At 40.2% G+C, this 108,437-nt stretch overlaps 2 protein-coding genes, 1 non-coding gene and 1 pseudogene across 9 annotated transcripts; 2 read left to right on the forward strand and 2 right to left on the reverse strand.

Moving 5' to 3' along the window:
• Nucleotides 1-1,999: 1,999 nt before the first annotated feature.
• On the reverse strand, nucleotides 2,000-20,158 carry Fcf1 (FCF1 rRNA-processing protein). Of its 2 annotated transcripts, XM_076848090.1 has the most exons (8): nucleotides 20,085-20,158; nucleotides 19,757-19,824; nucleotides 18,287-18,358; nucleotides 17,102-17,250; nucleotides 12,383-12,455; nucleotides 6,530-6,617; nucleotides 3,234-3,328; nucleotides 2,000-2,210 (listed from the first exon to the last, which is right to left on the reverse strand). In XM_076848090.1, exons 1-8 carry the CDS (start codon nucleotides 20,085-20,087, stop codon nucleotides 2,162-2,164), a joined length of 597 nt encoding a protein of 198 aa, XP_076704205.1. In that variant the 5' UTR covers nucleotides 20,088-20,158; the 3' UTR covers nucleotides 2,000-2,161. The 2 variants fall into 2 exon arrangements, with proteins under 2 accessions (XP_076704205.1, XP_076704206.1); XM_076848091.1 differs by lacking the exon at nucleotides 18,287-18,358.
• Nucleotides 20,159-20,205: 47 nt separating this feature from the next.
• Nucleotides 20,206-72,919, forward strand: Arel1 (apoptosis resistant E3 ubiquitin protein ligase 1). Of its 6 annotated transcripts, XR_013090736.1 has the most exons (21): nucleotides 20,206-20,345; nucleotides 37,530-37,838; nucleotides 43,072-43,132; nucleotides 44,051-44,277; nucleotides 45,176-45,413; nucleotides 50,113-50,282; nucleotides 50,853-51,033; nucleotides 51,231-51,478; nucleotides 53,163-53,240; nucleotides 54,031-54,172; nucleotides 54,294-54,415; nucleotides 56,437-56,512; nucleotides 57,000-57,109; nucleotides 58,352-58,531; nucleotides 58,710-58,835; nucleotides 61,741-61,870; nucleotides 61,952-62,010; nucleotides 64,375-64,464; nucleotides 65,190-65,365; nucleotides 65,470-65,791; nucleotides 72,900-72,919. XR_013090736.1 is itself a non-coding variant. In XM_076849858.1 (20 exons), the coding sequence occupies exons 3-20, from the start codon at nucleotides 43,117-43,119 to the stop codon at nucleotides 65,570-65,572; spliced, it is 2,472 nt and encodes an 823-aa protein (XP_076705973.1). In that variant the 5' UTR covers nucleotides 20,206-20,345; nucleotides 37,530-37,838; nucleotides 43,072-43,116; the 3' UTR covers nucleotides 65,573-68,317. The 6 variants fall into 6 exon arrangements, 5 of the variants coding, with proteins under 5 accessions (XP_076705973.1, XP_076705978.1, XP_076705974.1 ...); XM_076849858.1 differs by lacking the exon at nucleotides 72,900-72,919 and having other exon boundaries at nucleotides 65,470-68,317; XM_076849863.1 differs by lacking the exon at nucleotides 72,900-72,919 and having other exon boundaries at nucleotides 44,051-44,247; nucleotides 65,470-68,317.
• On the reverse strand, nucleotides 23,524-23,595 carry Trnae-cuc (transfer RNA glutamic acid (anticodon CUC)). Its single transcript has one exon. It is a non-coding gene; the product is annotated as a tRNA-Glu (tRNA).
• On the forward strand, nucleotides 55,269-55,905 carry LOC143393458 (rRNA-processing protein FCF1 homolog pseudogene; annotated as a pseudogene).
• Nucleotides 72,920-108,437: the final 35,518 nt, after the last annotated feature.

The following is a 108,437-nucleotide window of genomic DNA, read 5'->3' on the forward strand; positions in this document are numbered from 1 at the left end:
GTTTCTTTTGTTCAACATGTTTTGAGACTAATCTATGTTGTTGAATCAGTAGTTGATTCCTTTCATTGCTGAATAGTATTCCACTGTATGAACATACCACATATGTTTATTCATTTACCTACTGATGGATGTTTAGGTTGTTTTAAGTTTTTGCCTTTTGAATTTATGAACATAGGTGTATAAGACTTTTTGTAAACACATTTTGATCTCTCTTGGGGTAAATACTTTTGTCAGCATGACTTGAGTACCCATTTCCCTACATCCTTGTTGTATTATTTTAGAATATCTTTTTATCAGCCACTTGTTATTTTAGGGAGGGGAGTGTCTTGCATGGAAAATTATAATTTAATAAATTATAACTTATTTATGGTGTTCTGCTTCTTTATTTAATTTTTTTTTTAATTGTAGTTGGACACAATACCTTTATTTTATTTATTTATTTTTATGTGGTGCTGAGGACTGAACCCAGCACCTTGCACGTGCTAGGCGAGCACTCTACCACTGAGCCACAACACCAACCCTCTGGTGTTCTACTTCTTATTGAAGAATTCTACCTAAAAGTTAGGAACACATTTTTCTTTATTCTAACACTTCTTAGTTGAAAACAAAATTTAGGTCTTTGATCTACTTTAAAGTATATTCTCATGAATCATGTGAAATAAGATTTTAATCTTTTTCTTCTCCAAATATAGTCACCTTGCCATTGCAATAATGCAATAATCACTAATATTTGGTGGGATTCTTTTTTATTTGTCTTTTTTGGAACTGGGGTCAAACCCAGGCTTTGCGAATGCAAGGCAGACATTTTGCCATGAGCTACATCCCAGCCCAATAATCACTAATATTTATTGAACAACACTTCCTTGGGCCAGGTATCACTCAATTTAATCTTACCTTATCAGGCTTGTTTTGAGGATTAAATAAAACATTTTAAAGAAGAAATAAGGAAAGTGTCAAATGGTTATGTGGTTTACCAACTCATACAGACTATAACTGGTGGAATCAGGATTCTAATCCTAGTAGATGACTTCACATTATTTGGCATTCTAACATAATTTCCTTGTCCTACAGATTTGAAATAGCAACTTACTAATATAACAAATTCCCATAAATACATAGGCTTATTTATGGACTTTCCATTGTGCTTTAATGATCTATTTATCTATTCTTACATTACCTTGTAGTCATTTTAAAATATCTATACTGATCATATTACCTGTCTGCTTAATTTCTTTTTTCCCTCAGTACTAGTGATTGAATCTAGGAGTGCTGTACAACTAAGCTACATTCGTAGCCCTTTTTATTTTGATTTTGAGACAGGGTTTTTGCTAAGTTGCTGAGGCTGGCCTCAAACTTGTGATTCTCCTACACCAAGTTGTTGGATTACAGGCATGCACTCCCTGTGCCTGGCTTTACTGCTTAACAATTTAAGAACACCTTATTGACCTTAGGATAAGTCCAAACCCTTTGGTGATAAATAAGGCCCTCTCCTTTTTACCTCCCACTTCATGGGTCTCAGATGTGGGTATATCCCCTATTGCCCCATGATTTCCTATGTTCTAGTCATAAAGTTTTTCCAGCAATTATCTGTACAAGTCAATCACGTTCATGTCTCCATATTCATACTACTTCCTGTGCTTCATCTTCTTTGTCTTGTTTACTGTGTAAGCACTCATTCATTTTTAAGTTTAACTCAAACATTACCACTTCTAGCCTTTCCTCCCTTCCTATTAAAACCAAATAAAAAGAAATCCTTCCTTTCTCCTTCATGTGCCCACAACTTGCCTAATACTTGTATCCTAGCCCTATTTTACTGTATTTATTCATTTGCATGTTTTTCTCTTCAATCATGTTTAGTGTTGTGAGGGCAGGACCAAATCTTATTAAGTACTGAGTATAAACTTTAAAAACTTTGAGTAAATCTAATCATGTGAATAATGACTGGAACATATGATTTATTTAAAAAATGTAACACATTTTTAAAGGCAACAAAATATCATTTCAAAAAGCATCAAGAAGTGAGTATATTTAATCATATTTAGCTCATAACAGAGCAAATAATTCATGCTATAGGAATTATTCTATATTCTATAGCATGTTTACTGAACTGCCAACTGAGAAAGTTGGTCGAAGGAAGATAGAGGACTTTGTCTTGTAAGAATCAGAACCGAGGGGCTCCATAATCATCTGGCATACGCTCGATGTTGTATCTGTTGAGGGTAGAAAATCAGCATTGGTTAGAAAGGTGGGTAGATCCCATCTAAAAACTCATCCTTTACTCATTATAACACTTATCCCCACTATGAATTTCTTTTGTCAGTGGGAATATTTTAGAGGTATCCCATAATGAGTGACTGACATCAAAACACTGACTATATTATCTTTTTCTTCAAATTCACAAAGTTAGCAAGTAAGGGAGCCAATGTCTGAATCCAGGGAAGCCCAAGTTCTTAGCCCATATTCTCACCACACTGTGATCCCCAAGCTGCTGAAAAGCTGGTCACTTATAGTTCGACCCAGAAACTTACAAGAACACTAAAGAATGATTTTTGTTTTTTTTTTTAAAATAAGCTATTAGTTTCCCAAATGAGGTGCTAATCAAAGTATCTTTAAAAAAAATCTTAAAAAAAACCCATATCTTTCAAAAAGGTATTTCTGGCCAAAAAAGATTAGCTTGATTTAAAATAATGCTTTGTATTAAAGCAATGTACCTATTCTTATTTAACAATTTGAGTGTCTGCTTCATTCCTAAATCCTATCTTTATTTTCTGTCCTTGCTCTTGATACTTTGTCTCATTTCTTAAATACAATCATGTAAATATTTGATATAGTAACTTCTTTGAAATCCTTTTATAACCTTATAACTTGACCTCATTTGGGGAAAACTAAACCCCGGGTTGCTGCATTTATTGTTTAAAAATTGATATGGAGGGGCTGAGGTTGTAGCTCAGTGGCAGTACACTTGCCTCGATTGTGGAAGGCACTGGGTTTGATCCGCAGCACCACATAAAAAAAAAATAAATAAAAAATAAAAGTATTGTGTCCATGTCTCACTAGGTTGCTCTTGAGTTCTCCCAAAATTGCTAAGACTGGCCTCAAACTTGGGATCCTCCTGCTACAGTTTCCCAAATTGCTAGGATTACAGGAGTGAGCCATCACACCCAGCCTGAACTCTCTTTTAAATTAACATCAACTATATTCTTCTAGTTACTTTCCCAAGAGAAATTTCTTACCTGTGGTTAGAAATGTACATGATAGGAACTCCAGGGATCTTCCGGATTCTTCGTTTAAGGTCACGGTCAACTGTGGCCACAATGTAACACTTGTGCTGAAAGAGATATCCATTGATGTTCATACAGAGCTCACTAAGTGTATTTAATGACTATTGGAAAATTGCACAACTATTGACTAATCTTAAGAATCATTCATTTTTCACAGTAACTAGAAAAAGGAAGGCTATAACAATTTGTTGAGTAGCTACTGTACTCTAGGAGCTCATATTTATAAATACATAATAAATTGCTTAGGCTGAATATGATTCTAAGAATCTTGAGGGGAAGAAGGTAAAAAACTGTTTATAAGCCACAAGCTGTTTTCTGTCTCATAAGTGTAAGAGACTTTTCTACCTTAGGGCACAGCTCTCTCCTTTCCCTGATCTCAGGGCTTAGATGTGCTTTAAAGCCTCTCAATGTGGAGGTAGGCCCCTCCTTGGGCTGGGAGCCCAGAACAGGATATCCAGGACCCGTAGTTTGAGCTTAGCATCTCTGAAAGCTGCAACACTTTGTGTTGTACCTTAGTTTTGTCATATCCAAATTTCCATTGAGTTTTAAAAAAAGTTGCAGTGTGGTGCCTGCTGGGCTGTGGGAAATTATGGGCAATGCTGGCCCTACCTATGAGAAAGTGGCTAAAAAGACACAGAACAATCACCAGATGAAAATGATTATCCTCAGCAAGGAAGAAGAAATAGGCAGGCTCTCTTACCGAGCTATACCCCATCCCAAGAGAGGCTCTTATAAGAGTTACCAGTAGAAGTTCATGTGGCACTTGACAAGGAGGTCAGAATAGAACAATTCAAAATCTACTTATTCCAGAATAAGTGTGAGACAGCACCCTAGGAGATTTTGATGTAAATGAGAAACACTTTTGGGTTAGGCATGGTGGAAAAGAACAAAATTCCTGCATGAGGAGGAAATGGAACCTTATTTTAGAATCATAGGGAGGTGGAATCTGATATATGATTATATCTACATAAACCCAAACCATTTTAGAGATTTGAGGGATAAAGAATCAGTGGATTCAAAGACAGAAAAAGAAGAAATCAAACTATCTGCTGACAATATGATCCTTTATCTAGAAGATTCAAAAATCTCTCCCAGAAGAATTTTAGAGCTTATAAATGAGTTTAGCAAAGTAGTAGAATACAAGATCAACAACCATAAGCCAATAGCTTTTCTATGATTCAGTCAAGAAAGAAATTAGGGAATTCATCCCATTCATAATAACCCAAAAACAAAACAAAACAAAAAAACAAAAAACCCCAACCGCCAGCCAACAAAACAAACAAAAAAATTCAGGAATTAATCTAACCAAGGAGGTAAAAAAGCCCTATAATGTAAATTACTGAACACTCAAGAAAACTTAGAAGATGGAAAGCTATCCTATGTTCTTGGATAGGCAAAATTAATATAGTCAAGAGCTGGGGTTGTGGCTCAGTGGTAGAGTGCTTGCCTGGCATGCGAGAGGCATTGGGTTTGATCCTCAACACCACATAAAATAAAATAAAGATGTTATGTCCACCGAAAACTGAAAAATAAATATTAAAAAAAATTTATCTCTCTAAAAAAAAATTCATTTGGAAGAATAAGAGATCCAGAATAGACAAAGCAATACTAATCTAGAAAAGCAAAGCAGAAGGCATCATAATACCTGATCTGAAATAGGTGGGATGCTGTCAAATTAAAAAGCTTCCGCACATCAAAGGAAACAATTAAGAGATTGAAGAGAGAGCCTGCAGAATGGGAGAAAATCTTTGCCAACTACTCCTCCAAGAGGGTACTAATATCCAGAATATACAATAGAACTCAAAAAACTCAACACCAAAAAGCAACGAACCAAACAACAACAACAACAACAAACCACCCAAATAACTCAGCCAATAAATGCAAAAGAACTACTCAGAAACTATTCAAAAGAAGGAACACAAATGGCTGACAAATACACGGTGTTCAACATCTAGTAATCAGGGAAATGCAAATCAAAATTACACCAAGATTTCATCTCACTCTAGTCAGAATGGCAATGATCAAGAATACAACAATAATAAATGCTAGTGAGGTTGTGGAGAAGAAGGTACACTTGTACACTACTGATGGGACTGCAGACTAATACAACCACTCTGGGAAGCACTATGGAGATTCCTCAAAAAATTAGGGATGGAACCACCATATGACCCAGCTATATCCCAGTTCTTGGTATTTTCCCAAAAGATCTAAAATTGGCATACTACAGTGATATATCCACTACAATGTTTATAGCAGCATAATTCGCAATAGCTAAATTATGGAATTAACCCAGATGCCTGTCAATAGATAAATGGATTAAGAAGATGTGATGTGTATGTCTATATATGCATACACACACACACACACACACACACACACACACACACACTGGAGTTCTATTCAGCCATAAAAATCAAGTTGTGGCATTTGAAAATGAAGTAGATAGATGGAAATACAGAATATCATGCTAAGTGAAATTATTCAAACTCAATGGTGGAATATTTTCTCTCACATATGGAAGGTGAAGTACAATAAAGGAAAGGAGGAGGGAAGAGGAGGCTAACATAAAGAACCAATTAACTGGGCTGGTTTTCTGACTCAGTGGCAGAGCACCTGCCTGGCCCATGTGAGGCATTGGGTTTGGTCCTCAGCACCAAATAAAAAATAAATAAATAAAATAAAGGTATTGTGTCCATCTATAACTACAAAAAAAGAAAAAAAGTGACTTAAAAAAAACAATCAATTATAATTTAATAGAGAGTGAAAGGAAGTTTAGTAGAGTAGAAGGAGGAGAATGGAAAAGGGGAGGGAGGACGGAAGGAAAAAGCAGGAGGGAAAAGGAGGGGGATCATGAAATGAAATCAAATTCCATGCATGTAAGAGTCTTGTCAGGATGAACCCAACTACTATGTATAACTACAAAGCTCCAATTAAAAAAGAAACAAACAAACAGAAAAAAATAGAATATAACCAGTGAAACCCAAATCACATCCCTAGGCAGTGCAGGTGCTGAGATTTGAAACCATGCTTCATCCCCAACCTGTGCTCTTCCCATTATGGTTAGAATATAAAATTTCAATCCACTTTCTCAAGTAAATGAGGAAATTTATGCTTCTTGTGAATGGATGTTATATAATTTTTTAAATAATTTATATTTCTAGATACTTTACTGACCATAAACATTCAGGAGATAATAGTTTACCTTTTTTGTTTTAAAGTAGAAGTAAACATTTAAAAACTTATGATACCTGAGTTACTCTTTGTACTAAGCAGTCATCTGCATAGGTTCCTTTGTGCGTGCATGGTAATCGTTCAAACCGGGGATCCTTTGCAATCCTGCAGGGTTATAAAAGTGGATTAAAGAAAACACTCAAGCAACTGGATAATCTCCTGTGCCTCAATTAGTGAAGTGAAAGCAACATGACCTCTGCAGATTTTCAGGCACCTTCTCCTCCTGAAGCTTATCTTTTAACTAGAAACACACCTTTCAGAGCTGGGAGTCAAAGCTTGCTGACTGATAACTGGTGGTATGCCTGCAGTCAATTAATCATCGCAGAACTCTGAATTTTATTTCCATTTTAAAGAAGAAGCAGGTTCAGAGAAGTTAATTTGCTTAAACCTACATAGTTGGGAAAAGCCAGGATTCAAAACCAAATTAATTTGACAGTTCATTTTTAGGAAGTTGTTTTATACAAATGTACTGGAAGACAGGCACAAGGATGGGAATTACAGTGTGGTTTATAACAGTAAAAAAAGAAGGCACTCTAAATGTCCAGCAACAAGGTAAAGTTAAGATATTTGGATACCCCTGTCCTATTTAAAAAAAAAAAAAAAAAAAGAGGGAGGTAGAGCTATCTGTATGAATGTGGAAGGACCTATACTAAACTGTGCAGTAAACATAGGAGGCCAACAAACAATATATAAGCAAAAATGCATATATAAAAGTATGAATGAACACACGATTAAAATAAAAATTCCCTTCTCAGGTATTCTTTCTCTAGACTCACACTGCATAGTAAAGGGTCTGAAAAAATATGTAAACTAAGATTTTTTAATTATCACTCTGAGGATAGGAAAATGGTCAAAGTGTGAATGTGGAGAAGGACTCTTTAATTATCTGTATATTTATTCTGTTTGTCATAAAAATGTATTATTTTCATATAAATCTGAAAAAGGAAAAATCTTGAGTCAGTGATTCCTAGGGCTCTGTTCTTTCTGTTACACAACGATGATGAGTCACTGAAATGGATAAAAATACAAGGTAGCACACAGGTACCAAGCGCAACAAAAATACTCCATATTGCAGTAGTTCAGTGCTAGATCAATGTGGGCTGGATAATTTAGAAAAAGACATGGAGATGAATAAAATGAAGATGAAAGAATGTACCAAGCAAAGTGAGGGTAGGCATATTCCAAACAGGGCACCATCCAACAATAAAATGTTTGCTGCTGATCAGGAAAGAGTGAGCACATCTGGCGGAGAAGTGTTTATGGAGAGAAGGGTAAAAGAAGGCTAATCTCCAATGCCAGGCTGAGGACTGTGAGCTTCATGACAAAGGTGGTGGGAGTTAGTATAAGATTTCTGAGGCAAGGGCTAAATAAAGTGGTGTATACCTGTAATAAAAGTAGCTCAGGAGGCTGAGACAGGAGGATTCCAAGTTCAAGGTTAACCTCAATAATTTAGTGAGGCCCTAAGCAACTCAGCAAGACCCTATCTCAAAATAAAAAAGGGCTGGGGATGTGGCTCAGTGGTTAAGCACCCCTGGGTACCAATCCCTGGTACCAAAAATGATTTTTTATTTTTGTGGGGTAGGGCACTGGGATTGAACTCAGGGGCACTTGACCACTGAGTCACATCCCCAGCCCTATTTTTTATTTTATTTAGAAGCAGGGTCTCACTGAGTTGCTTAGCACCTTGCTTTTGCTGAGGATGGCTCTGAACCTGTGATCCTCCTGTCTTAGCCTCCTGAGCAGCTGGGATTACAGGCATGCCGCACCACACCTGGCCCAAAAGAGATTTCTGAGGAAAGAGTGATATGAACCAAGTTCTATCATGGGAAGAATTAGCATGCTGGGTAAGAAGGATACACTAGAAGAAAGACAGGCTGGTAGCTGAGAAAAGATGTAGGCAACAGTCTTGTGACTTGGCTCTTTGGCTACACCTTTCACTTTTGGAATTATTTATTTCTTCCCTTTAACTGGCTCTTTTCTGGGGATAGACCAACATGCTCCAGTACTTTCCCATCATAAAAAAGGAAAAAAAAAATAATTAGCACTTCCTTTTAGCTAACACCCCATTTGTTTCTCTATATAATCAAACTTGTGCCCATATTTCCCTCCCTCTCCCACCGTTCATTTATTTTTTAAAATTTTATTTAGTTGTTGATGGACCTTTATTTTATTTGCTCATTTATATGTGGTGCTGAGAATTGAACCCAGTTCCTCACACATGTAAGGCAAGCATTCTACTGCTGAACTACAACTCCAGCCTCCTGCTATTTATTTATATTATTTAAAAAATAATTACCTCTTTTCCCCTTTTAATTTGAATTATTTCAGATATGCAAAAATGGATGAAGATTAAATTTTCATTAAAGAGCCAGGTGCAGTGGTGTAATCTCAGCGAGTTGGGAGGCTGAGGCCCTAAGCAATTTAGCAAGACCCTGTCTCAAAATAAAAAATAAGAGGGGCTGGGGATGTAGTTCAGTGGTAAAGCACCCCTGAGTTCAATCCCCAGTCCCTCCCTACCCCACTACAAATAATTATTATGCTGAATTTCATTCCATATTTATCATCCCCACACACTTTACATATGTACACATATGTACATACCTATATACAGTGTAATATTGGCTTGCATGTTTTTAAACTTTAGATAAATGTATGCTTTCGGTTGGTTGTTTTATAATGCTTTTGAGATTTATCCATATTGACAATTATAACTCTAGTTCACCCATTTTCACTCCTATATAGTATTTTATTCATGAACATTCCAAAATTTGTCCATTCTCTCCTTAAAGGACTTTTGGCTACCTACAATTTTTTGCTATTACATAAGAAAAATCCAAAACTTGACTCTACAATTGTTGTGTGAGTTTCTTTATGGCAGTGCCTTTCTGTTTTACCAGAAGCCACAGTATGAATGCAGTTTACTAGCACTCACTTTGCACTTTTATACACAAGCTTATAAAAGTGAAAAGAGTTTTGTGAAACAGTATTCAACTCTTACCTCATGCAAGGCATGCTAACATTCTATTACATTAAAAACAATATTAGTTGTGACTCATTAAACTGATTTCACAACATACAGACTATGATCTCTATGTTGAAAGACAGTGTTGGAACAGCATGGACAACCTTGATTTTACCAGATATTGCCAGATTGCTCTCCAAAGTCATGTCACATTGACAGCCATAGTAGTTGAGTATGAGAATTCCCATTGTTATACAAACTCAACTATTTTGGGCATTGTCAAGCAGATTTAATTTGTTTTTGCCAACCTGATGAGTATGAAATGGCATCTCACTGTGAATTTAAGGATTATTTGTCTTTTTCTTAGATATATATAGAAGTTCTTCATACAGTTTGAAAATAAGCCATTTGTTCATTACATGTGTTATTAATATCTTCTCAATGTCTCTGGCTTGTCTTAATTTTGCTTATGGTATCTTTTGTTATAAAGAAGCTTTCAATTTCCATATAGTCAAATTGATTAATTTTGTTATAGTTTGGACTTCTTGAGAAAGTCCTACCCACCCTCAGCTCATTAAGATATTCTTTATATTTTCTACTAAATTTTAGATATTTCCTCTACCTGGAATTGATTTTTGTGTGAGATAAAGATCCAATTTTTCTTTCTTCCTACAGATGTAATCAGTATTTTAGTAATTTATTACTTTCCTACTGACCTAAACAATACTATCTAAGATGTTCCATTTGTTCTTTTGCCTTTAAAAAATCATCTTTTTTATATCAATGAAATATAATAGAAATCTCTAGTTATAGAGATATGCTTGCATAAGTTTTAACAGACTTATATATCCACGGAACTTCTTCCACCACTGAGAAATAGAACATTTTCTTCTCCACAAAAAGCTGCCTCATGCCTCTTTACAGTTAATCCCCGCTCCTACTCTTGGCTCCAGGAAACCACTACTCTGTATTCTATTCTAGTTTTGCCTTTTCTAGAATTCTTATAAATGAAATAAAATTTCTAGACAGGAATGTTTTATTTCTTGACTATAATAGAAGTCCTATTGTTATATACGTATGCCAAACTCACCAAATTATACAATTTAAATTAGTGAATTTTATAGTATAGAAATTATATCTCCATAAAAGTGACAAAAATAATATACTGGTCTATTGAACATGTTTTTTAGCTATGGCATGATTTTGTGACATCATTCATAAGTCACTTAGAAAACACTCATTAGTTGAGGTATATTGCTTTTTCCAACTATTGGCACTTTTCATTATACGTTATGAAAAAACATCACACCCATTATCTCCACTGGTCTCAATAAGAACAATAAGAAGGTCTTTAATATTGAGGATGTGATAAGCTCACCATAAGCTTGAATTTTATCACTGGTGACTGATATGGTAAGTTGCTTTCCTTGAAGTGATGTGTTCACCACTGTTATTTTTTATTTTTATTTTTGGTACCAGGGATTGAACTCAGGGGCACTTGACCCCTAAGCCACATCCCCACCTCTTTTTTGTATTTTATTTAGGGACAGGATCTCACTGAGTTGTTTAGCAACTGGCTTTTGCTAGGATGGCTGTGAACTCGTGATCCTTCTGCCTCAGCCTCCCAGGCCACTGGGATTACAGGTGTGTGCCACCATGCCTGACACCACTGTTAATTTTTGAGAAAATGTTTGCCAAATAACAAAGTCTAAATAACCGGTGTTTATCAGTTGTTCCTTCACAGAAACAATGACATGAAAAACCAGCTGGTTCAGCTCCCAACTCAAACATACACACAACACTTTTCATTGAGATAACTTTTGTCCATTGGTAAGTAGCAGAGGTGCTCTGTGTATGTATCACATTTCATCACAAAGAACACTGATGTGTATTTGAAGGTCAAGATATAATGAAGTTAAATTTTACTGCTTCATTAAGGAATCTGCCTCACTGGAGATTGAACCTAGGATGTTCTACCACTTAGTTACATTCCCAGCCATTTCCTTTTTATTTTTGATAAAGAGTCTTGCTAAGTTGCCAAGACTGGCTTTAAATCTGCGATCTTCCTGTCTCAGCTTTCCCAGCCACTGGGATAATAGGTGTGTGCCACTATAGCTAGTTTCAAGGACATTCTTAAGCAACTCTGGCTTTTTTTAAAAAAAACTGCCAGTGAAGAGCAGTGAGGAATACAACGGCTACTAGCCTTGTAGGAGCCCATTATTTTGATTCATACTAAGGCATAAACAATATCATCAGTGCAAATGTCAACACAGTGACAAAAGCAATGGCTCTATTATTATAAAATGAGTTTTGTGAATAAAAGGTTTTGTGCAAAAGTCTCTGGGACTCAGAAGTCCATGGACACATGTTGAGAATGCCTACTCTAAATTCAAAGTTCTAAATTCAATTTTCTAGAGTAAACTCAAAATTTTAAATGTGTACATTTTAAGTGTGAGATACTGAAAGAGATGTCTTTATAACAAACTAATAAATAACTTCTAATAGAAAAACTGAGAGGAAATTAAAAGGAGTCACAAGATCAATATGACTAAGTAGCTTTGTTCAAAGAGGTTGAGCTTAAAATCTTTTAAACTTTATTTAATTTTTAAAATCATAAAAGTTTTGTTTAATTTTTATTTTGTCTAATTGGTCAATCACTCTTTGGAAGGCAAAGAGATGAAGAAGGGTCAAAAGAATCTTCATTATACCAAGGACTGGTGTTGTGGCTCAGTGGTAAAGCACTTGCCTAGCACATGTGAGGCACTGGGTTCAATCCTTAGCACCACATAAGAATAAATGAATAAAATAAAGGTATTGTGTCCATCTACAACTAAAAATATTTTTTTTTAAAAATGAAAGAATCTTCAGTATACCAATCTAAAATAAAACTAGACTAGATCCTTCTTACCTTAAAGCCACTCGATATTTTTGCCCCAATTTCTCAATTTCAGCCATTACACAATCAGTTATACAAGGGATACCTGCCAGGAAAAAATACAAAAAAGTTAACAACAGAACTTGTGGATAAATTATGTGAATTATGTTCTGGTCAGTCTTTAATAGATCCAAGAAACTTCTGGAATAACAGCTAAGATCTAGAGAAGACTGTCATGTATAACTAAAAATAACAAATTAAAAAAAAAGAACTAGAGAAGAAATCCCTATTTATAAAGAAACTAGGGAATTGTCACAAAAACATGCCATAGACTTTAATAAGCACCTGTCATAAATGTGGGGAGAAAATTAAGCCGAATCCTGTTATTATTTTTTGTGTAATTTGTAGATGGAAAAAATATTTAAATTTAAGCCATGAAATTAAACAAAAAATACAAATTTAATCACACAAATAAAAGAAAACTTGACAACTACCAAAAGCCACAGTAGACTAAAAAATAAGGTGGGAAAAATATTTTTACACATTTGTCAAAAGGGCTAATTTTCTTAATGTATTCCTATAAATGAAATATCTCAGCTATTATAATAATAGTTTGTAATTGTGTACTATTTGCGAGACACTGTTCTAAGTACTTTATAAGAACCATCTCACTCTAGTGTTCATAATAACACCTACCAGGTAGCATTGTTGTCATAATTATCATCATTCCTATTTTATAGATAAGGATCTTCAGATGCAAAAAAGTAACTAGATAGATAATGGTGAAGTCAAGATTTGGATAGTCTATTCTGGGATCTTTTTTTTTTTTCTTCCTCCTTGCAGTTCTGAGAATCAAATCCAGGGCCTCATGTAGACTAGGTAAGTGCTCTACCATTGGGCTATACCCAACCCTTACACTAGGGATCTTAACTGCCAAGCTATATTTCAGTTCATAGACTAGGACACAGAAATAGTCAATAAGCATTACTCCTAATTAAAGAGATATAAATCAAAACAAACACTTTCTACTTAGTAGAGTGGTGATATATGCTATAACATGAACGACCCTTGAAAACATTATGTCAAATGAAAGAGGACCAAATATTATGACTCTATTTTCAAGAAATGTCCAGAATAAGCAAATCTTTAAAGACAGAACATTGGTAGTTGCCTAGGGATGGGTAGAATGAGGAGGGTTGTGGAGTGATGGTTAACAGGCACAGGGATTTTCTCCAGGTCATGAAAATGTTCTAAAATTGTTGTGATTGATGATGCATAACTCTTGTGACTACAATAAAGGAAACTGAACCGTACACTTTAAATTGTGAACAGTATGTGAATTATCCTAATAAAGCTGTTTAAAAACATTTTTAAGTTGTTGATGGACCTTTATTTATTTATATGTGGTGCTGAGAATCAAACCCAGTGCCTCACACACGCTAGGCAAGCATTCTACCACTGAGCTGTTTTTTTGAAAAGAACAAAAATAAGATCTATTTTCATTTTTAATAAAAATAACTTCCATCTTTCATAGATTGTATGTAAGCTTTCGATCTTCCTGCCTCAGCTTCCCAAATAATTAGGATTACAGGCATGTAATCACAGCACCCAGCTACATGCTTATCTAATCCCTTTCCATGAAGTTTTGAACTCCGCAAAGTCATCTATGAAGGCTGAAATCAATTTCTTCTAACCTCCTGTTAATGTTGATATTTTAACTTCTTCCCATAAATTATGAATGTTCTTTTTTTAAAATATTTTTTTAGTTGTTGATGGACCTTTATCTTGTTTATTTATATGTGGTGCTAAGAATCAAACCCAGTGGCTCACACCTGCTAGGCAAGTGCTCTACCACTGAGCTATAACCCCAGCCCATGAATGTTCTTAAAGGCACCTCATTCAATCTGGAAAGGTCCAGATCTATCAGAGAAAAAGATAATGGCAGTTAGGACTTTACTAAAAGTATTTCTTAATAATAAACTTGAAAGTCAAAACTACTCCTTGAGGGCTGTGGCTGTGGCTCAGTGGTAGAGGCACTGGGTTCAATCCTCAGCACAACATAAAAAAGTAAGTAAACAAAATATTGTAACCATGTATAATTTAAAAAAATTCAAAAAACTACTCCTTGATTCATGGACTTCAGAAAGGATATTCTCCTAGTGGACAAAAACAAGATTAATCTCTATCAGAGCTCTTGGGTCACCAGATATATATATTTATATATATATATATATATATATATATATTTTTTTTTTTAAAGAGATCTGAGAACTGCTGATAGAAAGCTGGAAAGCAAATTATCATCATTGTTGGGAAGGCTTAAAACATTCAGTAAACTATATTATAAACAAATGTGTTGTTAAACAGGTTTTGTTGTTTTATTGGTATATCTTTTTTAAAAAAATTTGTTCTAATTAGTTACACATGATAGTAGAATGCATTTTGACACATTGAACACAAATGGATCACAACTTCTCATTCCTCAGGCTGTACATGTTATTGTTCTATTTATAGAGCACAGGCAGCGTAGATTAGTCTAATTCCTTAGAGCCCTAGGATTTTTGGAATGGTAAATGAGTATTGGTATCAACTTAAAGTTACCAACTACATTAGCCCCTAATAACAGAGTCAATCTGACCTTTGAAGACACGCATTGACTTCTTGATAGCTATTTAAATCCTAGGGTGTATATTCTTCCAGGATAAGGCTATCATGTCAACAGTTAAAATCTGTTGTGTAGTGTAGCCACCTTCACCAATAGTCTTAGATGGTCCTTTAGATCACTTGCAGAAGCATCTACATCAGCACTTGAGGCTTCATCTCACACTTTATTTTAATAAGATGGCTTCTTTCCTTAAGCCTCATCCAACCTCTGCTAGATTCAAACGTTTTTCCTGCAGTGTCCTCATCTCGCTCAGACTTCAGAGAATTGAAGAGAGTAAGGGCCTTGCTCTGGATTAGGTTTTGGCTCAAGGGAATGTTGTGGCTGGTTTGATTTTCTTTCTCCATATCAGCAGAAAGATTGTTTTGTTTTCTTACTAATTTTGTGTTCACTGGAATAGCACTTTGACACTTTTTAATTTCTTTAAAAGGTTTTTCCTTTGTATTTACAATTCTGGCTACCTTTTGGCACAAGAGGTCTAGCTTTCAGCCTGTCTCAGCTTTTTACACACCTTCACTAAGTTTAACAGCATCTAGCTTTTGATTTAAAGGGAGAGGTACATGATTCCTCCTTTCACTTGAATACCTAGAAGCCACTGTAGGGTTATTAAGTATTCTAATTTCAATAATGCTATACCTCAGGGAATAGGAAGGCCTGAGGACAGGGAGAGAGGTGGTAGAATGGTAATTGGGATCAATCAGAACACATACAACATTTATGGATTGAGTGTGCCTTCTTATATGGGGACAGTTCATGGTGTTCCCATTTATAGCAATATCATCAAAAGTCACTGATCACAGATTAATAAAACAGATATAATAATAAGGAAAATATATGAAATATCATGAGTTACCAAGAGGACACATATTATAGGAAAAATGGTGCTCAAACACTTGCTCTATGCAGGGCTGTTATAAATCATCAACTTGTAAAAAATGCAATGTCTGTGAAGTGTAATTTTTTTTGGGGGGTGGGAGTTCAAAGAATTGAATTCAGGGGCACTCAACCATTGAGCCACATCCCCAGCCCTATTTTGTGTTTTATTTAGAAAGAGGCTCTCACTGAATTGCTTAGTATGTTGCTTTTTGCTGAGGCTGGCTTTGAATTTGTGATCCTCCTGTCTCAGTTTCCCGAGCCACTGGGATTACAGGCGTGTGCCACCGCACCAGTTGTGAAGTATAATTTTAAAAATCACAATAACACAAGGTGTGTCTATAGTATCCTTTACAAATTAAAGGAGGAGGCTGGTGTTGTGGCTCAGTGTTAGAGCACTTGCCTAGCTTGTGTGAGGCACTGGGTTCTATCCTCAGCACCACATAAAAATAAATAAAGGTATTGTGTCCATCTACAATTAAAAATATATTTTAAAAAAAGATTAAAGGAGGTATAAACTTTCCCTTTTTATTCCAGTAATTTATTCTTTATGACAAAGTACAAGCCTAATTTTCATTTGTATTTTTTATCAGGTGACGGGAAAATACACAAATTTAAAGTTATCAGATCTTACTATTAGGAAGTTATGGCCTACATTTTTTTGCCTGTTCATGGTAGTGTTGGAAAATTGTGTGAAGGAAGATAACCCAAGTAAACAAGGGAACTTTATTAATGGTAAATTGCACATCTAGGTGTAAATATATTACCTCAGGTCGTTTTAGTACAAATAAATAACATCTGAATAAACTTAGAAATCAACCATCATCCAACTTCTGATTCTATGATTATAAATGACAAAATGTCTGTAGCTTTTCTACACTCCTTAATATAAAAGAATGTATATACTGAAAAATTATAATAGAATTTAATATACCTAGAATTTTAAAATCCAAAATTCTAAAACATAAAATTCCCTTTCTATGTTCAGAATTGATATCCATAACGATGGCCAAGCACTGTTTTCTGAATTGTGAAAGTTCAATTACTTCTAGTCATGTATGCTTAACATTTCATTAAAAATGGTCATTTCTATGATAACCATTACAAATTAAATGTCAATTCATTCATCGCAAATCCTATCTCCTTCTTTTCATGTTTTTGGATAAATATGATTATTCTGAACAAATGTCAAAGAAATGTAAAAGTACGTTACTCACACTTGGCATACAGACAGTCCATCATTGACTGCACTAAGTCCAGTTTGGCTTTAATGGAAAAATTGATAAAGTTGGTATCAACCAGGATATGATAAGGTGGGCCCAATTGTGTATTATATTGGAAGAATAAGCAGGAAGGGTGTTGGGGGCTGAAATAAAAAGAAAAATAAGAACACAAAGTTAAGTCTACATTGATATTTTGGTATGAACAAAAAATGAAAATGAAGTCTTTGCTGAGGATAGTTCACTATAGATTAAGTTCCTTTTCTCTTATTCATTGGGAATAAGTTCTAAACAGGAAAGCAAGGAAGAAAGTCAAAAGCTTATTTCTTTTTAAAATTCTATCTGTTTTTTTAACTTTATTTTTTTTTTTAATGTGGTGCTGAGGATTGAATCCAGTGCCACACATATGCAAGGCAAGTGCTCTACCACTGAGCCATAACCCCATCCTGAGAAAGCTTATCTTAATTGTACACTAGCATGTTTTGCCACAGATTTAAAAAAGCAATTATTCAACACAGATCTTTTTCTATCAGAAGCAGAGTAGCCATGGACATAAGTGATAGAATACTGATATCTTACACAGAATAATACTACACCAAGTTTGCTATTCTCATAGGATCCTAAAATGGTTGTACAAAATGTGGTCTAAGAGAACAGTTTGTCCAGTGTTAGGATTATGTAATATAGCAGGGCCTTTTTCTCATATACAAGTCCCAAATGTTTAAATACTAGTCCATGGACCAGATTGAGAAAACAAAGAAAATGCAGTAAGGCTTTTGTAAAGTTAAATATATTTATTAAAAGAAATGACCTTATTCTGAAAATACTATTTATTCATTAGTATTTATTTATTTTTTAAAATAATCTTTATTTCACAAAATGCTGGTGTGTTAAACAATGGTAATTATGTCTTCTAAAAGATTCTTGGCAAACAAAAAACCTAATACTCTCAGATTATATGCCCAAGATTTTAGGGGAAATCTTACAGCTCCATGAAATCCCAAAACCTTCAAACCACTGGCATCAGTGTATGCTCAGCAATACCACTCTTATTTGTATAATGTGTCAGACTTACTAACAAATGATTGAGTAAATCAGCTTATGGAAAGCCTGGATTTCTAAGAGGTTTTGGACTGTCCCTTTCAGGTCTAAAAGAAAACTTAAAAGTTTTTGATTACTCACACTTCTCTTTCCTTCAGTGCACTGGGATCTTTCTTTTGTTTCTTTTTTGGTTTTAATCTATCCTTTTCTTTACTGGGGAAAAAATAAGTTAATACAGGAGAGATGAAAAATATTACAGTAGTTAGCTCATTAAAAAGTTCCATTCTTTTTTTCCTATAGAGCAAATCCTATTTTGTTATATTTTTATGTTAATATCAGCCTACACTTTCTGAGCAAATAACTGTAGTGGAAAGTACTCTGGAACTATCAAAATTATTCAGTAAAACCAAAAATCCAAAAAACTGTTAATGGGTAAATGTTGGTTAAACTTCTTAGCAAGAAGTTCTCATATCAAGGACCAAAATTCCTCCCAAGAAGTGAGTAAAGAAGTTGTTGATATTTATCTTCTGATGACTCAAATGTTTTAATAGTAGATAGGGAATGGCATTTTCCCAAATGCTTCTTATAAAGGGTTAGACAGCTGGGCATGGTGGTACATTCCTCTAATCCCAGTTACTTGGAAGGCTGAGGCAGAGAATTGCAAAGTTCAATGCCAGCCTCAGCAATTTAGCAAGTTCCTGTCTCAAAATAAAGGGATGTAGCTCAATGGTAAAGCATCCAGTATGGAAAAAAAAAAAAAAAAAAAAAGGGAGATGGTGCTAAATCACAAGACATATTCAAAATTTAACTGTAAGTAGAAATTATCAGTGGGGCCTCATTCCTATAAAGGACATAATTAATCCACACCAATGGCTTGCCTTTTTTTTTTTTTTGGTGTTAGAGATCAAAGTCAAGGCCTCATGCATGCTAAGCAAGTGCTCTATCACTAAGTTACATCTTCAGTCCCTAATAAATCCACATCAAAGGCTTGGAAGACTAACTCTGGAGGCTCTCATGACCTGTTTTTGTGAAATTTAAAAACAATGAAGACCAGTCCTTATTTAATAACCTATCCAGTCTTGACAGAAGCAGAACAACTATTTAGGTCCTCTTTATAATAGAGAATTTCTCTCTATTCTTTTCTTCCACAGTGATCTGGATTCATATAAGATTTATAACATGGAGTCATTTGGGAGTTTTCTCATTCTCTTTAAAAAAAGTTTAAGTGTCAAGTGCTGAACACATGGTCTTTGACTTCACCATCTTTCAAGGACAACAAACATCTTTTTCTGGGGAATGTAGCAATGTAATGGTAAGAACATAAAGGTGTCTACATCACACAATTGTTATGATGTTTAAATGTGACAAAGCACATAACAAGAGCGGAACGAAGTGAACACTTAAGAAATGTTTATTTCCCATGGCCTTTCCCAGCAAAGTCGCTCAGCAGCGCGGTGACTATTACACATTTGACTATTATCTCCTGCGACACAAATCTAAGACACAATATTATAAGAGAAAACAAAACAACAAAAATATTTGCTACTTATCCCCTCGTGACTTCTCTATCTCTGGGCAGTCTTAAGAACCCAAAAGATTCTGGAAACTCACAGCCTCTCATCTCTGAGACTAAGCATTCGCTTCATGGTCGCATACTTTCTTGTTTTCTTTTGCTTTCCCTTGAAACAGAAATTTTAGAGTTAAAAGCGTACATTGTATCTTTTTAAAGTACTTTTTCTCTTGTCCATTCTCTTCTTCCTTCAAACACCCAACCCCTCTCCTCACTCCTTAAAAGCACAACAAGCTCGGTTCAGAGCCGTTTAAGAACTAAGTTCCGAATGCAAATAAACAAGGGAAGTGTAAGGAAAAAGAAATGGGGTCAAGCTCTGAGTCCTTCCTAATCTCCCCATATAAGTGCTCCGACAGACCCTCTTCTCACCATGTTCAAGCCGCACACCCGTTCTTCCGAATACACCAATTACACGACACTTTTACGACATCTATATACTGCTTCCGGCGAAGGATAACCCGGAAACGGAAGCCGCTTTGAGAAACGGAAAAACCCCAAGCCGGCTCTTAGCTCCGGCAGAGACCAGCTGTGGGGGCTGTTGTCGGATTCCTTGAGGGTCTGTCTTCGGTTGAATCCTGCAGACGCTTCCCAGGACACCTCAGCTGAAACTTAGCCGCAACTGTAGCTCGGGTAACGTTTCTCTCCACTCATCCTGCCCGAAACAGATCCCAGCAAACCTGCTTGCACCAAAGTTCCCAGAAAGAGGACAAGTGTTGCGAGTCGGAATCCTGGGTTGCCCAGTAGTTTGAGGAAACACCTGTCCTTATAGCCCAGCGCTGGGGCATCAGGTCTCCGTTCTCCAGTCCTGAGGCTGCGGTTCCTAGTCGGGTTTCCTAGCCCGCAAGGTGCTTCGTGCACCTTACAAAGACCTTTCTTCTCGAATAAACAGTTTATTCGTCCAGGCAAAGAGTGATGAAGAAGCGCTTGAGGGCCTTCTTTAGGCTGTCTCTGGAAAACTGGGACGTAAACTTGTATATATTATTATTCCTTAAGCTAAGAATACGGTGGGAAACAACTGGTATTTATTGTGAAGGCTTGGCATGCCTTCCTTGAGGGAAAAGGGAGAATTTATGAGAACAAGAAGGGAAAGGTAGTGTACCCCGCAAGTATCTGTTATGTACGCTTGTGGGTCTTTATCTTTTGGAGCTCATTCATACCCCGTGAAAATTTGTGGAAAGCCAGGCACAGTTCTTTCAAAAATGAGCTCAAGTGCGCAGCACCCTTACAATTTAAAAGATTCATATACTATGAAGTGTATCCCTGGACCATTCAAGTGTTTGGAAACTTCATACTAAGAACCCCTATATTGTGTACTGTATATGTACTGTACTTATCGCTTGATGCTTTATGTTACTTATTTTTTGACCTTCATAATAACTTAAGTACATTCATTTTAGGTATGCGGAAGCCGAGGCCTAGGCTTTATTTAGGGGTTTGGTTGATCCCAAAGCCTATGCTTTGCTTTCTTTTGCATTTTTTTTTTTCCAAATGGTGCTAGGTGTCCAACCCAGGGGATTGTGTTTGGTAAGCAATGCATTCTCACTGAGCTTATACTCTCAGCCCCACCTGTGCTTTTCTTATTTCTTGATACATCTCAGATGATACAAACATTTGAGAGCTCCAAATGTTTTCAGGTTAAAGAAAAAAGTGACCATTGTATAACCCTTACTATAAGACAATATATCGGTTAATAGGAACTTGGAATCTGACTGATGGGTTTGTAAAAAAAATTTATGCCTCTTACTAGGTGCATGACATTGGACAAGTTAATCTGTGTCTCACTCTCTTCATATGAGATAATCATAACAGTACCTGCCTTACAGAGATGTTATCAGGACTTATTATCCTCATTTATAATATGAAGTACCTAGAAAAATAACTACCACAAAGTAAATTTACCAAGTGTTTTCTATTTCGTGTTGTTCCGACACAATTCTTCCAACTATGGTAGAATTAGAATTTTATGCTGGGGGGCTGGGGATGTGGCTCAAGCGGTAGCGCGCTCGCCTGGCATGCGTGCGGCCCGGGTTCGATCCTCAGCACCACATACAAACAAAGATGTTGTGTCCACCAAAAAAAAACCTAAAAAATAAATATTAAAAAATTCTCTCTCTCTCTCTCTCTCTCTCTCTCTCTCTCTCTCTCTGCTCTGCCGCTCTCCCTCTCTCTGCCTCTCTCCCGCTTTCTTAAAAAAAAAAAAAGAATTTTATGCTGGGTTTATTTTAATATATAGTTTCACTATTTTGGAACTTGAATATGTTGATAAGCCTCAAAACCTTTTTCTCATCAGTTTTTCAGGTCTTGAGAAGCTCAGTTGCGGGGCAATTTCTTGTGTTGATTTGAATGAAGACCTACTGTTTGTCCTGCTTCTCTTTTCTCCTTAAAGCATGCATGATTTAGATTGCTTTGTGGTTTGCATATTTGTAGGCTCTGAACTTCTAATGTTGAAGTAGTTTTATTATTAGAATATCTACAGATTCTGTATGTACCTTTTGCTTTACTCCATTTGAAGTCACTAGACGGTCTTAATCTTTTCAGAACAGCTTGTCGATGCCAAGCTGTCATTCATGGGTAGAGCTAATAGCAACCTTTTTTTTTTTTTTTTGGATACATTAGAACCTCTTGGTGATTAGGCAGTAAGCTTTTTTTTTTTTAAAAAAAATTTATTTATTTATCTTTTAGTCGGTTTTTTTTTCCCCCCGGTGGCACAACATCTTTATTTTATTTTTATGTGGTGCTGAGTCGAACCCAGGGCCCCGTGCATGCCAGGCGAACGTGCTACCGCTTGAGCCACATCCCCAGCCCCTGGGCAGTAAGCTTTTAAAGTAAACATTGCCAGTTATTTTTAAGTCAGTTCAGAGTGCTGGGATGTATCTCAGTGCTGGCTTGCAGCTCAGAGATCCTGGTTCAATCTCTGGCACTGCAGAAACAAATCGAAACATTTAGAGACTGATTTGGTAATTTACTAATCAGTCTCTCAACATTTTGTTTTGTTTTTGCAGCATATATATTTCATTCAGAGGAACAATTGCATATGATTGAATAGTAATTTGCATTTAAATTCAGGCACTGATGGAAAACACTTCCTTGGTATTAGGTCCCCTGATTTTTGGAACTCATATAAAAATTTTTTTAAAAGTGGTTTGCAATTTTTGTTCTGAGAATTTTCTTATTTCCTTATTAATATTTGATAGGGAGCTAAATTAGTGTGGGAATACCATGGGGGATGAGAACATGCTTAGAAAGGTATGTTTTTGCTGCATTGTAATTTTGTTGAAATTTGAGATTCTTATAGCCTGAGATTAAACTACTTGGATACTCTCTAACATTCTTTGATAGGAATGGGAAGAGAAGAAGTGGTGTTGGTTGTGTTGGATGGAAGCAGGAGGGAATGGCTTTCAGGTACATACTTGTAAGGAAGAGAAATTATTGTAATTCTTAGCAGTCAAGAGGGTTATTTTGTATTTTCCTTCAGTTTTGAAGAAAAAGAATCAAAGCATTGGACCCACATTGTGAACATATAATTTGGCTTGAACTTCCCCCGTGCACTAATTACCAATTTGAGTTGATAACAAATTCTTTATAAAGTATTATGGATAATTAAAGAGTCCTTAAAGTTTTGTATTAATAGTGTTGGAAAGTTGGTGATCCTTGGTAGTCTAGTGGTTAGGATTCAGTGTCCTCTCAATATTAGAAAGTTATAGGTGGATTCACGTTTGTGGCCCTCAAGGGAAACAAAATTAATTTAGAGATATCTCTCTACTTTTAGTTAACATTTTTACATTGATTTCTTCTTTTTTTTTTTTTTTGGTGGTGCTGGGGATTGAACCCAGGGCTTTGTGCATGAGAGGCAAGCACTCTACCACTGAGCTACATCCCCAACCCTCTTACATTGATCTTTATGACACTTTTAGTTAAAATTTTCACATTGATCTTTATGACTCATGACTTTTTTTTTTTCGAACAAACATTAGTTGCTATTAATTGTTTTTCAGGTAACTTGACTGCCTCCTAAATGTGGTAGCATGATATACAGCATGCTCTACTAGGTCTGGATATTTAATTGGTTTATAAAAGGATCTCAAAGGTAGATTACTATTGTGTCTTCTTTCACAAAGCATTTACTGAGGACCCATTTTGCCTTAGGCAATGTGCTAGTTACATTTTAAGACCTTAGTCCTGTATTGGAGAAAGGCTTGTGAACAGTTAAACTGTGGTAGGTCATTAAACAGAGATTTGTGAATTGAATTATTATAGAGAAATTATTTCACCTGTTCATCTTTCTGGAAGTGGTCCAGGTCAGTACTGCTATTATTACAGTCAACATGCCATATGACAGATTCGATTTTATGACATTAGTGGAGTCTGGTCTGTCCTCTTTGGGCAGTTCAAATCCAAGAATATATATCCCCTGATACATATTCAAGCTATTAGGAAGAGAAAGCAACTAAAACCTTCCAAGTGTGATCTAGCTTTTTATGTCTTGGTGAAGAAGGAAACCCAGCCTGGCTGTGCAAATGGTTTACAGGAAGGAGTTGAAAAAGATTTTCTAAAAAAATATTTAGCCTAGCATATTTGAGTTGAGCCAGTGATTAAGAGGCATGATCTCAAGGAGAAGTAAGGATATTACGTAAGAAACCATATTTAAGTAAAAACAAAAAAAATAATAAATTGTGGAACAATTTTAAGTTTATAGAAAAGTTTCAAAGAAAGTTCAGAGTGTTTCTGTATACCTTTGCCCAGCTTCTCCTAATGTTAACTTCTTACACAACCATGGTACAGATGTTAAACAGCTAAGAAATTAACAGGATTATTAGTGGAACTACAGACTTTGTTTGGATTTTACAAGTTTTTCCACTCATGTTCTTTTAGAAGTTTTCCACTCATGTTCTGTCCCATAACCCAGTCCAGAATACCACATTGCAATTGGACCATGTATAATTTTTACAAACAGTTTGAGTTTCCCGATGAGTGCTTTTTCTGTGCTATGTATGTGGTCCAGTAATCCCCTCTGATCATTGATGAAGACTAAAAGTCATTGATCATGAAAATAAATAATACTACATAGTACCATTCCTTGATTCCCAAACCACTGGTAACTGAGTGAAGAGTTGGCTTTGCTCCTAGGAGGGTGATGTGAAGGTACTTGAGAAGCTATGAGCTAATCCTGATGAAGGTGCCCATTCTAGGCTCGAACAGCACCTAGTGCTCACCTCATAGATTTTACTACATGGAATTATAAGTAGTGATTAATTTGTCTGTGTTCTTTGCTAATCTGTATGTTTTTAAGGAGTTGGGACTGTCTTACTCATTTTGGTACAGTTTATTGCTTGGCATGTGGTAGGTTCTTAATATCCATTTGAAGAAATTAAGTCCTTATTTGGTAACATTGATTATTAGGTCAACAGAAATTTTGTTTTGAATTAATAAGTGTTGAGTTTCTTCTTTACATTGAGTCATATTATGTTGCCATTTTTGTGATTAGTTGAGTTTTTCTCCTTGGAATCTTAAAGAAATATTAAATGCTCATTTAAGATTGTTATTCCTTTTGGACTGGGGATAGAGTGCTTGCCTAACAAGATCAGTGGTAGACAACTTGCCTAGCTTGTGTGATACCCTAGGTTTGATCCATAACACCATCAAAAAAAAAATTGTTCTTCCTTTAAATTGTATAAATAATTTGTTTCCCCTTTAAATAAGAGTAGAATTGAAAGTAATGGATCATAATAGAGGCAGAAATTATTGTTAGCTTTTAAGTATATGTGCAACAATTCTATTTCTACCCCGCTGGACTACGGATCTGGCCACTTGCCTGCCACTTCATGCACAGTTAATGAAATAACAACTTCTTAGACTTATTGAGGGAGACAGGTTGTCAGGCTCAGAGAATTAGTTTTAAAATCTTCCTGTTATAGCCAAGATTCAGTGGCCCAGGGTCACCAAAGCATAAAAGCTGCCATGGGTTGGTAACATGGGGGCCTGTCTTAATTGTGTGGATCATCATAAAAGAGTCCATTTTGTATGCAGAAGAAGAATCAGCATAGGAGGAAGTAGTAAATTGAAGCTAATAATTTTCCTTTTGAAAAGACACCTGAACAAAAATAAATCTGTTAATTTATCTGTTAATTTGTTGATTTAGATACTACATTGTCATCTCCGAAATAGTTGGAAACACTTCATCTTTCTGAGCTGAATGTGACTCCAGCCTTGAATCCAGTCAACTGAGAATACAGTAAGCATCAATTAGAAAAAGCAGAATGAAATTTGAATTACAATCAGTTAGTTGGGCATGGTAGTTCACTCATGTGATCCTAGCAATTTGGAAAGCCAAGGAAGGAAATCGCAAGTTCAAGGCCAGCCTCAGGAATTTAGCAAGCCCCTGTCTCAAAATAAAAAGGATTAGGGATATAGCTCAGTGGTAAAACACCTCTGAGTTCAGTCCTCAATACCAAAAACAAACAAACAAACAAACAAACAAACAACAAAAAAAAAAAAAAACAAAAAAGAAAAGAGAAACCCAAAGAAAAGAAAACAAAACAAAACAAAAAAGCCAGTTTGTGAAAATGTGAAGCTATAGGATCTTGCCAATGGATCTCTCTAAAGTTCATGTATGAGTTTGGGGTTTTAACTTGTTTTCCAGAATGTCTTCTAGGGCAAGTGTTTCCCAAACTTCTGTCCTTTGCCCACCATTATCATGATTTTTGCCACACCCATTTGCCAGTTAAAATGTGATTTCCTTAATATTCTTTTTAATTTCTAACTAACGTACATGAAAAACTGGCATCACCATATAGAAAAGAAAATTATAAAAACCTTTTTATTTTAAATGTATTTATAGGAATTTCATTTAAAACAATCTCATAGTATCATTCTGTACTTTAGAAAACACTGTACTTGGGGAGTTCTTTCTGGATACTTTGTGATTGAACACCACTTTTCCTGCTTGAAATTTCACCTCTGTACAAATGAGTATCTATGTCACATGCAGAGCTTCTGTGGTTCTCTTTAGTGAAGATAACTTTTTTTTTTTTTTTTTTTTTTTAAAGAAAGAGTGAGAGAGAGGGAGAGAGAGAGAGAATTTTAATATTTATTTTTTTAGTATTTGGCAGACACAACATCTTTGTTTGTATGTGGTGCTGAGGATCGAACCCGGGCCGCACGCATGCCATGCGAGTGCGCTACCGCTTGAGCCACATCCCCAGCCCCTAGTGAAGATAACTTAATAGTGATGAAGAATCTTTTTTTCCCCCCCCCATTTGGGTGCTGAGGGTTTAACCCATAGCGTCATGTGTGCTAGGCAAGGACAATACCACTTAGTTACATCCACAGTCTGTGATAAAAAATATCAATTAGCTAGTGGTTTAAGCCTGAAAAAAAGTAGAGACCAGAAACATCTTATAATGCAGAATATTATTAAAATATTTCTAAAAAATTAAGCCAAAATTCTTATAAAATGACTTTCAAAATAACTAAGAAATTTATTCTTAGTTTAGAAGACCATTTGTTATTTTGATTATTATATGTTAAGTACCTCTGTTACCATAACATTTGCTTTGATTAAAAAGTAACACTTTTAGGTTCATTTGTTTGAATGAAGCAATGAGAAAAACAAAAACAACTTTAATCCCTGACATATAGAGTTCCAACTAGAACTCTATAGGTCAGTAATTCTAGAAGCTAATGTTTTCTGGACTTTGGGTAAGGTATGTGATAGGAATGTAAATGAGCCAATTTTCTATTTTTTTCCCCCAGATGTCCCACAAGGTTATAGAATGAACATTGGTAAATTGTCATTTCTTGATCTCCAAGTTTTATATTAGCTTTGAATCCCTTTTTCCTACTCTGAATTGTACTGAGTAGGATTGGCAGACTCCATTCTAGAGGGCATAAGCTATGCTTTTGTATATACTATAAATTTCATTTTGAGTCTAAGGAACTCTGGCTTGTTTGAAGAGAATGGTGCAAGAAAAAAATGAATTAATGGCTGTAGAATTACTTTAGTATGCTCATCTTAACCTTATAGCTTTAATTTTAATTTAACTCTTCTGGGACAGCTTTTTCCAGCCCCCTCACAGGTAAGAATGCCTTAATAATGGTGAGAATGATCTTAGAAAAGCAGCATCTTAACTCCAGAATGGTTGTAGCTGATCACCCTTAGCTGAACCCCAGTGAGCTTACTCTGGGTTGTGGAATTTTGTTGTTTTTAGAACCAGCATCAGGCTGCAGAGGTTTTGGTCCATTTGAGGAAAAGCAAAGGACTGAAACCTTGGCTAAATTTAGGTAAGTCACTTACCAAGTTGAAAAGAGGGGATATCTGTTAAAAAGATAAAAATCTTTTCAAATTTAGAAATAGACTATAACTTTAATGGTGCTTGGTAATGTGGGAAGTTGATTTGAAACAAGCAAATAAATAATAAAATTGAATAACTATGAGATAAATGGAATGCAGGAGTTAAGAAATTTTGTTAAAATTTTTTTGATAAAGAGTTTTTTTTTTTTTTTTCTTGTGAAACTTTTAGATGAACTTTGGAAGAAAATGAAAATGTCTTTGTGACTTTGAGCTGGGCAGAGATTTTTTTTTTTTTTTTTTTTTTTTTGTTCCTGGGGATTGCACCCAGGAGTGCTCAACCACTGAGCTACATCCCCAGCCCTTTTAAAAAAATATTTTATTAGAGATAGGGTCTTGCTGAATTGCTAAGAGCTGAGTTGCTGAGACTGACTTTGAACTTTGAACTGGATTATTGGCACATGCCAATAATCCCAGGCTGAGTCAGGAGGATCATGAGTTCAAAACCAGCCTCAGCAACAACCAGGCGCTAAGCAACTCAGTGAGACCCTGTCTCTAAATAAAATATGAAACAGGGCTGGGGATATGGCTCAGTGGTCGAGTGCCCTGAGTTCAATCTCCAGTAATCCCCTGCAAAAAAAAGATTGGAGCAAATACTTCACCAAAGAAGTTTTACAAATAATCAATAAGCAACTGAAAAAAGATGCTCAATGTTGTTGTTAGCCTTCAGGGAAATGTAAACTAAAACCACAATAAGATATTACTTCACACATATTACAATAGATAAAATTAAGATCGGTAGTACTGAGTGTTGGTGGATGTAGAGCAACTGGAGCTCTCATTCTTTGCCAGTGGAAATACAAAGTAGTACAGCTACTTTAAAATGCAATTTGGCAGGGATTTTGGGGGGGCAGCCAAAACTATTCTAACCATATGAACCTACAATCCCTCTCCCAGGAATTTACCAAGAAAAGTGAAAACGTGTCCATAAAAGATTTATTTTTGAGGGCTTGGGATGTGGCTCAAGTGGTAGCGTGCTCGCCTGGCATGCATGAAGCACTGGGTTCAATCCTCAGCACCACATAAAAAAATAAAGATATCGTGTCCACCTAAAACTAAAAAATTTAAAAAAAGTTTAAAAAAAATTTATTTTTGAATATTTATATTTATCCATAATAGCCTAAACTGGATATAACCAAAATGTCCTTCATCTGGTGAATGGATAAACAAATTGCAGTATGTCATTTTAGTGGACTTCAACCCAGCAATAAAGAACAGACTACTGTTCTACTGTTCATGTAACAACACATATAAATCTAAAAACTGTTACACTACAGAAAAATGTGACATGGAAGACTTTTATAAATAATGTCATTTATATGGCATTCTGGAAAAGGTAAAACTATAGTGCTAGATTAGTGGTTGGGTTAAGGGTGGGGAACTGACTGCAGAGGAGCACAAGGAAACTTTTTGGGATGACAAAATGTTCTATCATCATTGCATTTTATATTATAATGTTATACAGTTGTCAGAATTAGTTAATACACTTTGGGCTGGAGGTGTAGCTCAGAGGAAGAGCATTTGACTAACATGCTCAAGGGCTTGACTTCAGCCTCCAACATTGCAAACAAAACAGAACTAATTGTGCATTTTAAATTGGTGGCTTTGACTGTATAAAAGCTATACCTCAATAAAGCAGATTTTTAAAAAATTTTGGTGAGATTATTCTGCCAAGGATTTATGCAGGATTAGAGAATGAATTCAATGTATCATAGACACTAAGGTGATTTAGATATAATAAGCATCACTGAATTGAGTTGCAAAGAGCTTTCTAGTTATCAAAATTAGATTAATTTTTCATTAATATTATTAGTGATGGGAATTGGGTATAAATATTATTTGAAGAATTAACTAGGGCAGAAAGTGAGAATTCTAAATAATTCAGGAAAATAATTTAGGGGCTGATATTTTGATTTCTCCACCTCTAGCATAAAACTTTTCTGGGTCTGAACACTGTTGCACACTAATTTCTAGTAGTAATTACTTCCTTTGGTCTCTAGTAAACCACTTTTATAACTTCTTTTCTCTGATGATTCCTCCCCCTCCTTTTTTAACAAGTGTCTCACTTTCTCAGACCTCCTGAGTAGCTGGGATTATGAGTGCATGCCACAGTATATGTTCAATGTTGTTGTTAGCCTTCAGGGAAATGCAAACTAAACCACAAAAAGATATTACTTCACACATATTATAGCTTGCTATCTTCTCTTTCTTTTCCTTTCTTCCTCCCTCAGTAAGGTTCATCCCTGAGGGTTTCTATAATTAGTCTTTTGTTCCTAAACACTCAAAGTCACTCCAGGTGAACTGGTCTGCTCAAAGTAATCACACAGAGACAGAAATGCCTTTTTCTTTGGGTCCTGTGACTGCTCCTCTGACCTTAGGGGTTCCTGGAAAGAGAAAGAGAGAAGAGCAAGTGCTGAACCCTTTTATTGGGGAGAAGCCATTCAAATGAGGCAAGGGGTAGGATTTCAAAGGAACAGGTGAGTGTAGCTCAACCCCTCTGGGTGCCACTTACTCCTTGCCTTGCCTGGTTATCTGTCACGAGTCATGGCACTAACACACCAGACTATAGTGATCTTTCAGATCCCTATGGTATATCAGGTGCGTGCATTTGAAGTGGTTCCCCACAGTCTTTTTCTAGGTCTGCCTATTTACATGGTGGTCTTTTCCATTCCCTGTGTTCAGGATGTTGGTACCTTCAGATGATTGTTTGAATTTGTCTTGTGGGTGTATTTACCTAAATATCCCATAAACACTTCAAACTTCTGTACTCATATTTCTCCCCATATTTTTCTCTTCGTTCCTATTCTCCTCCACCATTGATCTTGTTTCCCCATGCTAGAAAGTTTGCATTTGTCCTTAGCTTTTTGTTCTTGGTTGTCATTTTCTTTTTTTTTTTTTTTTTTTGTAGTGGGGATTGAATCCAGAGGAACTTCTCTACTGAGCTACAACCCCAGTCCTTTTTATTTTTTAATGAGGTCTCCCTAAGTTGTTCAGAGTCTCTCTAAGTTGCTGAGGCTAGCCTTGAACTTATGGTCCTCCTGCCTCAACCCCCGGAGACAGTGGGATTAAAAATGCACATCACTGTGCCTGGCTTGTTGATCTTTTTGACCTGACAAATTGTTGATTTTGTTGCTTCTAAGAACAAAAACTTTACATCTTTTATGATATGTGATCCTTTTTCTCCCTTGTTTTTTTTTTTTTTTAAATCTCTTTTATGTTTTCTTGTTGCTTAATGTCTAAAAGTCATTTTTTTTATGTTTTCAAATTAAATATTTCTGAGCTCTCATTCTTCCTATCCTGAATATACTTCCCTGCCCTTCTTGGTGGAGTGTGTGTGTGTGTGTGTGTGTATCTTTAGTTATAGATGGACACAGTACCTTTATTTTATGTATTTATTTTTATATGGTGCTGAGGATCAAACCCAGTGTCTCACACATGCCAGGCAAGCGCTCTACCACTGAGCCAAAACCCCAACCCTTGGGACTCTTTTTTTTTTTTTTTTTTTTAATATTTATTTTATTTTATTAGTTGTCGTTGGACACAATACCTTTACTTATTTTTATATGGTGCTGAGGCTCAAACCCAGGGCCTTGCACATGCTAGGTGAGTGCTCTATCTCTACCGCTGAGCCACAACCCAACCCAGGGACTCTTTTTGATACATCAGTATTACTGGTTAAGAGTATAGGTTCTGGGGCTGGGGATGTGGCTCAAGCGGTAGCATGCTCGCCTGGCATGCGTGTGGCCCGGGTTTGATCCTCAGCACCACATACAAACAAAGATGTTGTGTCCGTCAATAACTAAAAAATAAATATTAAAATTCTCTCTCTCTAAAAAAAAAAAAAGTATAGGTTCTGGAATTAGATTGCCTGGCTCTTTCAGTTATCAACTGGATGACTTTATTGGCAAGTTATTTTAGTTCTCTGTGCCTCTGTTTCCTAATCTTGTAGATTATTCTCAGTGGATAATAATATGCTTATCTCATATTGTTGATGTGAGGTTAAAGGAGATAATATAAATAATGCACTTTATACAGTACCTGGCACAGAGTATGTTCTTCCTTTTTTTCTTTTTAAAGAATTTAGCCTTTATTTATTTGTTTTTATGTGGTGCTGAGAATGGAACTCAGGGCCTCACCCATGCTAGCCAAGCACTTTATCATTGAGCTACAACCCTAGCTCCAGAGTATGTTCTTGGTAAATGTGAGTTATTATCATTGTCATACTTGAGAGAAACCCTGAAAGTTCAGTATTTTAGATTGTTGCTAGGTTTTCACATGGGATCTCTGGAAAGCTGGATAGTCCCTTGGATAAAACTGAAGCCATCTTCCTCACTTACTATGGGTTGAGCTGCTGTGGCCTGACACAAACCACCATCGTAACCTGGCAACTCAGCTTAGAGCAATATCCCCCAAGGCACTCCTGTAAAACCAAGTCACCTGGGTCTGGAGTTTGAATTCTCAACCAGTCTTCCCTTTATTTCCTTTAAGTCTTGCTACGCAAGAGCAGCTGGAATCCTTTCCTTTCTCAATGCCACTCCATTTTACATGTGATGCAACTGGAAGAGGAGGGAAGTAACTTGTCCAGGATCACTCAATAAAATTTATTCTCTTAACCACCAATGTAGAACTGGACTTAGAATTATTCACCCTGGTTCATAATGCTGAGCTTTTCACCACCTCCCCCCCCTTTTTTTTTTTTTTTTTACTTTGGTATTCTGCCTATGCCTAGGATATTAGCCTTTTTTTATTCCTGCTTTTGCAAATGCTTATTCATTTTTAAGAAATCTGCTTTATTTACCCTATTATGAAGACTTCTCAACTCTAAGTTACCTCTTCTTCCCCTGCCCTCCACATTTTGTTTATTCATACTCTTTGGTGGCATTTGCCACATTGTGTCATCTGTCTCCCATGTTGAACCAGGTGACAGGTTAAGAATGTACTGTCTCATTTATCCTTGTACTTAGTTTTTAGCATACAGCCTGGAATATAGCATATGCTCAAGAAATGTGAAATAAATTAAGAATAAATGATGCAGAACCTAAAAATAGTTGTCAGTAAATTACAAGGTGAAATCATATAGATTTGGCAAATTATTTTAGTCAAAGAGAAAATAAATGTAGATATCTAGAGATCGGGAAACATAGCATAGTAATAGTAATCTCATTTAAAATGTAAGTGTATGGCAGGCTGGGGCATGGCTCAGTGGTGGAGTGCTTGCCTAGTATGTGTGAGGCACTAGGTTTGATCCTCAGAACCATAAAAAATAAAAAATGAAGGCATTCTGTCTATTCAAAGAAAAAAGTGAAAAAAAAAAAAAGTATATGGGATAGGTGCCAATGGGCAGTAGACCAGAAGTTAAGTGTTTCAGATTTTTTGACTCAAGCACCTCTTGTGGTACAGGGTAGTAGGTGTATAACCCCTTGAGGGCTTTACAACTTGGCGGAGCAACCAAGAGCCTTTTGGCTTAAGTACAAAATATCTATGAGTATTTTGAGCATATCTATGTTTTATCTTTAGAAAGCCATGAATTTTTGCATTCTATTTTGTGTATTTATTTTAACACAAATATACTTTTTTCCCTCCATTCTCTTTTTATCCTCTGGTGTAATAGATGCTTAAGGAAAATATGACATTTATTCTCTGACTTCTAGCACATTCTGGCATTTGCTGATACCCAGATCTGTGAGGCATGGAATGGGGTTTTAGTCTAATATGGCAGCATACTCACTTGCTGTGATTTGGGGGATTGCCTACTCAGGAGTATTATGTCATGGAACTGAGGAGGGTGAGCTCATCTTGTTCTAACTCAGCTGTTCCTGGAAGGCTGCAGTCAGTTGGAGGCACCTCATTACCAGAGTGCTGGGGACCAGCTGGAGAGAGTTCACAGAAGACCTGCAGGAATGATCAAGAGACTAGACGGGCTGACTGATGAAAGAATACAAATGAAAACCTTATAACTTGGCTGAACCAAGACAGCAGAAATATACAACTGTATAAATATCTCAAGAGTATAAACTTGATGTGGACGGATATTCTTTTATAGTGGTATTTTGGGGTGGGGAGAATAAGCCAAGGGTGATATCAAGCCAATGAAATTATAAACTAATAATTCAAAGTGTCTGATGATACACTATTTCTTGGAACCTCCATAATTAGACCACTCTAAACCTGTGAACCTCTTACTAATTGAGTGATTTTTTTTTTTTTTTTTTTTAATTTGATGTTCCTGGACTCATGGCTGGTGCTCTGAGCACAGAATGCTGGAGACTACATCTTGGAAAGCGGTTTCTTTCTTTTGTTCTGTCTTGTTTTGTGGAAATCAGTAGGTGATTACTAAACTCATATGTGCTGCCACTTAGCTCTATATGTACCAGAATTCTGAAGTGGACTATTCATGCCAGTTTTTTCCTTAGCTTTTTAGAATAGCACTTTAAAGTGTCATTAATATGTACTGTAATAATTTTAGGAACCAAGATACAGTATTTGATCCCTGAGGTATATTGTATGAAACACATTCTTTGAGAAATGGTTGTGTAAAATCCCTAAATGGGCTATGAATGTCGATATGAAACTTAAAGTTGAAATTAGAAAGATTAGCATAATTCTGTGAGTATTATAGCTCTTTTCCTAAGAAGGGATAGTAGAATGAGAAGAAAATGATTTTTATGCTTTGGTTTGGTAGAAATGTTCACATTTACAAAATGTAAGTACATTGCTTCAGGACTAAGACCTACACCAGGGATTGGTATCCTTTTCCCACAAAGGGTTCTGTAATAAAGTTTTGTGGACCATACATCTCTGCTGCAACTACTCAGTTCTGCTATAGTAGTGTAAAAGCAGTCATAGGCAACATGTAAATAAATGAACTTGGATCTTTTCATTCTGTTTTTTATGAAAACAGGTGGATTTGGCCTGCCATCTATAGTTTGCTGGCTCCTGCATTTGATTCTTTTTCCTGAAAGTGTAGTCCATAAGACCTGTGAGCCTGTAGAGATGGGAAGTATTGGGCCCCCTTTCAGGCTGACTGCTGTAGAGTGTAGGCCATGCTTCTGAAACTTAACAGGAATTAGCTGGGTTCTTTGTGAGAGTATAGTCCCTGAGATAGAAGGGCTACATACCATACTAGCTATGGACGGCAAAGGATTAAGAGCCACCATCCTCAGGGAACTATAGTCTATTAGGAGATACTGCCATATAACAGATAATTATAAAGCAGACTAATAAATGCAGTCATAGAGGTATCTTCACCTTTGGAGTATCACAAAGGAGGAAGTGAGTGATTTTTGCCTGGCATGGGTAGAATCCTTAGAGAAATGCCAGAAGGATGGGGGTTGGGCAGTGCTTGAGTTGAGTCTTGAAGCTCACTAGAGACACTGCAGCATTGATAAGCATGGTAGTTCATGGTGGGGACAGTCAGTAAAGATGTTAGAACTAAGAGTTACTTGGCTTAATCAAGTAGCTGGTCACAGAGTTGGAAACCCTATAAAGACAAAAGTTCAGTACACTTTATCTTCATTTCTTTTTACTATTTCTGTATTTGAAAAAAAAGCAATTTGCCTGTTGTCTCTCTTTTTTAGGAAAATAGGTCCCTAAAATTATATTTCTCAAGAATATAAATTATATATTAAATATAATATAATTAAATATTATATATTCAATATAAAATTATATTTGTTAAGAATTTTTTCATGTTTTTGCATCATTAAAATTTGGAAAGGCTGGGGTTGTGGCTCAGTGGTAGAGTGCTTGCCTAGAATGCGTGAGGTACTGGGTTCAATTCTCAGCACCACATACAAATAAATAAAAATAAAGGTCCATTGACAACTAAGAAAAAGAAAATTGTTGGAAGCTGGGGGCAGTGGTGCATGACTGAGGCAGGAGAATCTTAAGTTCCAGGCCAGCCTGGGAAACTTAGGAAGTCCTTGTCTCAAAAGAAAAAAATTGGGGTGGGGGGCTAGGAATGCAGCTCAGTGGTAAAGCATTCCTGGGTTCAATCTCCAGTACCGACAATAATAACAAAAAAGAATTTGAAAACATTGAAAGGCATAGATGATAAAAATTCTAATTCTGTAAAGAGATGACCTCTATGAACATTTTCGTGTTTTTCTCTCAGTTTTATTTAAATAATATTATGTTTCTAAAATTGGGCTTGTGCTATAATGTGAACAATTTCATGCCTGCCTTTTCACTTTATTTGTGAACATTTTATTCATGAGGATTTTCAAAGTATCATTTTAAAATCTTTATGTAACATTCCATCATAGAGATCTCTTGTGGTATACATAACTGCTCTTTTGTTTGTGAATCTTTTAAGCTGGTTCCAGTTGCTAGTTGATCCATTATTTGGCTATGTACCTGGAAAGCCTGTCACCATGTATTAAAATATATGCATATTCTATTTTTAATTATAAAAGTTTGCCAACTTTTTTGATCTGTGGGCCTTCATTCATTCTGTTCTGTTCTAGTTAGCATTTTCTGTTTTCTTCTTTGGTTTCCCAAAACAGAGAGACAGGAGAGTAATCATTAAAAGCATGGATTTCTGGCTGTCTGAGTTTAACTCTACACTACTTTTTGTGTATAATCTTGAGAAAGTACCTCATCCACTTTAAACCTACTCTATAAAGTTGAGAAAATGGTGTTTATGTCCTAGGGTTATGAGTCATGAAGCACTAAGAACAGTTCCTGTCATATAGTAAGACTGTTTTTCTTTGTTTAAATGTTTAGTAGTGTCTTCTCAATTGTTTTATGTTGGCTCTTTGTATATGCATTGCCATAATAAACCTCCTTTCTGCAACATTCAGTCATGAGTATCTTTGTGGGTTCAAACTGACTTTATTGGACTTAGTAACTTTATTTTGGAAATTCGCAGATTTTCTCTGCCCCCAACTTCTAATAGTATATTTTGCTGTTTTAAAGATAACATTAGCCTTGTTTAATCATGTCTTAGAAATGAATACATTAGCACAAGTGAAATAGACTGGACACGCTAGTAGTTTATTTTTTTCTTTCCCAGCAGAATGTTGATTTGAGTCTTTTCATGGTATGTATGAACCTCTGTAATCTAGCTTTTCTGGTGCTTTTGTCTCATTTCTCTTCATTTGGGTTCCAGGCTCCAACCCCATTAAACTGAAACTGGACCTGAAGTTGTATTGAGTCTCCCTCTTTAAATCTGTGCCCTAGTTTGCCTTTGCTGAAGGACTGGGTCAACTAAAGTGCTGGAGCTTCCTTCTGGGCTGTGACATAGTTACAGGCAGTGAGGTTGCCAGTCAACTCTTTTTGTGAAGTTTGAGTGGAGTCTCAATTGAGGATGCTTGGTCAGGATTTACCAAACCTTGGTTACTTTTAGTGTACCAGAGTTCCCACTGCCTGTTGTATCTCTGTTTTTTTTTTTTTTTTTTTTTTTTTTTTGGTGGGGGGAATCTCTTTCAGAAAGAAAAACCTATTACACTTCCCTTTTTTCTTTATAGGGTAGGATCCTGGGACACCAGAACAGATGCATCCTTTAGCAGTTGATTGTGCCCTGCGCTAGAGAAGTCCAGGAATGATATATTCTTGGGCTATATTTCTCTACCTTGGAATTCATCCAGTTCGTTACAAAAACATCAACTCTCTACTTACTGTGACGCACGCTCAGTGAAGGTCTGATGGATAGACCCTCTCCAGTGACTTTGTGGCTTTTTTCTTCATGTGGAAGTTGGAAGACAAAGTGAAAGGAGCCAGAAGTTACTTGCTTTTGTGAATAACTTGGTTCTCAGAACATGGGCCCTCGTTTAAAGGTAAGGTAATAGGCTGAATTAAGATTCAGTTAGTGGGGTGCAGAACGTGGACCCAGTGACCAGGTCCTGAGTCTCCTTGGTAAGAGATAGCTGTTGAAGCACAGATTGTAGTGAGAATTTTTCCCTGGCAGAGCAGTTTTGAATATGAAGAAACAAATTCTCCATTTTGAGGAAGTGATTTTCACAACTGATCTTCAATGTTGCGGTTAAAATTTATTTGATACTGTAATTATAAATCTTTATACTATAAAAGAAGAAAAGGGTTTTAGAATATTCGTGTCAATCAACTTTAACATTCCTTTGATATAGGTAATTTCAAGTATTTCCCTCTCCATTTTAAGTCAAAGGTCTGTAGTATGAAGCAAGTTGCTTCATCCATTCTATTCCATTCCCTGGAATCCTCCAGGGAGCAAGTGTTCTCTGCACTAGATAATTGGTACTGCATTCCACCTTTCACTGTCATGCTTTATTTTTATTTCAAAAGATAACTAAAAGAGCCTTAAGAATTTATCCTTCTAATTTTAGCCTCACAGTGAAATTCTAGCAGATTGGGTAACTTTTTATATTTTATTTGTTTTCTTAAATCTTTTCAAGTACTTGGCTATGCCTTTGAATTCATTCTTTTTCATAATTCATCATTGTATGAGGTTGAGCACTTTGGGGCCTCAGACAGGTTCGATTCTCAGCTGTGTCACTTGACCAGTTTTGAGATGTTCAGCAAGTTAATTTTTCTAAGCCTAGGCTTTTTTTCCCCTGTTATCTTGCCAGACTGTCGTGGTGATAATTATAGAACTTAGACTAACATTGTAAAATACTTTGGGTGGTGTTTACCTGTGGTAAATGCTTATTAAAGAGATGGAAAATTATTAGTTTATTACTACTGCTGTTATTCTGCTAGCTTAAGAGTATTTACAGTTTGCCACGTTTTATAAGGGCATGACCACCATAGAGATTAATTTGAAAACAAAGAAAATTGTTTTAAATAGTATGGTAGAGGTTTAGTATTCCTCTTTGTGCCTGTACTAGACATTGGAAGAATTCCAATGTAATTTTATGCAGGAGAACTATGAGCAGCAGAAAGTTGAGGGTATGGTAGAAACTTGTAGAAAAATACATGAGAATTCCTGTTCTTACTGATAGATATTTGATACATACTGGCTAATCTGAATTAAATTGGCAATTTTTGGTCTGAAGAACTTAAATGAATATACTGGCTCAAGTGAATACACTGCTAATTAAATAAGTTTTTTAAACGCATATGTAGGGCTGAGGGTATAGCTTCGTGGTAGAGCGATTGCCTAGCAATGCATGAACCCTAGGTTCAATCCCCAATACTGCAAAAAACAAACTGTTTTAAAAAATATACTGTTTTCTATCAGTGAAATTTCTGATCCTTAGGCATTCTGAACAAAAGAAAGAATAGATATTTGGCCTTATTCATTCAGCAGATATTTTGTTCATATTTATTGCAATTGTTAAATGTAATTATCTTAAATACTTTGGAGGATTTTTTTATTGCTTTGGAGGTATTTAAGACTAGTCTTTCCCTTATGTTATTTACCTCTCTGAAATGAAAAAAATAGACAAGAGACTGAAAGTTAGAATATAAGAACGATAAGATAGATAAAATCAAAATTGAATGGAAATTCAAAATTTCTAAGATTTTAACTTGTTAGAACATGTGAAGGAATCTCTAAGTTGGGGATTAGGGAAGTTTCAGGGAACGAGGATAGGATTTTCCATAGATTTAGCATCAGGAAGTATCTTGTAGATAGAGATTGAAAGCAGGGAGGTGTTTCCGGGCAGACTTTTAAAAAGGCATGGAGAGGGCTGTGGCTATGGCTCAGTGGTAGAGCTCTTGCCTGGCATGTGTGAGGCACTGGGTTTGATTCTCAGCACCACATGTAAATAAATAACATAAAGATTAAACAAATAAAGAATAAATAAATAAAGATGCATCAACAACTAAAAATATATTTTAAAAGGCATGGAGATGGAACATTTCAGGGCATGTATTTGAAAGTATAAAAGATCTAATTTAGGTAGATCATAGAATGAAAAATGAAGGATAATAATAAATAATTAGGAGGAGATGAGGCCAAGGAGAAAAGTGCAGGGTTGGGATAGCAAGAGGCAGGGAAGGGAGAACTCCCAACAGAGTCAGTAAAAGACTAAAAAATGCTTATGGAATACAGGCGAAGACTGAAATAAAAATCATTGGAATGATAAAAACAGGCTATGAAACAATATTCAAGAAGAGCCAGAAAGGGAAAAAATGTAGAAGGAAGGCAAGTTCAGAATGTAACTCTGGGGAAAACTTGGAAATAGGCAAATATTATTGGGGAGGTATTTGAACTATGAGCAGTGCTATATTTTGCAAAAGTCAAGTCAGTGAGTGAGGAATTGACAGCTTACTCCTTAACCATAAGGAGATTTTAAGAAGAGAGGAGAGTGATTTGGAAAAAAGTTGTGATTGGTATGCTGAGTTTTAAATGATAAAGGGAATTCAGGGTAGAAATGTAGAATCGACTTACTGGAAAAGATCTAGGGATTCTAGAAAATCAGTAATGATGATTTGGTTGAGAAATAAGGGAATGGGGAGAAATGGCCAAGGATTCAACATGGTAAAATTTATTACTGCCAACTTCATGGGGCCTGGGACTTTGGCTATTGTGTTATATGCCATTCCCCCAGTATCTGGTACATTAAGTAAGTTACTCAGTATTTGTTGGATGAAGTATTTTAGGATGAGATTTTAACTTCTTAGAACATTTTTAGACATCAAATTAGAATAGAATGAAGCTCTCCTGTACAGGTGGAGATTTTAGGTACAGTAAGAGAAGCCATGTCTTTTGTAACTGATGCATTTGTCACTGAAGAAAGTATGGGCCAGTAGAGAATTTCCCTTGATTTCTTCAACTCTGAAGCAAAGGAATAGTGATAGTGGTACTTCTGTAGAGAATAATTGTAATGATCACTAAAATCTTGAAAAAATACTGTGTGCCAGACTTAATTCTGAGCTGTTAATGTGTTATCTCACGGCACCCATATGTAGGTATTAACCCTACTTGACAGATAGGAAACTGGCATTCTGTAGAGAGATTAGGTGATTTGTTCTGGTTCACTTTGTGAATGGTAGTGTATGGGCTTGAACCCAGATAATCTTAACTGTAGAGTCTTTGCTCTCATCTTCTATATTATACTATTTGATTTGAGAGCTGTGATTGCTTTGGGACTTATGTTGAAGTCATATTAAAGGAGATGGAACCACGGAAATGATTAAATCTTTCACTCTTACAGTAGTGAAAATTCTGAAGCCTAGACAGGTCTACAGTTAGTTGTAGCCCTGGAACTAGTCCTCAGGCTTTTGACTTACTGCTTATGAGCTGCCTCTCATAGGAAAGGTTGTTGTAGAAGTCAGAGATCATAGATCTGAATTTTTCTAGCCATTGTGACTCAAGCCATAAATTCAGCACTAATTCCCCCCAAAGGAGCAAGAGGCTTGATACCACAAGCCTGTGCCATCAGCCACATATACTTCATTTTCTGTTGAATGCTGTAGCTTTTCTGAGGACTGGAAGTTTTCACATCCAATATTACATTGGATAGCATCCAGCTGAGAAAGCACTTAAGGCAGTTAAACTGCTAGGTTTGGTCCTACTGGGTTATCTAGCACATCCTATGAGGTTCAGAAAGATGCTTTTTGAGAGATGATGACAGCTTTTTAGCATAAGGTCCCAGAAGATGTGATATTTGTTGGGAAAGAGGCTCAGAAGTTATGATCCTAAATTTCAGGTCTGTATATTATCTTAATAATAGGGAGCATCTTTATCCTTGTATGTTGACATTTCTAATTTTTCCTGTATTTTTTTTTTTCTAGTAGGACTTCAGATACCAGTCTAAATAGGAATTTCTATGGAACTTGACATGGTTATTCCTCAAATTACCTACTATCTGTGGGTTCCGTTGAGAATACTATTATCATAGGAACCAAAGAACCATATTCTGTCTCGTTCAAATTTTTTGAGCACAATGAGACGACATAAAAGTGCACCCTGTGGTTTTTTTTTTTTTTTTTTTTAAGTTGTTTAGGTTCTTCTTAGCTCTGGAGCCTAGAAAGTTTTAGCCGTTTTGTCCCAAGTAATATTCTAGTGCTGACAAAGGTGCTGGATATTGATAACCTCAACATATATTGCATTAGAAACAAAGAGAATTGAGTATGGGCTGGAGAGCATCTGCAGCTCACACAAGGTTATACTCAGTGAAGTGATAGGGAAGTTGAGCACACATTGCATTTTTTTCTTGGTGGTGCCCTTGGTGATTCAAATGATCCAATGAATAACAAAGATTGAAGTTTTGTTCTGGCAACAAGTTTAATAACAGTAAAAGTTTCCCCTCAAACCCTGACCTTGGCAGGCATCACTTAGGATGAGAAGTACAGTTTCTTCCTTTTGTTCCCCTCTGCTGAACTCATTTTCCAGAGGGCTAGTAGTTTGTCTGATTTGGTAATGGCATAAATGAATTTTTTTACATACTCACTGCTTATTATTGGGATGATCCACAATTCGTTTTAATTACATAATGCCAACATGGTAATAATACTTAACTATATTTTATATAGCTGTTTCTACTTAGCTGAATTACTTCCAGAAGGCAAATACTGTAAAGGGGGAAATGCTTTCATTGTCCTTTTTGTTTGTGTTAATTAGAACTATTTTGCTTGGGGGAGGGAAACTGTCTTGGGAGTCCAGGATCTAAGAAGATGAAAGCCCTGTTACTACATTTTGTAATTAACAATAAAGTAAGTGACTGTTTGTGGTGTTCTTAGGGTGGTCAATAGATTGGAAGACTTTGGGAGGAGTGATGCAATCTCTTTAAATGTGTGAAATGTGCCTGTCAAACTAGAGAGGGCAAAAGGGTATTGACTCTCTAGACTAGAGAGCCGTGTTCTGTACTTTGTTTCCCTCTAAGATGGCTATAAGGGAAAGTTGGAGAAAAAACTAATAAGTTTGCTGGGCACAGTGACACCTGCCTGTAATCCCAGTGGCTTGGGAAGCTGAGACAGGAGGATCGTGAGGTCAAAGCCAGACTCAGCAATGGGCACTAAGCAACTCAATGAGACCTTGTCTCTAAGTAAAATATAATATAGGGCTTAGGATGTGGCTCAGTGGTTGAGTGACCCTGAGTTCAATCCCCAGTACCAAAAACAAAACTAACAAGTTTTCTTTCGCAGCTGCAGCTGTGATCCTTGGCTGTCTGTTGGCACTGAAGGGACCTGATGTTTTACGTTATTGGTACGTTATAGAAAGAGCTTTCTTAATTATCTTTTTTATTTTTTTATTGTTACTAAGTTGCTTTTTGTTTCCCTGACTATTCCCTTCTCTCTTGAAAACAGAGCTAGAAATATTTCCACTCATGCCAAAATGTACCTTCACAGGTTTGGCAGAGGAATTCATTCACTTGGGAAATATTTATTGAGCAATTACAGTCTGTGCCAGACACTGTTTACTGTGGATTCAATGTCAAATCAGGCAAAAATCTGCTTTTAAGGAGTTCATAACATGAAAAGGAAGATGATCAAGGAGGACATAGTTATAACAAATATGGGAGTTTGAGGGAGCCAAGAAGAGGGAACTCTTAACTTTAGTGGGGCTTGGATAAGGCCTGTGCCTAGTGGACAAGGGAGGGAAAGGCTTCCAAATGGAGAGACCTGAGTGCATATTCTTTTTACTACTTTTGTAAGGGCCCAGCACATCCAGGAAAGTGGGGCTGGAGGAGAATGATGTGTAGTTTATGCTATGGAACAGTGTTGGTGAACTTTTTTTCTATGAACAGCCAGAGAGTAAATATTCCAGTTTTGAAGGCTCTATATTCTCCTTACAACTGCTAAGTTCTGCCAGTTTGATACAGAAGCAGATGTAGACAGTTTGTACCCAAATGGGTGTGACTGGTTCCCAGTTGAACTTCATTTATAGAAACAGATAGTAGGTGGAATTTGTGGCCTGAGGGCTGTAGTTGCTGACCCCTGGTCTAGCTGAGAAGTTCCTCACTTCACCCACAGAGGAGGTGGCAACCCTATATAGTGTTTCTTCTTCATCTTACAGTCTCATCCTGACTCTCTTTTAAGTTTTGAGAGATGGCTAGCCTGTTCTGTGATGAGAAGCTGTAATGTGTAACCAGCAGCTGGTTTGTGTGTTCTCTCCTTTATATAGGTGGAATCACAGTGTCTGTGGTTGCATTCTTCTTCACAATTAAGTTCCTCTTTGAGCTTGCCGCACGAGTAGTCAGCTTTCTTCAAAATGAAGACCGTGAGCGCCGAGGGGACCGGACTATTTATGACTACGTGCGGGGAAATTATCTGGATCCCCGGTCCTGCAAAGTCTCCTGGGATTGGAAGGACCCCTATGAGGTGGGCCACAGCATGGCCTTCCGAGTGCATGTAAGGGAATGTTTCTGTCTCCATCCCCATTGGGTTTTCTGAGTCACTTGCTTTCCAGAGACCAATTCAGTCCAATGATGATGCTGGCTGGAATGTTAACATTTTCCCTTGTTTCTCATCTTCTCCTAGGAACTTGAGAACTCTTAATATACAAAGAGTGGTGAATTTCTGTACGCTTTTGGTTTGCTAGGTGCTTAGCTTTGAAAAAGTTTAAAACTTAATGTTACCTTTTCAAAAAATTGTATTGAGAAACTTAGGTATTGAAGATCAGGAGTTGGCAAACCACAGCCTAAGGGCCTTCTGTTTCTGTAAATGCATTGTTACTGGTCAGTCTTTCTTACTTGAGTCCTTAGGACAGTTCAGTAGCTGTGTGCATGACCCACAAAGCCAAGAATATTTACCCTCTGGCACTTTACAGAGAAGTTTGCCAGTGCCTGCGGTGACTTCTCTATTGTATAGCATAAAAACAGGCAAGAGAACTGGAACCTCTCTTACCCTTGCCTGATTCTTTCTTTTATTCAGTGCCAGTGCTGCCAGTCTACTGCCTTCCATTTTTGATTAGTATTGGTAATATTATAGAAAGGTCTGGAAAGACCAAGAAGGCAGCATTTGTGGTTCATAAATGTCAAGTCAAAATTGGTATGTTCTTGATTCAGCGATATATTCTACCCCTGTCCTCTGAACAGGTGAAGAATATGTTCATGACTTATTGATTTTCTTTGGTGTGCCGAGGGAATTTGTCTCTGTTTCTGTGAGCAGAACTGTAAGAAGCAGGTAGGCACGGGGGTTTATCAGTATGACCTTGGCCGGCTACTTCCTCTTTCCCCACTCTCTTATTACACCAAAAATGTTTTTCTCCTCTGCTCACTAACAGGTGCCCTTCTCCTCTCCTCTACAGTTATTTTATAAGAACGGGCAGCCTTTCCCTGCACATCGGCCTGTGGGACTGAGAGTTCACATCTCTCATGTTGAGCTAGCAGTGGAAATTCCAGTGACCCAGGAAGTCCTTCAGGAGCCCAATTCAAATGTGGTAAAGGTGGCCTTCACTGTACGCAGGGCTGGGCGTTATGAAATTACAGTGAAGCTTGGTGGATTAAATGTGGCCTATAGTCCCTACTACAAAATTTTTCAGCCTGGTATGTTCTTTGTTGTTTTTTTCTCCTTCCATTCCTTCTTTGGTGTGTTGGTTTTTTAGTGAGATTTGAGGGATTGAACCTAGGGCCTTGTGGTTACCAAGCATATAGTTTGCCACTGAGCTTTAACCCTTTACCCCTAGGTTTAATTCACATGCCATAAAATGCATCCATTTAAAGTGGAGAGTTCAAACAGGCATGATGGTACATGCCTGTAATCCCAGCAAGTTGGGATGCTGAGTAATGAGGATCACAGGTTGGAGGCCAGCCCGGGCAACTTAGTGAGCCCCTGCCTCAAAATGAAAAACATAAAAGGGCTGGGGATATAAGTCAATAATAGAGCACTCCCTGGGTTCAATCCCCAGTACTGCAAAAAAAAAAAAAACTATTAATAATAATAATACATGTACAATTTAATGTACACAGTTATGCAACTATCACCATAGTCAATTTTAAAGCATTTTCATTATCCCCAAAAGACTCATTATCAGTCACTTTGTCACCAAATCCCCAATCTTAGATTTCTAAACCACTTATCTATTGCTTCTGTAGTGTTATCTACTTTGGACATTTCATGTAAATGTAATCATAAGATACATGGCCATTTGTGACTAGATTATTTAACAATATAATACTTCTAAGACCTACCCATGTCGTAGTGTGAATTAATTCTTCGTTAATTTTGTTGCCAAGTAATCCAGTATATGGATATACCACATTTTATTTATCTATTGGTAAACTGGTGGGCATTTGAGTTTTTTCCCACTTCTTGACTAAAGCTCTTGTGAAATTTTGTGTAGATATAATTTTTTTTTTTTTTAATTTCTCAAGGAGTAGAATTGCTGAGTCTTGAGCCTAGCAAGTTCTTAAGGGCTAAGGGCACCAGAATATGTAGAAAATAAATTCTGATTTTTTGAAATCTTTTCAAGTTAAAGCGTCTTGATACGAATCCCACCCTTGTTGCCAGTATGCTTTACTTCTCCCTAAAGAGTTTCTGCCCATGCTTCTGGTATCTAGGAATGGAGGCTTTATCTCTACCCTTTTTTCCTCTTGTGTCCTTTATGCCAGATAACAGATGCTGACTGACATTGAGGTCCATCAATGTAATCTCTTGACTCTTGGTTTGCAACATACATGTTTAGTGTATTTGGGGCGGGGGGGCGGGTCTTGTACCCTGTCTTCTGCCTTGTACGCCTGTCTTCTTTCAAGAAGCTTCATTAGATAATGGCTAGTTTGGTATCCACAGAAATATTAGGACCATGGCTAACTTTGGGAGTCAAACCTTAAGAAGATTGGTATATCTTTTCTTGACTGGTTCTCATCTTGCTTTCTTCTGCAATAGAAGGCTGCTCAGAACAAAGTAGCTCCCAAGCCATCCCTCTATTTGCTTCCCTTGAATGCCTCACTCTGGAGACTACTTTCCACATGAATTAGCACCTCACCTTCTTGCCTCCAGTGGAGAATAATTTCAATTGTTATGATATGTACTAACTTGGTTTTAATTAACATTTTTTGAGATAATTGTATATTCACATGCAATTACAAGAAATAATAGAAATCTGGTATATCCTTTACCTAATGTAACATCTTTTTTTTTTTTTTTTTTAAGTTGTAGGTAAGTCACAACACCTTTGTTTTTAATTATTAATTTTATGTGGTGTTGAGGATCGAACCCAGGGCCTCACACCTGCTAGGCAAATGCTCTACAACTGAGCTACAACCTCAGCCCAGTAACATCTTTCAAAACTATAGCATGGTGTGATATAGTACAATATCACAACCAGGTTTTTAATATTGATACAGTCAAGGTACAGAATGTTTTTATCACACTCAAGGATCCCTCATGTTGCCCTTTTGTAGCTACACCATTTTCCCTCCCTCACAGGCCTGTTTCTTTTTTATTATTATAATTTTTAATTTTAGTTGTAGATGGACACAATGCCTTTATTTTATTCATTTATTTTTATGGAGTGCTTAGGATTGAACCAAGTGCCTCACACATGCTAGGCAAGTGCTCTACCATTGAGCTACAACCCCAGCCTCCACAGGTCTTAACCCTTGGAAACTCACTAATCTGATTTTCATTTCTATACTTTTGTCATTTGAAGAATGTTACATAAATAGAATCAAAAGGTATGCAACCTTTTAGGATTGGCTTTATTTTCACTCAGCATAGTATTCTGGAGATGCAACCAGGTTGTTGAGTATATCAGTAGTTAGTTCATTTTTATGAGTAATATTCAATGATATGAATATTTAATTATTTATCCATTGAAGGACATCTGAATTGTTTTCAGCTTTTGACTGTTGTGAATAAAACATTCATGTATAGGTTTTTGTGTGAACATAAGATTTCATTTCTTTGGTATAATGCCCTAGAGTGTAATCGTTGAGTTGTATGAAAATGAATGGACATGCTTAGTTTTTTTTTGTTGTTGTTTTTAAGTTGTATTTGGACACAATATCTCTATTTTATTTATTTATTTTTATGTGGTGCTGAGAATCAAACCTAGGCCTTCCCACATGCCAGGCGAGTACTGTACTGCTGAGCCACAATCCCAGCCCCACAAGCTTAGTTTTTTAAAAATAAAATTTCCAACTCTTTCCAGAGTGACCTATCACATTTTATATGCCACCAGCAACATTTGCATAATCCAGCATCTTTGTGTCCTTGCCACATGTAATATTGTCACTATTTTTTATTTTAGTTATTCTGATAAGTATATGCTATCTCATGGTTTTAATTCACATTTCCCAAATGGTTTACTAAGGTTGAACATCTTTTCATATGCTTATTTGCCATCTGTGTATTCTCTTTGGTGAAATATTTCTTTTTGTCTTTTGCTGATTTTCTAAGTAGATTTTTTTCAATGTTGAATTTTGAGAGTTCTTATATATTCTGCATACCAATCTACAGACCGTATGCAGACCAGCATTACAGAGTTTTGATTACTGTAGTAATTTCAAGTCCTAAAATTGGAAAACTGGCTCTTCTCACTTTATTCTTACAAAATTGTTTTGGCTATTCTATTTCCTTTGCCTTTCCCTATGAATTTTGGGATAATGTTGTCTAAATCTATAAATAATTCTGTTGGAATTTTAATAAGAATTATGTTAAACCTGTATGTCAATTTGGGGAAAATTGACACTTTTACAATGTTGAACTTCCAGTTAATAAACATGATATTTTTCATTTAAGATCTTTGTTGTTTTTCTCTTAAGCATCTTGTAGTTTTCCATGTGTAAGTCTTATACCATGTTTTATCAGATTTGTGCCCCTTTCATTTTTTTTTTGCCATTGCTCACACATTTTTTGATATTCATTTTTCATTTAAAACTTTTTATAATACTTTTTTATAATTAATTAAAAATCTTTATTGATTCATGCTTTCTAGAAAAAAATTTAATTAAATCATCAAAGGCCAATACTCTTCTTTGCTGTAAATACTAAACTGTTTTCTCCACCAAATATCATAATGTATATTTTTATAGCTAATTATTCTGTAATAGCTGTGATTCTCAAACCTTTTTTCCCCAAAAACACTTCTTAAAAATACAAGATCTTAGTTGCAAGCAGACCATAAGTAGCAATTTAAAAAATCAGAACAGGCAAAGCCTTACTCTTATGGACCAAATCACCACTGAGCTGATTTCAGCCTTTCAGACTTTGTTCAATGGCTCTGCACTATCAGAGGTGTCCCACAAATATTCTCAACATCACAAGGGCAGATGCTGATGTTCTGATGCTGCAAACAACCACAGGGCATAAAGGGAAGACCTTGCCAATTTAGTTTAATTTGACCAGAGTTTTCTTTTGCACTTCCTTCATCATTTTCATCTTTTTCCTTGCTGTTGGTATCAACAAAATAATTTTCTTTTTCATTTTCTCTTCTATTTTTTCTTCTTTATCTTTAAAGGTTTCTTTATCTTGAGTGGAACTTTTTGTCTCTTGATAGTCAAAATTTTCAAATACTTTTTCGCTTTGGCCTTTGAAACAAACTCATCAGATATTCCTAGTACTTTTCATTTTCCATTTATTATTCTTTAAAACCTCTGTACAATTACATGTTAATTTTTTTTAAAGAATTTTTTAATATTTATTTTTCAGTTTTCGGTGGACACAACATCTTTATTTTATTTTTATGTGGTGCTGAGGATTGAACCCAGTGTCTGGCGCATGCCAGGCGAGCGCGTTACCACTTGAGCCACATCCCCAGCCCTACATGTTAAATTAAGAGAGTACTAAACTCCCACTAAAGTGTTCCACAAATTTAGTGAAAGCTTGATCTTTTATCCTGGTCATTGTATGTTCTCACTACAGCCCAAATCCAGACAATTATTTTATAATACATGTTGGTAAAAGGTGTTCACGCATTTTTAAGGCCTATCTCACTCCTCTGTTCCCTGTGGAACTCTAGTACTGTATTTTTAACTCTCACTTCTGTTTCTCCACATTTTAATTTTGTTTAGTTCTGGCAGTTGTTAGAATTTATAAAAATGAGTCCATAAAGTTCATTTGAATTAGTGTATTTTCTTTCCTCTTCCCTCCTCTTCATTGTGTTTTAATTGTCCCTAAGAATTGGGAGGGGACTCACTGAGCAATTCTTTGTGCCTTAAAGAATATCTTTTCTATCTCTAAATGTTAGAGATAGAAACACTTGCCTAGCACATGTGAGGCACTGAGTTCAATCCTCTGTTCCAGGAATGGTGGTTCCTTCCAAGACCAAAATTGTGTGCCATTTTTCTACACTTGTGTTGACCTGTGGGCAGCCACACACCCTTCAAATAGTGCCCCGAGATGAGTATGACAACCCTACCAACAATTCTACATCCCTGAGAGATGAGCACAATTATAGTTTGTCCATTCATGAGGTAAGTGGCCTTTTTCTCCCCCCGTCTGTTTTGACAAGAGTAGGCTCCTTCTGTCATTCTCACCTTTTCTTTCTTTTTTTAATATTTATTTTTTAGTTTTAGGTGGACACAATATCTTTATTTTTACATTTACATGGTGCTGAAGATCGAACCCAGTGCCTCACGCATGCTAGGCGAGTACTGTACCACTGAGCCACAATCTCAGCCCCCATTCTCACCTTTTCTGATTGACTCCAATCTCTTGGATCCTTTTCTGGACTTGTGTATTGTCATATCTTTATCTGAGTAGCTGTCTGTCTCATTAGTAATTATGAGACTTAGATTACATGGTAGATAGGAATGTTCTTTGTAAAGAGTAAAGCCTTAGACTGGGGTTGTAATTCAGTGGTAGAACACTTGCCTAGCACATGTGAGGCACTGGGTTCAATCCTCAGCACCACATAAAAATAAATCAATAAAATAAAGGTATTGTGTCCATCTACAAATAAAAAATTTTAAAAAATTTAAAAAGAGCCTTGCAAATAGGAAAAATGGTACATGTTGAGTAATGTTTTGTTTTTTTTCCCATAGCTTGGCCCTGAAGAAGAGGAGACTACTGGAGTCTCATTTGAGAAGTCAGTGACATCGAACAGGCAGACTTGCCAGGTTTTCTTGCGACTCACCCTGCATTCTCGTGGTTGCTTCCATGCCTGCATTTCTTACCAAAATCAGCCGATCAATAATGGCGAATTTGATATTATTGTCTTAAGTGGTGAGTTGGAAGCTTTGATTTGGTGTCTCTACCCTCCTCCCCACTGCCACTTCTTTGTGTGTCTGTACTCTTGTCCCACCAAACAAACATTTTATATTTGAACCACACTTGGCTTAGTGTGCTATAGACTAAATGCTTAGAAATAGGCAATTTTTTCCTCCCCTCTTACTTTAAATCTTATCCTTATTATGCTTCAGAAAATGAGAAGAATATTGTTGAACGCAATGTGTCCACGTCAGGAGTGAGCATTTACTTTGAGGCTTATCTTTATAATGCTACCAACTGTACCAGCACACCATGGCACCTCCCCCCCATGCACATGAGCTCTTCCCAGCGCCGGCCCTCCACTGCTATTGAAGAAGATGATGAAGACTCACCCTCAGAGTGCCACACTCCTGAGAAGGTGAAGAAACCGAAGAAGGTGTACTGCTATGTGTCACCAAAGGTTGGAACACCCCATTTTTGCATTATAGTCCTTCTACCTGAGCCTGCCTATAATTGGGATTTAGTAACATTAGCAACAAAATACCAGTCTGAGTGCTGGTGGGGCAGGATCATTGGCTTGACTTGAAGGGTTTGGGGATGCTGCTAAGAGAGGTTACTGAAAGTGGAGCAGTAGATTGATATTTGTTTGGAACTAGCCTAGATCTCTGTCTAGAGAGGCTTTGTGCCTTGGAACTGTGAGCATCTGTCTGTGCTGCCTTTTGATTGCTTCAGTGGAGAATTTTCAAGACATGGCTCTGAGTTGTAAAGAAAGCTACTTTTAACCATTAAGAAGTTCTCACCAGTATAAAAATCACTATTGGCCCCTTGTACTATGTTGAAACAATTTGGTCTTTTATTCTGTGATTTGTGAAACCTCAATAAATGGATGTCACATCAGGCTCCAAGATTGGAATAAAGAAATTTTGGCAGAGACAAGAAGGTGAACTTCCCAAGCCCCTGAGGTCAGAGACGCTTTTTATAATTTGTATTTTCTTAGTAAGTTCTCATAAAAATGAGACTGTTGAAATACCCTATTTTATCTGTTTAATCTCATAACCAAAACTGAGTTCAAATTCTGTTCTTCAGAGCACTTACTGTATACCATCTTCATTTAAAAGTCTAGCCTTTATTTGGACTAGAAGGGATGGTAATGAGGGAAATGGATGAGGTGAATGAATGAAATAAGACTGGCTTTGAATTGATCATTGCTAAAGCTGGTTATGGGTTCATTATATTGTCTTCTTTGGAAAATGTCTTTAAATCAAGAAAAAAAATCTGATCTGCCTCATGTTCATATAATAAGTTTTTTGTTTATTTAGATTAAAGAACTGTTGCATTGTCTTTTCCTTTTTTTTAAATTAATTTTTATTGTTGGTTGTTCAAAACATTACATAGTTCTTGATATATTATCTTTTCCTTTTTTATAAATTGCAAATTGCATAGGAAGATCCTTCTTTATCCTTGCATGGAATATTTTGGTGAACTTTTTGTGTGAGCTGCCCCCAAAACACACATGCATTACTATCTTCTTGCCTTTCCATCCCTGGCAAATCCTTGGCCACCCAAGGAGGAGGAAAGTAATGGGTCTGGAAGACTGGTATGCCCTGTCTGGACTTGAACAAAGTCATTCTGACCAGCACTGGGCTGAGTAGGAGATTCGGATTGTTTCTGGGTAAAATGTTCACCACTCTGATCCCAGCTATTTCAGAATTGTAAGACTTGAGTTTTAAGGTTATAAATTGTCTCTGTGAAATTTTATGTCATTGTAATATTTTTAATTTGCCCTTTTGGCGGGGGGATACCAGGGATTGAACTCAGGGGTACTCAACCATTGAGCCACATCCCCAGCCCTATTTTGTATTTTATTTAGAGACAGGGTGTCACTGAGTTGCTTAGCGCCTTGCCATTGCTGAGGCTGGCTTGGAATTTGTGATCCTTCTGCCTCAACCTCCTGAGTCTATGGTTTAATTTGCTTTTTTAGAGGTAGAATTGATTATTTATTTTAGTACTAAGTTAACCCTCTTTGTCCATCGAAGAGGCAGGTTATCATGAGAAATACAGAAACTTTGATATTTGAATTAAAATACCCAAATAGGGCCCGTTTATTTATCACTGACTTTGTTTTCTGTGTGTTGATTCTCCAGCAATTCTCAGTGAAGGAGTTCTATCTGAAAATTATTCCCTGGCGCCTGTACACCTTTCGAGTATGTCCAGGAACAAAAGTAAGTTGGACCTTACATCTAGTTCTTGCTGAGCAGGCTTCAGCTCTTAGGATATTTCAGGCCACCTCCCTATCCTCCCCGTTCCCCTCACCCCCACCACTAGGGCTTTCAGTGTTTTTGGAAGTTCTCCCTGTACACAAGGGATTTATTTCCAAATAAAGGGTTATCTCCTCACTTAAATGGCACAAAGAATATATAAATTCTAGAAGGACACGTGCCTACAGAAACAGAAATTAGCAGCAATTCGGAATAGTTTACCAGTTACCTTTGTCTCTAGGACTAAATTCATACAGAAGGCCTTGATAACTCCCAGTATGCTAAAGCTCATTCTTTTAAAAGAAACATTCTCTCATATATTTTCTTAAAAGTCTTTTTTTTTTTTTTTTTAACTTTTCTGGGCTTTTAGAATACAAACTTTTATCCAAAGGTTTGTTGTATATGTTGTTTTATAAAAATCACTTTCCTCTAGCAATTTGGAGTAGCAGTTTTTGTTATTTTATATATCCTTACTACTTTCGCTCTTCTTATATTTTATGTTGGAAGGTCTATAGTGTTGATTGTAATCCTTACTTAAGGCAATTTCTGCAACTCAAATAATTTTGAATAAGATTTGAATTGTAGAACATTGAGGGGAAAAAAAGGAGATGTACTCCTGGTTGGTGCTCACTCAGAGAAAGCATGTTTACCTGGTTTTTTGGTTGGTATAGAAGGGTAGAAATGTGGAAAGATTTTGCTGGGATTGAAGGCTTTATAGATTAACTCTTTTTTTTTGTTGTTTTTGTTTTGTTAGTTTTCCTACCTTGGCCCTGACCCTGTTCATAAGCTTCTCACACTGGTTGTGGATGATGGCATTCAGCCTCCTGTGGAGCTCAGCTGTAAGGAAAGGAACATTCTAGCAGCCACTTTCATTCGCTCCCTGCATAAGAACATTGGTAAGATTGGTATAGAGATTCAACTGGGAAGGTAGCAGTGCCAGCTGCCTTTGAGTCCCAAGGATATAAAGTTCATATACATGTTCAGGAGGCTCTGATCATGGATCTTGCTATTCTTCAGGAGGCTCTGAAACCTTTCAGGACAAGGTAAACTTTTTCCAGCGAGAGCTTCGGCAGGTACACATGAAAAGACCACATTCCAAAGTCACTCTGAAGGTCAGCAGACATACCTTGTTGGAATCGGTGAGTAAAATTTCATCTCCATCAACAGATGCCAGAGTTTTCCAACTAAAAACCTCTTTAATAATATGGTTATACCTTGCAGTGTTTTTTTTTGTTGTTGTTGTTTTTTAATGAAGCCTAAATTTCTCTTTCTTAAATATATCTATTAGAAACTGTTTGCTCTTCTCTTTGATTATGCTAACTTTGGGGCAGTTGTTGGAGGTATTTTACCAAGGGGAGACTAGGTGATACATTGGCTTTCACGCCTGTTAGGTAAATTAGTTCCTGAACAGTCTCCTATGCAGGGAGGAGAAGTGGTTACAGAGGATGTTCCTGTTATTGAATCCTTAAAATAGGTTCTTGTTGGATTACAAGGATGTGATTTTTGTTGTCACTCTGGTCTGATGGAAAAGGAACACCTGACGTGTGTCTGTCTCCACCATGCAGACACTGGCATGGATCTAACATTCCCCGAGAATGAGAAGGCTTAATTCCTGTCCAGAAAGTGTTTGTGGTGTTTGGCTCTGGTAGGTGTGACTGGAAACCCCTTTTCTCAGCCACACTCTCCATGTGGCATGGCTCACTGCCTGAACCTTGCCTTGTGGATAAAGATATCTAGTGAATAGATTGTACTTTACTGAAACTCATTGGTACTCTTGCTCATGGCTTAATGATTTGAGTCATTTTTTTCTTCCTGTAAGAGTTTTTTCTTTTTTAAAAATTCATGTATGTTTTTATTCTAATTAGGTATATATGATAGCAGAATACATTTTGATTCATTGTACACAAATGGAGCACAACTTTCCATTTCTCTGGTTGTTGCAAGAGTTTTTTCATTAATAAAATCAGAATTGTTGGGGTGTATGGCATGAACATGGGAAGGTGAAAGAAAGCAAGAAAGTATGCAATCATGAAGCAAGTGCTTAGTCTCAGAGATGGGAGGCTTAAAGAAAAGAATAGATTAAAAACTTAAAAGAAACAAGAGGAAGTTCTCAATGCATTGAAGGAAAGAGAAGTCAATACCTTTCCTGCTTATTCTTCCAATACAGTATGCAGCTGGGCCCACCTTATCACATCCTGGTTGTTACCAACTTTATTAACTTTAACACCAAACTGGACTTAGTGCAGTCAATGATGAATTGTCTACCAAGTGTATCTCTCATGTAACTGTGTTATGGCTGAAATTGAGAAATTGGGGCAGAAGTTACCAAGTGGCTTTGAGGATGGCTAAGGATGCATGGTTTGAACAATTACCATGCACACACAAAGGAATATATGGGGATGACTACTTAGTACAAAGAGTAACTCAGCACAAGTGTTACATCATGATCACATTTGAACATGACTTTACATGAAGAATCTGGAAGATCCCTGGAATTCCTATCATGTATACTTCTAATCATAGATACGACATGGAAAAAATACCAGATGATCCCCCTCCATTTTTACAAAAGTTCCTCTGTCTTCCTTCGACTAACTTTATCTATTGCCAATCAGTAAACATGCTATAGCACAAATTATTCTATTCATCCATTTACTGTGTTATGAGCTGAGTATGGTTAAATATACTCACTTCTTGATGCTTTTGGAAAATGATATTTTGCCTCATTTTTAAAAAAATAAAAATAAAATGAGGGTTATTAAAAACAACTTCAGTTTTCCAACAAAATGATGGTGTAAAGACAAAGAAGTATTTTTTAAAACCTTAAATTTCTGGGGCTGGGATTGTGGCTCAGTGGTAGAGCGCTCGCCTAGCACGGGCGGGACCTGGGTTCGATCCTCAGTACCACATAAAAATAAAAGGCATTGTGTTGTGTCCATCTACACCTAAAATATAAATATTAAAAAAACCCTTAAATTTCTTCTAGAGATCTGTGCATTTTAAATGTAAGACGATGTTACAGAGGCTTATTTCTACTAATCTCCTCTATATAATAGTGGTTACTTTGATGAACAGTGGCAGTGCTCTTGTGTTTTTGTTTTTAGCATCCAAGGCTGCCAACCAGTATTCTCACAGTTTCCCTCCTGTCACTGCTTTTCAGTCTTTGAAGGCCACTCGAAATTTCTCCATCTCAGATTGGAGCAAGAACTTCGAAGTGGTTTTCCAGGATGAAGAAGGTCAGTTTTGAGATTTCATTTCATCTTTTAAAACTCTCCTCCCTAATCCTTGCTTTTTCTTACTCCCCCTACACATACAAATAAAACAACTTAGCTTCCAGGAGTCAAGGGAAAAAAAAATGATCATGTTCACTGGCCAGATGGCATGGTGGAGCTTGTACAGCAGAAACATAGGGATTGGAGGAAGAGCTCTAAGAGTTTGAACCAAAAGGGCAAAGTAACCATTGCAGAAACAGGAAAAATGTCCATCTCCTAGGATCTCTGATCTTCTGTGTTTCCAGTAGCTTAGTGACCAGAATATTTTTATCCTACAGAAAGTGATGGGATTTAAAAAAAAATCTATCATTTAGGTGACTTGCAGTGGAGATACAGTAAAATAATGGAATGGAGGGAATGTGGAGAGCATAAAATCACCAATAAAGGAACAAAGATGATAAGAGGAGGGAGATAGGCTTCTCTTTTCATTAATTTTCATTATACTTTTCAGCTCTGGACTGGGGAGGTCCTCGGCGGGAATGGTTTGAACTGATCTGCAAAGCATTGTTTGATACCACCAATCAGCTCTTCACCCGTTTCAGTGACAACAACCAAGCATTAGTGAGTCTGTGACTTTTCCCTGGGTGGGTGGAAAGTGGAACATGTAATGTATACTCAAGGGTTTGAAATTTTGAAAATCTGACAACCCGTGTCCTGTTCTTAATTTTGCTACTTACAATATGAGCTAATCAGGTTGCCTCCCTCCTAGTTGCCTTCATTATTTCATTTATAAGATGAGAAAAAATAAAGACAGTTGAATATTACTTAAGCCACTTTCTCAAAACATACCTGAAGTGGGGCCTGGGGTTGTGGCTCAGTGGTAGAGCACTTGCCTAGCATGTGTAAGGCACTGAGTTCAATTCAGCACCACGTATAAATAAATAGAATAAAGACCCATTGACAACTAAAAAATATTTTAAAAAGAATACCTGAAGCAATTGATTTCTAGGCTATATTTTTGACTAGGTTGAGGTGTTAGGAGTAAAATGTAGATTTTGGCTGGAAGAAGTTCTAGTTCAGTGAAAAGACATCATATCACCCTCTGATTAATTTCCATACTCAGCCAGGGACCACAAACTTATACAAGATTTTTTAGTTTAGTAAAAATTTTTATTATTTTTTAAATATTTTTTTTAGTTGTCAATGGACCATTATTTTATTTATTCATTTATATATAGTGCTGAGTGAGAATCAGACCCAGTGCCTTACATATGCTAGGCAAGTGCTCTACCACTGAGCCACAACCCCAGCCCTCATCCTTATTTTTTATCCTTCAGTCACTTTAAATTACTCAGTGGTGGCTACCAAAAGCCCAGTATCATTAGTTGAGCTTTTTGATCCTTACACTGGAATTCTTGCTCCCCTGGCATGGTGTGTTAATCAGCTTCCTGTTACTATAACAAATACCTGAAAAAATCACCTTGTAAATAGAAAGTATGTATTTTGGCTTATAGTTATGTAGGTTTTAGTCCATGTTTTGTTGGCCCCATTGTTTTTGGACCTATGTTAAGGCAGCACATCATGGTGGCAGTGCATGGCAAAAGCAATTACGTCATGACCAAGATAAGCAACAGACCAGTTTGCCATAATACCCTTCAAGTGCATGCCTTACTGACTTAAAACCTTTCACTTGTCCCCCCCATTAAAGGTTCCACTACCTCCCAGTAGCACAAAGGCTGGGAACCAGTCCTTTAATATATAGGCCTTTGGGGAACATTCCAAATCCAAACTGTAACACATGGAGTTTCGGAGGGAGGGTCTCTCCAGAACAAGAAAGCAAGTCTCTCTTGCTTTCTTTGACAGGTTCATCCTAATCCTAATCGCCCACCTCACCTGCGCCTGAAGATGTATGAGTTTGCAGGGCGGCTGGTGGGCAAGTGTCTGTATGAATCCTCTCTAGGAGGTGCCTACAAGCAGTTGGTTCGAGCCCGTTTTACCCGTTCTTTCCTGGCCCAAATCATAGGACTACGCATGCATTACAAGGTAATTACCATCTTAGGTATGCATTTTCTACTAAGACTGCCTATCCATAAACTCTGAGATCTCTTTGCCTGTGCTGATTATTTTTAAGGTTCAAGGAATAAGTGATTTCAAACAATTACAACTTTTATTTCTGGGCAAAAGTGAGTTTATTTTCGGCTGTGTCTTTCTGTCTCCTCAGTACTTTGAAACAGATGACCCAGAATTCTACAAATCAAAAGTTTGTTTCATCCTCAACAATGACATGAGTGAAATGGAGCTGGTTTTTGCAGAAGAAAAATATAACAAGTCAGGTCAATTGGACAAGGTGAGAAAGAGCACCAAAGCCTGTGGGTCCCCTGTTCCCCAGCTCCCTCTAGAGCAGTGCTGTCTAATACAACTTTCTATAGTAATGGGAAGGTTCTAAATTTGTATTGTGTATTAAATACCCATGGCACGGCTAGTGTGACCACATAACTAAATTTCTCATTTTAATGAATTTAAATTTAAATAACTCTTATGTGGCTAGCAGTTTCCATCAGATGATGCAGCTTTCAAACATTGCACCTCACAGTTTATGCTCTCAGCCCTTTTTTGGGAGTGTGGGGGGGTACTGGCGTTTGAACCCCAGGGCCTCACACATGCTGAGAACACACTTTACCTCTGAGCTTATTCCCAGCCCCAATCTCAACTATTTGAGTGGAGTAAGAAGCAGAAATGCCTATCTATTCCACTTGTTCCTGCTTTCCAGTCGAAAAAGAATTAAGTGGTAATGAAAGACTCACTGCATAAGCAGATTTGGAAAGGATATTGTCTTCATCAACATTTACCAGTGGTGATATAGATGATTCCTATTTTAACACAATACCTGTATGAAAAGTTTTTACAAGGAAACTATTGGCCACAGGTATTTTTTGAGGAAAATGTGCTATTGTTTACATTGTGGGTTTAATGATAAGTGATAAAGCTAAAGTTACAGTGATTTATAATTTTAAAAAGTTGTGACCAATGGTACCACTCTACTGGTAGTCAGATATCCTTTCTGAATATTGTGGGAATGTAACGCTTTGTACACACGTAACCCTTTGTACATATGGGATCAGAGCCTGACTTCCTGAGCCAGCATAACAAGAAAACTAGAGTCAGTAAAATACTGAATTATGGTCTTCAGGCCCAAGGGACAGCATGGTAGGAAAGGCATGATACTCCACACACATCAGGGATTCTTAGGGATTAAAAATGTAGAAATTTCTTTCTTTCTTTTTTTTTAACTTTCAGTTCATGATAGATTTCTTAGAATGTAACATCATAATGAGGATGGAAAATTGAAATGGGAGTATATATTTTACTGATTTTTAAAACTTTAAAAAAAAATCAGAAAAACGTGAACAAACGCTACATTTAAAATGGGTAAAATAACATGAATTCTCAAAGAGGATGTCCAAATAGAAATAAATATGTAAAAAAAACTTATTAAACTTTGCTGGTAATCAGAAAATTATAGATAAAACCAAATTATAGGGGCTGGGGTTGTGGCTCAGTCGTAGAGCACTTCCCTGGCGTATGGGAGGCACTGGGTTCAATCCTCAGCACTACATTAAAAAAATGAATAAATAAAGTAGGGGAATTGTGTCCAACCACAACTGAAAAAATATATATGTATTTTAAAAAACCAAAACCAAATTACATATATTATACAATCAATAAAAAAGATAATACCAGGCATTGGTGAGAATATAAGCAACAGGAACTTTTACATATGAATATAAATTGGCACAGGCATTTTAAAAAACTGAAATTATCTAATAAGCTAAACTGTGATACCTTATGATGCAGCAATACTACTTCTAGGAAAATGTAGAATTTTTTTCTATTATTTTGTGTGAGTTTCTGTTATTTTGTGATATTTCTATTCTGTGAATAAGCACTTCTATCTAGTAGCCTAAGAAATAAATGGTTAAGATTTAGGGTTTACATTAAATGAGATAGCAGGCTGGAGTTGTGGTTTAGTAGTAGAGCGCTTGTCTAACGTGTGTGAGGCACTGGGTTTGCTTCTCAGCACTACGTATGTACATTCATGCATACATAAAATAAAGGTATTTTTTAAAAAAAGCATCTTTAAAAATATGAGGCAGCATGATGTCATCAGGATCTTAAAATCTGATGTTATAACTAAATTGAGGCTTTCATTTATCTATGAATATATATATATATATATATACACACACACACACACACATACATACTATATATTAGCGCATATATATAGTGTGTGTGTGTGTGTGTGTGTGTGTGTGTGTGTGTGTGTGTATATATATATATATATATATATATATATATATATAGTATGTGTGTATATATATATAATATATGTATATGTATATGCTATATACAATATACAAATTTTCCAGAGTGGTAATTGTGAACTGTGCCTCAAGGATTCTTTAAGTGCCTTTTAGAGTTGTTTATTGAAGGATACAAGTTCTGTTGAGAATCATCTAAGTTTATTTGACTTTTTCTTTGCATATGAGGAAAACAGGGGTCCAAATAATTAAGTGACTGAAGTTATGTAGCAAGATAGCATCAGGACTGGGATTAGAATCCAGGATCTCTAAGGTTCAGACTGTGGCACTTTCCACTAATTCACTTTGGAGAACTTGTGGAATCAGCTATCCCCATCTTAAAATTTCTGAGACATAAAAGGATTTATTTGAGAAGAGGTCTGTAGTGGTTTAATTTTGGATGACAGATTAAAATTTAGTAATAAGAAACCTTAATATCTTCCTGTTGCATGACCACTACCTGACTGGGTCAGAGAAGACCTCACCCACACACCCACTTCAGAAATAGTAGTTGGGGGCTGGGGATGTGGCTCAAGTGGTAGCGCGCTTGCCTGGCATGTGTGCGGCCCGGGTTCGATCCTCAGCACCACATACAAACAAGGATGTTGTGTCCGCCGAGAACTGAAAAAATAAATATTTAAAAAAAAAATTCTCTTAAAAAAAAAAAAAAAAAGAAATAGTAGTTGGTAGAATATGGCAGCAGTAGTAGAAGCCTTGAAGCTTAGTCATGTGAAGTGAAAGCAAGTGTGTTAAAAAGCTGAAAGCACAGTGGAAACTTGTAGTTGGTGCTGATAGAGTTCAAGGGTTTTATGTGTGTGAAACATACCAGGCACATAGCACCTTGTAATCTAACATCCACAGCCTCTCCTTATCTTTTGCTTCCTATTTCAGGTTGTAGAACTCATGACAGGTGGAGCTCAAACCCCAGTCACCAATGCAAATAAAATCTTCTATTTAAACTTGCTGGCCCAGTATCGACTGGCTAGTCAAGTGAAAGAGGAGGTGGAACATTTCCTAAAAGGTGGGCTCCTATTTCCTGTTGGCCTTGAGTTTAAAATGTCTGTATCCTTGGTGTGGCTTTAACTTGGCATATTTGTTTCAGGCTTGAATGAGTTAGTACCTGAGAACCTGTTGGCCATTTTTGATGAGAATGAGCTCGAGGTAAGTGCTTATAATTCAAACCCCTGTTACAGAGAGCATGCCTGTAGGAACCAGTGTGCGGCACCTCCTGTTATGAGGTGCAGCAAGGAAGCCCTTATATACAAGAGTTGAGCACACTTTTATCACTCTTCCATTTATTGACCTCTTCTCCAACTTTTTAAAAATCTAAATGTGAAAATCAGAAAGCAGTAAATAGTTAATTATTTTTGAACAGTAATGATTAGTATTTATTTATCAAATGTTGATATTGGTTAATTTGAATAATTGAATAATAAGAATGTTAGTGTCATATAAAGTCTTCATAAAATTTTTCAGGGACATTTAAGGATAATAGAATGTATTTGTTAGGTATTTATTGAGTGCTTCCTCTATGCCATGTATTTTGAGTACTGGGGAGATAGCAATCAATGTGAGATAAAGTCCCAGTCCCCCTACGGCTATATTCTAGTGAAGAAGGCAAACCAGAAATATGGTTGTATTTCAAAGATCTGTACCAGAACATTGTATTTATTTTTACATATAATAGAAAATATATTCTTTTTTTTTAAAAAAAAAAGTTAGTTGTCAATCACCTTTATTTATTTATACGTGGTGCTGAGAATCGAACCTAGGACTTCACACATACTAGGCAAGCGCTCTACCACTGAGCTATGACCCCAGCCCGGAAAATATATTCTTATAGCAAGAAAATGTGGCTATAAGATAGTAAATACCATTTTTACAATTAGCCAAATTAAAATCCATATCAGGTATGCTTCCCAAATCAGTTTGTCTTTATTTGCTGCTCACAGATGACACATCGAGTGCAAAGTTTTGGTTTTAACTTTCCATAGCTTTTATGAGGAGTATATTTCTACAAACTGTTCTTGTAGGGAGGAAGTTCTTTTATTTATTTATTTTTTAGATATTTATTTTTTAGTTGTAGTTGGACACAATATCTTTATTTTACTTATTTCTTTTTGTGGTGCTGAGGATCGAACCCAGGGCCTCGCAGTGTTAGGCAAGCGCTCTACCGCTGAGCCACAATCCCAGCCCCGGGAGGAAGTTCTTTTAAAAACGGGGAAAGAAATGTAGTTTCAGGTGATCTTGCATAATTCTTATTAACTGAACTGTCTTTGAGAACAAGAATCAAAGTCTTCTGCAGTTTTCCTCACCTTTTGTGCCATCACACATATGGAAACCATACAAAAGGAATTCTTAGTTGGGCATATGGCACACCCTATAATTCCAGTGACTCTGGAGGCTGAGACAGGAGGATCCCAAGTTCAAGGCCAGCCTCAGCAACTTAGACACTGTCTCAAAAAATTTTAAAAAGGGGCTGGGCACGACACTCCTGGATTCAACTCCTGCTACCAAAAAAGGAAATGAAGCGAATTCTTTGTGTCTCAGCTTAAAGTTTCTGATAGACTTGTCACCAAGTACTGTTATTTTGGTCTTGAGGAATAGCTCCCAGTATATTTTGTTTTATTATGAAGCAAAGCTCTTGTAACAGCGTGTAAAAGTGAGTAGAAAGGAAGGACATGGTCTCTCCAACTCTTAGCCACTCGTTTATTTAATAAGTTCTTTTTGAAGGAGCCAGGGCTCCTTGGGCTTTTCTTGCCTCGTGATTGGGATGTATCATTCTTTATAGATGTTGGATGAATACTCATAGTCTGCTAAGTAACTTGCTGGATCCTGTACCAAATTAGGACATCAGCAAGATGTTTAGGGTTCTGATGTCATTAATGTTCTCATTTTTTGGCATACTTTTAAATTTATATGATCAAGAAGAAGCAGGACCTAAGGGAATGTAGTAAGAGTTCAGGCCACAAAAGGATGGAGCCAAGTACAGTGCTACATGCTTATAATCCCAGTGACTCAAGAGACTGAGACTGCAGGAACACAAGTGTGAAACCAGTATGAGCAACAAGAGCTTGTCTCAAAGTTAAAATTGAAAAAAAAAAAAAAAAAAAGCAGGGAGCTGGGAATGTAGCTTAGTAGTAGAGATTCCATGGGTTCAATCCCTAGTACCATCAGAAACCAAAACAAATTAAAAAATGGAGGCTAAATCCTGAGAAAAAGGAAAGACCATTTGATAGATTGATAAAGAGGCTAGTGATCTTCATCAAAGGGGAAGGACTTGCTTTTACTCTCTTATATTCCTAGGCTAAGTCCAGGGCAGACTATGTCAAATTATGTAAGTGCATAGTTTAGAGATTCTCATTCAGTAGTTCTGGAGTAGGATCACATACAGTATTCTGGCATTGTGACCTCACCTCTGTCTTTCTCCTGGTGTTTTTTTAATCCAGTATTTGTGTGTTAATACATAATTTTAACTGTGTAGTGGGCCTTTGTCCTTCTTAACACCCGATCATCTTTCTGTAGCTGCTGATGTGTGGGACCGGAGACATCAGTGTTTCTGACTTCAAAGCCCATGCAGTAGTTGTTGGTGGTTCATGGCATTTCAGAGAAAAGGTAAGTGGGCCAAACTCCTTCAGTTGGTGTAGTAAGCCATTGTTGTAAATTGTGGCCGCCATTAGAAGATGGCGCCGGCTTCCACTGTGGCCTGTGATAAACAAATTCCTTTGTGGAGAGTTGGCACGCTATCTCTTGCCACCCTATAAGAAAGATCCAAGCGGCGGCTTAAGATTGGTACGTGGGAGGCTTTATTAGGCTGTGCTTGGGCCCTCGGGAAGGAGAAAGAAAGGGAGTCACTAAAAGATACTTAAATCAAGGCCTGAATAAACTGCTGAAAGAAGATTCCTGAGTTGCGTCTTCCTTGCGGGCAAGGGGTCGTGACAAGTTGGATTTGTGCCATGTCGTAAGGAAGAAATTTTAGAAGAAAGAAGTAGAAGAGTTAAAGTGTTAGACATGTTGACTGGGAAGAAATGAAATATAGGACAGACAGTTAGATGTCCAGGCAGAAAGGAGCCCTGGTTCTTAAGTACTAGAATGCTGACTGCCACTTAAGCAGTAATTTGGAAATGCAAAGGTGTAGAACCAAGCAATCAGTGATTACCTTCCTGATCATTTTACAATGTTCCTACAGAGGTTGCCAACTCTGGCATCTCCTACCAGTTTCCTTGCAGAACTGTAAACTCAGACACAGCCCTACTTCAGGGTTATCTTTTCCTTTCCCCAAATATCAAATCTTAGACTGTGTACCATATGTAATTCCAGTCTTGTACTCTCCCTGCCAGGTCATGAAGTGGTTTTGGACTGTGGTTTCCAGTCTGACCCAGGAGGAGTTGGCTCGACTACTTCAGTTCACCACAGGCTCTTCTCAGCTACCACCTGGAGGCTTTGCTGCCCTCTGTCCCTCATTTCAGATTATTGCTGCTCCAACCCACAGCACGCTACCTACTGCACACACATGGTAGGTATCTGACTTGCCCTGTGTACGCCCTGGTTGGGATTTATCTTTCCAGTCCTTGCCAGTGTTTTAGTTGTGTGAGTCAATCACTTCTCTTGTCTTTCCAGTTTTAACCAGCTGTGCCTCCCTACATATGACTCGTATGAAGAGGTGCACAAGATGCTGCAACTGGCCATCAGTGAGGGTTGTGAAGGCTTTGGCATGCTCTGACCACTCTCCTGCAATCTACTTGGCTCCCATGCTCTATGGAGCATTTGAGCACATGTTACAGACATAACCGCTGATCCTAACACACATAACCATCAACCAGAAGATGCCGCATGCTTCTCTGTGTCTGGAGTATTTTGTTACCACAAGCCTTGTTCTTCCCCTTCCCTGCCCATATCTACCATAGGCCACTTTGACACGGTACCTAATCTGAGCTCTCTGGTAAGTCACAAGAAGAGGACCATGCTGCTGCTTCTTGTTTGGTCCTTTGAAGACCTCAGTAGCTGTATCTGCCTCAGTGGCTGAGGGAGATAACATGCAGGCTCAGCTTTGTTGGGAAACTGGTATGTGGCGAGCCTTAAGTCTTGTCTCGCTCCAGCTTCTTGGCTGATGCTCCTGTGGGGTACCCTCTTTGACCCTCACTACTGGACCAGACTGATACAGGAGTCCTTCTCCTGGGTGGGATGATCCTCTGCTTGCCAACAGCCAGGACAAGCACAGATAGAATGTGGCCCACAATCCTTAGGTTCCTTAATTTTGTCCTCCTGCACGTTGGCAGGCATAGGCCAAGGCACCAGATTACCTCTACTGAGGACTGATAGCGGAAAAAGAATGATTTTTTTTTTTTTTTTGTGATGTCAGAACTGAAAAAGGCACTTTTCCCTGCAGGCAATTTTAGAAGTGATCAGTAATCTACAAAGAATTCTGTAAGCTTTTCCTGAATTTGAGCCAGTGAAACAAGCAGTCAGACCGAAGAATGTGAAGGATAGCTGGGCTTAGCCTCCAGTGCTTGGTGTGATTCTCCCTTATGGTGAGGGACATATCTAGGTGCATGTTGGCTTAAAGACTACTGATGCCTTTCCCTTAGTTTGTTCTTTGCACTGAGATATGACTAGGCCTACCTCCTGACTTCTAAGTTACATGCTATGTTAAAGAGGTGGGGAGTCTTTAATGTTATGCTGAAGAAGATTTGGTAGCAAACGACAAGGATAGTAAGAATATATGCCAGCAATCTCTCATTCTCTCTGCTTGGTGTTCTCTGACAGCACTGAGGCAAGGGAACAATGATCACAGATTGCTGGGGTCAGGCTACTGGGGACAGATCTGGAGGACATGAGACAGTAAACACCTAGTATATACACCATTCCTTCACTCCATCAGTTACCAGGAAGGGGAACCAAGGAGGGAGGAAGCTGTATACTACTGTTGAGTGATGGTTGAAGAGAACCTGCCACTGTCTCTTGGAAGATGACAACATCCATTTTCGTTACTGTTTGAATGCAAACAATTTTAAGGCTCAAAGTCACATCAACTTCCCAAATTTCAGTTTTTAAGAAGGCTTTGCTTCAAGCTACCATTTCTGATGGGGGCACTCACCTCAGAATATTACAAGCCATCTTTATTGCCAAAACCAGCAAGTACACAGACTCCTGAGACAAGGCAGGACTTGTGGCAATGCCTTGGCCTCCTAGAAACCGTCTGAGCCCTCCTGTTCCCAGGGATGAGGAACAAGCCCTCCTGAGCTGCTGCAGTTCCCGCCTGACCTCACTCCTCTGCAGGCATCATTTGTCCTTTCTTGGCATGGGTGCTGACCTCACTCATCCTTGGGGTCCAGGATATGGCATCAGGACCTCGTCACCCCAAGATTCTCCATGCCACATGGTCACTGCTCTCCTCAGGGACCAGGACAAGGTGCTGCTGCTCGTCCATACTTTTCCCATGGGATATGTTCAGGAAAGTTTAGTCATCACCCTGTCACCCTTGGGCCCAAATGGGGGTTTCCAGCTGAGGCACGTGAACTTTTGCTGCTTTGGGCAGTTTTCCTCTTCTGGATTCTTCATTCTCCCCTCCAGCAGCCCTCCAGAGACTGATTCTGGGGATTGAGTTAATTTTCTTGGCTAGATCTGATGTTTTAAGCTCTAGTCATAGCACTTTTTCAGAATATCCCAAGCACCATTGCAGCCCAACTTGGGCTGCTACATCCCCTGTGGTGGTTCATAGGTATCAGAGTCTTTGTTTCACAAAATCCTTTGGTACTGTTGTGGTTTTCTATTCCTCCAATTCTATCCTTCCCTACTTCCCCTTCTAATTATGTTTAAAAGCACTTTTGCTTTTTTTTTTTTTTTCCTAATCCTGCTTTGATACTAGCCAATATCGGGGGAAAGGTACAATATGCTGGAGAGAAGTAATAGTGTGTTATTTGGGGGGCAATTTTCTATTCATGTTTCTTATTTTGATCATTTCTTTTGTTTATGCCCTGGTAGCCTAGCTGCTTGAGGCCAGCTACCGCCCTGACCTTTTAGTGTCCTTGAAGGAGACCAGGCCTCAAGTAAGCACAGGGAGTGTCCACATGGTTTCAGAAATTTAACAGAGACCAATCCTTGCTGCCCATTTGTCAGGCCAGGTGAAAGGGCCAGACATTTGCTGGTAGTGATGTAAATATTTTGTACATTAAATAAATGTCTAAAAGAAGAACGAAGGAACAAGTGACTACTTTTGGTGGAGATTCAGGGATTAAACTAGAAGATGGAGAAGGAAAAACATTTACACATGATTTTGCATTGCACTGAAAGCAGGAAGCAGTAGGCTCGGGGTAGGATGTGCACCTAGAACCCTGGCCTGTCTTGCAGCTTGTGCTTTCACCCTTCCCTGGTATCTGTCCATAGGGCCAGGCAGGGTCACCCTGCTTATTCTCTCATACTGCCATCCAGTGGGACAAGTATTTGAAGTCAGCAGCTGAAGAAGAATCCAGTTCTGCAGAAGCAGTGGATGTCTGTTATCAATCTCCAAACATGAATTTGTTGTTATAGCTTTCTGATTTCTTTTTTGGTGGTGCTGGGGATCAAACCCAGAGCCTTGTGCATTCAAGGCAAGCACTCTACCAACTGAGCTATATTCCCAGGCTGATTTTCATATCAACGTTTATTTTCCATATCCCTGTTACCTTCCCACAAGGGATTTGGATTTAGAAAACAAGACTATTGCTACTAAAAATTTGTGAGTAACAAGTGATACTAGTTCTCCAACCAAAGTAAGCTTGGAAGAGATAAAACCAGACCTCTGATTTGAGCCTAGAAAGAAAAATTTAGGAACCCAGTTTTCTTGGGGTGGTAATCTTGTACATTCCCAATCTGGAAATCAAAACAATCCCTTTTAGAATTTTTGTTTCCCCCCTTTGGAGTACAGATTGTTGTTTTCACCCCCCAGATCTGTGAATTGGAATCTTAGCTTGAAATCTAAACCATTTGAGTGCATTCTTCCACCTCATTGAGCTCCTTGAATGATTTGTCTTGAAAGACAAAGTTTTATCCTAACTTTATATTTTTCAGTTATTTATAGTCCTACATCTTTTACACTTACTGCTTTTCTGGCTTTGAAATAGGTCACCGTGAAGGTTCGTGTCTGAGTGATTTCGGCCTATCATGGAGTCATTCTTAAGATTGGAGGTTTGGATTGTTCTTGAATCAACCCAATAAATATCAGCCTTAGCTTCTTGTACACCATCGCCTCTGAGCCATTGCAGATTGCGCTCTTGGGCCTCTGTCTAGCCACACTTCTTAGCACCAGTAGAGGCTCTCTAGCAGGTGGCTTGAACCCAAAAACTTCTTACCTCTACTTTAGTTTCATTGAGATCTATGAGCATAATAGACCAGTTCCAGTTATCTGGTAATACGTTTATTCAAAAATGAACAATTTTTAAAACTTTTGAGCTGGAACTCATTACTACTGAGCCATATTTCCAGCCCTTATTTTTTATTTTAAGATGGGGTCTCACTAAGTTGCTTAGGGCCTTGCTAATTTGCTTAGGCTGATCTTGAACTTGTGATCCTCCTACCTCAGGCTTCTGAGTCACTGGGACTACAGGCGTGCACTACTGCATCCAGCTAAGCATATGCATTTTAAAGTAATTATAAAATGTAACTACCATCTAGGTCAAGAAGAAACATTGCAGTATTACAGAGCACAGTCTCATCCTGACCCTCTAGAAGGAGTGATTATCCTGACTTACATGAAAATTATTTCACCAGTGCCCTTTTAAACAGCCTGTCCCAAAAGTCATAGGGTGAGGAGGAAAAAAGCCAATTAAGTCTCTTGATAAGATACTAACCAAGGCCAATTTCTCAATAATAATTAAACCTTACAATTGGTTTACCTTTTTTTTTTTTTTTAATGGTGTTGGGGACTGAACCCAGGGCCTTGTGCAGTGAGGCAGGCACTCTACCAACTGAGCTATATTCCCCAGCCCCTTACTATTGGTTTTAGAAGGCCATCTTTGCCCCATGAGAATCTAGTACAGATTCCTGAGATTGAACCAGGTTAATCATATTCTAAGACTACCAGTTCTTTGTAAAAATTTTTCTTCAGATACTCCTTTGTATTTATGCCCCCTTCCCAAATAGGTTTTGTGGACTGGTCTAACATGACAGTGATTCTGGTGGTTAGTAGGACATCCTTGAGTGTCATCATTGAGGTGTAATAGTATTGAAAATACTCAGCACTAACTTGTCCAAATAATTATGGAATGGGCTAGTATTTCTGACTCTCTAAATATTGTGCACATGTCAAAAAAGCAAACCAAAGTTATTGAAGAGCTTAGTTTTTGGTTTTGCTTTTTAGCTTCTGTTTAGAATTCAAGGAGATAATGTAGAGATCTGTGGGGGTAGGAGGGTTCTGATGACCTTGTCTAAGTGATGGTGCCTAGAGCTGGCATATGCTTTGTTAGGAGTATCACACACACACCCCATCCAGGTTTAATTTAATTTTGCTTATACTTATGTAAGATTATTTTGTAGTTATAGCAGGGACCCATTTCTCCATAGTAAACTCGGATATGGCCTCCAAAGATGATCTGAGACCCTGGTAAGGAGATGTGGAAGACACAGTTTCTTTGAGAAATCAAGAGATGATAGTTGTAGGTTTTTTGATACCATGTCAGAGGTGGCTTGAGCCGCTATTTTGTTGGTGTAGCTTTGGCTTGTTTATACCAGCCAGCTGCAGCAGCTTTTTAAATATTGGTACCTCTGAGGGAAGGTTTGGAACCAGAGCATCCATTTTTCTTTGCCGCTACTAGGGATTGAACCCAGGGATGCTTTACCTTGACCCTTTTTTTTTTTTTTTTTTTTGAGACAGGGACTTGCTGAGTTGCTGAGGCTGGCCTCAAACTTAAGATCCTCTTGCCTCAGCCACCCAGGTCTCTGGGATTACAGGTGTGTGTTATGGTACCCAGCATATCTAATCATTTGATTCCTCTTGTAGCCTTTCTTGAGGGAAATGAAAATTTATCTAGGATGAGTCTGTCTGTGCGTGGCTGCCACTTCCTTGGAGCATCCAATAAGTAGGCCACTATGGCCTCTGTAGTCTTTGATGGCCATGAGTGCCTTAGTCCAGGTTTGGCTGACAAACCAGGCAAATTTCTGAGTGAGCAAGGTCTCCAACTTCATCTCTTAGGGATTGCTAGAAAGAAGTCCACCTTGGATTACACAAGGAGTTAGAGATATAAACTTGATGTCCTATTTCTGACACTAGGGCCCCTGAGCCTCTAGCACCCCTGTAGCACAGGTATCTTGTGTCATTTGATTTTTCCTCAAAGAAGATACCCTTGGATACTTTTGCATCAAGTATAGAATGGGACCTTCACAGCATAGAAAGTCATGGACTGACTGACTGATTGATTTGTACTGGGGCTAGAACTCAGGGGTGCTTTACCCCAGCCTCTTTTTTTTTTTTTTTTTAAACAGGGTCTCAATTGCTGAGACTGGCTTTAAACTTGTGATCCTCCTACCTCAGCGTCTCAGGTCTCTAGGATTACAGGTGTGCACCATTACATCTGGATTTATATTTTTAACTCAAAAGTTCAATCTTGGTCAAGGCAAACCTTTATTTCTTTTTTAAATTTGTTTATTTATTTGTTCTAATTTGTTATACATGACAGCAGAGTGCATTTCAGTTAATAGTCCACAAATGGAGTACAATTTTTCATTTCTCTGTACGCAAAGTAGAGTCACACCCTTCGTGTCTTCATACATGTACCTAGGGAAATGATATCCATCTCAGTCTACCATCTTTCCTACCCCCATCAAGGCAACCTTCTTTTCATATCAGTTTTCTGACCTATAAAATGATACTATTAACTAAATATGAAAACTAATAATATGGAGCGCTATGAAAAAAAACTTTCTATATATAGTCTTTATGATTCCATTGCTCAGAACTCTAGTATAATTTCCACAGCAGGAGTTTATGTGAATCTAGGAGCAGTTTAAGGTGCTTAGTGTGAATGACTGGTATGGGAGTCAAGAGGGTCGTGACAGGCCAAAGAGAATACGTATTCAAGAGACCTAGCCCAAACATCTATGAAGAAGACCCAAATCATAAGAGGCCTTCTCTCCTTCCTTGTTACTCTCTAAAGGCCAGAGGAGGTGTTTGAGACTGCATCTCAAAACCTGTCATGTGGTAGGCAACTTGGGGACCCTAGTGGAGCAAGCGAACTGATGAATCCTGCGCAGTGTCAGACATTTGACCAAATAATTGGGGGAGGTATTTCAGTAACCCTTGACTTTCCTTAACTTGCCTGAGTACTGAATTATGGTAATAGCTACCTTTTTGTTGTCAATTAGCTCTCCTGTATATCAGGAACTTTAATATGTATTGTCTAATAGTCACAATGACCTTGCAAGGTAGATCTCCATTTTACACAAGACAGTTGAGGCACAGAGAGGATAAAAAACTGCCAAGGCATCTTTAACTACTCAGTGGTAGAGTGTATTTGGGCATAGGTCTGCTTCATGTCAAACTCAAACTCTATATTTCTGGTTTGTCTCTAGTGGATTAGTTTAGACTACAAAAGAACCCAGGCACTGGGCCACCAGAGCTTGCTGCCTCTGCCTCACATTCCCTTGATGCTGAATGTGACAGATGAACACTTTATACCTTGGTTTACTTCTCAGTCACTTGAGGATTTGGGATTGATGAGGAGAAGGCCTCAGATAGCTTTTAAGAGGTGCAGCTATTAGTAGTAACTTTAAAACCTTGCATGAAGAAAGTTTCATAGAATACTAGTTAATAACTTTAATGAAGAAACTTCCAATTTTAAATGAACCCTGCATAAAGAATACAAGACACTCTTGAGGATATAATGGGGAAAAGATCCTGAAATTTTAATTTTTTTACTTTGGTGAAAAATCCATATGTTGCATGCAAATGGGATAATTAGAATGAGATCAGACATGCTAACACAATACCCTGATGTTTATCTCATGTAACTAAGTCTGCAGAGAAAGACTCATTTGAATATGTCTTTTGTCCCCATCTTTCTTTATACGAAACACAGAACAGCATCTTTTGACAAAGGCCAAATTCCTGATGGGCATCTCTGAGGAAGTAAACATTTCCAAGATTGCCAGAGCTAAAGGAGATACCCAAAACAAGACTGATTCTATTGAAACTACAAGCATAATATGGTGAAGGGTTTCTCTACATCTCTAAGAGGAAGTCACTGCTTCTCCAACCCCCACTTCACCTGTAGTAAGGATTTGCACATGAAGGAATCTGTCTGACCAACTATGTTTCCTCTCTCTCCAGAACCCCCACTCAGAGGAGCTGCCAAGACATTCCTCTGTTTGCCCATTAGCAGCCAGGGATATATGCAAGCCAGTTTGAAGACTTCTGTGTTGAAAACAAATAGTTGTGTTATTGTGTAAGAGGAAGATTATGTGTGTGTGTCATCATTTTGTTCCTATAAGTGAACCCCCTATCCCCCAAATCTAGTGTCTCTGTTCTGTCTCTGGCTTCTCTTTTTCCTTTAATTCTGTGCATCTTTCCAGACATTTCCTGTATATGGAACACTGGGTAGGGAACGAAGGAAACATAAGATAAAAGGTGATCCTTGTTTCTGAGCACCTCAGAGTTTTGTGTGGGGAGGTAGACATATAAACTCCATTTCCCTGAGGTTTGGGGTTTTGAGCTCATCACCACCCTCCCCCTGTAGTTTCTCTTATTCCTGTTTTTTTTTTTTTTTTTTTTTTTTAGTTGTAGTTGAATACAATACCTTTATTTTATTCATTTTTATGTGGTGTTGAGGATCAAACCTAGTGTCTCGCACGTGCTAGATGAGCGCTCAACCCCTAAGTCATAACCCCAGCCCGTTCCTGTTTACTTTTAAGGTGGGGAACGTTCTATTTATGCATTTGGGAAATCCTGTATTACAGAGTAATAGCTGCAAGTAAAATTTGTTTAGCTCCTTTCACAAAAGAAGGGACATTACTCTCCCTGTTGACTTACAGAGAAGAACAAACCCTGATAAAGATGGATTCCAAACAGAGATCCAAGGAGCAAGTCCTCATTGCGCCATCAATAGGCTGTCACCCAAGCCAGCGCTGGGATGGGCCAAATAAAGGGAACTCAGTGATCTTAGGGCCACACTCTCCTTAACCTGCTCTCCCAAACCTGAGGTGTTGACTTTGGCAGTGGGGAACTGGCCACTTGCCTGCAGCTCACTTAATGAAATTAAAATCTAGAGTGGATGGGGAGAGGGAGGCATCTTAACAACAATCAGAAGGGTCTGTACTATGTCAGGATAATCAGGATAGCAGAGGAAAGACAAAGTAATGCCATTTCCAATGAATGCAAAGACATGAAGAGACAAATCAAGTCTCTGAACAGCTCTGATGTTGGTTTGTAACCACTGTGGGTAGAAATACTCGGCTTCATTCCAGTTTCCTTCACATTGGCCAAACTCAGGTAGCCAGAGTCCCTGGTTATCGTTCTGCCATGTGCTGCAGTTGATGCCTGTTCTCTCTGGGGTTTGAGCAGTCCTGACAGTTGGTTCTTTAAACTGAGCTGGATTGTGGCTGGATTGGCCTTCTGTCAGTCAGGTCCATGCCTCAGTAAAACCGGCTTTCTGTAGGCTTCCTTTCCCAAAGGGATTTTCCTGTGAAACCTTTCATCATAATGTCAACTTCTGTCTCCTCAGAAAGTCAAAGTAATGAAATTAAACTTGAGTATTTCTCTCTGGACTTGATGTCCTACTCAAGGTAGACAGATGTGTCAGATCCCGTCAGGTTCACGTATACAGCTCTGGAGATGTCCAGAGTGGGGGTGCTCAGTGGCCATCCATCTGCAGATTCCACAATGGTTTTGATTTCAACTCTGACCTATTATATCCCCCAAACCTTGAAAATACTATTGGCATCCATGCTGTGTCTTCCAGACAGTCTTTCACACCCGGAATCAGCGCAAATCTCTTTTGTCAGACCATATCTTGAGTTTTGGCTTGAAAAACATTACTGTGGATTAGCTATGAAGAGGAAAAAAAAGCAGAACTCCAGTCCTGACTTTCAGGGGTAAGGCTGGGCTTAGGGGCTCTGTGCAGCAGGAAAAGTGGGCCAAGATAGGGGTTGGCACAAAGATGTGGAGAATTTTGGAAGCAGAGCCAGTCTCTGAGGACTGAGGCCCAGGAAAGTCTGGCAAGAGGAATAGCTGGGTATTTAACCAGGAACACTCACTCTATTTTTCTCAACCTTGGCAATAGGTCAGACCAACGAGCAGTTCTAGCAGGGTCCACATCCTTCCTATTGTCTCCACCCCAGCCTCACTCATCATCCCAAACATCTGCTTCAAATTTGGGTTCTTGCCTTTCCAAGCCTAATTCCTTACAGAGCATGGGTGGCAAGCATGAGGGCAGTTCTGCAGGTGCGGGGTGGGGAGAAGAGGCAGCGGCTCTGGAGAAGTTGTATGAAGGTTTGGTTTTAGTTGCTCAGAAGAGTAAGGATCTGGCCTATTTTAAAAAATACACACATAGATATCACCAAAATCTAGCCAGCAAGTTGTTTCACTTCCTGGGTAAAAAGGGAGAGATCTGACAGGGATTGGGACCAGCTGGGGAAGTCTCTGGGCCATCACAGGAACTACTTTTCCAAGGCAGCTCAGAGTCCAGAGGGAAAGCTGAAGTGATCAGCCTCATAAGAAGCAGTGGAGGTGCTAATGAAATATTAAACACCTCTTCCCAGTTAGCAGCTGCACATGAACTGCAGCAGACACAGCCTGGGCAGTGAAACCAGCCTCCAACAGGGTGGCTGGGAAGGAAGCAGCAAGAAGTGCTGGCAGTTAGTAGTAGTACCCTCCCAGGTCTCATGAGAAGTTTTTCCAGCACTTGTCCTGAAATTCAATCCAATTTAAGTAACAGAAAACAACCCAAAGGAAAACACTGGTGAGCCTAAATGAGTAATCTCAGAAACTTTGCAATAACAACAAGAGCTGACATCTAATACATTGCTTAGCGAGGCCCTATTCTAAGCATGTGGCCTAAGTTATTTCATCTTCACATCAATCTATAAGCTAAAGTCAGTCAGTATTTCCATATTACAGATAAGGAGACTGAGGCACAAAGAACTAATTTGCCCAAGGTTACGTGTCCAGTGGATGAATCTAGGTGTCAGGTTGGCTCCAGCACCTCCTTTGACACAAGCTCAAAGGAGGAGATTTGAGGACCACACAGTTAAGTTCAGAGAACTCTTGTAAGAGCTGCCAATGTTCCATTCATCCCTCCAAACCGGGAGACAGACAGGGTGCAGACCTCTGACTTCTGGTCTAGGAAATCAGTCTGGTAGGCACTTCAACTTGTCCGGGCACTCTGTGCCTTTTAAGGTTTCTGCTGCCCATTCAGAGCAGAGCTAGCGCTTTCCAGCTCCCGCCTCCAGGTCAGGAGGTTCTCCTTCGTGTCCCAACTCCCAACAAACCAGGGAGGCTCCTGGCCCCTGGTGGGAAATGGAAGAAGAACTAAAGAGCAAAGGCTGACCAAGCCTGTTGGGAGCTCTACTTCAAAGCTGAAGGGTGGGAGCCAATCCCATCACTTGGCTGGAAATATGGGAGCCTTCGTGACATACCAGCTCACCCTGGCAGGCAGAGAAGAAACCATATGGGTAGTGACAGGCTACAGGCCTCTTCTAGCTGTTGTCTCCAGAGTCCACTGAATATGGGAGCAGCCCTTCTCAGAGAGATTTGCTGTCAAGGAGTCTTAGGAGGCCTACCTGATAGGACCAGGCACCCAAGAACAGGGTGTCAGTAGATGTAGTTTTTTTTTTTCTTTAAAAAAAAAAAAAAAAAAAAAAAAAAAAAAAGATATATATATATATATATATATATATATATATATATATATATATTTCTCAATGGACCTTTATTTTGAGAATTGAACCCAGTGCCTCATACATGGTAGGCAAGTGCTCTACCACTGACCTACAGCCCCAGGCCCAAGTGAATGTAGTTTGAACAAGCTCAGCTCATACCTGCCTTCCTTTCTTTGCTTATGTTGTGCTCTGCACAAGGAATCTTTCTGTCTTGGCATTTCCAACCTCCTTAATCTTCCAGTCCAGCTCATGTTAGAGGATGTGAGAATTAAGAGAATTTTGTGAAAAAGTGCTACCACTGTGTTTGGCATATTAACCCTTACAAACAGGGGTAGGTGTTATTATTATTACTTTTTTGACAATGCTGTATATGGGAACCTAGGACCTTGTACATACTAGGCAAATGCTCTTCCACTGAGCTACACCCCCAGCCCTTTTTTGTATTTTATTTAGAGAAAGGGTCTCACTGAGTTCCTTAGAACCTCGCTAAATTGCTGAGGCTGGCTTTGAACTCACAATCTTCCTGCCTCAGCCTCCCAAGCTGCTGGGATTTAGAGGCATGCACCATCACGCTGGGCAAATATTTTGTCTTTTACCAACATGTAAAATAAGCACCATGCAGAGGGAGTGTGATGCTCAGATGAGGAATTGGATGTGAAAAATGTTTTTCAAATCACAAAATATCCTATAAATGCCAGCCTTGCCTCTCCCACTCCCACTGGCTGTGGCCTGCTTGGGGCAGAGCTGAATCCCTTTGCCTTTTCATTCAGCAAAGTCAAACCTGGAAGTTTTTCAAAAGAAACTTTAGTTTAAAAATGAAGGTCACCTAAAACAAGAAGATGCAAAAGAAGAGGAGCTCTTGGGCTGATGGAAAACAGATGCCTCCTACTATTAAGTCCCACCTCAGAAGCCAAACTCATTGTCAGCCATGATCATGGTCACCATTTCTTGTCCTTTGTCAGCCTTGTCTGGTGATTCTTCAGGGTCTTCCTGCCATGAATTTAGGGTTAAGGAGCATCAAAGAAAAGAAAGAGCATTCTTTCTTATACATATGAGATGACCCTAAAACCCACAGACCTTAAAATGTGATTGTCCAAAGCTCACAACAAGTCCAGATACACGAGGACAATTTCATGAGAAGCTAACAAGTCTTAGAGGCCCTCACTTGCACAAGCCACTCTCAAGATCATATATTATTCCAAGATTGTACATTTTATAAGATTCTTTAAAACTGTAGTAGATCTCCATCTTGATTTTTACTATGTTATTCTTTCCTTTATATCAAGTGGTGATGGAGTGGCATTTGAGGATGTGACTAAAGGAATTTGAATTAGGAATATATTCAACTGACCACTTGAGCCTGCTGAAATATATTCATTTGGTTCAGTTGGAAAAAATATTAAGTTATGTGTAATGTATTTATGCTGTATAATATATTTATTGCTAAGCATCCTGATTAGAAATGGCTTGCATAACTATTTGTATCACATACTGTGCTGATTCACCTGGTACAGTACCAGATGCATGACCAGCTGCTCTCACATCAACACTGGAAGTGTAAGGATAGAAGAAGAGAAAGAAATTTATGGAGCCAGAAGTTAGTCTGTGAAAAAGTCTTCAGAACATTGGTGTCAAAGCATGTTGAGGTTTTCTGTTGCCTCGAGATTCTATAATTTTGGGATTCCTCTTCATTTTCCGTCTGCGCCCCACTAACAATGTTGGGGATTGAACCTGGGGCTTCATGTATGCTAGGCAAGAACTCCACGACTGAGCTACACCCCCAGCCCTTTAAAAAAATGTTTATGTTGAGACTGGGTCTAAGTGGTCCAGGCTGGGTGTTCAACTTTCAATACTCTTGCCTCAGCCTCCTTAGTGGCTTGAATTTTAGGCATGCACCACCATACCCAGCCTTTAGGAGTCCTCTTTAAGTATAACAATACAAAATTAGGCAAAAAGGAGAATATTTATTTGGAAAAAGAAAAAAGTCATAATAAATCACAAAATTTACAAAGCTGGCAAATACCATAAACATCACAAAAATCCAGAAAAATAATCCAGACCAGCAACTGGATCTGACCCTTCCAGCAGCTTGTATGTCTCTGCTCCACATGGGTCTCCTGTTTCCCCTCTGATGGAATGTGGGAAGAGGGACAAAAAAAGATTAACTTCAGGATGACCATTAGGGTTCCAAGGAATAGAAAAAGATGGCAATCATTAAATATAAATTTTATGCCATATTTTGGTATCCTGGACAGGTCCCTGGAATGAGGACACAGAGTCTCAAGGCCAGCAGCTCAGACAATTTCCTGAATTAAGAACTGAGAACTATATGCCAGGGGCCATCCTCCCAGCTTCCCGTGGTGCCGGCCTTTGTCATGTGCAAATACAGGGAGCATAGACTTCCTCAGAGTTAGTTGGCTGTTGTGTTGTGACTGATTCCTTAGAAACTTTGGAGGACTTGCCATGGCCAGAGGGTAGATCTGTAGGAAGACTGGGTTGCACAGCTTCGGAGACACCCCTTAATGTTTACTTGGCACTTCCCAGTGTCTTAAGTTGTGTTGTCCAGAAGTGGCCCGGGTAAGGAGGGTTTGTGTGAAAGTGGTGATTTCTCAGGGATCTTCCCAGGAGTGGGGGAAGGAGGCTGGAAGGAGCGAGAGGCCAAGCAAGGATACAATGTCAAGCTGGAGGGAAATGGCCTAGCCCTTAGGGAATTTGAGGGGGGAGGGACTAGGTACTTGTGCTCCTACTCCCAGGGTCACTGGGCTGGTGCTGCCTGTGGAGGTTCAGGGAAGTAACCCAAGATGTGTTCCAAGATGATTTGGGGATCCAAAGATGTGTGGGTAGAGCACTGAGAACTCTGTTGTCCCTATGCCTTATCTGCTGCTAACTGCTTTAGCTGCATGATGCTGTCAGTAGAATGTGATCTCTGCTTGTTACTCTGTATCAATGGCATCACTGACTCCTCAAAATAGGCCTGTGATATTGGCCCACTCTTTTTTTTAATATATATATATATATATATATATATATATATATATATATATATATATATATTTATTTAGTTATAGATGGATACAGTGACTTTATTTATTTTTATGTGGTGCTGAGGATCGAATCCAGTGCCTTACCCACGCTAAGCAAGTGCCTTACTACTGAGCCACAACCCCAGCCCCTAGGCCCACTCTTAATTGGTAAAGAAACTAAAGCTCACAAACGGCTGCTGTGACCTGCCCAAGGTTCCCCTCATCTGCAGGTGCTCTCCTAGGTGCCCCACTGTTTTCCCAGCTCTCAGCATCCTGTTTGTTTCCTTCCTGAGCAGAGGGGCCCCGTCTGTTTGCTCACTACTCCCAGTGCCTAGTAGAGTGTCAGGCACATACGTGATACGTGCCCAGTGCCCAAAAGATCCAGAGCCATGACTGAGACTCTGCAAGAAATGCCTTGTCATGTGGTACTGCAGTGATGCCCTTAGGTGTGGCCTGGTGCTGGGGACACAGGTGCCATATATCCTGGGGTGAATGCTTGCTGGGAGGGGAAGTTGGTCCCTGAGCAAAGACTTGGAGAATGTGAGGGTGACAAGCTCCAGCTGTCTTCCAACAGTACCCTCATTCACAGCCTTCTAAATGATTTCCGTCTCCTGGGAATGGCAACATCCTCTTTTTAGAGGGTGTGACCCTCAGGTTCCCCTCAAAAGTTGTGTAGTATTCACAACCTGTGTATGATTTTAAAATCAATTTGTGAGATGGCTGATATCCCCTGGAATGTGCCACAAATTGTCCCAAGGTCCTGCAGGAGAACTTAGGAATGATAGATCTGTAAAGGAAAATAAGACAACTGAATAGGGAAACTCTATCGATCGGATAAAGTATTTAGACTGTACACAAGCCAAAGAAAAAGCACATTTGCCTTTGGAGGCTGTTTGGGGCCCTGCGGGGGCTGAAAGCAGAGGACTGCTCAGCTCTTTGGAGAGCAGTAGAGGATACAAAATATGCTTCTCCTGTCCCATCTGCCCTTCACCTGAGCCTGTGTCCTTGGGGGAAATAGTGACCATAGTACCCAGCTGTGCTGCCTCTCCCTGGTATGGGAGAGGACTGGGCTCATGCCAGGAGTCACACTGAATGGGACCTGAGGCTGGGGAGGGCTGGGGCAAAGCTGGGCTCTTGCAGGCTTGGGAGCTCTTAGGCTGGTTGCCACCTGCCCTTCCCAACTCAGACTAAATATCCAGCCCTGTGGGTAAGTGAGAAATTCTTGGCCTCAGCCCGCCCAGGCCTCTCTGGCTTGAAACAGCCTTCCTTCATGGAACCAGGGTTGCTGTCTGCCCTTGGCCTGTTCTTCCTGTTCCTCACTCCAGGGGTTCAAGCTGATTGGCAGACTTATCCAAGCATGGAGGGTAGGGGCACTGGCCTTGGGAAAGAGCCAGGAAGAGGGAGGAAGGGAGAGGCAGAGACCGAGGACAGACGTGGAGTTAGAGAATGTCTGAGAGTGAGAGACAGTAAGACAGGCAGTGACATGAGGACAAAGAGACAGAGGAAGAGAGAGAGAGGGAGGAGAGGAGAGAGGGGAGAGGCAGGGAGAACAAACATGCTCTAAGAAGGCAAGGAAGGAATGCTTTGCCCCTGAGAAGGAGGGTGAGAAGGAGAGGGTGACAGCTAAGCAGACCTGCTCTCGGTTGGGGCTACCACAGTGTCCGAGCATAGCCCTGCCCATCAGCTTTCTGCAGTGGAAGGCATGTGTTCTCTAAGGTGGGCCTTAGGCGCTGGAGCAGGGACTTTCGACATCCCACATCTGCTTCCCATCTGCATCTTCCTTCACTTGGTGGATTTGCAACTCCAGGCCTTCCTGCCAGAGCCCCAATCCATTCAAAACAAAACGTGGCTTTTCATTTGTAGCTGCAAATCCATGTAGTCATCTGCAGCTCTCTTGGGTAGCCTGAGGCCCTACAGGGCTCCTGGCAATACCAATGTGGAACCAGAGATGGGAGTCAGTGGCAGAGAAGGAGATGAGGAATCTGGGGAGAGGCCCTATAGCCCTGACTTGCAGAGGACTTGGAGTCCTTGCTGAAAGGCTTTGAGAAGCACCCCAAGTTCACTGAACCTCCCAGGTCCTGACCCCAAAGCTATTCCAGATAATGCTGGTGACATGGCCACTTTGTCTTTCCTAGACCCCAAAGTGGGATACCAGAGCAGATCCTTCGGTTGCCAAGACTGACCACATCAAAGCAATGTCCCTGACAAATGCCACTGCTATTTAAAAACATTTTTTAAAAAAATATTTATTTATTTTTTTTAGTTCTCGGCGGACACAACATCTTTGTTGGTATGTGGTGCTGAGGATCGAACCCGGGCCGCACGCACGCCAGGCAAGCACGTTACCGCTTGAGCCACATCCCCAGCCCTTAAAAACATTTTTTAAAAAAGTTTTGTGTTAGTCAGCTATTTGCCACTGTGTGCAAAATACCTGACAAGAACAACTTTGAGGAGGGAAAGTTTATTTTGGCTCGTGCTTTCAGAGGTTCAGTCTAAGGTCAGCTGATTCCATGGCTCTGGGCCCAAGGTAAGCAGAACATCATGGTGGAAGGGGATGGCAGAGGAGTGCTGCTCTGTTCTCCACAGCCAGGAAGCAGAGAGGGAAAGGGGAAGAGGCTTCAGGGAAGAGCAACTCTTTCAGGGTATGCCCCTGGTAAACCACCTCCTTTAACCATGATCCATTTACCTACAATTACCACTCACTTAGTCCATTCACATTAGGATGGACTGATTAGGTTACAGCTGTCATAATCATTTTACCTCTGAATATTCCTGCATTAACACAGAGCTTTGGTCACTTTATATCCAAACCATAACAAATTCTTAAAAGCTAATAAATGATCTATAAAAGAGCCCAGGGCTAACCTCATTTTTTATGGAAACAAAAGACTGAGAGACCTGGGACATCTGTCTTCCTCCTGCCTTTCAGCCAGGGGAGCTGCCTCATCTCCCCACCTGTCTCCTTTCTTTTCTCCTCCCTCCCAGGCCTTCTGATCCTTCTGCCACTCCACCCCAGTCCTATCACAGTCTCTTCTCTTTAGTTTACTCATTCACTCATCTCACTTATTCATTCCTGCACTTCACCATTCATTCAAAATTTCATTTCCTCAACCACTTGTTTCTTTGTTCAGTGTTTACTGGTTCATGGTGCATAGCTTACAGTCCAAACAGGCAAGTCTTATGATGATGAGTTAGAGAATAGCGCAAGCAATGTCATAAGTTGACAGGTGATTAAGGGGTTTAACCGAATTCCCTAGAATTTCGGAGAAGGGAATTGGGAATCTTCCCAAAGGAAGTGGAGTTTGGGCTCTCTGGTCTGCTTTTAGGATATGGCTTTTGAATGGGTGGGGGGTGGGGTGGGTCCTCCAACATCCTTGATGTCTGCCCCAAGGCTGCCCAGGCCTGGAGTTATAGGAAGACACCAGAGACCCGAGAATAGATAATTACAAGTGGTTCTTCTAGGGTGGGAGCCTCAATGTGACTCCAGAGGTTGGGGCTAACATTCTCCTGCTGGCCATCTGAGACCAGGCATCAGCCTCTAAGTCTTCTGGAGAGGAGGCAGAGCCACAGAGGCAAACTGAGGATTGGGAATTCAGCAGGCTTGCCTGAGAGGAAGAGGCTTGAGCAGACTCTTGGGAGGGGAACCAGATGAGCAGGAGGGAGGGCTATAACCCATGCAGGATGCTGAAGAGGCTGTGCCTGTCCCTGGGCAGGGGTTTCCTCCTGTGGGAGGTGGGGTGTGTATATGTGTGTGTCTGTGTGTGTGTGTGTGTGTGTGTGTGTGTGTGCGCGTGCGCGCGTGAGCGCACGCCCACATGCACATGCAAGTGTATTTGTGTTGTATGCTTGAGGACAAGGCATGACACTGTTACCACTGAGTCCTTGCGACCCTGAATGCTGAAGTATAACACTAGAGGCAAGTGGAGAGTAGAAAGTGGAAGCTTTATTAAAAGACAGCAGAAAAGACTTCACCCCAGAGGAAGAAGGGGACCCAAAAGGCGAATCTGTGGAAGAGGGGAGGTCTTCTCTCTTTTATAGCTAAAGTCTTCTTTCAGCTTTACCACATTTCAATCCTTTGTTTTCTGTTATCTTGCAGTGATGGAATGCAGGTGGGAAGGCCCAAAAGATGGGGGACAGGTGGGCTGAAGGAGTAATCTGGGCAGGAAAGGCCTGGGGCGGCTTTTGGATTAGCATCTCCCTGTTTGCTGGGAGCTGCTTCATTAACATTTTCTTAGGATGGGCTCCGGGCCTTGGGGACAGTAACATTTCAATTTCCCCAAATGCTGCTCTGGTTTCCTGGACTCCATTCTCTATAATGGCCTCCATTTTATTTATCTTACTCGATATTAGACCCGATTTACCTAACTACACTAACTACCTATCTGTAAATCTGGCTTCAACACTAAGTACTAAGAACAATAACAGGGCTTCGGCGTCCTGCTCAGGTGTCAGCTTTCTGATGGGTTGCAGTAACCTCTGAACTTTCTCAGTAATAAGTGTAAAAGGGAATTTTTTGGCTTATGTTATGAAAAGTGCAGTATGGGATGGACCTCAGGCCTGTTCTGAATTCTGGGGCTTGAACAAGGCCATCAGGACTCTTCTCTTCCTTCTTTGCTTTAATGTCAGATGGGGGCCCAGAATCACTGCAGCTCTTAGTTTCATGGCTCTTACCATGAGGAACCCCAGGAGCAAAAGTCTCATTGGTGCTGATTGGGTCATGTTTTCTTGCTGAACCAATCACTGTGGCAAAGAAAATTCAATACTTTCATTGGCCAAAGCCTGACTCATATGAAAACAGAGGGTGGGTCTCCAGAGGAAATGGATACCTCTACCAGGAAAAGATGAATGGCAAAAATACTGATTGACAAAAATGATGCTGTTCCTATCCCCACTACCATATTAAAAAGTATTGCAGTCTAAGCCAGGTGTGGTGGTGCACAACCGTAATTCCAGTGACTCGGGTACAGAGGCAGAAGGATCACAAATTGGGGGCCACTCTGGGCAACTTAGCAAGATCCAGTCTCAATTAAAAAAAAAAAAAAAAAAAAGGGACTGGGGATGTAGCTGTGGTAGAGCTTGCCTAGGTTCAATCCCTAGTACCAAAAAACAAAAACAAACAAAAAAAAGTATTGCGGTCTTTGGTAGGGTTAGACTACTTTTATTCCAGGAGGATATAAAGTCTGTGAGAGCAGTGATACCCCTTTTTAGTTCACTGCTGAGACTCCAGGACTCACAACAGTGTTACAATGAGGAGGCTCTCCCATCCAGGTACAAATCAGGTGACCTTGCCTAGCTTTTGAGATCAGATCAGATGTGTAGATGTTCAATAAATTATTGCTGGATGGTTTCAATAGGATGAGCTAACTGCTGGAAAGGCCACTCTCCTGTGGCTGATGGTTATTGAATATTGACACATTCCACAGACTGTTCAAAATTTTTTACTGATGAGAAACGGAGGCACAGGGAAGTTACACACTAGATACCATAAGGATTCAGACCAAATTGTCTGGTTCCAGCACATGTTCTTAAGCATCCTCTTGTGCTGCTTGGTAGATGGGGAAAGTCCATGAATGGGACTTTCAGGGCGAGCCAATTTCCCAATTTTCACAGACACAGTTTCCTTTGTTTTAAGGTTAGAAGTTTCTCCAGCTTTCCTTGACACTCCTAGAGCAGTGGAAGTGAGTGATTCTACGGGGCATCAAAACATCTGTTCTTCCACTCAGCTGAGAACTGAATTAGACATAGTGTCCCAGCTGGAGGTACACAGGAAGGGTCCTACTTTTTCATCCTTCATTCATCTATACTAACTTTAATGACAAGATGAGCCTGGGACTTTTTCTGTGGTACCGAACAATAAAGAAGTTCTTAAAAAAGGATGGAGCATGTAGAATATAACAGGAACTCCCTGGCTGAAACAATTTAAGCCACAAAATAAAATAATGATAATATTGGGTTATGCTACATGGGATTAAGTAAATATCCCTGAATCTCCACTAAAATAAATAAAATTTTAAACAAAGAAAAAAGAACATATCTTCTTATAGCAATATTCCAGTTAATAAATGTAGAAGGAAAGGGAAATACCAACTCACCATTAGGCAAACACAACAGCAATCACATAAGCATGAGACACTAGTGATGCTTGCTATATTCAGTGGGAGAAAGTTTAAAGAGAGTCAGGATGTTTGCATAATCCCAAAATATCTCTTCTGAGATATTTGTTCACTAGACAGGGGAAAATAGTAGTAATTTTAGTGTGGAGGAAACTGGCAGATACACATTTAACCAAATGAACAAGGTTAAAATCACCAAGAATAAGACATGTCATCATCATGTACCCTTGAGATGATGCCCTGAGAAGGACTCGGCATTGCTTCTTTGGTATTCTTACCAAAACCACATAACTTAATCTAGCTGTAAGAAAACAACAGACTTACCCATGTTGAGATACAGAATATAAACTAAGTACTCACCAAAAGAGCGAAGGTCATGAGAAACAAGAACAGACCAAAGGACTGTCAGCAGATTAGAGGACACTGAGGGGCATTAACATCAAAATGCCATGGGGGGGGCTGGGGTTGTGGCTCAGAGGCAGGGCGCTTGCCTAGCACGCGTGAGGCCCTGAGTTCAATCCTCAGCACCACATATAAATAAATTAATTAAATAAAGGTATAAAAAAAATGCCATGAGGGATCTGGAGCAGGGAAAGGGGCAATAGGGAAAACGAAGCTGATGAAACTTGACCAGGGTCTGTAGGTCAGTTAAGAGTTCTATGCCTATGTTAGTTTGCTCATGTTAGTTTGGTAATTGTACCTTTGTCATGCATTAGCCAGCTTCTCATCACTATGACCAAAATATCTTACAAGAACAACTTAGGGAGGGCTGGGGATGTGGCTCAGGCGGTAGCGTGCTTGCCTGGCATGCGTGAGTCCCGGGTTCGATCCTCAGCACCACATACAAATAAAGATGTTGTGTCCGCTGATAACTAAAAAAAAAATAAATAAATATTAAAAATTTTTTTAAAAAAAGAGTTTATCTCATATAAGGATCCAGTCTCCTGTCATAAGTCAAACATTTAAAAAAAAAAAAAGAACAACTTAGGGGAGTGAAAGTGTATTTGGGACTCGTGGTTTCAGAGATCTCAGTCCGTAGATGGTCAACTCCATTTGCTCTGGGCCCCAGGTGAGGCAGAACATCATGGTGGAAAGGCATGGTGGAGGGGTGCTGCTCCATTCATGGCAACCAGGAAACAGAGGGGCAGAGGATGGGGCCAAGGAAGAACAACCCTTCAAGGACATGCCCTCAGTGACCCACCTTCTCCAGCAACAACCTACTTGTCTACAGTTACCCAGTTACTACCCTAGGTTACAGCTCTCACAATCCAATCATTTCACTTCTTAACATTCCTGAGTTAACACAGGAGCTTTGGAGGGACACCTCACATCCAACCATAACCTGTTAGTATTAAGGGAGGCTAGGTGAAGGGTATATACATGAATACTATGTACTATTTTTACAACTTTTCTAAGTCTACAATTATTTCAGAATAAAAAGTTAAACCAGGACTTACTGAGCACCTACTTCCTACCAAGCACCTGGGATATAGATGTTGAAGGGTATAAAGATAAGTCTGACAGGGACAAGTCCTGCTTTCAAGTAGCACTGTCTCTCAAATCTTAACAAGCATCCAAATCATCAGGGATCTTAATATGCAGATTGTGATCCAATATATCTGTAGTGGAGCCTGAGATTCTGCATTTCTCACAAGCTCCCAGGTGCTGCTGCTGCTGGTCCATGAACCACATTGAGTGACAATAGCATGAAGTATGGTAGGAGAGCAAACCATGTACATACAATTCACATGTCAGCTAGTGAACTGTGCGGGGCACATAGAGAACACATGAGGTGGGAGCCAGGGGCTTCTTGCTGGGGTTCCTTAGCAGAGATGAATCCTCCAGTCCCTGTGTGCCTTCTGGCCTCAGTCTGTCTTTCAGAAGTGCTGGCCAGTTCTCTCCAGACTGCCTCTGGCTGCAGCTGGGTGAGCCAGACCAGCCTGGGGCTAAGTGAAAAGGAACAGGTGCAGAATTACTGACGCACTCAGAAATTCCACCAGTGCGTGTGAGAGCCAGGCCCAGGCTCCCGGAGTGCACATGTTCCCCTTCAGACCTCAGCCAGCCACGACTTGCCCAGCATTCCCTGGAGCCATCCCTCTGATCAGCTCCCAGGCAAGAAGTGCTTCTGTGACATATTGCTCCCCAGGGATCTCCCATTGCTCTCTGGGATCTAAGAATGTACACAGACACAAAGCCAGCAAAGCCAGTTAACCCGGAAGGGCACCACATTATATTTCTACTGATCAACATATATGGGACAAATATGCTCACAAAATTGCTGGACTATGCTGAGCACTTTGCTAGTCACTTAAGCTACATTCTGCACTTCGATGTTGTGATTCTGAGTCCTACTAAGTGTGCTTGTGACATCCCCTCCCCAGCCCATCTTCAGCATAGCAGGCTCTCATAGCAACCCCTCCTCCCAGCATCTCAACACATCCAAGGTCACGGTGGATTCTAAACCCAGGTAGGCAGCTCTGGGATTAGATGCAGGCCTTCGGAATTGAGATAAGAGTCCTAGTAGATAGGAGCTTCTCACTTCTCATTTCATTCACTCCTGCTTCATGCAAGATTCATCAAACTACTCACTCTAGGGGTCAGTGCAGGAAGATGGCGTATGTTTATAAACAGGGGGCAACTAGGAGTCTGGTTAGTGGACTTAGAATCCATGGCCACACAAGTGAGTTCCCAGGATGGGGCCTGGAGGAGGTTGGCTGAACCTCTAAGGAACAGTTGCCACAGGCCATACTGGTCTCATTCGACCCCACCCTGCCCTTGTAGAGTGGCGGAGGGAGGAGGACTGTAACGCTGTGCCAGCTGCCTAGCCTTGAATTAAATTCTTCCCCAACACCCAAGATTTTATGGCTGAAGTGAAGTTGAAGTCTCACCTAAGATTTCTGGGACCTTCCACGGATTTCTAACCGATGGGCTCTGTGTGTCCACCTGCTGGGGCACCAAGCACAGCTTCCGCAAAGCAACTCTTGTGGCCAGTGTGGAGATGACAGGGAGCCAATCTGACCCTGACCTGCCCCCTGTCCAGGGCCTCCCGGGGACCTATTGCTGTTCTTCTGCTTCATACTGACGCTGAGTTCCCATGCAGACCATTGGCTCCTGTTAGAGCTCTGAGTGTTTTCCTAGACAGCTGAGTTGGCCACAGACACTTCTTCAGAGGAGAAGCAAGCCTTCATGCTCCAGGGAGAGGGGATCTTCTGAGGTCCCATTTTAGGTCCCAAGAGACTTTAGGGGTCATCTTCTGGCCTAGAATGTACCTCTTTTATTATCATCACTCTTCTTCTTTCAAGGTGCTACAGGGCTCATCCCTTGCAGAAAGCCTTTCCCAACTATCCCAGCACACAATGACTTCATCCTTTGACTTTCTGTCTCTTGTCATCAACCTCAGCCCAGAGGCGACTGGTACAGGTTCACCATTTATCTATCTGGGCTCAAATCCAAGTCCTGTCACTTGGGAGTTGTGTGTCCTTGTGCAAATTATTTAATATTTTCAGGTCTCAGTTTCATCTTCTGTGAAAGGGAGATAATAAAAATAATCCTTATCTCATTGAGTTGTTATAAAGATTAAGAGATGGAACATGTAAGCTACACGGGCTAAAACTGGCATGTAGTAACAGCTCAATAAATATTATTTAGGGGCTGGGGTTGTGGCTCAGTGACAACGTGCTTGCCTAGCATGCATGATGCACTGGGTTTGATTCTCAGCACCACATACAAATAAATAAAATAAAAGTCCATCAACAAATAAAAAATATTTAAAAATAAATAAATATTATTTATCAATACTTATTGATAAGGGAGTTAGGGAGACTTATCAATGTGGTCTCTGGAAGTTGTCTCTCCATAGTAATTGCAACACCATGTTCAATATCAATTAGGTGCCAGGCACTGAGGGTCTTGGAACCAATGCCCTGCACATACAGAGGGATGACCATACTTCTCTGAGCATCAGGAAAGCATCAGTCTGACAGTTCACCAATGGAATATTGTGGGAATTATAATGTGTCATGAGTGTGACTTGAGGTGGATAAGTGTAAATACATTTTTTTAAATTTTTTGTTTTGTTTGGACTGCATACGAAGGGATTAAAAGATGAACTAGAAGGGACAGATTTGCCAAGGTTTTTTTGGACATGCCCAAGAGGAAAAGCATTCTGATTGCTTCCTGCACAAAACCTGAAAATGCCTCAGATGGAACAATGGAACCAACCTGAAATTCTTCTATTTAGGATACAGGTAGCTCAGTTAAATCCCTCCAGCAAACCTAAATAAGCCCTCAACAAAAGACCTGTCATCAGTTACTATCCCTTCTATTTAGGCAATTAAAAGTAAAGGCAGGTTTGATACTCAGCTCTGCTTAAAAGCTGTGTGACCCAGAAAAAAATTGCTTAAGCTCTCTGAGCATTAGTTCCCTTATTTGTAAAATAAGGAGAATAATCCCCCATCTCATTTAAGTATAAAATAACACATATGAAGAATATAGCGTAGTGTTTGGGATTTGGCATAGCCGATAGCCCTCACTATTGTCCTTATCTTAGAACGTGATTATTGCTTTCTAAACTTCTCCCTTCCAAGATTCTTGGGATTTTATATTTTTGTTTTGTTTTGGTTTCTTCTAAGTCTCTAGATAAGTTTCTTTTGAAAAATGCTGACCATATTTTGGGCTGAACTTGGCAACAATGAGCATGTCCATCCCCAGGACACTCAGTGATAGCTGCTCTTTGAGCCTAGCCACCACAGTGGCAATGGGAAATCTGGAAGCTGAGGCAGAGGACAAAGCAAAACTGAGAAGTGCGTTACTTGGGGAAGGGGGAAGCAGCTCAGATTTTGTTCTTTTCTCACAGGAGCATATTAACTCGTGGTCTCTCCCTCCCAGAAAGCAAAAAGCCCTTTGTCTAAAATTCTTAATCACCCTGTGCCTCAGTTTGTCTATTTATAAAACAAGAATAACAATATCATTAACTTCATAAGGCTGTTCTGGGAATGAAAGTCTGGAAAATAGTTTTACTATTTATGGCTTAATGTTGCTGGGTGCACCTCGCTCCCCAGACCCTTGGTTCCACCCCAGCAACTGTTCTCTGCCCTTATTCCCTGTGGATCTCTGAGTTCAGCACCACTGTGTTGATTCAATTGGTAGATGATGCTGAGAACAGGTGATGCTGTCTGTTTTGAGATGGAATTGCTTCTGTCCCTTATCAGCAGTGCAAAGAGCCTGGAACAGGCCTGGCTACAGCCACAATTAATGAGGAAAACAGCAGCTAAGTGGCTGCCAGAGGGCTGGGGAGCACCAGTCCTTCCTCTGGAGGAGAGGCTGTCTGCCCAGGCTCTTGGCTGACACACCTAGTGAAATTTGACTTCCTCTCTCCTTTTTCTTTTTAATAGAGAGCGACTCTCTCTACTGCAGGCTCTTGTCTCCTACGATCTAGCCCAGCCTCTAACTTGGAGAGAAGATTTGAAGTTGTTGGAAGCTCTCCCACATGTCAAGCACCCCATTGTGAAAATTCCAAGGTCCCCCATTACTTTCCCATTTCCCCACTTTACGCCCCCTTGTCCCAGTCCTAGCATCCGCGGAAAACCGAATAAGAACTTCATTTTCTCATCCAACTGTTTTTACATCCCTAAGAAGTATAGTGGTCCTTCTGTATCTGCAGGGGATTGTTCTAGGAGCTTCCACAGATACCAAACCCCAGGAGTGTTCAGGTCCCTTATATCAGATGGCTTAGTATTTGCATATAACATATGCACATCCTCCTGTAAACTTGAACTCATTTCTAGATTACTTATAATAGTTAACACAAGTAAAAACTCAAAATAGTTGCTATATTATATTGTTCAGGGAATAATGACAAATAGAAAAGTCTGTACATGTTCAGTACTGATGAAACATTTTTTTGGTACTGAGTGCTTCTTGAACCAGGTGCGCCAAACCTAGGTGTGCCAATGAGCTACATCCCCAGTCCTTTTTATTTTGGACAGGCCTCGTTAAGTTGCTGAGGCTGGCCTTGAACTTACAATCTTCCTGCATCAGGCTCCAGAGTCACTGGGGTGCACAACCACACTCAGCCAGATGCAATTTTTAAAAATATTTCCAATCTGTGGTTGGTTGAATCCGAGCGTGCCAAGCCTGTGGATATAGGGGCCAACTGAAGCTCTGACCCATTCCATTTTTTTACAGAAGGGGAAGCAGAATTTAAGAGGTTGAGATCTTTGCTGAAGTCACACAGCTAGACAGAGGAGGAGCTAGACTTTATTTGAGCCTTCGGGCACCTGCTCCCTTATTCCTCTATACCTGCTTTCCCTGAGGGGGGATGGTAGGTGCTCTGTGCTCTCAGAATGGTGTGTCCAATGAGTGCAGAAAGGAAAGGTGGGAATAAAGAAGGCTGTGGTGCCTTGGGTCACCTTGGTGGACGAAACTCCCAGAACTCATGAGTCTTCTCTCCCAGCAGCTCCTCCAATCTGGTAGCTGCCGCTGTGTTCTCCTTGATCTCTGGGACCTTCCCGCCAGACTGGCCTACTTGGCCTTTGGCACTTCCAGGGCTGCGCAGGTGCCTGCTGTGCCTGTCTATCTCCTCTGGGGCCCTGAAGATGCTGCCTGCAAGCTGGTGGCTGCCTGTGGCTTTGTCCCAGGAGCTGCAGACAGGCCAATGGGGGCCTAGAGAGGCCAGACCTGGGGTTAGTTAGAAGAGGACCAGCCTGGGATGGGGCAAGACAAATTCGAGCCTCTTCTTGGGGCAGAAGCAGTCTCAGCTCAGACTCGTGCCTTGTCAGCCATTTTCCCTTCTCCCTCACTAGCTTTCCACTTCCGCTTCCTGAGGCTGAAGTCCTTGTTATACTCCAGGCCCTCCTTCCAGGCCCCTTGGCCTTACACCCCTGCTAAGAGGGCCAACTGACTCTTCTGCTCTCTGGCCTGTCTGCCCCTGTAGCTGCCCTATAGACGGGTAGTGGCTGTAGATATCAGGAGGCGCTGCCATTCCCCAGGGCTTGGGAAAATACCCACCACTTGCCCCTGACCCCTGGGTGGAGAGGAATGTTGAGGCTGGAGCTGGAGTGGGTCTGGTGTCCTGGCTGACAGCCTGCCTATGCCTTGGATGAGAGCTGGGGACAGGCTGAGGGGTCAGGATTCTCCCAACAGAGCAGGGAAGACTGAGGGCCCCCAGTTCAGGAAAGGGACATCATCTCATCCATGGGGTCTCTCCCCTCTCCCTCATGCCAGAACCGTGGACGGCTCTTGAGGCTGTCTGCATGAAATGCCCTGGGAGCCTGTCCCTGCATCGCTTTCCCAGGGAGACTGGTGAGCTGCTCAGAGTTGATAGAGAGGTCACTGGGGCAGATGACGGGCCTGTCACAGTCTTCTCATCTGAAAATGGCCAGTAGTGTTGGAACAGTGGTTGTCAAGCTGTGTTCTGTGAAGCCTGTGTTTCTGCCAAGATTCCTCCTGGTGGTGGGGGAAGTGTCAGGAACAGGCCCCTTCTCAGCCATAGCAGCTCTCTGGGTTCCTGTTCACACCCATGATCTGGGCCCTGAGGCCCTGGTGGTCTGATCCTGGTGGCCCTCCGCCTTAGCCCCCAGCCTCCCTGCAAACTTTACCTTCTGTGGTTTCCTCCAACACAAGTGCTACTGGGGATTTTCTTCCTACTATAGCTTGTCCCACTCATTGTCCTATTTCTTTTCTTGTTTCTTATGTATTCTTCAGATCTAAGCCCAAATGTCACTCTTTGGGATTTTCGTTCCCACCCCACTCCCCAAATCTATACCAGGCCACCTAGCTGCATCTGCACCTAGCTGTGCTCCTGGCTCTACTTCAATTAAATCTCTTTATTGAACTTCTTACTCAATTACTGGCTTCCCAGCTGTCTCCCTCCCTACAGTGTCAGCTGAGAGGGCAGGGGTCAGGCCTGGATTGCATGTTCCATGTCTGCTAGCATAGCTCCTGGCCTACAGCAGGCATTCAATAAATACGTGTTGAATGCAGAAACACCGCACAAAGGGTTTTGCTGCTTAAAAAAAAAAAAAATGGAAACCCCAGAGGCTCTCTCAGGCCCTTTCCAGTTCATTCACATCCTTAAAACTTGGATGCAGTTGCTTTCACCATCAAAATATTTCTGTCCCCATTAAAACTCTACCTGGCCTTCTCTTAACTTCCAGGGTGCTTAAAAGGGAGTGGTATGGATGGTAATGGAGCGAAAAAGAAAGGCAAGAAAGGCAGGCTGGTAGCTTCTACCACCCCCAGGAGAAGTAGATGGGGATGGGGAGGACTGCCATGTGCTAGGGGAGGAAGTCAGGGCCTACTGTTCAGACCTCCTCTGAGTCTCAGGGGCTTTGCTTATCTCAGGGTTCACCTGTCTTATGTCCACTGAGTTGTTTCGCAGGGGAGGAGTGGGCGGCTACTCTGGCCACAGTGACCACGGCTCTCAGACCAGCTGTTTCCTTGCTTTCAAATCAGTGGCTGACCCTGGGTTGTCCCCAGCCTGTTCCAAGAAGTCTGGGAGACTTCCAAGCATGTCTTTTTACAGGCCAGATGTGTGTCCACTGGCTGTGAATTCTTGCATGGAGAACAGGTGGGTGGTAATTATTCTAGCAGGAGCTGAGCATGACTGGAAGCTAAGGAGACAATTCTATCAAGCTGTCATGAACAAAAACAGAGTTCTTTTTCTGAGCTTGTTTTTATAGCGGGAGTAAGAGATGCAATCCAGGGTTGGAGCAAGAGCCTTGGCCCCATGGTGGATTCTGGAGTGTCCTGGAAATTCCCATACCTCACCCCACTCATCTCCCTCCTCTTTTAATCGACATCCCATGTGTAGGGAACATCTGTTGTGTGCATATGCCCAGCACTCCTTCACCTTCTTCAGGGAACAGAAACAGTTCTCTTTGGAGCTCCACCTCCCCAATTCCACACATTCCAAGTGGGGCTGCCAGTCCCAGGACTTTCCCACTCTTTATTCCCAAAGGGTGGATGCCAGACCCTAGTTCCATCAGACTCTTTCCTGGGGAATTTGGATCTGAGTCGGAGTCACTACTAACTTCATTTACAGCCTAATGAGTTCCTGCTACCCAGAACCCCAGAGGTGCCCTGGCCTCTGGCTTTCCCAGGTCAGGTTGCTGAGCACCTCCTTTAGTACCCTGCATCTTTCCAATCAGTTCTTTTTTTTTTTTTTTCCCTGCTTAGTTTGCCAGAGTCAGCTTCTCTATATCACAGCCAGAGCTGATGTACCTCCCCATTCATTTGTGTCTCAGCCTCCCTTTCCAAACTTTTCTCACAATCTATCTGCAAATCCATTTTTCTTTTCTTTTCTTTTTTTAGAGAGAGAGAGAGAGAGAGAGAGAGAGAATTTTTTAATATTTATTTTTTAGTTTTCAGTGGACACAACATCTTTATTTATTTTATTTTTTTAATGTGGTGCTGAGGATCGAACCCAGCGTCCTGCGCATGCCAGGTGAGCGTGCTACCGCTTGAGCCACATCCCCAGCCCTCATTTTTATTTTCCACCCCCTGAAAACCTTCATGACCCTTCCCTTTCTTGGAAGGATGCTCGGAAGACAGACAAAGCACATGGTTGTCACAGGCTAGAGGGTGGTGCCCTTGCCTACTGTCCTTATAGTTGCCTTGGACTGTTTCCATAGAAACCACAGCCTGAGCTATAACCAATGAAAACCACTGGTTGCAGAGAGGACTCAGTCTCTTCAGGTTACAGGTGAATGAACTGCAGTACCCCCGGACACACACATCCAGTCCTGCCTAGGTTTTCTGTGCTCTGGTCCCAGCCTAGATTCTAACATACAGCCCACCCAGAGGCCTCCCAGTCAGGTCAGACTAGATCCACAGGTTCTATTTCTGGTAGAAACTTCACATACAAGAAATAGGGTGCGGGTAATGATCTATATGGAAGCCACTGGGAGGGGTCACTGTGCATGTGAAAGGTTAATGGGAATGCGCCATAAATATTTATCCCACTGCCCTGGTCCCACTCTGGGTTGGGAGGCAGAATCAGCTCCCCTACAATTTTAGCTCTAAATGCCTCTCTTGAATTCCTGGATTTTTGGCCTTGAAGAGGAAAAATCACCTGCTGGGGTGATTTTCCTCATATATGCACAAAAGACAGTCCCAGATCTCCATCTGGGGTGTGTTCAGTTCCTGGCTGTGGTGGGGGGCAGTGGTCTGAGTTGTTCCTGGGGTTTCCAAAGTGATTTTCCCTCCAGGATCTCAAGACAGTCACTGTGAAAGACACCAGACTCATACCTCCTTCCCACCTGAAGGAGGGTCCTTCTTCCGTCAGGTCCAGATTGGTCTCCTAGACTCAGGCAAATCCTGCGATCTTTGGTGTTTTCAGTCTGTAAATACTTGTGGCCATTGCTCTGCCCCAGCAGGGCTGGAGGATCCATCCATTCTGCCTGCCCTTATTATGCACAGCCTTTGCCTCTGTTCAGATTCTCTCCTCACAGCCTGCTTCTGTAGCTGACAACCCTCCCCGGGCCTCTTTCCTCCCTGGGGCTGGCAGGGTTCCTCTGCAGCCCCTGGTCTCTCTCCTCCTGTACTATGGTCCCTTGGCATCTTTCTAATCCCCTTCCCCCCAGGAGGTCTTATTTCAGCCTCATCTGATCAGTCCTCACCTCCCAGACCTTTCTTCTGGAAGTTTCAGCCTCTAGCTTGAGAATGCAGGGTGTGGGGAGGGGTCAGGCCCTACTTCCACCCAGCTCCATCCTCTCCTGTCCAGCTGGTGTGAGGAGGACCCTCCCTTTGCTGGCCTTCACACGCTGGGCTGTTTCTGTCTGCTTCCAGCTCATTAGTGCAGGTATGACAGGAGCCAGGCCTGCCTCATGCCCAACGCTGAGCTCACAGCTCGGCTTGTGCAGCTCCTTCCCATCAACCTGCCCGGCCTGCACTTCCCACCCAGTCTACAACACTTGGCATGCAGCCTCTTCCCCTCGCCTGCACCCCCTCTTTGGGTCCCTCCTCTCAATCTCTCCCTCTCCATCTCTCTGGCTGTTCCTAGCCTGGCTCTCTCTCTCTCTCTGGGATCTGGAAGTGGGGTGATTTTCTGTTTGGATCTTCTTCAGCCAACATGGAGCCAGAGTGAAAGTTCACAGGCACGTTTTGTGGGTGTGAGCTGCAGTGGTCATGAGATCCTGGGGCTCATAGAAGCCATCTGGCCCTTCCTAACTTCTGGGAAAACAGTAAAACATTGATGAGAATTTAACCGTTTTTAACATCAACTGCCTTCCCCTTACTTTGAACAAGAACAAATGTCACACGAGCCTTTTAAAATGCTTTTTTTTTTTTTAATTAGCTACTCATGATATTACAATGATCTTGGCAATTCATACATTTGAATCATTGGGGTATAATTTCTCATTTTTCTGATTGTACAGATTGCAGAATCACACTGGTCATAGAGTCACCTATATACATACAGCAATCATAATATTCTGCTGCCCTTCCTACTCCTCCCCTCCCCTCCCATCATTTCTCTCTATCCAATTTAATGTGACACACTTTTTTTTCTTTTTCTCATCACAACATCATAAATATATTCTGTATAACGATGAGGTTCTCCTTCCATCTTCCGTGCAACTCCCCTTCTCCCTCTTTTTCCCTCCCACCTCTCTTCCCTATTTAGTGGTAGTCTTCTTCTCATGCTCTTCCTCCCTATCCCCTTTTGAATCACCCCCCTTATATCAGAGAAGACATTCGGCATTTGTTTTTTAGGGATTGGCTAACTTCACTTAGCATATTAAAATGCTTTTTTTAATGTGTAAAATCTCTTGTTGCCCTGGCTGCTCACATATGCTCGCCTACCAATCCTGTGTTGAACTGAAATCTTTTCCCTTGTAGTTTTAGTCCACTCTACTTCACGCGGATCTCAGCATGAATAATACCACACACTGTCCTCTACATCAAACTGACAAACGGATAGGCACAAGACCAGATGAAATTGTTCTTTGCCTCCTTGTTCTCTGGCTTGAGGGGTTTCAAGACCTTCTTCTGGAGCACACAAATCAACCATCCATGTTGCTTTTTCAGGCTTTGCCCTCTGGGTTTGTCCTGAGTTATTCTGATCCTTATCTGGGTTGCCATTTACTTTGTGAGCATCAAAATACATTTGTGGGTTGTGAATTTACTGGAGAGAGTCATAGCCAACACTAAAATGCCAAACAAAAAGATGTAATAGACAACATGAACTGTATCACATGAAACAGGACTAAGTTGCTTCAACTAATCTATGTTCATACGTATTAAGTCAGGTTGTAAGATATACTTCCTACTGTGAACTAGAGCTAAAATATTTGAAAACCACTATTTCTAGCCGGCCAGTGACATTTGGTGTGGAAGTGGGAACAGTAATTTGTAAGCCTGATGGGCCCTGTGATTCCTTTGGGCTTGGGGCACATGGAAGGAAAGACCAGGGTAGGCCAAACTGGAACAGTCTGTTAGTTGGGAACAATAGTAGATGGTTGTCGGGAGAATGGAGTTGCGCGAGAAGTGGAAAGACTGTGGGTTCCATGCCCTTAAGATCTCTTTTGATTCTGAAGGTCTGTAGAGGCCCCACCTTTCACTTCTAGGGGGTAAAATATTGGAGGACCATAATGAAAGAATTCTAGATCCCTGAGAGACTGTGCGGATCAGATCCCTCCTGTCCCCTTACTTGGCATGAATAAGAACAAACTTATTGTTTGGGTTTATATTTTGTTCTATTTTCACTGCTGGAGATGGAAACTGGGGCCCTGACCATAGTAGTCAAGTGCTCTACCACTGAGCTCCAGCTCCAGCTCTAAGGGTTTTTTTGTTACAGCAGTTTCTATGAGTGATGGAAACAAAGAATAAGCTCAATCCCTTTGTGTCCAATCTTCCTGCAAATACATGAAGATTGCCAGAGGACCAACATTTCTCTTCTCCAGTCTCTCAGCTGCTCCTTCTATATTTATCTTCATTCAGGCTACATTTCCCTACACAGGCTTCAGGATTGTACTATTCTATTTAAAACTTGGCAGCAGAATTAAGTGCAAAGCTTCATTGTATTCTAATATCTGGTAGTACACCATTGCCGTCTTTGTTCTCAGACCTGGATTTTAGCCAAGATGGCACAAGATATTTTGGAAGGTAGCATTCTCTTAGTTTATTCTTGAACCCAGTGGCTAACTGGGCTTTGCCTTTTTAATTATCTCCCCTACCAAAAGAAAAAAAATTCAGGTCATTTCACATGAACTGCTATCAAAGCATTCTTAAATTAATTACTGACTTTTTTTTTTTTTGGACCAACATGCAAGACTTTTAAAAAACTTATCTCTACTAATTCTCAGTTTATCTAGATTAATTTACATCTTGCTTCTACCATCTAGTTTTATCATTTATTCCTCCAGTTCTATGGCATGTGAAAATTGGATGAATGTTTTTATGACTCCCAGTTGTGAGAAGTCTTGTGTAGGTCACAGCCCTGTCTCATAGGAGTATATATCTCAGTGACCGCCCCCCCCAACAGCTGTTCAAACATCTCTGTATGCACCCAATAGCATTACAATGAGTTACCCATTTCCCCAGCCTACCCATGTTGGGTACCATATCATTGAAATACAGCAAAATTTCTCTGATCAGGAACCCCAATGTGAAAGGAGATGGGGTAAGGCCTTGTATGTTGTCATTTTTTGAATCTGTTTCTGGTAATTTCTGTGCTTCCTCCTCACCATCCTTTCCACTTTCTCCTGGCTGAGTCTTGCCCAGCTCAGAGGGTGACTTCTCTAGAGTCTTCTCTGACCAAACATCCCATTCTCCTATTCAGGACTCACATTATACCCTGTGAACTTGGACTCACATTATACCCTGATCCTGTCTCAGTCCCAGCACATCCATGATATGTGTCATTGCTTTTCCCATACTGCTAGCTCCTAAGGACAGGAGCTGTCCTCTGCTACCTTCTTGATGATACTGATGCCTGCCGAAGGGGTGCTCGATAAATTATGGCCGAAATGCACTAGGTACTCCCCTGCTACCATTTTGGTGTCAAGAGCACTTGGCTTATCTACCTACATAGCAGAGCTGGGAGGGAGGCTGCAGTGGAGGTGGGGGAGTCAGAGGCTTGGAGATGTATATCGTGACACCCAGGCATGATGCAACTTTAACATGAGCTTGTGGGATCAGGGAGGAACCTGAAGCCAAGCAAGAGGAAGAGTGAGGGACAGGAGCCTGACTGAGGCTGTGTCTCAAGAGGAACCAAGGGACAAAAGGAATGGGGAATTCAGACATGGCTTAGAGAAGTGTGGGAATCTGGGAGAAGTTTCAGGAGGAGGGGATACAGTTTGGTTGAGTGGGCATGACAGCAGAAGGCTGACCCAGCAGTTCTATAGCTTCTATGGGAAAGGAGTTATGTGGGGAGACAGACTGTGTAGGAGCAGTACTGGGTGGGGAGGGGGTCATGCTTTAGGCCTGGCAAAGCTCACTGGCTTTATGTTGACTCATGTTTATTGGGGTGGCTTTGGGTGGGTTGTTGGAGATTAAGGATATATTGCTGTTCTCTGGGTAAGTTGCTCCTTGCTATGGACCAGAAAACATCAGTTCAAGAATTCCAGATGGATAGTTTGTCCACTCCAGGCACAGCTGATGGCTACGGTCCTCAGAGAATTGCTTTATAAATTGACTCTAGCTTCCCCCTTCAGCCTCCTCCTCTTCCATTGCCCCCATTTTCTAATTGAATACCAGCCACATGAGCTGCTTATAAATCCCCCAAAAGTTCAGGCTTCACATATGCACTGCCTCCTCCTTGGCATGGCCCTTTCAGTACATGGTGAGCTCCTCCTTAGCCTTCAGGATTTCAGATTCTTAGAAATGCTTCCTAATCAACCCTCTCCAGCATGGTTAGGCATTTTTCAGGAGCCTGAAAGACTGTGTTAAATCTCCTGTTGAACCTGATGTAAGATTACACTGGTAGTATAATCATATATGCACACACAGTAATAATGTCCAATTCATTCTATTACCCTTCCTAGCCCCTTTCCTCCCTTCACTCCCCCTGTCTAATGCAAAGTACCTCTATTCTTCCCTAGCCCCCTGATCTCTTATTGTGAGTTAGCATCTGAATATCTGAAAAAACATTTGGCCTTTAGTTCTTTGGGATTGGCTTATTTCACTTAGCACAACATTCTCCCCTTCCATTCATTTACCAGCAAATGCCATAAATTCATTCTTTATGGTTGAGTAATATAGTTCGTTGTGTATATGCACCACATTTTCTTTATCCATTCATCTGTTGAAGGGCACCTAGGGTTGGTTCCATAGTTTAGCTATTGTGAATTGAGCTGCTATAAACATCGGTATGGCTGTGTCCCTGTAGTATACTGATTTTTAAGTCCTTTGGGTATAAACAGAGGAGTGGGATAACTGGGTCAAATGGTGGTTCCATTCCAAGTTTTCTGAGGAATCTCCATACTGCTTTCCAGAGTGGCTGCACCAATTTGCAGTCTCACCAGCAATGTATGAGTGAAACTTTTTCAACCAGAAGAATGAGAAGTTGTACTCCATTTATGTATAATGTGTCAAAATGCATTCTATTGTCATGAATAACTAATTAGAACAAAAATTTTAAAAAGAAGTTGTGTCTAGAAGGAGGGCTTTGAATCTTGGAGGTGTGCCTTCATAGGGGATTGAAAAACCTTCATTCTTTCCTTTCTCTCTCTCTCTCACTTGCTGTCTGGCCATGAGTGAAAGGTTTGTTCCACCATATGCTTCTCCCATGATGTGCTGTCTCTTCTAGAGTGATAAGGCGTCAACTGATAAGGAATTGTAATCTCCAAAACTAGGAGCCAAAATAAACCTTTTTTTTTTTTAATAAAAAAATACTAGGGAAGTTAAAATTACACCTGTTCCTCACATTTTATTTCTATTGGACATGAGGGGAATGCTTCTTACTTCAAAGCTCAAGATGTTTTCTCATAAGAAAATAGAGCAGAAAAGTTAAATGAAAAAATGTAATTGCCATTATATTATTTCCATTAATTAATAGCATGAATGCATACAATTCATAAATTGGTACCAATCTACATATAAGGCTAAATTCAAATACCTACTGGCCAGGCTAGATTCCACTATCTCAGGGAAACCTTCCCTTTAAAAAAGCTGCCATCTGTGTTCATTTCCAACCACCTCAAAAGAAAAATAAAGTAAATGCAACAACAACAATAAAATCTCCTGTTAACACACTCACCATTACACAGGCATGAGGATGTTCCAGTGCTTAACACAGTGCCTGACACTTATTAGGTGCTCAAGAAAATATTCTTGGAATGGGAGGGTATCATGATCCCAGTCAAATAGGCTGAGCATTAGAGGTGGGCACTTAGGGGCATCTCAGACTGTGTGAGCAATTCCAAGCCACCACAAGTAGTATGGTTAAGGGAACCACACACATCTACAGACTGAGACTGCAGGTGGCAGGTTCCAACAGTTAGGTGAGGGTGGTTAGTGTATGTGCATGGATGCTCCATAGAGCAACGATGCAGCCAGAAGTGGGGGTGGTCCCTCTGTCATCATGGACACTTCCCTGTTTCTTCTTGCCAAGTAGAAGAGGGGAGATGCTGACAGCTTATCTCTGGGATGTCCTCCTGGGTCCCCAACCATGGCCTCTTCCCAGCAGCTTTGGCACTTCCACTCCCCATGAGAGATGTTCCCAGGCCCCAAGGCCCCATTCTGACATGAGCAGTGACTTTTGGTTTCCCTAGCCCAGATGGCCAAATAGCTTCCAGCTTTCTGTGAGACTCAAAGAGAAAGAGTTGAAAGGCTTGGGAGTCAGGAGACCCTGATTCCAGTGCTGAGTGCTGCCAATCATCAGTCATGTGACCTTGGACAAGTATCTCTCCCTCTTTGGGCCTCAGCTTCCTCCACTGTAAATTGGAGGAATGGACTGGCTGGTCTCTCAGGGGGTTCCCCTCTAGCATGCACTCTCTGGACCCTGCAGTTCTTGGATCCACATCTAATCCTGGTCTGTCTGCTCCTCAAATCAAATCTTAGTGTTGACAGGGAATTTGAATTCATTCTGTAAAATCCTTTCTTTGTGTAGAAGAGAAACTGAGGCCCAGGGAGGGAAGGGGCATGATCATGTAGACACACAGGGTAGAGATGCAGGACTGGAACCAGGGTCTGTCTTTGCTGTGATCTGACTTTAGCTTTTACTGCTTTGAGTAGAAGAGCCGCTTTCTCCAAAGCTGCCCAAGTGCTCTACGTAGGTAAATGTGGGGCACGATGGCTCTCCAGCCTTCTTCAGTCAATCAGCTCAGGGCAGTGTGCCTTCTGTGACTGTAGCAAGGACCAAACCCTGAGCCAAAGCCAAGTCCAAAGATCTGAGTTATAGCCCTCTCTGTGTTACTGACTAGTTGTATAACCCTGGGGAAATCACTTCACTTCTTTGGCTTTATTATTGTGTAGTTATATGAACCCATAAGACTGTGAGCTCTAGGGCACAGAAATGTGCCTATTCTGTTTTAATTCTAGGCCCTGGCTTTCAAAGCAGTGTTTCCTAGTTCAAATTTTCAGATAGTATCTGATTCGTCCAACACTCAAGGGTATTTGTATTCAAGTCAGGCACAGAAGTCTTTTTTTTTTTTTTTGGTACCAGGATTGAACTCAGGGGTGTTTAACCTCTAAGCCACATCCCCAACCTCTTTTAATATTTTATTTAGAGACAGGATTTCACTGAGTTGCTTAGTGTCTCACTTTTGCTGAGACTGGCTTTGAACCTGTAATCCTCCTGTCTCAGCCTCAGGAGCCACTGAGATTACAGGCCATGTGCCACCATGCCTGGCCAGACCACAGAAGTCTTAAGTCACCTGATGAAGAAAGAGTTGCCCTTAGCTGACACATACCGATAGTCCCAGCAACTCTGGAGGCTGAAGCCGGAGGATTGCAAGTTTGAGACTAGCCTCAGCAACTTAGCAAAACCCTGTCTCAAAAGATAAAAGGGGCTGGGGGTGTAGTGATAGAGCTGAGTTCAATCTCTAGTATGTTGAAAAAAAAAAAAAAGAAGAAGAAAAAAAGAAAAGAAAAGAAAAAAAAGGTTGCTCTTGGGCCAGGGAGCTCATCCCTGGTCCAATTGCATATAGTCTGGACTGTTGTTATTGGCAAATACAGTTGTTTTTTCTAGGTATTCTGTGTAGAAAGACATTTATTTGATCTCTCTTTTATTGGTGAGGAAACTGGCTCAAAGAGTCACTTAACTTAAACCACAAATGATTGTGCTGAGACTAGAACCACAAAGCCCCAGGTTCTTCCCACTATTCTAGGACCAAGGGCTGCAGACTGGTCATGCAGGGCAGAGTGAGGTATGCTGAGAGTCACAGGGGTTCAGTAGAGGCAGCAAGATTTCCAGATGGAGGGAGGAATCTAAGAAGTCTTTTTGGAGGAAGAGGCCTTTGAGATGGAAGTTAAATGATAGGCAGTGGTGGTGAAGAACATTCTAGGTGAAGGAAAGGATGTGAGCCAAAGTATTTGGGTGAGGGTCTAGGAGAGAGGGAACCGGGGAGTTCTGGGCAATTGGGGTGTTTTAGAATGCATGGAGGGGAGGGGTATGGGATAAGGTTTATGTCAGGTTTGTAGGAAGTTGGGTCTTGAAGTAGTGGGGAGTCCTTGAAGGTTGTGGGAGAGGAGATTGATCTGATCAGGACTGTGCTATCAGAAAATGTGTGGACAGTTATTTCTCATCAAAGGCCAGGCTTTCACCTTGACTGTTGTCTTCAGACAGAGGTGGGCAGGAATGGGGCAGAGCTGAGGAGATACTGGTTGGCATCACCACCTTCAGCCCAGGACCAGAGTGGGAGAGAGAAGAGAGTGATGGGTGCTCAGGACTCCAGGCTGAATTGGGGGTGGAAAGGAGGGGGAGGAGCCAAAGACGCCTTTCCCTTCTCCCTTGGCCACCAGCCTCTGCTGGCCTGAGGTCTGGTCTGTGAGGCAGAGCACAGAGCAGCCTCCGCTGTCTGCGTGAGTTCCTGAGGGGTGAGATCTTTAATTTTTGTCTGCTGAGCCCCGATGGGCGAGGGGCCAACCTGTGTTACAACCTCCTAGAGGCCCCTGGGCCAAGGCGCTCAGACCAGAGTGGACAGAAACAGGGAATGAGTCATGCGGCCCTGTTGGGGCCCCTCAGGATCTGGCAGCAGCTCACCCCTCCCCCTCCTCAGCCTGGCTGAGGTGGCCTTTCCTGGGGATTTTCAGGGCCTCAGCCTGTCCCTAGGGCTTGGCGTTCTAGAGAGAGAATTGGGGCACCTCACTGAGTGCCCACGCTCTTGATATGTGATGCAGGGGGAAAAGACTAGATTGATGGTGACATCATCCTCTATTGTGCTCCTGAGGATGAAGAGTGGGAGAGGCTGCCGAGGCCTCCCTGGGGAGGCTTATTGTAGGAAAGACCCCACAGAAGTTCCTCTTCCCTGCCCACAGAGACCTCATCCTTCAGGTGTGAGGAATGTCACTGTGTCCCAGCAGGAAGCAAAGAGACCCTTGGTGACAGCCACTGCAGAGTTCTGTAAGGCTGTACACTTGTCCTACCTGGGGACTTGGAAGAATTCTGCAGGATGTGATTCCTCCCCTACCCCGACTGAGCGCATGAAGTCCTGTAGTTACACTGGGAGGAATGGAGAGGAGGACGTCCGTCTCCAGCAGCTCCCAGTGCTGGTCTTCAGAGCCTCTGCTGGAGGAGAGGTTATGCTTCAGTACCCAGGAATTCTAGAAGATTCTGCTCCAGCCAGAGTCTGGGGGAATTTATACAGGTAAGTAGGAAATAATGTCTGAGATAACAGCTATCGGCTTACCCTCGTGCCAGAGCCTGGGAACAAAGGGAGACAGAATGAAATCAGTCATTTTGAAGAGTGGCCCATTTTACATCATCCCAGGCATCCTGGAGTGGGTGCAGCATGCCGTAGTGGAAAAAGCGTGGACTTGGAGCACTTCTGACTATTTAGATGAATCCCTGATGGACTCCTAGCTCTGTGGCCTTGAGCAAGAGCCTTCACCCTTTCTGGGCTTGTGAAATGGACATTAGGCTGTCCTCCACAGAGGGATCCATATACATTCCTTTTATGTCCCATTTCCATCCCCCAAAGAAAAACAGAGGGTAGAGATTGAGCCTTAAACAAACCATATCATGCAGGGTGAACTTGATTTCCTCCCTTCTCTGTGGGTGGGAATCAGATTCACTGAATCTCAGCTGGCTGGCATGGGTGGGAGAAGTAGTGCAGTGGTACTGCACTTGCCTACCAACCACAAGGCCCTGGGTTTGATCCCCAGCACCCCTATCCCCCCAAAAGAATTCCATGTGAAACTCACTGTGCTTCGACCCAAAGTCAATCCTTAGCTGGTAAAAGGCCTGGGCAGGTGGGGTATACTTGGTGTGATAACTGTGACAGCAACTCTGTGAGGCTATCAACACCACACCACAAATGGTGTGAGAACTTCTGGCCACCAGAGGTGGTCTTTCCACCTCTGTAAGCTGCCCGTGGTTTAGTGTCTGCAATTCCACAAATCCAGAGCAAGTCCCCATGTAGCCACACATTGGCATTGTGCCTGTGGGTGAGTAATTTTACCTCCCTGAGACTTTCCTCGTCTGCTACACTGAAATAACAGTGCTTCCTTCCTCAGATGACTATGAGGATTCGTGAGAAAGTGACTGAGATTCATAGCACCATGCCTGGTACATTTTAAGTGGCAGTGAGCGGAAAAGCAGACATTGATCTCCTTCAGTGACATGTCCCTCCTTCACATGGTGGGACTGGCTAACTAATTTGCCCTGAATGAGAAAGTAGCAAGAGAGATCATCATTATCTCCATTTTCAGATGAGAAAATAGAAGGCAAGCAAAGCTCAGACTGAGCTCCATTTATAGAAGACAGGGGTATGGGAGACCCCTTTCAGAACACTCACCGTGATAGGCCCAATCTCTGGGTAGGCATCCACCACCCAGCCAGCACATCTTGCTTATCCAGAGAAGACTGGCACTGGCAGACCAGGCAGGTTGGTTGTGAGTTCTGGGGAGATGCCAGATAATAACATCTGAGGCAGAGTCGTCCTGGCAGTCTCTGCGAGCCTTGAAGACCTTGCACAGGAGGGACCTGAGGCCTCCCTGTATCACCTCCATTCTCCAAAACTGGACGCTGAAACTGCACCGTGTGGAGTCCTAGCTGCCCAGCGTCTGCAGAAGGACTCCTGAGCCCATGAACTGTTCCCATCTGGAAGCTGGAGTCCCAATCACCCTTCCTCTTGTGGTTCTGACTCCTGATTAACCAGAAAATGTGTTATTTGTTCTGAGCAGGGGAACAAGCTCTCCTGGGGAGAGGAATTCAGGACTGGAGGTCCAGTCACTTCCAAAGAAGAAAAAATTCTTGGAATTCTGTCCGGAGTCTGGGTCTCAACAAAGAGAACAGAAATGCAGTCCTTGTTTTTGGTCTTTATTTACCAAATTAGTTCAGGTTCTGGTAGCTCTCTGACTGCCAGCATTAGTCCAGCAAGACATGGGAAAGCAATTAGGTTACCCTGCGTGTCCAGTAGACTGCCATACCCCGGGTGGTGCAGCGTCTGGGCGAACCTCACCCTGCCGGAATCTCTTCATCAATCCCTTGAGACTCTTTCTGCAGGCCTTTCCTGACATGATTTCCCTCCTCAGACCCAAGAGATGGGTGAGTGGGCTTAGCAGCGTTCTGCATCATCAGTGGTGGGGAAGTGACACATGGTGAGTCAGTGGGCCGTGCTGGAAAAAGCCTCCTTTCTCTTCCTGGGCAAAGAGGATTGAGGGGAGCAGTAAGTTCTGATCACCCCACTTCTCCAGGGAATTAAAGTGCAGACTAGCAGACAGGGTGGAGGGCATCTGGAAATATGCACTGTAGGTCCTTTGGTGGTGACAGCAGTGGAGGTAGTTAGAAAGGTCCCCCTTCAATTGTAAGAAGGGCTCAGAGTTAAGGCAAGATAGTGTGGTCTTAAAAGCTTGGACTCAGGTGGAAATGACCTGGATTTGTATCCTGCTTCTGCTGCTTCAAGCTGGCTGTGTCATCTTGGGCAAGCCCATAGCCATCTCAGCCTTGGTGTTCTCCTTAGTACACGTGAGATCATAATGTCGCCTTTGACTAGTTAAATGAGCCAATCTATGCAGCATGCTTAGCACAGTGCTTAAAACATACTATTAGTCTATTAGTCTCTATAATTTTTTTTTGCAACTAAAACCAAACCAAAACAACAAACAAACAAACAAAAAAAACCACTGAAACTCAAGTGTTTATGGGAGAGGGGGTGTTGAGCTGCTCCTCAGGTTCCAACACTATGGGACAGGGAGGCATGGGCAGTACTTGGAAGGTGGGGACAGAAGGATGGCACTGTGATGGGGGCAGCAGATGCCAGGCTTTGGAGTAAATGACCCAGGCTGTGGGGCCCAGGAGAACAGGGTGGGAATTTCCAAGGACCACTTGTACTCACCGAGGGGTGGGAGGGGCGCCGGGTGGGGAGGGAAATGTGTCTGCGCCAGGGTTTTGGCTGAGGCAGCGGTGAGAGGCTGAATGGGCGGCAGACTTCCAGAAATGCAGACGGAGGAGACGGAGCAGTAATAATGACTTGGACACACAGGAGGAAAAAATAGCTCA

The sequence above is a fragment of the Callospermophilus lateralis genome, chromosome 3 (assembly GCF_048772815.1).
Source record: "Callospermophilus lateralis isolate mCalLat2 chromosome 3, mCalLat2.hap1, whole genome shotgun sequence".
NCBI classification, from domain to species: Eukaryota; Metazoa; Chordata; class Mammalia; order Rodentia; family Sciuridae; genus Callospermophilus; species Callospermophilus lateralis.

Excerpts from the sequence above, each read along its gene's own strand:
- Fcf1 (XM_076848090.1), bottom strand. Across the intron at positions 18,359-19,756 it reads AGTCTCAGAGATGAGAGGCT|TAAAGAAAAGGATAGATTAA; the intron begins GTGAGTTTCCAG and ends TTTTTTCCCCAG. Across the intron at positions 17,251-18,286 it reads GCACTGAAGGAAAGAGAAGT|CCCCCAACACCCTTCCTGCT; the intron begins GTGAGTAATCAA and ends TTTTTATTTCAG.
- Arel1 (XM_076849858.1), top strand. Across the intron at positions 58,836-61,740 it reads AGTCAGGTCAATTGGACAAG|GTTGTAGAACTCATGACAGG; the intron begins GTGAGAAAGAGC and ends TTCCTATTTCAG. Across the intron at positions 64,465-65,189 it reads CATGGCATTTCAGAGAAAAG|GTCATGAAGTGGTTTTGGAC; the intron begins GTAAGTGGGCCA and ends TCTCCCTGCCAG.